General features: G+C 44.7%; 7 protein-coding genes and 1 long non-coding RNA gene across 20 annotated transcripts in view; 3 read left to right on the top strand and 5 right to left on the bottom strand.

Annotated features, from left to right (window-relative positions):
* Window positions 1–44,137, bottom strand: part of LOC143149907 (signal-induced proliferation-associated 1-like protein 2) — a 75,271-nt gene extending 31,134 nt beyond the window's left edge. For both annotated transcript variants that reach the window (XM_076317714.1, XM_076317715.1), the window contains exon 1: window positions 43,250–44,137. The gene's annotated coding sequence lies outside the window, so the exon portion shown is untranslated. The remainder of the gene's footprint in view (window positions 1–43,249) is intronic.
* On the top strand, window positions 7,482–38,793 carry LOC143150453 (uncharacterized). Of its 2 annotated transcripts, none has more exons than XR_012993062.1 (2): window positions 7,482–7,696; window positions 38,626–38,793. XR_012993062.1 is itself a non-coding variant. In XM_076318728.1 (2 exons), exon 2 carries the CDS (start codon window positions 27,056–27,058, stop codon window positions 27,458–27,460), a length of 405 nt encoding a protein of 134 aa, XP_076174843.1. In that variant the 5' UTR covers window positions 7,482–7,696; window positions 26,997–27,055; the 3' UTR covers window positions 27,461–27,523. The 2 variants fall into 2 exon arrangements, 1 of the variants encoding a protein (XP_076174843.1); XM_076318728.1 differs by lacking the exon at window positions 38,626–38,793 and adding an exon at window positions 26,997–27,523.
* A 2,108-nt stretch (window positions 44,138–46,245) lies between the features above and the next one.
* Window positions 46,246–48,453, bottom strand: Dbp21e2 (putative ATP-dependent RNA helicase Dbp21E2). Its single transcript, XM_076318197.1, has 7 exons — window positions 48,286–48,453; window positions 47,992–48,213; window positions 47,603–47,926; window positions 47,261–47,518; window positions 47,075–47,188; window positions 46,612–47,003; window positions 46,246–46,544 (listed from the first exon to the last, which is right to left on the bottom strand). The coding sequence occupies exons 1-7, from the start codon at window positions 48,406–48,408 to the stop codon at window positions 46,292–46,294; spliced, it is 1,686 nt and encodes a 561-aa protein (XP_076174312.1). The 5' UTR covers window positions 48,409–48,453; the 3' UTR covers window positions 46,246–46,291.
* Window positions 48,454–57,472: 9,019 nt separating this feature from the next.
* On the bottom strand, window positions 57,473–58,509 carry LOC143150110 (uncharacterized). The gene is made up of 3 exons (XM_076318151.1): window positions 58,378–58,509; window positions 57,781–57,924; window positions 57,473–57,709 (listed from the first exon to the last, which is right to left on the bottom strand). The coding sequence occupies exons 1-3, from the start codon at window positions 58,450–58,452 to the stop codon at window positions 57,578–57,580; spliced, it is 351 nt and encodes a 116-aa protein (XP_076174266.1). The 5' UTR covers window positions 58,453–58,509; the 3' UTR covers window positions 57,473–57,577.
* Window positions 58,481–59,203, bottom strand: LOC143150111 (uncharacterized). The gene is made up of 3 exons (XR_012992948.1): window positions 59,119–59,203; window positions 58,911–59,011; window positions 58,481–58,819 (listed from the first exon to the last, which is right to left on the bottom strand). It is a non-coding gene; the product is annotated as an uncharacterized LOC143150111 (long non-coding RNA).
* Window positions 59,204–59,316: 113 nt separating this feature from the next.
* Window positions 59,317–68,768, top strand: LOC143150592 (uncharacterized). Of its 10 annotated transcripts, XM_076319003.1 has the most exons (8): window positions 59,850–59,965; window positions 60,254–60,644; window positions 60,919–61,133; window positions 61,287–65,841; window positions 66,172–66,326; window positions 66,896–67,110; window positions 67,308–67,959; window positions 68,575–68,768. In XM_076319003.1, exons 2-5 carry the CDS (start codon window positions 60,642–60,644, stop codon window positions 66,181–66,183), a joined length of 4,785 nt encoding a protein of 1,594 aa, XP_076175118.1. In that variant the 5' UTR covers window positions 59,850–59,965; window positions 60,254–60,641; the 3' UTR covers window positions 66,184–66,326; window positions 66,896–67,110; window positions 67,308–67,959; window positions 68,575–68,768. The 10 variants fall into 10 exon arrangements, with proteins under 10 accessions (XP_076175114.1, XP_076175115.1, XP_076175113.1 ...); XM_076319000.1 differs by lacking the exons at window positions 59,850–59,965; window positions 66,172–66,326; window positions 66,896–67,110 and adding an exon at window positions 59,498–59,530 and having other exon boundaries at window positions 60,254–60,340; window positions 60,460–60,644; XM_076318998.1 differs by lacking the exons at window positions 66,172–66,326; window positions 66,896–67,110 and having other exon boundaries at window positions 59,848–59,965; window positions 60,254–60,340; window positions 60,460–60,644.
* Window positions 67,007–142,660, bottom strand: Gaba-b-r3 (gamma-aminobutyric acid type B receptor subunit 3). Of its 2 annotated transcripts, none has more exons than XM_076318995.1 (19): window positions 141,804–142,660; window positions 131,731–133,754; window positions 111,264–111,581; window positions 110,544–110,648; window positions 109,113–109,178; window positions 99,303–99,506; window positions 96,280–96,504; window positions 95,010–95,070; window positions 82,737–82,860; window positions 80,349–80,465; window positions 79,247–79,385; window positions 79,060–79,176; window positions 77,789–77,950; window positions 77,536–77,639; window positions 76,742–77,035; window positions 74,717–74,961; window positions 70,613–70,813; window positions 69,902–70,129; window positions 67,007–69,228 (listed from the first exon to the last, which is right to left on the bottom strand). In XM_076318995.1, exons 2-19 carry the CDS (start codon window positions 133,696–133,698, stop codon window positions 68,582–68,584), a joined length of 5,325 nt encoding a protein of 1,774 aa, XP_076175110.1. In that variant the 5' UTR covers window positions 133,699–133,754; window positions 141,804–142,660; the 3' UTR covers window positions 67,007–68,581. The 2 variants fall into 2 exon arrangements, with proteins under 2 accessions (XP_076175110.1, XP_076175111.1); XM_076318996.1 differs by lacking the exon at window positions 141,804–142,660 and adding an exon at window positions 134,982–135,040.
* Window positions 76,075–115,294, top strand: LOC143150594 (uncharacterized). Its single transcript, XM_076319008.1, has 3 exons — window positions 76,075–80,215; window positions 80,282–80,830; window positions 114,921–115,294. The coding sequence occupies exons 2-3, from the start codon at window positions 80,532–80,534 to the stop codon at window positions 114,922–114,924; spliced, it is 303 nt and encodes a 100-aa protein (XP_076175123.1). The 5' UTR covers window positions 76,075–80,215; window positions 80,282–80,531; the 3' UTR covers window positions 114,925–115,294.
* Window positions 142,661–144,179: the final 1,519 nt, after the last annotated feature.

Genomic DNA, 144,179 nt, shown 5'->3' with positions numbered 1-144,179 from the left:
GATGGATCTTCCTTCGACCTTACCGATGGATACTCCATAATCTCATTTGTGGATTACTCTTTGATTTTATCGATGGATCCTCCTCGACCTCGTCTATGGATCCCATTTTGACCTTATCGATGGATCCCTCGTCGATGGATTCTCCTTCGACCTTATCGATGGATTTTCTTTCGATCTTATCGATGGATCCGCTTTCGACCTTATCGATGGACCCCTCGTTGATGGATTCTCCTTCGACCTTATCGATGGATCCCCTCCCTTTCGACCTTATCGATGGATCCCTCCTCTATGAATCCCCTCCCTTTCGACCTTATCGTTGGATCCCTCGTCTATAGACCTCTCTTTCGACCTTACCGATGGATCCCTTTCGACCTGATCCATGGATCCCTCCTCCAACGAGGAATTCATCGATGAATCTCCCTTTACCCACGTCGACCCATCTCCCTTCAACCTCACCGATGGATCCCTCCTCTTAAACCTCCCGGATACAAAATCCCCCTTCCATTTCGTCGATAAATCGACCCGTTCGACCTCGCGGATGGATCTCTCGAGACGGTTTCGAGTTTACAGAAATAATAAAACGGAAACGACGTACGGGCGGCCGAAATTCCATTCGCGTTCCCGGTCGACGCATGCTGGTAAGCTCTCAGGAATGCATTCTCTCAAATTGGGACAATTGAGGAGGAATGCGGGACCCGGCCGGCGGGTTAGGTCGGAATAAGGCAAGGCGTCCAGGGGCGTTCGGGCGTCGCGTCTTTCTTTTCTATCCGTGAGTCATCCCGGTGGCAGCCACCGGCGCAGATCGGCGTACACCGTCCTGATCGAGCCGCTCGAGAAAACGATCGATTCGTTACCGATACTCACCAAAGAGAGAATATCGTTCACCAACCGACCAATCGCCAAATCGTCACCGATCCGTACCTCGAGATTACCAACTGGCCGAGCGAGTCGGTGCACGCGAGATACGAAAATATACCGCCGAGTTTATTTTTCCACTCGTATAATTCCCGAACGTATCTCACCGCGATGTTTGTAAAAGACTTCTTTGTTTGCTCCCACGATCGGATAAATGGCACCGAGAGCGATCAACGAGGAAAAAAAAAATTTCATTTATTATTCGACCCGACGTTTCGTCCTCTCCGTAGTCTGCACGTAGGATTGCAACATCGAGTCGAACGAGTCAACATTTTTTCCATTAACAGTATCCGCATCTGTTGCCCTCGATAGCTGTACAAAGTAGCTTTTTTTTCATACAGTTAACCATCGTACGTCACGTGGATACATTTCGAAGGAAAATCTGTGCGGGAACCGTTACCGAAATCGGAGCGAGTAAAGAGAGCGGATTCAAACTCGAGAAGAGGGATTTCTCGTACGGACACTTCGAGTCGAATTATTCGATTTGCAATTAACGTTTGCACACGTGACCTTGACGTATTTAAAACCGAGGCGCGAATATCGCAAATGTTAGTCGATGGTTCTCGAGGAAGATTTTTAGTTTCTTTTGTATATAGTTTCCCGTCATTGAGGGACTTCGAAATAAAAAATTGAAACAAAGTCCAGTGGAAATGTCACGAAATTCACTCGTGCGAGAAGAAACGTTCGTCAAGCTTGACTTTTATTTTCTCGAAATGGAGAAGAAAGTTTTCGAGAAGAAAGTTTTCGAACACGGTCTGGTCGAGTTTCTATGCTACCTGCGACACGCTCGATCCCATCGCTAATCGCGTCAGAGGCCCTCATGCCCGTCCGCTCAACCTCGCCCGCGTTGTCCTCGCAGCCCCGTTGATATTTCTTTTCTTACGTAACGCGTGTCCCGGCCCTCGCCATCAAGATCGCATTCCATTCCGCCACCCTCGTGCCGCAGTGCGTTCAACCGGAGTTCGTCGACGTTCTACGAAACTCCAACGCTCGTAAAAAGGGAGCAAAAGTGTACTTGGAAGCGTATTCGAGAGCCGAGCGCCGACTTCTACTTTACTTTTCGAAAATTCGACTCTCGGTAATGATTAGAGACACTCTTGGACATTGTTTCTCCTCTTGACTCGTGGAGGCAAAAATCGACTAAATATTTCTTTTTTTTAATAACGAACAGTCGGTACGGTACTGGAAAATTTAACTCGAAGAGGGAACAAAGAAGCCGACGATAATCCTCGAACGCGACACAGAAAGAGACATCGAAAATTGGAATATAATTTAGCAGGTAATTTGCCCAACCGCGACGAAAATTGACGCACAAGTGTATCCAATTTGTAACTCTCAACTTCGTCGAAACCTTGGATTTGTGTAATTTAATTAAAAAACGATCGATCGACGTGTACTCGTTCACTTCGAGAAAATAAAAGTAATAAGGAGAAATAGCCTGTCACGACTCAAATAAGAATAAACGGTTCAAGTTTCGTGCTGGAAACGGGTCGTCGTTCATCTATACAATATTTTCGTTGTTCGTTCATTGTATAATAATCGAAATATTAGTTTCCACTCCCGTGTGTACCTGTTGATTTTCACTCGACTCACGGTTTCCTACTCGGTGGCACGTTTCCCTCCTCGAGCACCGATTCTTGACTTTCGTCCCGTTCTTTTTCCTCGGGGACGGCGTGAGTCGCGCCACCAACTCCAGAAAACCACCGACGATCTTAATCGACATCGATACCACCCGTTCGATGGCCACGAATCCGCGACCGCTTCTCACGGTGTCTGTCACTCGACTGGCCGGTGAACAAGAGAATATCTGCGGTTAACAATAGCAGAATCGCGAATGGGTTCACGGTGTGTACGAACGTGCACCGACACGTTTCGGCCAAGGGAACTCTAGCAGGGATGCGACAAGGGGAGGGCCCCTCTCCTTTTATATCTCTATCGATTCCAATCTGGAACGATCGCCGCTGACTAAGAATCGCAGCGGTGTCTCGAAGACTGCACGATGCAACCGCGCGTGGAAAATTCACGATCGACGATAAGAGCCTCGACGTGGTCCACGAGCAACGTGTGAACTTACGAGGAACGACGAAAACGTGATGTCGATAGTCAAGCGAGGAGATCGTTGCGCGAGAACGTAGCGACAGTTTATAGAATTATCTGTCGTCATCCAAGATTTTTCAATTCTGAATTTTCTTAATATTCGAATGGTAAGTTTCTTTCCGCGCAACGAAGAGTCGTTTAATTCTTCGATAGATGTATCGGTTCGTTTACGATCGAGATGTAAATGTGTCGTTTCTGGTACGTTTTAAGTGTTTTCTACGACTGTGATTGTTACGAGGAACTGTAAATGTATACCGAAGTTTCATTTCGATCTTGGAAGTGAGTCGACGATCCGATAGAATTTTTAACGAGTATTTACCGTTACATCGGTAAACGATCGTCGAACAGCACTGTCGTAGATCTTGCATTTTACGCGCAACGTTATCGATAAGTCTATTTCCTGTCCAGATATTCCGCAAACAAATTTTTATGCTCGCGTACGCGTCACCCGTGAAACTGTACATTCTTTTTCTGAATCTCTTTTCGCGTTAAATGGTCGACATAACTGTTCGAGAGGACTTAAATTCTAATCGTTTCCGCGAGACTCTCGGTATTTTTTAATAATTTTCTCTCATCTCGTTTAAACGTTCCGCTCCTGTAGCTGCACCGAACACTCGTCTTGGTTTATTTTGCGTTTCTTGCGTACGCGCTTTGTAACGGAGAGTTCTTCCTGTTTGATATCGGTAAACTATTACTATTATTATTATTATTGCTATTACTATTACTATTACGTTTACTGATACTATTCCTATTACTATTACTATTATTATTCCTATTACTATTACTGTTACTATTATTCCTATTACTATTATTATTATTATTATGATATCTATAAAGATCGAAGCGTGCTCAAAATTTTTAAACGACAGTGTAAATACCACAAGAGATACGTACAACCAGTAAACATTAACCTGCATCGAAACCCGGAAGACGAGTACCTAGGCGCATCGTTGCATCGTTGCATCGTTGCATCGTTGCATCGTTTCGGTTCAGATCTGGATGGATACACTTTCCTACTGGACTCGTTTGTTCTGTCGCGAACGTATGTAGGTCGCATCCCATTCTAGAATCTTTTTTTCATGGCGCGCACGATGGAAAGCGGCGATAAATGGACACCAGTTTCTCAAGGTACGTTTGAAGAAACTGTGAGAAACACTCCGAGAAAATGCCTCCAGCTCGCGGAAGTGCCGCGATGGCGGAACGCGTCTAACGCGTACACAGGTACAAACGATCGCGCGTGTTTCCAGCTTGTCGACGATAACGCGAATTACTTTTCCATTGGTCGTCGTTAACCTTTGAATACCCACCGTTGCGAAACCGCAACGTATTTTTCATTGAAATTTACCCGGGAGAGCCTCGAGAGGCGTTACTCCGCCATTCTTCGATAAGAGTTAATTTAAAGCCAACCGAGGAGCCTTGAGACGTTATTCTGTTCCTCGATAAGAGTTTCGTTAGATAAGTTGCGCTAATTGTAATTAACGAAAATTTTTTTCCATTGATACCTGTTAACTTTAAATGCACACGGTTAAGAAACTGCAACGTATTTTTCATTGAAATTTACCCGAGAGAGCCTCGAGAGGCGTTACTCCGCCATTCTTCGATAAGAGTTAATTTAAAGCCAACCGAGGAGCCTTGAGACGTTATTCTGTTCCTCGATAAGAGTTCCGTTAGATAACTTGCGCTAATTGTAATTAACGAAAATTTTTTTCCATTGATGGTTGTTAACTTTAAATGCACACGGTTAAGAAACCGCAACGTATTTTTCATTGAAATTTACCCGAGAGAGCCTCGAGAGGCGTTACTCCACCATTCTTCGATAAGAGTTAATTTGAAGCTAACCGAGGAGCCTTGAGACGTTATTTTGTTCCTCGATAAGAGTTCCGTTAGATAACTTGCGCTAATTGTAATTAACGAGAACTTTTTTCCATTGATCGTCGTTAACTTTAAACGCACACTGTTGCAAGACTGCAACCTATTTTTGATTTAAACGCACCTGGAAGAGAGCCTCCAGAGACGTTACTCCATTCTTCGATAAGAGTTACACGAGTTGAGTCGCATTAATCGTAATCGACGCGAATAATGCTTTCAATTCGGTACGTTCTATCCAGCCTAGGCTTGTGTTATTAAATGAAATGTTTTCTACGGATGTGTAAGTATTTTATATATAATTATTTCTCGGTTGTATACCACGTTATTAAATATTGATGACGCGTTTTCTAGCGTTGCACTTCTACAACCCATTTTGCTCAATTTTGATATTAATTCAATTTCGATATCCGAGTGAAATAATTCTTTTCAATTTTATTCGCAACTTCGTTTGAAACAAAAAAAAAACTATGCATTTAAAGGTCGAATAGAGGGTTGGTCGACGATTTCTTTATTTATTTTTCTCTGGAACGAGACCGTGCCCTGTATGCGCATCGGTTTAAAAAATTTTCCCGGACGACAAATAATGTCCATCGAGAACGATGGTCGCGGCTTATCGGGGCTATTAAATATTTACCAACGAGGCGGGAGAGCTTCCAAGCTTCGAGCGTGGATTCCCGCTGAATCGCGCGACTGTCTCGATAAAATCGATCGGATCTTCGTCGTACAACGGTGGCATTCACGGTGAAATACAAAACTGCGAAAAAAAAAACAGGGAGGAAGAAATTCCCCGACCGACCTGACTATTTTGTTAACAAAAATTACGAAAAATAAAAATTTCCACTCTCAAAATCTACACCAACCGTGACTGTTCCACCTCTTCTATCGTGTGTTTGTAGAGTAATTTTTTAATAAAAAAAAATCGCCTAATACTTTGCGATAGAAATATACAGGGTGCACCATAAAAAGGTAAACAAGCTTCGATATCGTAGACTCTCTCCGAACGATGAAAAACTATCGTACGAGAGAAACATTTTTCATTCGCGACAGAGTATCATGGGAACGTTTAAAAATTCCTAAAAATAATTCCCTTTGGCAAGAATCCTACCAATGATTCAATTTTTAGTATTATCCGAGCATCATCGTAGACTTTTCAAATTATTTACCATATCGACTCCTAATAAAAAGTTCACGAACCTATGGTTTACACACCACCTTTTTCATTTTTGGAGAGAGCAGAATGGGATAGATTCGATCGCATATTCCCAAAGCGTCCTGTACGTGCCAGTTGGTATTTTTTTTTTTTTTTGTACGCGACCTGTCGATCGATACTATTTAAATTCGAGGGAAATTTGCGCGCAAAGTGCATCGCAGGTAGTTACGCGTTACAACTGATTAGGGAAAAACGAGGCTTGCGTCGATAGTAGCTGGAGGACACGCTGTGAATCCCATTAACGTTATCGTATCGTTCCCGTTCGAGCTCGAACAACGTAGGAGGCAAACCTTCGCGGTGGATTAAGACCCCGAAGATCTCCCCGGAGTGGAGAAACAAGAGGACGCCAAATAAAGAGGACGCCAAATAAAGAGGCCACGCGGCGCGACAAGAATACTCCGCGTTTTTTTTATTTTCGACCGCGTACGCGCGTAATGGGACCGAGAACTTTCATAATTTCGTTTTTCGAAACCGTCTGGAAAAACAACGCAAACATTCTCTGAAAAGAATACGATGGAAAATTGTACGAAAGAGTGAATTGATTGTAATCCGAAAGTTGCTATTGCGAATCGAATCGAATCGAACGATACTCGAGCAAGTCACGCGGTACGCGTACAAAGTCTGCCGCGAGATTAAAAATTGAAATCGACGAAGGATCGAAATTAGATACGTGTGGCTTTTCTGTATCGATACCGAGACGATCGAAAGCGAAGAATGGCTCGTTCTACCGTACCTCCAACTTTCGTCCCCTCTACTATTATTTTCCCTATTATCCGAGCATCATCGTAGACTTTTCAAATTATTTACAATATCGAAGGGAATCGTTAAAAAAAATATACGTATATAAAATTGTATAAAAACAAAAAGTATTCTCTGGTACGACGAAGAGAAGCTTTCTTCTCAATTCGAGGGAAATCCCCCCGTTTAGAGTTCATACTATTTCCAACGACAAACACGAATCACGTATCGTCGAAACGATTCGATCGATCTCGACGAGAGATAATCGTTCGTAAAAAGTAAAACCGACGATTAAATGTCCGTTGCAATTTCACCGCGTTGGTATCTATCGGTGGTTCAGATGCGTTCATAGAGGAACTTCTCTCGTTCCTTCTCGCCTCGTCTCGCCGTACGTAGATACGATTAGCTTACGGGTCACGTGTGTAAAGCGTTTGTTACGCAAGACCGACGTATCGGGTCAACGACTTCCTTTTTCTTCGTACACGGACGAAAGGGGGATAGGAACGCAGCTGGAGCAATTAATCGACTAAAAATAATTACCGAGTCAATGTTAAGCGCGATACGGGATTTCTCGCGTATACTTAAGGCGCACGCTAAATTCTTCGCGTTTCGTCGCCGCGCATACTTACGTACACGATCGCGAGCCGTCCTTTCTACGAAGCGACTCTTTCCTTGGAAAATCGGTTTGCAAAAACTGTGGGGATCTCGCGCACCGTGATCGTTACCCATCGAATACCGTTCTTGGATCGCGACGAGACGATACGTTCTTCGAAAAAAAGAAACCTCGTCCAGGAATTTCGATAAAACTGTAACCGTTCTACGCGCGTAAAGTGTACCAGAACGTAATCCTCGTCTGGAGAGCTACAGGTAACTCTAAATCTTGTCTTTGATTCTGATCGATTCTCGGCGCAAGTGTATTTAAATTTTTGCAAATTTCTTCTCCGTGTCTACCGGTAACCTCTCGTTTTTAATTTCTTGGAATTTAATTACCGGTCAATCTGTATCGAACAGCAGCGCGTAGTGTACTCCAGTGGGGGTCTACCGGGACCCCCGCGCGGATACTTGTAGAGTCAGGGGGTCGAATGAACCAATTTTTCAGTTTCGTCGTTCGTATAAGAGGACAGTCGAGTTTCGACGAGCGAAAAGCAAGAGTGGCTACGTAGGTCGTTCTCGACTCGAGAAGAGAGCTCGGTTGGTAACCCCCCGGGCATCGACGAATACAGTGAACGCGATCGCGCTCCGTTGGAAAAGGATCCCGCTCCCGGTGGTTTTCTTTCGGCGCGATTCCACGCGGATAAGGGCTTTGTCGGTGACATTTACGAGCGAGAACTGTTACCCGGTTATTCGTGGCGAAACGAAAGAGAAACAAACCACTGGAAGATAACGGATAAAGAACGCCTTGTGCGTTCGCCTCCTCCTATCTCCTCGCGTTTCGAATTCAACGAGAGGTTGGCTTGTCCCTCGTACGAAATATCGACCGAGATAAATCGTCGAGCAAACATCGACAGGTCCCGATGAAAACCTCTGCTCGAACATCATCGCCAAAAATTGGCCGCGAATCGGTAGGTTCGATCGCGTTTTTTTCTCAACGAATACGTTATCTCGTGATTCGTCCAAGTGTTTCATTACTCGTTTCTCGCGAAGGTAGTCTAACAATATATTCGATTACTCTTACGAACATTTGGTTACTTCGACACTAGTTTGACACTTGGTTCGATCATAGCTTTAGAAGCTTTCGGTCAGCTTACGACTCAATACTAATTTCGTACGTTTAATTGTAGTCTTGGGAATTTTTGATCGTCCTACGTTTTGACACTAATTTGAAAGATTATAATTAAATTATCTCGCATTAGAAACATTCATCACCTTTTCCACTAATTTATCTTTCTCTGAACACGTCACCAATGTTGCATCAAATGCATTCGGAATTTTGGATGTAACAGAACTTCGAAACTTGGTTCATCTTACATCTTAATACTAATTTCATACGTTTAATTGCAGTCTTGGGAATTTTTGATCGTCCTACGTTTTAACACTAATTTGAAAGATTATAATTAAATTATCTCGCATTAGAAACATTCATCACCTTTTCCACTAATTTATCTTTCGCTGAACACGTCACCAATGTTGCATCTAATGCATTCGAAACTTTGGGTGTCGTTGTCGAAGCTTCGAGACATTTTCAGTGCATCGATGCAATCTAGTTACCACGTTCGTTTGTGCGACCTCGTGTAGAATATTGCAGCAGTGCACGGTCTCCGTGTCAGAGACACGCTTGTGTAACGGGTAAGACGATAGAGATTTCAACGTTTCGTTGCTCTCGAATTGGGTCAGCCAGTGTCCATTTTTTCGTTACGTTCGTCATCCATGAAATCTATGGCCCCTTTCGGAGCAGACGTGTCTCGTGTTTCGTCCACTTTTTACAAACAGAGTTCACCTAAAATGAAACACTTGGCTCTGGAGGAGAACGTGTCTTCCTTCACTGTGAAACTATTAATAGGATCGTTATCAATGTGAACAATTACCACGGTTCGCTCGATTTCTTCGGGTCTCGCGCTACTTTTATACTTTTAGACACGATCTCTCGTGCATTGTTTACCTGCGTCTGGCTACCTTTGTATTTTACTCGTTTATTCGTTCGTACAGCGAAGAGTTCGTGACCGTAAATAAATGAATGAATAAAAAAATTCTCGCGATCGACTCTCGATTTCGTTTCGATCTCCTCTTAATGGCGACCGTAGGCATTTCACAGGTTAACGCGAACAATTTGATTAAAACTCTACCGGTCACTGTCGCTTCCTGGAGAATCGAAAGTCGCTCGAAAGATCGAAGAAATTGGCGCCGGATTTTTTTTTCTTTTTTGCAAAATAACGGTGAATTACCAGCGTTGGTTAACACGGCAGCCGGCGGCAGCTGGTATTTTGAAACGAGCGTTAATGAATTTCGAGACGAACCGCGGAGAACACCTTTACGATCTTACGAGGGTTTAACAGGTAACGGTATCGCGAGTTATTGTTCGACAACGTCTCCTCGCGAAGCGCCATCCTCTCTTTCCGCTTTCGGGGACATCGTAATTTCACGAATTAATGTTGAAAAGACAGTTACAACATTTTTCATTACACCGACGCGACGACCGTGACACTAATTTATAGTCGAATACTGGGACATCGTAAAAAAAAGAAAACAAAAAAGAAAAAAGTACTTAACCCTCGTCGTGTCACGCGCGGGTCCCTACAGACCCGGGTTACCGTTAACGCAACTTTCCTCGGAGAAGAAAGAAAGTGGGATAAAATACTAAAATCTTTCTTCCGAGTATTCATTTCTCTCGATGACGATCCACATCATTTCTTCTTCTCTCGTCACTTGATACTCTATCGTATCGTTCATTCCATTCTTTAACGTACACGATCTTCGTGCAACGAACAAATGGTATTTGAATTCGAGGATCGACCGTAAAACGAAGCACCTGGTAGGTGGAAATGTTCCGTTATCGTTTTCGTAAAATGTCGACCGATTGTTGCGCAATTTGGCCAACTTTTGTTAATTCCCGCTAAAACCCGAACGAGCACGAGTAAACAGAGTCCTGTTGCCTCGGATCGCGATTCACGAGCGTGACTGCTCGTCAATGGCGTGTTTATCGAGCGACCGAGGTGGTTCGGTTTCTTACGATTAGACGAGAATTAGTGGACTGAGCCGTGAGACTCGAATCTGGCGTTCGTTACCGAATACGTTACTCGGTTACGAAACGCGAGCGCGAGTTTGTATTATCGAACCGGTGTTCGGACGAGGTACTCGGGAACCCGGTTATCTTTTATCTGGATCTCGCTTATCTGCCGGTTAACGCATCGCGTTCCAACGTAACAGTTCTCTGTTTAAAGTCACCGAATTTTGTTCTCGGTTTTCACGCTACCGTCAATTGGATTCGTCTTCCTTCAGAACGATAACGATTAAAGACAGTCAAACATCGAAGAACGTAACGAACTCGCGTTTAATCTCGAGATTCGCGTGCCTGTGCGTTTCAAAATTATTATCAATATTATACAGAAGAGCGACAATCGCGAACCGACACGCAGAATTTGTATACACTCGCATCGGTTACAGATTTTATATTACACTTAAGTACAAGAACAGTGTACTTAGTTTTACTTTCGTGCCTCGATTTCGTTTCTCTTATTCTATCGTCTTACAATTGTATTTCTATCCTTCTTATTCGATCTTTATTTAATTCTACCGGTATTCTCGTTATATTATTTGTTAGGTCGAGAACAGTGTGCTTAGTTATACTTTCGTGCCTCGGTTTCCTCTTCTCTCGACGCTCTATCGTATCGTTCTATTCCATCCTTTAACGTACACGATCCTCGTGCGACGCAACGAACAGTGTTTGGAATTTATCTCGAACAGATTCGTCCCCGTTCGAATCGATTAACATTATTAATCGACGTCGAAGCACCCGTGCGAGGTAACATCTGTCGATCGGAGCAGATCCTTGACGCGTGCTCTCTCTTTGCCCGGGACCCAAACATATGTCGCGATTCCCTCTGTTCTCCGTTTCGATTACGAACTCCTTTGTTTCCACGGCTCTCTCCGTTGGTCTCCGTTTCGATTGTTTTTCACCGTACGAGGGTTAACTCCGTTTGCAAACCCCCTGCAGCCGTCCACGTGCACGTACGAGAATCGTACACCCCGTTGATATCGAACGATCGATAAACGAGCTACGATATTTCCTTGCCACTTTCGTCGTGTTATAATTCTTCTTGTTCAATCTTTAGTTAATTCACCGGTATTCTCATTACATTATTCTCGAGGTTGGGTCGATAACAGCGTAATTAGTTTTACTTTCGTGTCTGGTTTTCTTCTTCTTTCGTCGCCCGAATTTACAATCTAATTTCGCGTTCGCACGCGGTGGCGCGTACCTTAAAGTGTTTGCATCCCGAGAACCGATCCTCGCGGAGGAATGCAATTGCTTTCGTTACGTCGACGGGATGATCTATGGATCATTGTGCCCGAAACGATATATCTCGGCGTGGTCGTCGGTTAACGAATTAATTTCTGGGCCACCCCGATAACCGTGCACCGCACGAATTCTTCGCTCGTTGCCCATTATTCAAAATGCAATTTCCACCCAACGTGCAACCCGAACGATTTTCAACCCTAATAATGCACAAAATGTTGAGTTACCTTTTTCGTGAAAATCATCCTCGATAAAGACAATTATATATTTAGAAGGAAACTCACCGGTGAAAATTAAGAAACCTACAAATTGAAAGCACTTATCAACTTTACGAAATAAAATCTGGAAAATTCTCTTTCGAAACTTGAGCGACTCTTTCGAAACCATCGCTACGTCGTTACCCTGTTTACGATAATTCTCTCGGTTCGTAAAAACGATTACACGATTAAGAAAAAAACTTACCAGTGAAAATTAAAATTAAACAGAAATGTAGAACTTTACCAGGAACGCAAAATTTGCCAAATCTCTTCAAAAAACTCGTGTAATTCTTCTCAATTCGTTAGACACGATCTCGGTTGTCGGTAAATCGTACTATTGTTATCAAACGCGAGTCTCGCGTGTAGTAACGCATAGAACCGGAGTCACGCGTACGCGACTCGATCTCGATCGATCGATCGCTCGATTCTCGCGTTCGAGTTGCGCAATAGCTCGCTCGCGAGCAACGGAAGCGGATTTTTCAGATAGGACCCCGTTCTCGCGGGCGGTGAGCGCACCGTGGAGCACTAGCGAGCACGGAGGGCGTTTATTTCGAGAGAAGATTAAGAGACCGGTCCCGTACTACGGCCCTGTTCGGAACGGCCACCGCCGCGACTCGGTTATGCGGTTTTTAACGGTCGAACTATAAATACGCTCGAGTACGTACGTACCTACGTACGCGGACAAGCCGCTGGCTTTCGAGTTCTTGCTTTTCGACCATCCCGAAAAACCCATTACGGAATATTCACGCGTTAGGTGTCGCGTAACGTGTCTAGCGGGGCCGATTCCATCGCTATCGAAGTCTACAAAGAAATCGCGAAATGATCTCGATACGAACGCGTGACCAACGACACGCACCGCTCAATGCATCGGTGATTTTCTATAAGTTGCTACCCTGTGTGTCGCTCGAAACTCGTAAGCTCTTCGTAATTCAGCGATCGCTCTTAACCCATTTGCTTCATCGGAGAAATTCGCGGGGGATCGTTACGAGACGTGTCTCGATGAAAATAGCTGTCCACGAGGGACGCGTGTCGGCTCGTTTTCCAAAAAAGTCGTTTCCGACGCTCACGGAACGCTTAACCCATCCATTTGCATAATCGGTCTGTTCAGGCTACCGCGTTCAAACATCAGCGACGTTCAACCGACTGACCCGTATCACCGCGAGCGGTTCATCGTATGTGCGGTAACGAGCATCAAAATTATTTATGAAGTTTATTAACAATATACCGTTTGAAACGATCGATACACAATATTGTATAATAGGAAATAAAATTTGGAAAATTCTCTTTCGAAACTTGAACGATTCTTTCGAAACCATCGCTACATCGTTACCCTGTTTACGATCATTCTCTCGGTTCGTAGAAACGATTACACGATTATGAAAAAAACTTACCAGTGAAAGTTAAAATTGAAGAGAAATGTAAAACTGTACCAGGAACGCAAAATTTGACAAATCTCTTGAAAAAAAACTCGTGTAATTCTTCTCAATCCGTTAGACACGATCTCGGTTGTCGGTGACAGACAGAAATCGTGTATGTACTTGGATATTTTTCGAACGTTGAACGTTCAGTTGCAACGGTAATAGTAATGTTTACTCTTTACAATAATGTACACGATTCTCTCTCGCGATACGTGTACACTTTGTGGAAATATAAATGTCGTTCGGGGGAACGTTTATCGAATTGTACAAGTTTTTCACCGCGTCGGATCGATACGATTTAGTTCAACGTACGAGGGTCCATGGAACTCTTGAGAATAGAATTATGCGTCGAGGTTGTTCTGGTTGGCTTTGAATTGAAAAGTGAGAGACTCTCAGGGGATATTACGGTAGCATTGAGTACTTTATGTGCAAATACCGAATCGAATTTAATGCGTTGACGTTACGAAGTTAAAAAGTTCGTTAGCGATCGCACACGTGAGTAATCGTGCTCGGTTGTTGACACAGGATTTCTCGTACAGTTTGGGAGAGGGGTGAGACGGGGAGGGGGCAGTTTCGCGCAAAAATCTACGTTGGGCCTTCCCTATCGCATCGACTCGACGTTAATAACACGGATATTAAATATAAATCAACGTTACTTTTTAGATATAATTTTAATACGTTCCCGACTTTTTGCTCGAGGATTTCTTCGACGACGATAATTGTTGGAAAGTGGGGTTGTAACGTAAAACTGTAGCGTAATTCGATAACAGTTTTTTACGAGGCACGTAATTACGGCAAAGCGTAAAGCCTGACAGTAATCGACGTTTAAGTGCCGCGTACTTCTAGCAACTCGACAGGAAGGTAGTTCAACACTGAAAGATTCTATCCGCATAGTTTTCCCAGGAATATATGTATGCATATATTAGAGCAGAGGTTCCCAAAGTGTGGGTCGTGGCCCTTGTGTAGCTCGATTTAAATATTAAAATACACGAGTGATCTAAATATCCCTTCGAAGAGTCTTGCGTCGTATCCGATTAATGAATTTATGTATCGAGTATCTTACAAAAATTTGTAAGTAAGGTAATGGTTCGGTTAGATAGTTTTTACTCGACCTGTTCCTCTTTCCTCTTCAAAAACCCACGATTCGTGGGTAAACGATCTTTTGAAAACGAATCTCCCTTGGAAACTTTTAGAAACCCTGTGTTTCAATGTTTAGACACCGCAGCCCTTGGCGATTAGGTGAGTAAGACTTCCCGCGAACGTAGACTTTGGAACTGAAAGTAAGGACGTTAATGCGTAATGCTTCTGAAAGATAGCTGCTCGAGTCGAGTTATCGGTTGAGTAAATACGGTTATTACCGTGAAAAGAAGCCCGGTCTCATCGTGTACTGTTGAAATAATGGGAAAAAAATGTACGCCTTCTTTGCGAGCAAAAGGAAACATTTCTCGATAGAAGAAGAACTCGGTGCGAAAGCTATCGAAAAATACACCAACGTCTCTGCGAACCAGGTTGTCTTTTAATCGGTGAATCGAGGGCCTCGGTGGTTCTCTCGCTGGAGAATCGGTGGTTTAGTGTTACAAAACAAAGCCGGACAACCGAGCGCATTATCGTGCGTGTCGACACCGTGAGACTGGAGGTTTAGTTATGCACCCACGGGCGGTCCCCGGAGTCTTCAATTTTATTCCTTTTCCCCGTGTCACCCCTTCCATGTTTACGCTCAAATACTTGCCCAATTTCCGTACCCGGATACTTCTCGGTCCCCTCCGTATCTGAACGTAGTACGCGCGGTCAGAAAACGCACACTGGCGTCTCGTTTAAATATTTCTTTTTTTTTTTTTCTTTCTTCAAAGGTGTAAGAATGTTCCAGCGTAGAGCACCCTCGTTAATAGTTTTAGAGAATTTTCAGTAGTAGTAGTTGTTGTTCAGTATTTCCAGTAACAACAGTGGAGGATCCGCGTTAATAGTAGTAGAGTATCCTCGTTAATAGTTTTGGGGAATTTCCACTAGTAGTAGTAGTTGTAGAGTATTTTCAGTAACAGCAGTGGAGTATCCTCGCTAATAGTAGTAGAGCATCCCCGCTAATAGTAAGCGTGACTCAGAGTTGAGAGTGGGAAAGTGATTTCGACACGAGGTGTTCGTAGTGTATTTTCATTTGTATTTTAATCGCTTCTACGATAAATGTCTCTCGAAGTTCCCAAGTTTGCCACAGCTATTAGCGAGGGTGTTCCACTGCTCGAGCACGATCCAAATTTTTTCAAACTTTGCACTCATTTTCTTCATAATTTCTCTCAACCGCGTTCGCTACACGTAAATTTACGAGCGGGTCGAATTTCATCGTAATCGTCGAGGGTCACTCCCGCCGTTCCTCTCGTCGTTCGACTTTTAACGAGGTAACGGTTGACACGGGTAGAAGAAAGAAAGAAAGAATCGCGAACGGAACTCGGCGCCAAACGTACGCGGAGATCGTCGAAACAAACAAACGTACGAGAAACACGGTCTCTCTCGCGTGGAGTTCTCCCCGTTGTTCGTGAGCGGGAGAGCCGTTAACCCTCGCCGCGAGTTTCGAAGGAAAGGGAAAGAGGACGAGGATGGCCGTGAGTTTCCATTTATTTTCTCGTGGATTTAATCGCTTCCGTTGACCGACGTTTCCTGTCGCCGATGGCGCTTCACCGTGGCGCGCGGACACGCGCCCGATGAACACACGCTGCTCGCGACACACCGTCGTGTTCGTTCTCCGCTCCGTTTTGCTCGTTCCATTCATTCGCGCTATCGTCCTTTCATCGCGAGCCCGCGTAATCTTACGACGAGCCGTACTGCTTCTGCTGTTGCCGCTGGTCACCGTTAAAACTGGTTCGTGGAAAGAACCATCGCTAATTGCGCGTTCGCGTCTACGCGATGGCCACGCATCCGCGTTTCTTTCGCGTCTCGCACCGGAAGATGTCGTACGGTGGCGCGGTTTCGACGATTGCAACGCAAGTTGAAAAAGAAAAAAAAAATGAAGGAAAAAAAATGACGATCGTACGAACGAAACGGGGGTAACGACCGACCGCTTGTATTCGCAATCGAGTAACACACACCGTGCGCCGGGCCTCGTTGCGTGGACGGCTGCCAAGTTCTCCTCACGATTCTCGATTCCATCGCGAAGGGTCAACGATCGAACGCGTCGTGTTTCGTTGCAAAGGGTGGAGGCGTGTCGGAGTAGGACGATCGAGGACGAATGCTTTCACCCGCCCTTCGAAAAGACCTCCGAATACACTGTTATTTAGAAACCAGAGAAGGGAGAAGCATATCCGACACGGGAACGTCCGAAGTGACCCTCACCGATTTTGACGAAATTAACCAGACTCGTTGGTTCACGTGCACGACGATCGTAGCTGGAATTATAGCCACAGATGGTCGATTAGGAGAAAAGTAAGGGTAAGTGGTATACTCGAGTCGTACAATATTCTCGTTAGCGGTTGTACAGCAGTCTCGCTGATAGTACTAGAGCATTTCTGGTAACAGCAATAGAGCATCCTTGTTAATAGTAATAGGGCATCCTCGCTAATAGTTCTAGAGAATTTCCACTAGTAGTAGTAGTTGTAGAGTATTTCCAGTAACAGCATCCTCGCTAATAGTAGTAGAGTATCCTCGCTAAGAGTAAGTGTGACTTAGAAGCGAGATTTCAATACGAGTGTTCGTAGTGTATTTTCGTTTATATTTCAATTGTTCCTACGATGAATTTCCCTCGAAATTTACAAATTTGGTTGTACCCGTGCAGTACGTTGTTGTATACTTATGTATATTATGTATATTATATGTTATCAGTATTAGACGCGGTATTGGCAATTAGTTTCTCTTTTCGCTAAAGATAGCTCGACTATGTATAAAACTAAGCTAATCGTCTCGATGCCCTCGGCACGCGTCTCTATCGTCTTCGTCGCTCACGTCTTTGACGAGTCTCTCGCCTTGGCGCGTCTTTTCAACTCTCCTCTCTTATTACGTCTTTTAACCCATACACACTGTTACATACCGTGACATACCACACTTCCGAGTTGCACGACTTTTAACGAGGTAAGAAACGACCCGGTGAGACTAAACAAAATCGTCGACGCGGGGACGCGAGTTTCGAAGCTACGGGCAGGAAGTTTGCAGGGAAAAAAGAAAAGGTCGAGAGCGGATATCGTGATTCCTCGTCGCGTTTCCCACCGTCCCACCCTCTCGCGCTGTTGAGACGTCGCTTAGCGTCGGAGGGACATTTGAATACAATGTTACGGCGATTGTCGCTTCTTCCACGATGGAGACCGAGGGAGATCAACGGGGGTCTAGGTTAACGCTGGAGACTTCGACGAGCGGAAAACTTCAACGGTGAAACCTTAGGTAGGAAGGACTTTACACGAGATCCACGAATATCCCTTCTCGTCGCGGATATGAAATTTTGCATATCGTGAACCCGCGAGATCGTCGTCGAGACTCGTAAATCTTTTATAAAGTTTACGACGCTCGAAGTAAGAACGAGCGAAAGTGACTCTCGATGATCGAAATAAATTAATAACTTTATAACCACCAGGGAACCGATAAAAGAGAACAATATCTCCACGGTTGATTTTCGACGAGGTTCTTCGTTACGATCGGTTAATTTTCGTAAGTCAAAGCTGATCGATACGATGGAGAAAATTGCTATTCAACGCTCGTCGAACTTTCTAACCGTTCTATCGCCTAAATGACCGTATTGCGACTCGGAAAATATCGACGATCGACTGTAACCTTCGCATTGAACGCTTCGACTGGTTATCTCACCTAAACGAAACGACTGCGACACGATAGAAAAAAAAAAATGACCACTCGACAATGGCCTCGACATCGAACCTTCGATGTCGTTATCTCGACCGAATAACGAGACTGCAACTCGACGGAAAGAACGATCATCGTTCGACGATCGCGCGCGAATCGAACCTTCGAGTCGTTCTATCGTTTAAACGACACTCGACTCGATAAAAAAGAAAAAAAAAAAGAAACATTGTTACTCGACAGTTGCTCGCGCGTTCGACGCTTGTAAGTCGTTATCGCTTCTGAACGAAAATCGCCGGAAAAAATGGCCGGCTCGACAATAGCTTGGACATCGAACCTTCGAGTTGTTATCTCGCCTAAACGACGCAATTGCGACCCGATAGAAAAAATAACCGAGCGACGATGTCACGAGTATCGAAAATTTCGATCGTAATGCGTTCCTTGGTGTAACGCGATACTTGTTTAAATTTCGGTAAACTCGTCCGCGCCTGAATTTCAACGATCCATCCTCATCGTGGCCCTGCTGTTGCTCGATGTGTCTCGAGTTGAACGTAATTCGATGCTACGAACGAAGACAGTGAACAGACGCGTAAAGAGTGTAAGCGAGAAAGAACCGGTGAGCCGAGCAACGATGATCGAGCTCGAGCATTTCGAAGATACGCGGTTACGATGAATCATCCGATTAGAAACAATTTCAATTTCTATATTCTTTGCTTTTTCTTCGCGACAACGGTGCACGCGAATTGGCGAGATTCTCCCGATCGAAACGAGCCCAAACACGCCACCAATCGGAGAAACTTTATTGCATTCCATTATTTTCCATCTCTGTGGAATATAAATTTCTAATAGATAAAATTCGTCCGATTTACGCCGTGTTTGGACTCATTTCAATCGGGAGAGCCTCGCCGATCCAACGATACTGTTATTCCAAAGATACAACGAGAATAAATATTCTTCAATTTTTCCAATCGGATGATTCATCGCGCAGCTATTTCTTTCTCGCTTATTCTCGATGCACCAAGTGTATTCTCTCTCCACTCGAGATTTTCTTCCCGGAATAAAATCACTATGCAACAATTTCAACGCCGATTTAAATTCGAGCAGCGCTAATTATCGAATAATTATTGCGACTGTACCGAGCGTTCTCTCGATCGCGTCGATATCCGTTCAATTTGTCAGCGTGTTGTAAACTTTCGTCGAGAGGTTTCATTTTGGATCTTTTTCGTCTCGGAAGCATCGCTTGGACGTTGACTCGTTGTCTCGTCTAATCGACTGACGTGGTACGTTCGTTTCAATTACTTTTCCGTGGATTGACGCGATCTTGGAGCAGATCGATCGATCCACGACAGTTCGCGACAGTCTCTCGCGATTCTCACGACTGGTTAGGTCGCGATCGATCGAGCGAGTGCACGAGTCGAGGGATCGCGCGTGTCGCGCGTCCGAAACGAACTCGGCTCGATCGCGGATAAGCTGGCGTAAGCCGAGCAGCGATCAGACATTGCGACATACCGACTCACTCACTTCTTCTAGTTTAATGCTCCTCGGCCTCTAATTACGAGTAATGCTACACCGACCACTGCCAACGGACACATTTCTCATTGGCTATAATTTATGACCGTGCCCCGCTTTATATGTATCCGCGACCGGCTATGTAACGCTACCACGGGCAACGATGAAGTGTCTCGCAACGATGAGAAAGCTGCGCGACAGAAATTAGTCGGCTCGAAAAGCACGCGACTTCGCGCGATTCCAGCGCGGAAACTGTACGCGACTATAAATCGCGAAAGAACGCGGCAGAAATTTCGAAACAAGGAGGAAACTAAAGGGGAATCGACGTACATAGAGATTCGTTCTTTCTTCGAGGAGGAGGAGGAGGAGGAGGAGGAGAAGGAGGGTTTCTTTTCGCTCTGATTAACGACAGACGCAACAATAGGAGAACGAGAAATTGGTCGAGTTGGAAAAGCACGAGGGAAATTAATCGAGTTGGAAATAGATCTGTTTGGGTTGAAAAGGGGGAGAGAGAAATTAGTCGAGTTGAAAAAGGACGAGAGAAATTCGTGGAGTTGGAAAGGGTGAGAGAAATTAGTTTGGGTTGAAAAAAACAAAAGGGAAATTAGTCGCGTTGAAAAGGGTGAGAAAAATTAGTTTGGGTTGAAAAAAACAAGAGAGAAATTAGTCGAATTAGAAAAGGACGAGAGAAATTAGTTTAGGTTGAAAAAAAGAAGACAGAAATTAGTCGAGTTGGAAAAGGGCGAGAGAAATTAGTTTGGGTTGAAAAAAGGACGAAAAAAGCAAATTAGTCGAGTTGACAAGGGACGAGAGAAATTTGTTTGGGTTGAAGAAATCCTGGGCATGAGAAATTAGTCGTGTTGAAAAAAAACGGGAGCAATTCTCACAAAAAGTTTTCGTCCACGTTAGAGAAGTAGAATTTTGGAAAAATTCGTCCAAGACTTTTTTCCTCGTCGAATAAGAGATGTCACTTTCCCGAAAGACGATGCGAAAGTTGTTGAAAACAAGTCGAAACGTGTGAACGCGATAACGATCGAACTCACCTGAGCGTTGTTTCCATCTACTTTGGATATCGGAGCATCTTCGAAACGATTAGCGAGACAATCGACCGATTCGGATACGGATATTCGTAACGATCGTAAGTTCAATAAGATAACGATAATCGGTTAAAAAAATAAGACTGTCACGATACGAGAACATATCTATGTATATTGGAATATTTTTAAACCGAATATCGCGATGACATCGATCGTTTTAGAGACGGATTCAATATCTCGGATAAGTTCCAACAACTACAACGTTCGCACACTTGGACTTGGTTTTTCTATTATCGCGTACTGACATATTTTTAGTCCCCTGGGAGACGTTCTCGAGGCTCCTTCGTGAATTTTTCAATCTTCAACCGTGTGTGAAAAATGGCAAGGTTTCTCAACATCCTCGTTTCGACAAACAAGGAGGAACGAAACAGGGGTCGACGTACCCAAAGATTTGTTTCTTCTTTCCTCGAAGCGGCGAGCGTCATCTGGCAGGAGGATTCTTTTCGTCCCGTTTAGCGACAGACACTCGCCACGAGAAGGACGCGGAGACCTGCTCGTTCCTCGAGACGATCGGAGAGGAATCCTTTGTGCTGCTAGGAGAAAGGGAGACGAGAACAAGCGCTGAGGGCGAGCTACGGCCCTGAGCACCGGAAATACCCCCCTCCTCGCTCTTCGTGCCTGTCTATCCTACGTAACCCTCGCTTAATCGACAGTGTATCCACTCGATTCGATTTTTCCCTCTCGCGACCAGCCTTTATTGTTAAACCGAACGAACCGAGTTCACGTTTCGCGCGAAACTGTTCACGGTTCCTCGAACTTTGTCGCGATTGCTTCGAAGCCACGCTCGAAAGTAAAAGCTTCGTCGATCGATTACACCGTTACCACGAGTGTATCCAAAAGTAATCGTCTCGTGAAGAAAGCTTCACGGAGGAACATTTTATTCCACGTTTTCGACTCGATGTTCAACGAAGGTATCCAAAAGTAATCGTCTCGAAAAGAAAGCTCCACGAAGGAACATTCCACGTTTTCGACTCGATGTTCAACGAGGTAGCCAAACAATTCTACACGGTCTTTATAAAAGATTGTCTACTCTCAAAGGAAGCGTATTCTTCAATTAATTTTAAAACAACTTTCGTAAATTATCGACAACATTCGAAGGAAGTATATTTTGGAAGTAATGATCCAATTACCCCGACAAACGTGATTCGATCTTGGTAAATGATCGCTCGCGTTCGGAGAGAAGTACACGGACGATTTTCGTGGAGATTTCCCTTTCAGGCATTCCAGGGAGGATGTAGTCCCCGGATGCAATTAGGTTTGCAAACCTCGAGCGGCGTTGCAACGGTTTAAACCTCGCGCGAACGTTTCTATCGAAATTCTGAACGAGTGGAGAATCGGTGGTCTTCCCACGGGTTTGCGGCGGCGTAATCGTTCTGGCGTGTCAAGATTCGAGAGTCCAAGGCTTCGTCGTCCTGCGCCGCTTCCAGGCCGTCCTCTAACCGTTGCAAAAAAAAGCAGAACACAGGAAGAACGGGCCAAGGATCACGAACAGCGGCGGCGACCGTTCGATACGGTCTTCTCGCAAATGTTCAAACTGTGTCCAATTTCTTTCGAAACTTTCTCACACCGCGTACTCACCGGTAGAAGAAAGCGTGGATCGGACGAAATGCTCGAAAGAGTCCTCTGGATGGCAAGAGCGAGCACCGATGTGCTCTCGAGACGTTCGATTTTCAAAAAAAATCTATTTCTCATCTTGGTACACTGTCACCGTGTTCGGTAATATAAATTACCTTCGAAAGTTACTTCTTTCTCTCGTCGTGGCCAGTAACGAACCTTGACGAATATTTTTCTCCGAGCAGCAATTCTCCAAGTACGTTGATCCACTTAACGCACCGCGGATAATTCCCTCTACCCGATGTCCACACCGATCCGTATTCGTCACCATCCAGATGCGTATCTCGACGACGAACAACCTCTCGAAAACTATCTCGAAAGCTCCGTATCCTCTTCTCGGCTCACCGTAGATAATTCCCTCTGTTATTATCCGCGTCTAATCGCGGTTCGACCGCGGATATTTTTTTCTCCCCTCCCGAGTGCAGCAAAGCAGGTTTCTCCTCTAGCCACCGATCCGGAATTCCGTGGTCCTTCGCGGTTTACCTCGTCCCGATGATTCGTTTTCTTTTCGATCGGTCGTTACGTCGAGTTCTCTTCGAGGAAAACTGGCCGCCACGCGTCGCGAAACTCGCGCCGGGGAGGCCCACCGCTCGTGAGAAATCTTCCGCGCGGCGAACCAGCGCGAAATATCGCGGAAAAACGGAGAAAGAGGATCCGACGCCGACGCCGCGGCGGCGGCGGCGGCGGCGGTGGCGTGTCCGAGGATGCGTTACGCAAGGAAAACGACTTGTTCTGTTCGTAGGCGTTCCGGTGGCGGGCCAGCCGCTTCGTTATCGGCTCGTAGCGATCTTCCTGAGCACCGCTGGAACGACGAAAGGTTCGACGTAACGATTCGTGTCCGGTGCCCCGATGCAATAAAGATCGCATAACATCGCCCGTTTCGTGCAATTTGTAGCGTCGGCGCGCTCTTTCGGAATCTGACCGCTCCGACTTCCTGCTGCGCACAAATTCGTAACGCCAACCTGCCAATTTCCTAGTTTCTACGGGTACGCGATCGTCCACCGAAATCGATCGCGAACTTTTACCGCAACGATCTCTCGCGTTTCGACGTTTCCATCGTTGCTTGCATTCCAACGGGGAACCGAGGCGTTGCGCCATTCTACTCGAAAGCATCGAAATATCTTCTTCTTCTTCTTTTTACGCAACGATCGTTCGAACCCTTAAAAACGAAACGACGAAGAAACCGTGGTGTAAATGAGTAATAGGTTTGCTCGATCAGTTTGGTCGTTACACGAGAAACGAAGCTATTTCGGTTTCATTTTTCCAAAGACGGTATCACTGTTCGATGAACGCGCGAGAAGATTTTGCGTAGATTCTTCGACTCGCGTGTTTACAGTTGTTCGAAGTCGAAGTGTAATAGTATTTTTTTTTTACAACGGAGAAATCGACAAAAGTTATCGAACAAGACAGTACGTTACGCCCGAAGCGGTAACTCGAACACCGGTGAAACTAATATTATCAATCGGAGGGTATAAAAATAGGTGGACAAGAAAATATCGATGATCCTTTTTGCGGTTCGAGTGTATAAAAATAACACGGAGAAGAAATTGTGGCAATAAAAAGGACACGACGCTTTGAACGACAACTCGAGTAACATTGAACTCTACTTACATCGTACTCTTACTCGTATGTGCAATAAAATTTTAATTCGGGGAGGTACTCGACACTCGTGGGTACCTTTGAAAGTATTGAATTGTTCGGAAAACCATTACGTTTTTTTTTTTTTTTTTTTTTGTGAAAATGAAACACGATTTTTCTAGAGTGTCGAAACATTTTATTAAATTATATATTCTCCATTTTGGAAAACGAAATCACTTTCAGAACAACCGAATAATATACAGCAGGACCAATGGCAAGAATAAAACGTCCGATGGGATAACCACCATTTCAATTTTCTCGATCACCGTGTGCCCCATCGCACGAGTTTCGTTTCTTACGCGTTTTCTTTTTTCATTCGTAGCGAAATTTCGTTCGAACGATGACAAAGTTTCGCAAAGGTGTACCCTCTGGTCGTCGAACTGGCGCGAACTCTCAACGAATCCAACGAGCTGCACCTTGACGTACATCGTGCAGACATTTTGCCAGGTTTTCTTCCGGCCGTGCAGAAACTCCCCTGCTGTCGTTAAGACGAACCTGCTTTTCAATGAAGCGGCAATACGGCTGCTTTCTTACGGCCAATTCTGGCCGAGATTACGATCGGGAATCACGAGGCCAAACAAACACCGAGTCACGGTTGCTCGGTATTAATCGCGAGATAAGCGAGCCAGATAAACCGAGTCGTTCTGGAATCGATCGAGCGAGAGAACGTCGTTCATTCATATTTCCTCGGTGAACGACGATTTCCACGAAATCGGTGAAAGTGGGAAAGACAATTGTCGTTAACGCAACGACGCGACTTAGGAAAGTTTCGAATCGTTCGCGTTTCATCGACTTTCGATTCGACTTTCGAGCGATCTGTTACCGAGCGCATCTTCCAACTACTCTTCTTTCGACTTCTTCTCAGTCTTTCACAACTCCGAAGTGTTCTCGAAAATCGTCTTCGTTATTTGATAATCGTCGTTGAACTGTTTCGTATTACAAATTTTTGTCCAAGCTCCAATTATCGATCTCTATCCTGCAAGTTTACCGCAACTCGCTACTTAGTTTCCGTGTACGATTCAATTCGATCCTCGCGAAGATACCACAATCGTGGATACCGATCGTTCGATTCGAAATTGCACGTTCGGATAAAATATTTACAATCCGCGCGCTTGAAATAATTATACACCGATCGTTATCCTCTCCTGTTGTTTTTCTTGCCCGATCGATCCAGGAACGACGAATCTACCAAGCGCGTTAAACGATCCACGGTGGTACCTGAGAACCGGTGCTTCGAAGTTACAACGATTCTCGAAAGAGCTTGCAAAAACTCTGATACTCGTAAACTTTTAAATGACATTACTCTCGTTGGCTATGGTATGAGAATTGAAATAGTGTATTTCAACTTTTTACGATTCGAGCAAACTCAGACATCGTTATACGTAGAAAACCGACGTGAGGTTTAACGCGTCGGGAATTGTAAGGTAAAAAGTTGAAGTATTCGATAATTTTATGAATATTGATAAAATATCGATAAACGAATATTAATTTGAAGTATTTGTATTCTTGATAATATTAGTAACGAGGATAATGCCACTTAGAAGTCGACGAGTACTAGAGTTCGTGTCTTGTGAGTGCTTTGGAGAATCGTAACTTCTCCAGGGAGCAACGTCGAGAATTGTAACGTAAAAAGTTGAAATATTAATGTTTTATTAATATTGATAAAATATCGATAAACGAATATTAATTTTAAGTATTCGTACTCTTGGTAATATTACCAACGAGGATAATGTCACTTAGATAGTTGCCGAGTACTAGAGTTCGTGTCTTGTGAGTACTTTGGAAAATCGTAACTTCTCCAGGGAGCAACGTCGAGAATTGTAACGTAAAAAGTTGAAATATTAATGTTTTATTAATATTGATAAAATATCGATAAACGAATATTAGTTTTAAGTATTCGTACTCTTGGTAATATTATTAACGAGGATAATGCTACTCAGATCGTTGACGAGTACTAGAGTTCGTGTCTTGTGAGTGGTTTGGAGAATCGTAGTAACTTCTTTAGGGAGCAACGTGGCGTTTAACGCGTTAAGTATAGAAAACTGGCGTTGCGTTTAACGCGCTAACGAGGAACAGCCGCCTACGAATTCGTTGGACTCGTTTCGCGAGTCGAGCTCGAAAACGGCGTTCCCATTCGTGGCTCCCAGATCCCGTGGAAACGGTTCATTTAATACGAGCGTAACTTTTGCGCCGAGGCGACAGTCGTACGCTTCGGTGCAGATGCGCAATTGCATCAGAGGATTCGTCGTGACTCGAGCGCGTCTACACCGTTGCCTCTTATCCATCTACCGACAGTGAAAGCTTCCACGCAAACTCCGCCGTGTACGTGCCTCGCTTAATACCACGAGATTCTCACCCCGAATCTGATTAGGGTTTTTTCTTTTTCTTCTTTTTTAGAAACGGACGCGAGAATTTCCGTAAACGGTCTACGGACCGAGTCTACCTTCTCCGCGATAATTTTATTTTTGTCGGTATTCAACGTCGCGTTCGCATCTCGGTCGTTAGCAGTGGGAAAACACGGTAGAGAAAAAGGTGGTAACTCGGCTCCTTGAATTTTATACTTACACGCGGATCGATAATTGAAACTGGTTTAAATTTTAAAAAAATGGATAAATTTTTCCTTTTACAATAGTGAGATTTTCTCGTGAAATTTTTCTACTATATTTCTGAACGGTAATTGAATAAAAAAAAGTGGATGAAGTACCTCTCGGGAGACTTGCGTTGTAAATAAAAAATACATCGGGTACCCTTCCGCGCTGTATGCGCGTTAATTGTAAAATTGGATCGCCTTCTTTCTTTTAGAGTCTATTGTTGCGCCGGCCACTCCCCACCCCTTCAATTTTCTCATTTCTATTCCTATTATTGCGTATCGTGTGCGTGCAATAAAGTCGTATTATTATTATTACAATCGAGGACCGGCGGATGTCGAGGCCGAGATATCGTGAAAAACGCGACACAGACGGCTGAGTACAATGCGACTCCGTTTCGAGCGTGGCAGTCTGGTGCGTGCAGGTGTAGCTTCGACTGAAAGGAGTAGCCGAATTGTAACAAAGGAGACGCACGACTATTCACGGAGTCGATGCGCCACGAACAACGAGAGACCAGAAAGGAGAGGAGAGGAGAGGAGAGGAGAGGAGTGGAGTGAAGTGGAGAGGAGAGTTTTTCCCTTTTCGAGGCTTCCAACGTTGGTTGCTTCGCTCTTTCGTTTCGCAGACAGGAAAGGAGGGTTCCATTCGTCCCGGGTAATGTCTAATTCCATTCGACTCGGAACTACGGATGCCGATGTTGAACCGATTTTTCAAAGCATCGATACTTTTGCAACGGTGGATCGATCTTTCGTCGACCAATTTCCTCACGAATCGAATTCTCTAATATGAAATTTGATCTATTCGAAAAGCAGATGTATAATTTTATCTGTTTTAAAGAAACTTTGACAGTACGTGCAAATAAGAACAATTAAACGTACCGATCTTTCGTCGATCAATTTTGTCACGAATTGCATTCTGCAATACGAAATTGGAGACACATAATTTTCTCTCTTTTAAAGAAACTTTGACAGTACGTTCAAATAAAACGAATTAAATATAGTGATCTTTCGTCCACCATTTTTGTCACGCATCGAATTCTCCAATACGAAATTGGAGACACATCATTTTCTCTCTTTTAAAGAAACTTTGACAGTACGTTCAAATAAGACCAGTTAAACATACCGATCTTTCGTCGACCATTTTCGTCACGAACCGAATTCTCCGATACGAAATTTGATCTATTCGAAAAGCAGACGCATAATATTCTCTCTTTTAAAGAAACTTTGACAATACGCGCAAACAAAGCGAGCTAGACATACCGATCTTTCGCCGATATTTTTCAACGAGAATCGACATCCCTACTCGGAACGGTTACTTCGAATGCGCGTCGTGTCTATCGCGACTCGACGCATATAGAAACACAGCTCCGGGCGTTTGACCGTTCGATCGTGTTCAAGGATCGATCGACGCGCGACGAAACTTTCTCAAGTTCGAGCTGGATCGCGCGCTCGCGCTCGCGCGAGGATCGATAGAACACGTTGGTTATCGGGTAGCGTGGGACGGTACCGGTGGATATAATCGAATCCTGGTACGACGAGAGACTCCGGTCGCGTAACCTGCGGATACGAGAACGTGCACGAGAACGCGAGCGAACCGATACGGAAAGGTTGAGAAAGAGCGCACCGTGACCCAGAAAATCCAAGCGGGTCGCGGAGAAGAAACAGGTCGTTTCGTCGTCGTCGTTACTACGACTTCGGTATCGAGACCCACGAGGATTGGAATCGGCTCGACGTAAAACCTCGGTAACATCGATGGTTTCGTCGTGAATCTTTCTTTGTCGCGCCGCGCGCGACATAAAAGTTTATCGAAAATATCGAGCAACGATCGTGCATTTAACGGGTCACAATAACAGTGAAAATTTCCCGCAAAACGGTGTAGAGGTTCACGAAGATAACGGTAATTCTGTGCAAAGAATGGAGCAAGAAAATTCTCGAATATCTGGAAGTACACGATAAAAGTGACTTTCGACCGAGTAAAGTTTAGTAAAAGTATGGGGCAATATTTAATTAGTACAGAGACCGAGAGAGTAGTTTTATAGCGAAACGAGAGTTTGAAGAGAATTTTTAAATATCCGAAGGTACTCGATAAGAGTGACTCTCGCACGAGTAAAACCGATGAAAAGTATCGAGGATTCGTTAAACGAGCCACGCGGATAACGGTAATTCTGTGCAAAGAATGAGCAGGAAAATGCTCGAATATCTGGAAGTACACGATAAAAGTGACTTTCGTTCGAGTAAAGTTTATTAAACGTATGGGGCAATATTTAATTCGACAATGTAGAGACCGAGAGAGTAGTTTCGTAGCGGAACGAGAAGTTTGAAGAGAATTTTTAAATATCCGAAGGTACGCGATAAGAGTGACTCTCGCCCGAGTAAAACCGATGAGAAGTATCGAGTATCCGTTAAACGGGCCACGCGGATAAGGTTAATTCCGTGGAAAGCGGAATCGGAGTTTCGGGAAACCCTTGAAACCGGAAAATACGTTACAAAGGGATTCTCGATGCGTGAACAAGTTGCGAAAGTTTCATCGCGCCCGTATATCGTTACTTTCACATTTAATTCGTAATTGCTTTTAGTATTAAATCGAGCCCCCCCTTTAGTTTCTCCGGAAGCACCATCGCGTTTATACCTAAACCCACGGTATTTAAATCATCGTTACGCCGAGTTCCCGCGTTCGATTCTACGAAATCAACGATACGTAAACTCTGCACAGAAAGGGCTCTCTTCCTCGTCTTCTTGAACACCTCGTTCAATTTACTTATCGTAATTGTATCCGTAAAAGGAACCACGGGGAGCCGAGATTATCAATGAAACCCGAGCTGAAAGTTTTTGCGCGGAAAGCTCGAAGCGTACGAGAAACGATTGAAAAAAAAAGAAAAATTCAATCTAAATACCATCCATTTGCTTTCCACGGTAGGATTATGGTCTCGTAAACCTAGATGAGGTAAGCCAAACGTCATTAGCAACATTCTGAAAGTACACGAACGTTTGAAATCGACTTTGCACCCGTGTATCCCGAAGCGGCGTATCGCTCGTCGGGACTGGCTCGCTCGCTCGCTCGTTCGTTCTCGCGCGAGTAAACGAATCTCCGTGCAAAACGCGATTTGATTCGTACGCGAGTCGCTTTACCCAATAATCTCCACGCTCGGATGAAAACGTTCCACCATTGTCAACGACGATATAAATAATCGGATCAACGAGCCACTCTGCTCGTTCCTTTTTGTCCCTCGCAATTTCCTCTCTTTGTCCCGATAGATGTGTCTCACCGATTACGTTACGACACCAACGAAACCGTTTCATCGAGCGTGCTCGTGACGTCACCCGTTTACGCCGATTACTCATCGTCGTTCGTTTCGTCATCGAACGACCAGGGACCATTCGTTCGGTTCTACCGCGATCGAAACCCTCGGGAGTGCGACTGTTTAATATCGCGTTGTACCTGCGCGAAACATCCGACCGGAAGTTCGCAGGAAGTGCACGACGGTGGACACCAGCCGGTGAGAATCGTCCGTACCCGGTACATAAGGCCCAAAAAAGAAAAAAAAAAGAAGCGTCCCACCGCAAACGCGCCGATCGACCAACCGCATTCTATCAATCGGAAGTCGAGTCGCGCCTACACATTTGTGGTAGTACGGACAAGTTTTTTCGTAGCTGGTAGATGGGTATTCCGCGCGGATGCGTTCGATCTTAAGTCGAGATTCCTAACTTTAAACCTTCCCTTCGAATTTACCCGGTGGAGTCTCTACGGGCAGAAATGTCACGAATTTTAGGAACTTGGAATTTTAACTTCCGAAATTCATTAGAACGGTACACGATAATTTCGATATCACTTGTACATCGAACAATGTATAACAATTGCGTAAAAATAATGCAGGAATGATTTATCGAGTGTACATCGAGAACGATGTCACGAAAGTATCAACGTGGAACAAGCGTAGACGAGTTCCGTGCACTGGTAAGATACGAATGGTTAAACGAGACGGAAGAATTGTTCGAGAAATCGAAAAATTTGAAGTGTAAATAAAAATAAGTAGATTGAAAAAAAAAATGATAGACGAGACTGCCTCAAGACGCGACAGAATCTCGAGTGCATCCGCGGAGGCACTCGTATCGCGTTTGCGTGTGCACGGGCGATTCCGTGCGCGCGCGCGCGTATTCGCGCGTACACACATCGCAGGAGAACGCATACGGAAAAAGAGGAGGAGTATCTTGTCGGTGAAGGCGAACGCTGAGAGTGTCGGAGGCAAAGTCGCGCGGACGAAGTCGACGACGACGACGACGAGGACGAGGACGAGTACGGGGAAAGGAGTCCGAGGCAGCGCGGAGGAAGAGGAGGGTCCGAGAGATGCCGTTATTCCGGAGAGTCACTCGGGGCAAACCTAACCCAACCGAGAAGAAACGAGGATGACGAGAAAAGAGAGGGCTGGATTCCTCTTATTATTATTCTCCTTTCCACGGAGGGCGAACACCCGAATGCTACTGACCTAATACGGACGGTTCTCTTGTTCGCGACCTGCACTCGGGACGTTCCGCTCGACGTGTACGAGACAGAGTGAGAGACAGAGTGAGTGTGTGTGTGTGTGTGTGTGTGAGAGAGAGAGAGACCGGCTCACCGACCGCGCGATAAACGTCTCTCGGAGGCGGTTTCGCGAAAAGAAACGCGGGCGCGTGGGCTAGAAACTTGCCATCGAGGTTTTGCGGGGCGACAGTTTAGTCGAGGAGCGGTCGAGCAGGTATGCGGGCTCCTATACGGGCCCATGGCTTTTTATCGGCACGACTAAACTGTCCAGCGACGGAAAGTGAGCTTGCAAGAAACGCGGGGATATATGGGAACGCGTGTACACGCTCGACGTTGCTTCGTCTAGGCGTCGACCGTGCCTCGACGATGTCTTGATGTCTCGATGATGCCCCCGCTGGGTCTCGACCGTGTCTCTAGTGTGTCTTGATGACTATGCCTGTGTTTCGACTATGCCTCGACTATGCTCCGCTGCGACTAGACTTTGACGACGCTTTGCTACGTGTGGAATGTATCTTGACGATGCTTCGACCGTGTCTAGACTATGCATTGACGATGCTTTGAGTGTGTCTAGACTATTCCTGGAGTATGCATTGACTATGCCTCGACTGTGCTTTGCTACGACTGGACTTTAACGACATTTTGCTATGTGTGGAATATATCTTGACGATGCTTCGACTGTGTCTAGACTATGCCTTGACGATGCTTTGACATTGTCTAGACTATGCCCCAATGACACTTTGCTACGTTTGGACTATGCCTTGACGATATTTTGACTATGTCTATGCCTTGATGCTTTAACCATGTCTAGACTATGCCTTGTCAATGCTTTGACTATATTTTGACTATATCTAAACTATGCCTTGTCATTGCTGTGACCATGTTTTGACAATGTCTAGACTACGCTTTGTCAATGCCTTGACTACATTTTGACTATGTTTCGACTATACGTGGACAATACCTTGTCAATGCTTTGACCACGTTTCGACCACGTCTAGACGTCTACCCCAATTTTCCGATAGCCTCGTCCATTGAACCGCCAAATGGAGATTTCGTTCGGTGGCACGCGGCACCGTAAAAGCGCAAGTCGAACGCGTTTCCACTGTTACTTTCGTAACGAGCGAGAAACGCGACCGAACCGTCCCTGGAAACGATCGCGAAACACGACCATTTACGAAAGACGAAGAAAGATCCCCCGTTGAAAGACTCGCAAATAACGAACAGATGTCTCGGCGACTCGACGTCGCGCTCCTCCCGTTCGCCAGACCCTTTCTCTTCCTGAGGATACCGGGAAAATTACCTCCCACTCTTTCATTGAAATTTCTTCGTTCGTAGAAACGCGATTCACGCCCATTTGCACGCCGCGCGACCATTCTCTATAACCAAAACGATTCCCATCGAACCGCGGTCATCGCGACGACAACTACCTACCGCCTGGGAAAACCTTCGAGAACGATCACGAACGAGCATCCGTTCCCTCGTTTCGTTGGGTCGTACGATCGCAGGTAATTTACACGCGAAGAGTCCTAGCGTTCCTTCGATCGGCCCCGAGAAACGACCATCGAAGAAATTTTCATTACCCACCCGGTAGAAAACATCGGCGCGACTAATTACGACGGTGACCGTCGAAAACGTTATCGACTTACAGGATCTTCGACGAGCGATCGAACGATAGGCAGAAATTTCTATCGCGGAAGACCCACCGATGATAAATAAATAACTTTTCGTCCCGTTGTTCGCAGAGTGAAAAATTATAATTTAAATCTCTTGTGAGCAGATTCATCGTCGATAGAATCTTTCTCGTTTGTACGGTGCAAATTTTCGCTCGCTTTTGCGTGCACGGTTTTCCGAATAATCGGGTTCAAGCGTATCGAGAAGTCGATCGTTCGAGCTTTGATCGTGTTTCGGGAGATCTGTCGCGAGTTTGCACGCACGGTTTTCCGAACAATCGGGTTCAAGCGTATCGAGAAGTCGATCGTTCGAGCTTTGAAGATCTCCGTGTTTCTACATCTGTCGCGTGTTTGCGCGCACGGTTTTCCGAACAATCGGGTTCAAGCGTGTCGAGAAGTCGATCGTTCGATCTTTGACCGTGTTTCGGGCGATCTGTCGCTATTTGTAGCCGTGGTTCGCGTCCCGCGAAACCGGTCGATCGGATTTCGCGCCGAGGCTTCGGAATTAGTCGCGCGTGCACGCGACTTATGGTCCCGTGGAATCTTTCACGGTGCGGGAACGTTCCCGGCAAGAGGTCTCGTACGCCATGTGACGTTCGCGCCGTTGATAACTTTACTCGCGGTTGAACGTCGCGCATCCACGGTGGATGATGTTTTTACAGTTAGCCCACACGCTGCGCCGTAACAGTATATTCGCCGATTCTTACCAACGAGACACGTTCGAGCCGGCTAGGACAGAGTCAACGTAATCGGGTACACACGGTAATCCCGTTGTCGCAGGGTATGCAACCGAACAGACAAACCTAGGGACATTCTACCTACCATTTCCATCCGGGCGATGGAATACGCGCAGGCTCCGTTCGGTGAGTGCACGCTCCAACGGCCTTGAGGAATCCTTGACTCTCTCGAGGAAAAATCCTTTTTCGGTGAAAGGGTGTTGTGTTATCTCGACTAAAGTATCTCGCGAGCGAATGGCGATAGAAACAAATGTTACGCGAACGGTTTGTCGGTATCGAGTGTGGAACGATTATTCGTAACTTACGATGTCACTCGTAGGAAATTAATTTTCGAAGTGAGAGCATCTCCCGAGCGAATTATATAATAGAAAAATACTCCGCGAATGGTTTTTGGTACCGAGTGTGGAACGATTATTGGTAACGTACGATGTCACCCGTAGGAAATTAATTTTCGAAGTGAGCGCATCTCACGAGCGAATTATAGAATAGAAAGATACTCCGCGAATGGTGTTCGGTACCGAGGGTGGAAAAATTATTTGCATAATGTCCCCCGTGGGAAATTAATTTTCGAAGAACAACGACTGGGACGTCTCACACGTACGTGACAATGCGAAGAAATTTTCCACGACTGTTGTTTATAATTGTAGCTATGATAATTGGATACGATCGAAACGTTCTCTCTCGTTGTACGAGAAAGTTTGAAACACGAGTTTCGATACGTTCGTGGTACTTTTCGCGCCAAAGTTTTCAACGTTGTGAACTTTTTCAAATTATTTTCCTCCGTAGACGGTTTCTCGTTTGTGGAGAGAGAAAGAAAAAAAGAAAAAAAAAGAAAGGTTTCTTTCAATTTCAGTTCGTCCCCCGATCGCGGATTCCTTTCTCGTAAATGCGAAAGCCGCGTCTCGAAATCTACCCTCCGGATTATAATACGCACCCCACAGCGTTTTTCACCCTACCATCTGCGATACATCGACGCATTCTTCGCGACTCGTTGTCTTCTTCCTAGGTGAGATATACGGGAGAACGCGGGCTCGTATTGCGCGCCCTTTGTGTACAGCCCATTCACGCATAAACAATGCAACGGCAAAGAGCACAGAACGCGGTATGCCACCTACTGCGGTCTGCCGATGCGCAATCCCGCTACGAAGAAAATGGATAACTCGACCATCGTGCCAATGGGATCAAAAATACTCCGTTTTTGTTCTCGATCGCGCTGATAATTTATCGCGCGAATTAAAAGAAGTACCATCGACTGGAAGAATATTCTGTAAACTCGGAACGGAGTCAACTAGTGTCTTTAACTTTAAATAGAACACAGAAGAAAATGGATAACTCGACCATCGTGCCAATGGGATCAAAAATAATCCTCCGTTTCTGTTCTCGATTGCGCGAATTAAAAAAGTACCATCGACTGGAAGAATATTTTGTAAACTCGAGACCGAGTCAACGAACGTTTTTAACTTTTGAATAGACACGCAAGGGTCTGGTAGATCTCCACATGGATTACTTAAATTTTTAAAAGAACCATCGAATAGAAAAATATTCTCAAAGTCCTTCGATTCTCGATTAGGTGCGCCGAGATCTAGTAGACATCCACCGGAACACAGATCGGCTATATTTAACTGCGCAAAAGCAATAAAAATCGAAAGATACCATCGCGAGAATGTCCACGCGCGAGACACTGGCCTCGAAGAATCGAACGCGAATCAAAACCAAAGAAATACGTACACGAATGTACGCAAACGATCGTCGATCCACCGTAATCGAATCGCGGTGGACTGAGCGCACGAGAATCCATCCAAGTTCCCAACCGTGATGCGTCACCTCGTTCTATTTTAATATTTATTTATCTAGGTTATACTTTTATTCCACGTACGAAACGGGTCGAAACGCGAAGGGTTGCGAAAAAAGGAGAGAAAAAAAAAGGCTTATTTATAAAGCCGCGGGCACGAGAAAGGCGTGGACTCGGTTTCTTACCCTGGTGAACAATTACGTCGGGTCGTTCGTTTTTCAGGCCGAAGGAGAATTCGTCGATGGCGACAAACTCGAGCGAATCGGGCACGCGTGTTCCGTTTCGCTTTCGACGAACCGTACAACCGCTAACCGGGAGAGGGACACACTCGAAACTACCAACGAAAGGGCCAAGCCCCAACGCTCGAACCCTGACGAACTTACCCAGAGGTCGATCAACGCATCCGGCCCTAATTAATTGCCTTTGGTTGCATTTAAAGAACCTGTATCCTGCCGAGCCGACGCTCCGGTACCGATAATTCGATCCCGGCAGAGGGAAGGGTTATCGTCGCCAGGAAACGGTCTAGTCGATCGGTATTGTCGCGCTTGCCAGAAACCACCTTTCCCTCTACGATCGGCGCACCAAAACGCAACATTGCGCGTACACGCACATTATGTGTGTGTACGCGTGTGTTCATTTTTCCCTCTTTCCTTTCCATCGTTAATCGCCGAGCAAACAAACGCAACGACAGATAACCTACGTCACCGAATACGATTTCCTTGTTTTCGAATCGCGATCGCTCGATCGATCGCTCCCTCCGGCCAGAATAATCGAATAATCCTATCGGAAGCGCCACAGTTGCGGTAATTACTTTCAGCGACTCGAAGGCGACGCTTTAAGCCGCCGTTGACAACGACGTCGACAACGACGACGACGACGACAACGACGATGACCAGGGTAATTAGAGCGTCGTGTAATTGTACCGGCGGGGGATTCGCCCGAGCGAGTTACGCGCAAACAAGTGCACCAGATGCATCGGATCGGGCAACGATCGAGGACGGTGGACAATTTAAAAAAAAAAAACCAACACGATCGAGAATATTTCCGTTCCAACGATCCGGACGTGGATCTTGTTAGCTCGAGAAACCTTGGTAACGAGGAATCCGTTGAATTTAATCCAGCGAAGAATTTTAGATTATTCGACTCTTGAAAAGGGGGCGGTCCGAAACGGAGTCTTTGGGAATTCATTCCGTGCGAACTTGACTCGGACTCTCTCTCGCACGAAGTTGGCAAGTAGGAATCTTTTCGCGTGTACGTTTCATTTCGATACCTAAGATACATTCAAGAGTATGTTCTTAGAATGATTGTTACATAAAAGAAAAAAAATTCCATTTACAACACCCTATGAAGAATACATATAGAAAAAACTGCTGTGCCTCGATCGAAACGAGGAGAAACCCGTGAAAATTCGTCGATGGACCGTTTCGTGCGCCAAATTCGCAATTTTTGGAATTTCGGGGGAACTCGAATTTGCTCGAGAAGTAGGATATTTTCGTACGGTACGGTGAAAGGGAGCTCGATCCGAGCTTGGCTCGAAATCTCGGAGTCTATCCGCGGCATTGGCCGCGCGCGTTGTTCCCCTCGGTGTTCGAGACTTTTGAAACGGTTGTCGAGAGGCGTTTCCTCGATGGTTCTCCAACGGGCTGGTATTTCAGATTCCTCGGCTACGCGTTGTTCACGGCGTCGATGGCCGAGCGGAGCTTTTTTAATATGCGTGGCATCGCGTTAAACGGAACTCGCGTCGCGCGGACGAGCACCGGAGGTAAAGAGGGTCGAGAGGGTTCGAGGACGAGCGGAGGAGACCCCAGACGAATTCATCTCGCGACAACCGAGGGGTCTCGGTCGTTCTCCTTTCCCCGAACACGCGTACGCGTCCACGAACCCTACGCCGGGAAAGAACCGTGGCCTGGTAACGGTGGCGGCGTTCGACGTCGCGACGCTGTTCACCGGCTCGAATCGCGGATCGTGGATCGGTACACTTGGGAACAAAAAATTCCAATTTCAATGAGCGATCGTACCAGTTTACACGCGACAAACAGCTTAGAATGTTTCCACGGTGGGTCATTTTCGGGGAAATATTCCTTAAATCGTTTCTTCTAGAGTGTTCGAGATTGCGCTTTTTTTTACAAACGTCAGCTTCCACGAAAGAAACGGGTGATCTTAACGTTGAAAAATGAGAAAATTCTCAAAGTTTGCTCGTCGATGTTATTCATTTTTGGTCGTTTGTGTGTACAGTTCACTTCGTGTTCGTGTCTTGTAACAGTTGTATCTGTCTCGTTAACAGTGGTAATAAATTATAGATACCGTTGGGCGAAGGGTGTATCCTCGCGACTGGACAAGGTAATTAGGCTACTTGGCCCGAGTGTCCAATTAACACTGTGACGGCCCGTTACGATATCAGAATCTGGGTGAAAAAATCGGTGAATCGACACCCGGGCAACTGGATCGTTTGGTTGTTCGTTAAACGAAAGGTTTCGGGTTCGAGTTGCCGGTCCATACGACCATATGGTCGATCCCTTTTTCCGTCTACAAATTACACCGTCCGAACGGCTTTATCGCTCGACCGAGAGGATCAAATATTTTGAAAGCTGCTCGTATTACGCCGACCAATAAACATTAGGCGTTCGAGCAACGTCCGCGGGCAGACGTATCGTCGAGTTTCAACGTGTTAAAATCGCGCGTGGGCACAGCTTGCGTGCACGATTGTTACAACGACCGGCCACACGTCCACGAGAAAGCTCTCGTGCCGTACGTGGAATTCGTACAACGTTATCCGATGCTTTATCGATACTCCAGCCTCGATTAAACGAATTATGCACCGATCGCGATAAAAGTTGCAAAGAAACTACCGATACGCGCCAACGATAAACGGAAAAGCTCGCGTAGACACGCGTTACGAAAATAATCCGTGCGATATTTACGTTCGACCGTAAAGCCAAAGTCTCCGAATGCAAAACCGAACGTAACCTCGTGTTTCGAACTTTACGACACGATAAATTATCATTATTGGGCAATCATTATTATCGTCGGAGGAGATTTAACCTCGATCGTGGAAAAATAAGTACGATTCTTTCGAGTTCGATCGAAAGAAGCGCACGATGTATCCGGATACCGTTATCGCGTAAATAAATCGATCGAATTTAGTTGCATTCGTTATAAATTGCTATTGTGTAAGCCTGTTGTACAGTTCTGCGATTGTTATCGGAAGAGAGTGAACTTTAATTGTACCTTTGATCGTAGAAAAGCGGTACGATGCGACGGGTCGAGAAAGACCCGAGGGACCAGGGTCGAAGAAAGCGTGGTTTCTCGACGAATCGAAAGCCGGAGGATGTTTCCTCGACCACCTACAGCGACGTGGAAACGATGGACACAGATGGTACTCGGGTAAGTAAAATGTGACGAGCGGCAAACTTTATTTCCGACGTGTTCGTAGCGCACGCCGAGCGAGCCGATCCGAACCGATCCGAGTCGAACGGAGTCGAGCGAATCCTGCTCGAGTTTACGAGCGGTCTTTCTGTAGACCCGGGGCTGGTCGGGTATCGCTTAGGTATGCGCCTGCAGCTGTTCTAAAATTCCAGCCGGGGCTGGCGTTCTTCTACGGTATTTTCGAGTATCGAGTCGCGGCTTACGAACGATACCGCACCGATTCCCCCTATACTTTCACCATCCCTCGTTCGGGCCACGAAAATGTTTCCAAAGCTCGCGAGTAGCGTGATTAATCGCCCGGCCACAAAGTATCGACCAGAGGCTGGAAACGTTCCAGCAATTTAATAAAAAAAATATCTCACGACTCGTGTTTTCAAGTAGACACCTCTCCAATTCGGAGAACTCGATTTGCGCTCCGTGTTGGAAAATATACGAATATAGTATGGAAGATTGTTCCAACAATTTGAAATAGAAATACATTGTAATTCGCGCTTTCGAATGGACCACTTCTCTTCCCGAAGAAGAACTCGAAGAACTCGATTTACACTCCCTGTTACAAAATATTTAAATATAGTATGGAAGATTGTTTCAACAATTTAAGATTGAAATACATTGTAATTCGCGCTTTCGAACGGACCACTTCTCTACTCAAAGAAGAACTCGAAGAACTCGATTTACCCTCCGCGTTAGAAAATATTCAAATACAGGATGTATCGATAGAAGCTTGGACCATTAATGTAACATTGGCACATTTTCCAATTCGTATTTTCGAACACCTTCCTACCTTAAACGAGAACTCGAAGAACTCGATTTATATTCCCTGTTACAAAATATTTAAATATAGTATGGAAGATTGTTCTAACAATTTAAAATTGAAATACATTGTAATTCACGTTTTCAAATGGACCACTTCTCTTCCTAAAGAAGAACTCGAAGAACTCGAAGAACTCGATTTACCCTCCCTGTTACAAAATATTCAAATACAGGATGTATCGATAGAAGCTTGGACCATCAATCTAACATCGGAAAATTTCCCAATTCGTGTTTTCGAACACTGTTCCTAACCTAAACGAGAACTCGAAGAACTCGATTTACACTCCCTGTCGGAAACCATCCGAAGAGAGAAAAATCGAAGCAGTCTCCGAGCGTGGATAGTTTCGAGGAATAAATTCGCCGGTCGATAAACCGCGTTCTTCGTTAGAAAGCCTTGTTCGGAAAAGGCAATTTGTCGGAATATTTATCGTTCTCCTTCGGGCCGTGGTAATTTTTCTTCTTTTCTTTTTTTCCTTTTCTTTTTTTTTCCCTTTATTTCGTGTCAAGGTGTAACGATAACCGGTGTTGTACCTGTTTCGCCGTAATACGCGTATTGCACCGCGTTCCGCAATTAACGGAGTAGCAGAGGGTTATCCCGTTACAAAAGCGTAGATAAGAGCTGCGTATGGACGTTTGTTGCTCGTTGGGGCCTTATCGGTAACGGACGCGAACGATGGTCGAAAGATTCGATCGCGAGAAAAGTTGTGCGCGCGCACTCGCGGGGATCCGTTCAAGCGGCGGCGCGTTAAAGCTCTCGAAGCGAGTCCGCGCGACGATCCGGCCACCGGAAGTAGGCGTAATAACGAACTCCCATTGCCTATACGTGCCGAGAATACAATAACATTGTACGCGAGGCACAAAGGCCTTCTCTCTCTCCGGTTGTAACGGCCACTCGGGGATACACGAATTCCACGACGCTTCTCTCCAACGGGAGTGGCCTGCCCTTTTCTTTTCTTTTTTTTTTCTCGAAAAACTCGCAGGACGCGTACGCCGCCGTCAGATAGCCACAGGAAGTAGCGTCGCGGGTGCAGCGAACGTCGGATACGTTCAACCGTCTAATCTCCACGACGTATCATTTTTATCGTTTCCACGAAAGCACGATTGCGCGTCGTACGTTGCAACGCCGATTCTCTATCGAAAATTGAACGCCGCGATGAACGAAAAAAAAACAAACAAACTATTCGCGCGGCGCACCGCGAGGAAATCTTCCCCAATTCGCTCGTACCGTCTCGGTACGAGAGTTCGCGGGCGCGTAAAGAGTCAATTTGTTTTTTTTTTTTTTTTTTTCGATACAATTTTTCGGGGTACTCTGTTCACGGTCGAACGACGAAGCTACTGCGCGCAATTGATTTTTCGTTTCGCGTGGAAAATTTCGTTCGACGACCGTACCGCTTCATTCGCGTGTTCCTAGAAATTCTTATCGCGAGATAACGGGACATTAATAATACAAAAGATAAATTGAAACTATTAACAACGAATATACGATAAGAAATTAATTTTCATAATTCGGAGAACCGCGTAAGTGCATCTGGAGGATCGTCGAAATATTGTCGTAGACTTTCCGCGCCGAGTAAACAGAAACAACGTCGGTGGGAGTAGCGGGTGATTCAGGAATTCTCTCGATACGAATACGGAGGAGGAAGAACGCGTGCACCAACCGACGGATAAAATTCTCACGAAATTATAGTCGCGATGGGTCGTCGACGGGGGGACGAAGAGGGTTCGGACGGTTCGTTAGTTGGAGGATCACGTGGGTGGCAGGAACGCGCGACCCACGCGACCACTTATCGAAAATTACGTCCGAACGTAATTGCGAATTTCTAGTTTATCCTTCTGGGAGAGAATCACGACACCGCGGCGAGTTCGTTGAATTTTCGACGCCGGTCGAGTAACGCGTGCTCGTCGAGTTACACGTGTACGGTGATTAATTCCTCGAGGCACCGTTGTTAAACGCGTGAAACGATGGAAAATAAATAAAATGGAAAAAATAGGTTAATTAGATATTCAATTACGAGATGGAGTATCAACGATCCCGGCGTGCAATTTGCACGGAGTTATTTTAATTCTTCACGGTTGAAAAATATCCCACCGTGCATACCGGGGTAATAAAAAGGTGGGACGTCTCTTAACCAACCGTACCCCAAAGAGTTAAACGAGCGTAACGCGAGAAATTATCGGCTGGATTTGACGGTATTAAAGATGAATTATGTGCAAATTGCCGCTTTAAGATTCCGCTTTAAAAGTACGGCTCGGCTGGGTGGTGATGGTGGTGGTGGTGGCGGCGTGTAAAAGGAGCCCGTGGAGATAGCCCGACGCCGCACGATTCAGAGACCCGGTAAAGGATGAAAAGGCTCTCCTCGATCGCGAACGATGCTCGCGAAAAGGTCAGTCGCGAAGAGTCTGGCTCGTACGGTCGACGCGAACCGTGAAAACAACGCGTGTCGGGGGAGGGATAGGCCCCGAGGGGACCGTAACTCTTTTTGGGCATAGTGGGTTAAGAAGACGTCCCACATTTTTCAATATCTCGATACGCGCGGATATTTTCGAGCCACCGTGAAAAATTACAATAACTCTGTAGAAATTCGCACGGGGAGACCGTTGACGTTCCATCTTGCGATTAAATATCTAATTAAACTATTTTCGTAGCTTGAGTTAGCTCGTATCGTTTCACGGGTTCGGTAACTGTACCTCGATGAGTTAAACGAGCCCGGTTTAATCTCGTTCCGCGCGATTACGAAATACGAAGAAAAAAGAAAAGGACTCCGTACGAACGAATCGCGTCTTTATCCGATCGTCCGTCCCTCGCGTGGAGGAAGGAAGGACGACGTGTGGGTTTAACGATCCATCGACGAACCGTTGATACAGTCGAAAACCGTCGAATTTGCAATTTAAATCTCGTAAATACCAGCTCGGATGCGAAACACGGAAAGATGTAGAGTAATCTCGCTTTTAACGTCTTACACGGTGCTGTGGGTTCATCGGGTGGGCAATAGATGTGTACGATTCGCAGATGGCTATTGCGAGTCGATTACTAGGAAGTCGGTATATCGAGAATGTTGCAGCGGCACGAATTACCTACTGTGTTACGGTAACGGCGTCCAATGGACACTAGCGACCTTCACCTATCGGTAATTCGACGACGTTAAGCCGACTTATTGGGATAGTTTTCGACTCGTGTAGCGACACGGTTGGGCTATTACTGCGACGCGAGAACTCGCGTCGTGCGAGCCGTTCGTCTTACGATTTCTAGGACGTGTTTTCAACGACGTCCGAAATAATATTTTGAGCAACGTTATTACGAAAGCGCTCTGGATTCTGGCGCCAACCGTACTCGCGATTCGTTCAATAACAAACAATTTCGACTTGTTACGATATTCAGAGACATCGCGCATACGGCGTTACCGACCACCAACGGTAAATTTTCGTGTTCCCATAAATGTATCGGACGTGAAAATTGTTATCGTAATTCGTCTTCCGCGCGAGCAGGGTTCCGAATCGTTCCACGAACACCGGGATTCTATCGATTCTATTTTCGAACGACGACAATAAATCCGTACGAGAGCGAACGAAAACGTTTCGTTGCGCTACGAACGCGACGAACGCGACGAACGTGATAAAAACTTACATTTTCTGGCTGCGATGATCGCCTCTGCCGCGGTACACAAAATAGCGGCACGCCGCTTTCCCGCTTCCTCTCCAATATAGCGGCTTCCGGTTCCCTCTACCAGCACAAAATAAACTAAATCGCCCGAGAACACCACTCATCCACACCGTGCACAACTTCGATCCCGATCTCCGTGTTTTCCTTCCCGTGTCTCGATTCTTCACCGCGGAACACCACCGGCCTCGCACAGAACGATCAATTACACACGTTGTCCCAACACCTTGTCTCGATTCACGATTCACCGGATACGTGTGCACCCGTATTCCGTCGTTCGTTGCACCGCCGATCGCGAGCAACTTCATAGAACACGATTAACCTCGTGCTGGAACTCGAGTCGTTCTCGCGAACTTCGAAACTCGATTCCCCTTGGCAGTCGATCGAACGGTGCGCCTCGTTTCGATTACGTCGGAGATCTGTTCTCTCGATCGATCTTCCGTTCGCTCGAGGCGTAACGCGGGTCGACGATACGATCGCTCTCCGTTTACTCTTTCGCTTCGATATTCACGGCATCGCTCGGCGACTATGATTCGCGAGAACCGGCGGTGTGTACGCGTGTGGCGAGTCAACCGAACGTTCCGAAGGCACGCTGCATTTTTACGGAACCGAAGTGTCCGCCTCTTCGAAGGGTTCGTCAACCCGGACCTGCCGTGTCGATCGGTAACCGTTTTTTCCTACCGGTGATCTCGAGCTACGGTTTATCGGTTCATAGCGGACCAAGAAACGCCAACGACGGAGTAGAGCGTGCCAAGGAATTACTGTGACGCAGTTGAATGGAGAAATCGTGCGAAAGAGTTGAAGCGAAACGGACTCGGCACGGAACACAACGGAAACGACGCTAACAGGTTGCGCGCCGCGGTACGACTGAGTTCGCTTCTAGTAGGCCGGTCACCGAGATCCCCCCTCCATCGCGCTTCGTTGCGCGTGCCTTCGATACTACAACCTCGCTCGCCACGAGGATACGTTGCCGGCGGTCGAAAAGAATACGAGAAATTGTTTTGTTTACACTATATCCGTGACTCGGGCACGCTCAAGTATTAATAGGTTAGCGCGCCACGAAATGCCGCTTTCTCATAATTTCGATCGCACGGTCCGAGATTACGAATCGATACGTTGTTTAATAATCGATTGTTGCACGACAATGCGTTAAAGAGGAAGCAGCTTCGCACCACGGATATGTGTGTATGCATTAGACGCTCGAATAATTTTCATTCTCGTAACAAGAGAAAGTCCTTGCTATTCTCGACCGAGACAATGGTATTCTTGGTCCACAAAGTGCTTTCGTATAGCTGTCTACAGACGCGACGAACAAGATCCATGGAGCTTGTCGAATCGATCGCGTGGCGCACATTATGTAAGTACGTTGTTTTTCTATCGCGTTTCTCCGCGAATCGAAATCGTACAAATTGCACGTATTGTACAATTTTGGCGCGTTCTTTTTTTCTCGAAATATCACCGCACAACCATCTTCGATGCGCGAATATATCTTTCGACGATTGATGTTAATAGTTAATCGTATAGTTCGAAGACCCATTGGAACTCGGACTTGACACAATTTAACCCTCTTACGATGCACGTTCTGATCTGATTCCTTTTGACCGTAATTCGATAAATTAATGTTTCTTTGGTAAACAGGTCACGTGCATCTGATCTTTAACAGGAATTAAGGTCGAATTAGAGTACCGTGTTATTTTATTATAAAAGAAACACCATCGGCAGCGAAACGGTGTCCAGTCACGTTTTCCTTTCGAGATAATAGAATCAAAGTCGTATTTCAAAGGTAGCTATCGTCCAGCGTCTAAACGAGGGTGCGCATTCTCCAGAAACTACGCGTGTGGCACGAGTCAGAGTTGGCCCAGATAAGATCTTTGTTCTCCCGAGGCATGGGTTCCCGCATTGCTTGCGTATCTACATACGTCCGAAATGCCCCTGTCCTACTTGTCACGCAACTACCCACGCTAATTAGTCTATTTTCATTGTCTTTGCTACTCATCATCGCGTTTCCGTACAATTTTTCGTAATGTCTTCCGGAAAAAAAATTCAATATTACATAATGCACTTTTTATTACTCGTTTCTTCGTACACAATGTAACGAACGACCGCGAGATAATCTTTTAACGCGCATTGTATCACCTCCTCGCCATGACTCGAACAACGTATTTGGTTCCAACGTGGAGTTTTATATTTTCGCGTCGTGCGAAAATTCCTTTCAGATCCTCGTTTTATTCGTTTTGGCTCGCTATAGAAAAGATTTTTCATCTATACTTTCGTACACACACGGTATTATCCTCCGGAGCATTGTGCGACGACACAATTGTTGACACACCCTTTACAGGGAGACACGAATGTCTGCGTGCGTAATCACATTTAATTTCACTAAAACACAACGCGGCTAATAAACTGGTCTAGACGCACAGTCTGGCTCATAGTAGTTCTATTTGGCATACGTAGGTGGTCAGTGTGGGAGTGCCGCCGAACATGTGAAAACATTGGATCGGCGGATGGATGGACACGCACGTGTGGGTCGCGGTTTCCTTCCTCCGACAGTTTCGAATTCTGAAATTCGAACGATAAGGCGACTCGTCGCTGTGAAAGCTCATTCGGGCATAAAAAAACGAATCTCTGTTACTATTTTCGTTCGATCGGAATGATGAAAATATCTTTATAAAATTAAAAGAACCAAGAATGCTCAATCGAAATTATGTCCCTTGTACGATCATTTGTCAGACGTATGCAATCAATTAATGAAACAGGAAATATAAACTTGGAGCAACTGATTCTGCAATCAAATTAGACTTAAGGGCAACGACATAGGGTCGATTCTTTGATCCTATATCGAGGGTCATTGCTAAGGCTTCATGAAAGACTTCTTTCATCCGAGTAACTTCGTACAAGTTAAACGGATAAAGTGAATAGAAAGAAAGTGAAAGTGAAGATTACAGAAACGATAAATTCTCATGGTTATTTGAACATTTTTATTTCCATTGCGTAACAAAAATTTACATATTAGTATGGAATATTATTTACACTGTCCATGTCTTCTATTATTTGTTCGTTATATTCATATTCAGAGTCTTCTATTTCCTCTTCCTCCTCCTCGTCCTCCTCGTATGTGTTTTTGTAATTAATAATGGGCAAAGGTTTCAGTTTCCTAGCTGCGTATTCAATTCTTTGAACAAGGGAGATTTCTGTTGGTGTGGTAACGAAATTCGTCACTCTACATTTACCAGTGGTACCTATTCTGAAGGTTCTACCACATCTGTATAAAACATATCAAATTTTTATTTCAAGTAGAGTCTCTACCTCTAATTATTTAAATCACATACCTGTGAATGTATGTAAACGTGTCCAGTGGAAAATCATAATTTAAAACATGATTGACCATCACTGTATCTAAACCTCTAGAGCCTGCATCTGTCGATGATAGTACACTAGTTTTACCATTTAAAAATTCTCCGTACTTTCCTCGTCGTACAGATTCTGGCATTGCACCATTTAAATTTGTAGTTTTGACACCACATTCGTTTAAAAACATATAGAGCCAATAGGACGTCTTCCTTGTGTTACAAAATACAATTACATGCTCATTTTTTGATGCTTTGGATTTTACATATTTCAAAAGTTCTGTTGGTTTATCGCTTGGACCCACTCTTACAAACTTTTGCTCGACCAATATTTTGTGCAATTTCTCAGTTTTTATATATTCCAATGAATCTACCTACAAAGCAATGGAGTATTATTCTCCTATGGATAGAAATTGTATATCGTTTAATGAATGAATTGTCATACACTTATGATGCTATTTAATATTTGTTTTGTATGTGTGGGGACTGTAGCAGAAGCTAAAATGAGTTGAGCCGTTTTAGGAAATCCATCCTTGTCGTTTTCTTGATAATACCCAAACTACATAGATTAAGTCAAAAGCTAGAATACTTTTTAATGAACCATTATTTAAAAAAATGGTATTTAACTTACGGATAATCTTCTCATGAAAACTTTGAGCTTTTCTTCAAACTTTTCATGAAATAAGGCATCTGCTTCATCTAAAACTACAAATCTCACAAAGGTGAAGTCATAAATACCAACTGTATTTAATTTGCTAATGACTCCAAAACTAGCAACGATGACATCCACATGTTCAACTGAAGGATTCAGCATTTTTTCCTTTGTTTGTCCACCAGTGATCATTTTTGTTTGGATACCGAGATGCTTAGATAATTTTATTAACTCTAACTGAAGAAAGAACATTGTGTTGTTTGAATATTATTCAAACAACAACGATATATAAATAGATCAAATTTAATTATTATTACAAACCGCAATTTGTACAGCCAATTCTCTAGTGGGAGTCACAATTAAGCCTAGTGGACAGTTCTGTTCCCTTTGTTTAATATTTTTCCATTTTAAAATTTGATGTACTAAAGGCAAAAGATAAGTTAATGTTTTGCCACAACCTGTTTCAGCTGCTAATACTGTATTATAGCCTCTCAGAATTTTTGGAATTCCTAATTTCTGAACTTCTAAAGGCTCTATTACATTCAAATTTTGCAAGTGCTCGCACAGAGAAGAGTCCAAATTAAAATCATGAAATGTATCATAACCAAATTGTTCGTCTGCTTTGTCTGCTTCATCCTTAGTCTCCTAGAAGAAAAGTCACGATTATTAGAGAAATTCCAGAACGAGTAACAATTACAAATGAAAAGTACCGTATCAGGCGGATATATGAAGAAATAATCGCCTCTAGATTTTTTGTTACTCCATCCTTTGCTGGCAAGCAATATAGGACTGTTTTTTCTGTAACTTTGATTCTGGTAAAAATTGTAAGATTTTCTTTTGCATTTTATTATTGGTATCATTTCTTTTGTACTCTTTGCTTCATTTTCATTTATTTTTGATTCTTTTCGTCGGTGCTTAGTCACAACTTTTGCCTAGGTTAAAATTTATGTGAGCTTAGTTTACGACGTACCAGATGAAATAAAAAAAAGAGTGAATATATTTACATAATGCCTTGACGGGTTTATAAACGAGGATTCAATGCTGTTGTAATATAATCTATAAAATCGGAATAACATTTTACTCGTGACATCCAAGCTTTCAATAACGAAGCGTTTTCCAATTTGCATAACAACAATTATGCTACTGAAACCGCCATTTTAACACTAACAGGTAATAGGGCTAAAAGGCCACAGCAGTATTGTGGCAGCACTAGTTACCCTAAGATGTACCGTCTTGGTCGTTTTTCCAACATTTGATACTAGGTTAAGCGAGTTCAACCTGTTTCCCTAGAATTTCATTTATACGATAAAGTGTTTTTGAAATGTCTCTTTTCCATTCTCATTTTACGATTCATGCAATTCATTGTGTAGGTTATATGCATTAAAATGATAAATAAATTATCATCCGTTACTCTTTGAATGAACATTAGAATTTGAGTTACGGAATTTAATTTATTGCAATGAACAACTAAAAATTGAACTGTTCAATCGAATAAACGTCGGAAATAAATTGCTACATGTTTTTTTTTTAAATAAATGAAATATAAAATCGACTTTACCGGCAATATTTTTCGATATCATGGGAAATGGGATTTCACAATGTTAAGACACAAAGAAGATTTAGAGTAAATGTTTCATTTTGTGGGAGCTGGTATCACATGATTTAAAAAACTAATTTTGTACAACACTAGCGGTTTGGAGTGATCTCGTTCAGAACGGTGATTTTAGGAAATACATTGATCCGAACTACTGCAGTCGGTAAAGGTAGAGAACGTAGAAATATTATCTCTATATACCATTTGTAGTTCCATAAAACTTTAGTCTCATGAAACTTCTTACATTTTATTTGTAGTTTCATTTGCACAGATGAAATTTGAAACATTTTAGCAACGAACCATTAAAAATATTTTCACACATACAATCATCCTAAGAGTCTAATGAAATTTTCCAAGTTTCATTTACTCTTAGACTTATATTTTGTAATACGTACTTTATATTTTAAGGGACGAATGATTAAAGAACATTTCTCATTTACTTCTACCGAGCAAGAATAAAATGAGGCAAAATTGAGAAAGCGATTCGCGAACTGTGGAGTTGGTCCTACTAGGTCGATCCTATTTCCCTTTAGTGGGCCTGATTGAAAAGGAAGTGCGCGACGCAAGCAAGGATATATTTTAAAATCATCTTTATTGTTCCACTTACAGAAAAATTGTTAATATTACATAATATTCTTTTTCATATTAAATAACTCTTATGAGATAAAACAGACGTTTTATACATTAAATATAGGCATAAACGAAACCTCAGTAATTTATAGTTTCCAAACTTTATATTTATGTACATATTGAGATAGAGACGCAATTAATATCTATTCCTACTACTATGGCAGAGTGCGTGGCTAAGATTCAGAACGTACGGCTCAGGTGGGGATGGGCGGTCCGACCTCTCTTTGCCCTTGTGTCGTCCAGCCAGACTTCAAATCAGCAAAAGGCGATACGTGGCCAATGACGTTTAACCTCTCTTGTGGAAATATGAACTACAGCAGGTGGTTGGCCCTTTCCCCACCCGTAGATCAATTGGAAACTCGACGACTTACGTCGAGAGGTCGTCGTTTGTTTCACGGAAATTGAAGGAAGAACACATACCGAATTATTCGCGAGATCTACGGATATCGAGGTGCGTGTACTTTATCCGTTAACATTTAATCGCTTCTAAACATTATTACTAATCTTGTTCACTTTCTATTCGTACTTTAATATCGATTTACTTTTGAATATAATTTTAATCGACATCGCAAAATAAATTTGGTCGGTTTCGCGCTTCTTTTCATTCTTTATTGAGTGCCAATCGATACATATCGATTTGTATCTCTAGATTAAATTACAATTTTATACACAATGGTTCGAATTCGGTTATTACTTAATTATAACACGATTGCATTTATTTCAATAAATGTGTTTTAAGTTTATAATTTTCTTTGTTACCGATCATCAATTGAAATTATAGCGCTAGTGTCGCTCTATCGACTCCATGACATTTCACGATCAGTTTGAACGGAATTCTCGAACTATTGATAACATCTTCGAACTAGCGAGAGTAACAGGTGATATGTACCCGTACATTATATTTTGATTACTTTGATTCTATTGTTGTTTGTCGTTATCTTTCGATGTCATAGTCTGTTAGTACAAAGATATAGCGAATAAAGATTAATTCAAACTGTTTTGACGTTAATGTAACAATTTAAAACGAAATTTTAACCTTAAAGTGGTGTTGTGCAATGTTAGTGAAATATTGGAATGATCCGTGTATTATTGTATTTCATTTGTAACTTAATATTAGTCAGTAGTATTTACATCTGCGTACAATAATGTACATAATGTAATTAATGTTTCATAAATCTATCATTACGAAGTCATCGCAATTGCATTTGTATACATGTTTTAAATGCGAGTTTGAATACACGTTGAATCTGCGCAATGATATATTAACGTGTTAAATGCAAACATGAATAACTAACGAACTTCGATTTTTGCATTGAGTTTCGTAATTTGTATGAAAATCGCGATGTACTTACGATTCGTTAAACATGAAAATAGTTACAATTCTAACGATGAAAGTTTTTAAGACGTTTCTTAATCAAATAATTAATTTGTAATTAACGGTGACCGGTTGTATATTAGTTGTCTTTGACAATTATAATGGCCGCCGATATTTATCATACCCGTGATTAGTAACTTTGAGTGTTATATTTTTAAGTTTAGATTGAGGGTTTTCATGTACATCGCGCTTTTTAATTCAATAAATCCATTCTTTGTAATTTTATACATGTAAAAATATGAATGTTAATTACATCGAGACAAATGACATAATAATGTTTATAGTATGAGTTAAATATGTGGATTTATACATTCAACTACTCTCGCATATGTATGGATATATGTGGACGTTTTGGCGCGAAGGGAACCGTCCGCCATTATCATTACCTCCCCCCACTTCAATGTCTAATTGCGCGGGACACCATGCGCCGAGTCGTCATTCGTTCCTTGTAAATCAACCTGTCAAGACTTGTCTGGACCCGTCTGGATCTCTTTGGACCAGTTTCGACATTAACAAGGTGCGTATTGTTATCTAATTGTTCCAAATTGCTTCTAATTTACTCTATCGGCACCTTTGTTCAATATTATCATACTTTTGATTATAAATTCAATCAGTATCGCGAGAAAAATTGAATCACATTTGCGCTTTTTCTTCGATCTCCAACCGACGCCAATCGTGTCGATGCCCCTTTTTTTTTAATGAATTCCGGCTTTAATTGTTCCCCGATTGCAATAGAAATATATTTCCTTTATACACTTGTTTTAAATATGTCTCTCATTTTTGTTACAGTTGCCGATTTCCATTTGAAAGGAGAGGACGCGTGCCTTCGGCGCGAAATGGACGCCATGACGCATGCCGTTCAATTCAAACGAATTTCAAATGCAGGATCGGTAAAATCCAATTTATTATAACTACATATACACATGTTTACATAATTTTGTCGTTTGTCGGGAATACGATACGTAATATAATAATTGTGCGGTGTTAAGATTAAACAAGAAATGATTTCATCGAACTTTCTATCGATTTCGTTTTTTAACGGTTTTGTCTTCGATTATGCCACGTCTCAAAATGGCGTCGTCAGACATTAATAAAATAATTGAATGCCTTGCGCATTCATCCCATTTCTTGTGAATATTTTATTTTTACGATTGTCGCCTTGTACGTTCTACAAGACGTATGTATCTATCTAACAACGTATATTATGGGTTCTTGGAAAAAGCGGTATTCTAGCGACGAACATTCGAGACGGAACAAAAATAGGATGGCAACAGGCTGGAGGTCACCGCTTACTTCGAATGTTGTTTATCTGTCTCTTTCCCTTTCCAGAGAATATAATGACCGAGCGCAACGCGGTCGTTGAGACAGTGTTTGATACGTCTAGCTTGTTTTTTTAAAGTTTTTCGATGCTCAGCGGCATCGTGTAGAGTTTCGTTTGAATCTTAGGGACACGCGAAATAGAGTCAGTGTTTATTACGTATTAGAATTTCGTTCCAGAGCATCGCGGCTCTCTTTGCTTTTTGATTCGCGAGAGTAGAATCACTTGTTCGCCGATTACGATATTCGGTCGCGTTCATTTAATTTGTTATCTCTTGGAAAACTGTGATATTTAAAAAAATTTGTCTTACCGAAATAAATATCACTCGTCACCGGTATTAGAGTCAGTGCATCACTGAAGAGGAGTATTGGGCGTTGATTCACAAGCGATTAATGTAAGTATATTCGTACTGTATTCTGCATACACTCCGAAACAAATTTACATTGAAACTAATATCTCCAGAATTGGAAAAAAAATTGTAATCTTCTCTGTTTCTTTACAGAATTCTCATAACTGCATATATGAGCCCAGCTGAATTTCTTCTATGACATCTTCGACGATTTCTTCGACGACTTCCTCGATGACTTCGTTTGATGACTTCGCTGATGAGCTTCGTTGGGCAACAGTAACATCGCAAATTCGTCGCTAAGTAAATACCACTCGATCGCAGCTCTACGGTCGGTGAGTCGCATGTTTATTTATTCCTCTAGTCCTCAAACATGTCGTAGGACGAAAGGTCCGAAACGACACGGGTGACTGGTTGTATACTTGGTTTTTTTGACGAGTACAGTGACCTTGGGTATATTTACCGTATACCCAAGAACAATAACACTTCTTGTTTCATTTCTTAGTTAGATAATAGGGTCTTCTTGTGCATCGCGTTTTTTAATACGATAAATGATTGTTCATACCAATATTTACCGTTGAGAATATTTGTTAAATACTTGCAAAATTAATACGTGTATAGCAATACACATGTAATACAGTAGATGTATAAATTCGTATGTCAATATATTTTATTGAATGTTTGACCATTATGTACACGTTTAACTATTTTTACGTTGAAAATAATTTGATATTTAAAGTATTATACGTTTTCGGTATTGAATTTTGTCCTTTCGCGTTAAGTATGATGCAATATTTTGTGCACAAGAAGACATTTCGCGACGGGCAGATTCCGAAGTCAAAGTGACAAGCTTAACGCACTGTTTCCAAATAATAATAAATTCACTTTGACGACGGAATCACCCTAGGGTGATTGAACATTTAATTAGTTACATATTTTAATCAATAATTTAATAAATATCAATAAATAATTTATCTTAGAGTCTTTTCTTTTGATAAATGTAACTTTTATTAAAGTAATTTTCTTTAATAATACAATTTCTCAATGCTGACGCATATATTATATTTTTTCTGATAATTTTTCAAAGAATAAGCAATCGAGTTATTTGAATGGTAATACGAAATGAGAAAGAACAAAGAGATAGTAGCTCGTTAGAAAGAATATTTACTAATCACTCTTTCTAGTTCAGGATTTTCAGCTTAATCTTTCCGTGTTCGTTGCCCAAACTCGTTCAAGTGCCCAGGTGCTACTTGCTCGAGCGAAGGCAATGGGCACGATGACTTTTTAGTCCGTAAGATTAACAATAATAATATATATTAGTGTCTGACAATGCGCTGGCGTATCGTGCACGACGTAATTTCCACATGTGTGTGTGTGGTTAGGCTGTGGAATTGCGTCGGTTTGCAAAAATATATCAAAGAGACTATGGTTTAAACAACACCCTGTAACGTCATATTCTCAATGACAGTATCTATATTAAGTTAACTTTGGCTATTACATTCACGTGACAATTTTTCACATGGCTGCATACATACATATTTCTTTTATGTAAAATAACAATGGTATATATCCTATAAAGTCAATGGCTTCTAGAACGACCGTATGCAATATATAATTATTTTATCAACGCGTTTTTCTCCTTAAAGAGCTACGCAATAAATTCGTATGCTCATTGCGAGTACATATACGCAATGGTCGCCAGCCATTGTCAGACAATTTCAGGAACTTGGTACGTACCCTTAGAGTGTGCATGTGTTTGATAAGCTCGGGTGTCGGAGGCGTCCCGGGGACGCCTCCCTAGGTTAGGCTCATCGCACCCGGGCGATATGAATGAGAACCGTGGAGTGGTTGTGTTTGAGAGAATGTGTTTTGCCATTTTTTAAATATAGGGCTAGGTAGGTTAGGTAACTTTCCTTCTGGTATGTGTGCTAAGAACGGTTAGGTAGGGCCAGGGTAGGTCCGTCACATTCTCAATTCGGGTAGGCGCGTTTTCGCGTGACGTACCTGCACCTGTAGGACAATTCGAAGGATTGATGGCGAAGCCAGTGCAAACGAAGAATGTCGTTTGCATCTGGCGTTGCTTTCTATTCTCCGGATTTCTCCGTTTTAATTGTTCGCGGACGCGGTCGCGTCGATTAGGGCCTCGAAACGAACGTTACGCTCGAAATTCCTTTTCACGCGTGCATTGCACGACCAACGGTTTTCAGAATCGTTTGCACGGTCGCACGCGTGTTGCGCGTGGTTTTCGCGAAACGTAGGGTTTCAGATCGGGCAATGCCGCTCGAAGAAAGAAGAGGCTGTAAGCCGAAGAGGTCCTAGACAAATTGTCTCAAGAGTGGACTGCAACGAATGGCTTTCCATCTTCGGATATATCCATCCGAGGATGGAAAGTCATTACTATTACTATTTTGTCACTGTACTCGTCAGTAGTTATGTAGTTAGTATGTAGTTCGTATGTATGCTGACTGGCACGGTACACTGGCATGTACCTATGTGTACACGTGTATCACTCGTGCCCCTCGCCCAATGATGCCCTGGTAATTTGCGGTTCGAATTGATGTTGCGAATTAATTGCAATTGAAATTAGTGTTGTGGACAATGAAACACCATCCGCGATTTTTACTGAGAATATTTTGATTTTGAATGTAATAAATCAGTGTTGCGGACAATGAAACACCATTCGCGATTTTCACTAAGAATATTTTGATTTCATATTTAATAAATTAGTGTTGCGAATAATGAAACACCATTCGTGATTTGTATTTCATATTTAATATTTAAAGTCACGTCACAAATAAGGGAGTGCCCCCCCCCTTCCCTCCCGGCCCCGTGACTGTTCTCAGGAAAATCTTTTCTTGATTTTCCATTCGCGGTTTTATTGTCATTGTCTAATAATGGATGTCGATTTTGTTTCAGATCCGCCGGAGCTGCCTCAGAGCTACCACGAAATTGATGTTCTTGTCAATTGATTTTGTTGTAATTGTCTCATATTGCAAATCGAATGTTTGTTACTGAAAATACAGCTAAAACGTAGAGTAATATCCGTTGAAAGATGTGTTTCAGTTTTCCAAATATTCATATACTATAATATTCATTTTTATACAAGAGGAGGAATTTGACACTTTTATTTGTTCTGGTTTCAATTTTACTGTGAGGGATAGCAAATATCCCGACGAACAATGCATTATTATTTTATATGTCCACTAATATATATTCTTTACAGCATTATCAAATTCTTGTCTGTATGTAAATTAATCCGTTAAACAAGTTTTTGTTACAGAATGTATTTGCACACTCCTAATGAAACTGTATACGTTTACAGTAATGAAAAATAAAAAATCCATTAGAAGAACTAAAGGAGTACCAAAAGTTTTTGAAAAGCTATCACTTATAGCATTAATTTAATATTTTTGAATTTGTGTTTCAGGAAAAGCATCATGGTATCAACGATCACAACGAAAAGGAAATGCATTTGATATTTCCTTGTATTTTTCTAGATACAAGGCTATAGGCAGAATGCAAATGAATTAAATTTATGATTTGGTAGATTCTTGTACAGGGCTATACAGGCAGTTAGTTCATAAGAGAACAGAACACTGCAGCGTTTAATTATGTTAATTATGTAGGAAGGTTATTATTATTAAGTTAGTGACGTTCGTTTAGATAGGAATAATTAATATTTAAGAATTTAGTATGTAAGTTTATGTAAGTAAGTTTCGTATGTGGTATTGCAACATTTCCATTAAATTTTTATATAACATGGTGTTTCATTAATAGAAAAATATCGATAAAGTTCCTTTGTGCATCACGCTTGACTCTATTCGCACTCGCTCTCACCAAATATCTCCTTTCACACACATTCTCCCCTCTTAGCTCATTCTTTCTTCTCCTTCACCACTTCTCTCTTCTCTCTTTCTCTCTGTCTTTCATATCTAATTCATACACACTCATCCCTCTTGTTTTTACTGATAATCAGTGTCTATAATTTCTTTTACATTCTTATGTAGTTTGAGTCGATTTAGGGCTTTATTTAAACAATCCGCTTGAATGCTTAGTTATTCTCTTTCATACTTTCTGTGTAATAGTTTCGAGCACGATTTGTAATTTCCGTCATTTATTACTTTAACTACATTTAAACTGTCATATTTTACTTCTGTGTAGTTGTTCTTTTTGCTGGTTTTTATATACGAAGGGTATTGTTATTACATACAAGCGCTTGTATAAGTAAGAATAATTGGTATTTAAGTAAGTTTTATGTGTAATTGCACATTTATATTTAATTCCTGCAAAATATGGTATTCTATTTTGAATCGTCCTATATTATGGTTAGCTTTTTCTCAGCAGATTCTTCTAAAAATTCTCATCGTTGTTGGTTTCTCAAACAATAATTTAAGCACAATTGTTTTGTAGTTATATGTTAGGAAAGCATAGGTAAATAATTCTGTAGAATTATGGAGGGTGGCTAGGAAGTGATTAGGGTGGGTCTCCATACGCAGCAACCTCCATGTGGTGAGACCTGGGCAATCAATATTATTTAGTATGTAATTACAAATTGTATTACCAGTAGCATTGTAATGCAATTATTAACTGCATAATGAATAATGTGAGCAAATTGGCTGTGATCTTTTTCATATAGTGTATCATAAGTGTAACTTGATTATAGGGTACATAGAATAAATTGTTTTATTTATTCTGGCAGTTTTAAAAATTATTTTATCGAACGTAACTGTCAAGGAAAACATTGCTCTATGTTATCTTAATTTCTGTGAAGTCTGATACAGATCACTCCACAATTTGACCAATTTTTAACTATTGGAATTTTTAGTTTTAATCTTGTTGCTAATAGTGTTATAATTTTATTCCAGTCCAAATAAGATGAAATGTTTATTACCTTACGGTCACATGTCTAATCTACAAAAAAACACAAGTAGTTTTAATAATTTATTTATAAGGACTTCAAGACACACCTTGAAGTTATTACATTATCAAGTATTGTTCTAGGTGTTTCTAAATAATAATTTTGATATATAAATTTATGTTTTAGATATTTCATATAATTTACACATGCTATATGCAAAACTGGCCATTGTTCCTACCCATAAAGAACGAATGATTATCACATCTCTCGTACCAGCTAAGAGATAAGAAGGTATGGTCAAATCACGCTGTAAAATAAATAATTTTATGATTTTTTTTAAATGACATGTTATTAATAATAAATATGTGGGTATCCTACCTGGAATTTCTTATAGAGCGTTGCCATTCTTGGACTAAGCGTAGAATACTCTGCTTGGCGATTCAACATTGTTTTTACTGGTTTAGTTTTAATTGAATCATAAAACATGACTGGATTTTCTATGTTTTTCAATGGACGTGGTGACTAAAATACAAACATCGATCTTTTAAAATACTTTGATTACTGTATAATAAATGTTATGCAAGCAATATTATTATCTTGTAACTTATTTAATTTCATTGAATGAAATGTAATATAAATTAAAATTTAAAAAAAAATGATATCTATTATTTAAATGCTGTAATCAACGTTTTTGCAACCTTTTATGCACTGATATTAGATGTTATATAAACATGTCCGCCTTGCAAATTCGTGTGTAATTTTTATGACAGGACTGAGACATTTAGTGAATACAAGTTTGGTTTAGAATTGAATACTTTGTTAATTTTACTTTGTGAAAACAAAATACGAACGATCGCGAGAAATGTAGAAAAGTATATTCGACAAGTCAATGTGTTCAAATTTTATTGAAATATTTGGCAATACATATGTCTCAGTTCTACAACGGATTTTATTTTTACTCTAGTATCTACTTACTACTGGATAAAGAGGTTGTGGTCGCGTAGATTCTTTTAACCGAGAAGTGACTGGATTGAATTCGTGAAACGACATCTTCTGTAATTCTGGAACCTACCTTCGCTTATCCTAGTTCTCTGTGTAATGATTTTACCATATAATAGTATATAGATAATATAGATGGTATAGATGGTACAGGTGGTATAGATACTTTAGCAGCATGCATATATAGGTTGGTAGTATGCACGATTTCAATAAAATATTCCAAGCCAGAATATTCTAATCCAAATATTTTTAATTTAACCATTAGTGACCTGTGAAGGGTCTAGGATTTATTTGTAGATTTATTATTTATTTACAACAGTTCCTTGAGAATCAGTAGCCAAAATTATTTTTATCATCAAATCAGTGTTATATTTCTTTTGCTTAACATCTTGTAAAATTTTATTCTCTTGAAGAGAACCTGTATCATTAAGCCAAAACTGCTCAATATCAACAAAATTTGCATCTATTTAATTTATTATATCTAAAATATATAATAATAATTCGTATACCTTTAGGTCTTCAATTTATAATCTTCTTATTTATAATTTTGTCATACTTTATGTCATTATACAAAGTCGTGGGTAAAATTGATTTAATCTTGAAGGAAAATCTATAAATAATGTTATTGCTTGTATAGAATTAAAAATAAAAATGAATTAAGTATTCATTCGTGATTTATAAAATTATGAATTGAATAATAAAAATATTAGTACTTACCTTTTAATATATCTACACAGGACTTATCTGATTTACATTTTAGAAATTTTCTTGTTTCAGCATTTACTATATTCTACTATCTTACTTGTGTACAATATAGGTTTTAAAGGTGTAGCTAGCGCTCTCTATGAAAAATAGACTAGAGGTTAGAAGCACCAAACAGACATTACACTTTAAAAAACATCAGTAAATGTTTCTGAAAATCTATTGATATTATAAATAATCATAATGTAAGAGTTTCAGGAATTACAACTGCAATATAGAATCCAATGAATTGCTAATGGTGTAAAAAATCTATATATACAGAATATATTTGTAAGTCTAATGTGTATTATTTAAAATTCAGTTTTATCTGGTAGACGTAGTAATAGTTGGTATTCAATACTAATGCTTAAAGGATTCTTTGAAAAAGGTAATATTTTTTGCAATTCTAAGAATCTATAACATATCGATGTGCAGCTACATTTTCTTTTTGAAGGAACCATTATTGATTTATAAATTTGTATAATCAGTATTGTATAATTAATGGTGTCCAACTATTATTGTTAATGTTGTATTCATCATTACATTACTAGTTTGAAGTATTATTCCGAAGTTCAATGATTTATCATTTTAAAGACACTTTGGTATCTTACACGGTACCATAGTTTTTATAAAATTATATTCAAATTATAAATCAATGAGAGATTAATTATATAACATATAGATTAACTAAAATATTAAATTATATTACAATTATGACACTATTAGTAACACAAAGGGTCACAATATATATCGAGAATACAGCAATTTAAAATATTTCCCATTTCATCAAACGAGATTTAATCTGCATGGAATGTATAATAATGTACGTACTATTATATTTTAAATGTTAAATATGTTTATTAATTTGAAACAGTTAATGTAATCTTGTATTAGCTGTTATTCTAATAATCTCTTCAAAATAGAGTTACATTTGTTATATAAGGAAGCAGTTTCTAAAAATTTGAATGCAATGTGTAATGTGTTATATAAGTTCTGATTGAAAAAAAGTTTTTGTAGAATATGGTAGTGTAAGATGTGATATTCACATATAAACAAATAATGTTCATTGTTTTATTTTCTTAAATTTAATAACTTTTATGCATATTTACAGGATTTCATATCGAGGAAGGTGCTAGGACACAGTTATTCCAATATGGCCTGAGAGTTTGTAGATATATTCAACATTGATGAAGATATTGTAATTTCTATGAATGATTGTAGTAACGTAAAATAACAAACATTGGCTGGTGGCATAGAAAATCATGTTACACAAATGTTGCAAAACATTTAATATTTTTTGTGTACAATACATTTTAGATCTCGTAACATTACTTTCACCATTTGCCGCAACGGCAGCTCTGTGCAATCTGTTTTACCGACGAGGTACAAACAGCAAAACATATCATGGCTGAATATGGTGGTTTTCTGATTAACAATAATGTCTTGACTTTTATTGATACATTGCATTATAAAAGAGAGGTATCCAACAGGAACAATTAATGGTGAGACTTGTTGAGACGACTGTAAATAATATTTGCGTAGTGTTGTCTAATTCTACAGTGTTGTACTATATTCATTGTTTGTCATGAAAGAGTCTGTTCAATGCTTGTAGAGGACATATTATTGGTGCATCACTAGAAGCAATAGTATTTCACTGTTTTTGAATATATTATTATAAACAATCGTGCAGTAACATAAATACAGTTTATATTAGAGATGTATCTTTATTTGTAAATTTCAAAGTATCAATTTCATACTCATGGATTGTATCTCTAGGATACTGTGATATGCAATAAACAGAATCTCATGCCAAAATTACGAAAAAATCGGAGAATTGAAACAAGGTGGGGTGTCAAATATTACACAGCAGTGAGAAATGCTGTTTTTTTAATGAAGGCTCCACCATACGTACCAGCAGAACCACCCCCATCTTTGAAGGAACATGTTTCAGAATACGACACTTTATATATGTGTGCTCAGTGCAAAGACTGGTAAGTTCAACAATATATTTATAAGTTTTTATAATATCTTAATTGTTACATTTTTGTGTTTATTTTCATGTTTATATATTATATAGTTAATGCAACGTATAAGAATAATTTTAGATAGAAACATGCATAATACAGAAATTTTTTCTATATTAGCTTCCGTTTTCGAAGCAGTTTGGAAGATCATCTTGCACGAAAAAGTTGGATATTGGGATATTGGTGTCAACAATGCTTTATGACTGTTTGTACACACAGTTCTACCAAGGGTTCATTATGTTCAGCATGTTTGCAAGTAGACCGTGGCAAACGTTCGTATTTACGAAGCAGAGGTTTACATAAGAGTCAAAAGTTTGGGGCAGTTAGGATTTTTTATAATCAGTGCGAATTCTTTGCACATTTAAGAGTTCATTCTGTAACATACGTGCATATGGGTGATCTAATGTTGATGCCTTTACCAACAAATATGAACCATAGTCGGAACTCTGAAATCGATGTAACGTGCGAAGCTTTCATGGAACATACATTTATGATGAAGGTTCATATAATAGATTGGTTAAAAGATAAAAAAATTGATAGTAATTGGTGGCAGTTAACCACCAATGAAACAAAAGATAGTAGCAATCGAGTTATGCACATCCTTAAAGGTTATAAGGGTCGATATTATTTTAAACCACTAGATATACCATTGGAAGAACAGTTTTCTACTTTGAATTCTTCTCAGTTTGTATCTGGCAGCCACAACATACATTCTAATATTCAAATCCTTGAATCTCTAGAAAACCCTGACACCAAAAAAAGTTCATCTTCCGTAGACACAGCCACATCTATATCCGATGAAACTGTAATTGAAAACGAAGACAATCCTTGTACAGTAAATGATATTGCTTTTGTGGATTGCGGACCTACATCGAAACATTTTGAATCTGAGATTCCAGTGAATAATAGCGCAAGGAAACATACAGCAGTTTCGATGAGTTCGACTCAAGATTCTTCTACTATTCTCGGGTCTGCTGGATTGGCAATTAAGAAATCTAAAAATGTTAACGCAATGCATTTAAATTCCATTTCATCCGATGTAATTATGTCGTACGGTAATACTATGATCACACCAAAATTTGATACACAAGATTCCGTTAAGAGTTCAATCGATAAACGACCATGGAAAAGTGTAATGCATAATTCTAATAAGAGTTCAACACCGATTAAGCTAGTTACTAAAAGCAATATTACGAAGGTAGATAAGAAAATGAGCAAAACAATTCCTAAAAATTTATTATGCCTAGATGCATCGTCTCAATCCGATACTTCTTCCGGTGCAACGAAAATGGACGTGTGCAAAAGTAAGTTAGATAAATTAAAACAAAATATACATATGTTAACTGTTAATTCTGGTCAAAAGATTGTCACGTTTCAAAGCTCAAAACAGATTGATATTAATACAATTATTAAGCAGTTACCACCTCACATCATCAACAGTAAAAAGATTGTTTTTATAGGACAAGATTCAAATACTATTACTGTTCATAGCAAGCAAGAATTATCTTCCACAAAGGTAGTTCAATTAGTACCTGAGACAAGCCTTGAAAATGGTATGAAAAGCTTGCAAACTAAAGCGGTACCGTTCAATACGTCAAACGAGTTATCGAATAAAGATTCGGATAAGGATATTCCGAAAAATCAAATTGAGCCGGTTAAAAAAAAATTATCACTTTTATCGAATAAAGTTGTATACCAGAATGGACGGAAGTATATTATTAAACAATCAACAGCCTCTACTAAAAATTCAAAGGTAGCATCGAACGTAACAATACTTACGAAAGAGATACAAGAGTTTGTGCAATCAAAATTTGTGAACGGTATTCCGCCGTTAATACCCTTAAATTCTATCGAATTGGAAAATTTGCCGATTCAAGAGAGAGTGAATTCGCTTCACAGTGACGTGTCTCCATTGACACCGTCACCGTCACCGTCGGAATTATCGAGCAGTTCCAGTTGTGACGTTCAGTCAAAGCAGTCTTTATTAACGGTGAAAGGTATGCAAAATAGCGACGTTCCTTACTCGAATATCGAATCTATAGACGTTAAAATGAACACGCATAGCGGCAACGATTCGTTCGAAAATTTATCGTTTCACAAAGGCGACGACGAGAACTTGTACCTCGACGTAACGTTTCACAATCAGAAGCCGATCTACACCATCGTCGATACATCCACGATGATCACGAAATGTAAACACGAGATGTTGAACGAATTCTTTCATCTCTCCCGTCCGGAACTGACGAAACGATACGAACATTTGGAACAGATCAACGACGAGATATTGAACGTGATGAGTTTCGTAGCCGACAACGTAATTAAAGAGAACTTGAAAGCGGTAAACATTTTGCAGCACGTGTTGAAACATTGCATCGACAAGTGCAGCAGAACGGTCGACGAGGCAACCTGGAGCGATCCGCCATTGGACGATTGGGAGTCCGAGTTGGCGCGAATCGACGAGAAACCTGTTTGTAAATCCTGCAACAGAGTCACGAAGCCCAAGTTTTATATTCCAGGATTTTCCAAACCCGCGAGGAACGATGTTTACTGTTCCTGTTACAGGCACGTTTGCCAGAAGTGTCACACCTATCAGGGCAACTCGACGCGTTTCGTGGCTCATCAAACGTTCCACGACAAGGAGAAACCGTATCTGTGCCCGGATTGTTATCGAAAATTCACCGCGTTCAAAGCGTTGGAGATCCACACGTGGACCAGTTGCTTCCACACCCTCAAGAAACGTATACTCGGTTGCAAGATCTGCGAGATCGACGGTTTCCAGGACATGGAGTCGATCGCCAGGCATTTCGTTATTATGCACAGTCACAACAAGATTGCGTGCGAGAAATGTTACATCGTTCTCCCATCGTACACCGACTACAAGAAACATCGCAAAGAGAAGCATCCGGACGCGAACGACGAGCATCCGGTGAGGCTCGTCTTGTGCAAGCTCGGCCGATGCATCGTGCGCTCCGAGGAGTACATGTTGCACATGGAGAAACATTTGGTCGTTCAACGACTGATATGGTTCAAATGCCCGTTTTGCATGTTCGTGAACGCGGAGGTGAGATGTATATGGTCGCATCTGCAGAACGAGCACGCCTCACGACTGAAGGAGATCATGAGCTCCGAGGTGTTGCGGAACGTTTTGTCGACGGAGAACAACCCCGGGAACAACGACCCTCTCCAGAACAAGTTCACGAACGCCCACGAGAACCCGTGCGAGGATGGTATAATCGTGCCTAAAATAATAAACACCAGAACCATCACGTCCGAGGTGTTCGAGCGCGGTGCCCAAGATGTGGACGACTACCTAACGAATCTCGACGAGTCTCCTAAAACGGTGCCTAAGATACTCGACGTCAGATCGATCGCGGATCTGTCCCCGAGCGACTCGAAAATTTGCAAAAAGATAGCGATGAAGTTTTCGAACAAGCCCGTGGCCAAGGTAACGACCGAACGATCCGCGAAACAAACGAAGGCTACGAACGAGTTCCTCGTGTTGCAGGGAAACGCGACGACGAACGAGGACGATCTACCCGGCAGCGAATCGAGCATCGACGCCATCAAAGCGGACATGGACAAGTTGACCGTGGAATCGATCCAACAGGAGGATGCTATTCAATTGGAAGAGTGCATATCGGACACGGAGGGGGACAAAGAATTCGACCTGGAGAACCTACGATGCGCGATGATATCGAAACCCCCGCCTCTGGCAAGAATCCCTCAGCATATCATCGAGTTGAATCGGTCAAAGAAAACCGACCAACCGACCAAGAAATCGAAACAGAAATCCCGTAGTCGTCACCACCTGCCCCATCGGTTGGCTCTGAACGGACCGATCAATTCTCAGGAGACGATCCTCGACATCGCGTGCCATTTGTGCGGCGAACCGATAAACACCTCCTGGCCGGTGTTGAGCAGTCATTTCCAAGAAAGACACTCGCAGGATTGCAAACTCTCGATAGTCACGTCGAGACTGCTGCGAATGTCCCCGGAGTTCATAAACGGTGGTTACAAGGACCTGTTGGGCAACAGGAAACGCAAAACGGAGAACGGCTCGTCGAACGCGAAGAGGAGACGACGATGGACACCAAAGAAGTACAGCGACGGGAAGAGTGCAAATTTCGCTGGTCTCGGATTGTGCGTGACACAGGAAACGGCCGAGGACAGCGAGGGTAAGTTCAGATGCAAGAAGTGCGATCAACGATGCTCGGACATGGCCGATCTTAGGGAGCACATCGCCACCGATCACCGAATCAAAGGTCGTTATCTGATCTGTTTGGAGTGCGGCGACAATTTTGTGGTCGCGCCGAGTTTACAGATGCATCTGAAAGCGTTCCACGGGATCGAGGACCCGATCACCTACATGGCAAAGAACACCTCGTACGCGCCGGAGAGCATCGACGACACGGAGCTGGCCGGAAAGGCGATCGAGACCAACCAATGTCACGTCTGTATGGCCGTTTTCGAGGACAAGGCCGCGGTGGACAAACACCTCAGAGTCCACGGGATGGCGTTTCTCAATCGTAAGAGGATAGAGGCGCAAAACGCCCTCAAGAGCCCCGAGAAGAAGACCGAGACCGACGAGGAGAAGTCACCGGTTAAAACCGGTCAAAAGGAAGAACCCGTCCGCAAGGATAGCAATCCAGTTGAGACCATATTGGAGAAAATTACGGTGAGTCTCTCTCCTCTCTCTCTCGGTTATCGGTGAACTTTGCTCGTGTACCGATATCCGATAGGCGAGTATTTTCTTTCCTTTTTTTTGGCAATGCGAGAGAACTCTGTGTAGCAGAAAGAATAACGAAGGAAACGTGCGCGCGTACTATATGTACGGACACGTACACTTGAAATTAAAAATACGCCTCCTCCGTATCACGACGAGGAAAAGAAACGTAGAGTTTGCTATACGGTTCTCCGATTACCGAAGAATACTCTCGCAACACTCTGTTTAATTTAGGAGAAATATAAACGAAAAACAAAATACAAATATCGACTATCGTTTCAGGCGACCATCTAGCTAATGGAGGCAGCACGATTGTCCAAGGCAGAGACGACCGGAAAATAGCGCATACTTAGTGATTTCCAATTTTAAACATGGCCGCGAATCTGTGATTTAAAATTTTCGTTTTTATTTCAAGTAGCGAAAACTAGTAAGAGGAGGTTAGTTATTTTATAGTATCGAGAAATGGAGAGAGTGAGAGTGAAAGAGAAAAAGATAGATAGAGAGAGAGAGAGAGAGAAGAGAGAGAGGGGGGATAGAATTGATCGTTTGCATCGGGAATCCAATCGAACTTTTATCACCGCTCAATTTAATAAGCATAACTAGTTTCTTCTAGAGAAAATGTGAAGCATAAATGTTTCTTGTACATACGTACAAATAATCGTAAGCAAATGTATAGTTTATTTCGTTATAACTGCTTTGTTAATGTATATTCCAAATATATGTCCAAGTTATTTTACAATATAGGTCGTTAAATCTTTGGTTCTTTGATCTATTGCAAACTTTGCAGCCTAGGGACGAATTAAATACTTCGTAGTCTTTGGTCATAGTAATTCTGTATGTCCGTGTTCTTCATATCCAAGAGGATTTATGATTCCGATCGCAGCACATTGTAAATAGTTATTCCGTTTTAAAACGATTGAAAATGAACTTTTTGTACTCTACCAATTCGTATCCATCGTTGTACCTAAAGATAGGCAAAAATAAAATATTCTGATTTACTTTCCAGCGGTATTTACGTACTTGCTTGCTCCCCACGGGTATCGACAGCTTGGCCCCCTCCCCCCCTTCGGTTAGCAACGAAACGGGGGAAATTATACGTATGCAACAACGAGACACGTAGAATATATATTTATCTTTATTACACCATCTTTAATTGCACCGACGAACATTATTGCTCAGTAATTAGCGGTTCAATGATTGACACATCGAGAGATATTCGAGGTACGAAACGAGGGAACGTTTGCGCTTATTTCGTACTTATCTACATATTTATATACGTGTATGTACTTTTATGCGCGTCGCCATCCAAAATATCAGTACAATCTCGCATCCCCGAAACATTTACAGAGGACACCGATTTATTCATGTTTCCATGGTTCTGTATTACGAAGAAATATTTTTTTTGTTTTCTTTTTTAGTTAGTAATTACACCGAGTGCAGGTACTGGAGGAAGGGTTTTAGGGCACTGAACACTTTGACGTTGGACCTGTAAGAGTACTCCCAGCTCGCTTGCCACGACTTCGCGCTGTTTACAATTGTACAATTATTATACGGAACGATTGCTGCGAACAACGAACGTGCGATTAGCGACAGCTTGCACTCACGGGGTTTTAGACACGTCAACGAGTTACATTTACGAACTTTCATCGTTGATTAAAAATAAATTTTCGGGGCAACGAAGAGAAGAAACTTTTTTTGGTACTTTGGTCCCTCCATAATCCATGAAGTCGATCAGCTGTATACTGTTACGGGTCCTGGATTCTTGTCTTTGGCACAATTACTAAGGAACACACACGATTGGATTTAAACAACGATCAGAGTTCATCGATCACGGGCCGAAGTATCGACTTGAGCTCGATCCTGCACGCCATGGACACGATTACGGAAGATTGTCGCGTGCGCCGAGGACCGCACGATCCTCTCCAAGGAAAAAAGACGTAACGAATCGACCGATTATGCATGCAGGTGTCGTGTACTTTGGAGTTATAACCGTGCCGCCTCGTACATATCGTATACCGTCCTTACGAATTTACAGTATCGAAGGTGGATCGTTTCTCCTCAACTAACAAGGTACATCGCACTCAACTGTTGCGCGTCGATTTCGACAAAGCTCGGTTATCGCGCGAATACTAACCGCGAACTCTTTACCAACGAGCCGATAGTCGTGTTCAAGGCGCGAGAGCTACCCTTCGAGATAATAGACGTTTACTTAAATTTTTCCAAAATTTATACAACTTGGAATACGTTATTCCAAACTCCGTCGAGACACCTCGTTATATTAATCTTCCCGCGCAAAATTCTCGAAACTCGATCCACGGTTCCCGAGTCCTAGATACATATATTCTTAAATATACCCGGTGGATCGAACGCTTCGCCCTTTGACCTTTGCCTTCGTTCCACGAGAAACGAAAATCCTCCGTATTCGACCGATTCGGGTAATCCGCGGCTCCGTTCTCGTTTCTCGGAACGAAAACAAAGATTTGCCACGGAGGAGGCGCGTTTGCGACTTCGAAAGTCTCGGTTCGGTCGCTTTCGCGATACTCGTCGATCCCCCGCCAAGTTCCATCGAAATGGACGCGTAACGTGTCGCGAGAATTACGCATCGGTGGCCGGCTACAGGGAAAAAGAACACTTCCAGCGGGAAGTTTCTTTTCCGATGATTGATAGTTTCACTTTACACGGCAGTTGACGATCAATCATCGCGCGGGGCGTTCGCACGATTCTCCGTTTCTTCTGGAAGGTCCGTTTCCGGAGTGGTCGCGAGAGGACTCGACGATCGTGAACGCTCCCGAGGGAAGTTTGTACTTGTATCCGGTCGAGTGACCCCTGTCGCGGATTCGGAACGGGAATTGTTCCCGGAGGATGACTCGTCGTTGGACGTCCCGATGTTGATCGGCGAGGACGACGCGGAGGAGCTGGATCGTGCGGTTTTCAGCTCCGAATCGGCCGGGCTGAGGATCTCCTCGTGGTGGTCGTTCTCCTCTTCGGAGCGTTCTCTCGACGACGAGTCGTCGGGACGCGTGTCGGACTCCGCGGTAGCAGGTAAGGTCAACGATTCCGGCGGTTTCTTGCCCCGAGCGATGTTACCCAGCTCGCTTAATGGTATTCCAGCCTCGCGAGTCGACCACACGTCGCAGCTAGGGCTGCACGACGAGCCGCGTGGCAGTTGAGCAGCGACCCTCGTTTTTCTCGCGTCCTCCATCGAGTGCCATCGCTGAGACCGCGAGATCGACGAGCCAGGAGCGATCGCGTTCAAACTGTTCGCTGGAACTATCCGGTGGGGAAACCGCGGCGATCCACGGATCTTCTCCCGCGAGGATGTTTGGCTGGTGCTCGCTTCTGCAAACGAAAACTTGGAATGGAACATTCGTGTTCGGAGAATCTTGGAAAATAGTAGTAAGCGTAAATTAAAGTTCTTTCATTTGTTGAATTATCGAACAATATTTTGTCAAGTTTCGAGTTCTCCTGAATCAAAATCTTGCAATTTTAGAACGGAGGATTACTTCTACGATCGAAAACTTGAAGTGGAACATCCCTGTTTGGAGAATCGAAGAAAACAGTAAGCGTGAATCAAGGTTTCTCAATTTGTTCAATTATCCAGGAATTTTTCGCCAAACTTTGAACTCTCTTAAATTAAAATCTTGTAATTTTAGGACAGAGTGGAACATTCATGTTTGGAGAATCGAAGAAAATAAAAAGGAATTCCAAGTGTAACAATGTTTTTTGATTCGTTGATCGTACAATTATCGAGACGACTCTACTTCGAGTTGAAAATAAATATTACACGATTTTAGGAAAGAGACCGCACGGGAAACGAATTTTCAAAAAAAAAAAAAAAAAAAAAATAGAAGAGGATCAGCGTTGGACAAACGCCTGTAAACTAAGAATAAAGTCTTGAAACTGTTCGAGGTTCTCGGTATATTTTCTGGACATGTACGCGGCGGTTCGCGTGTAGTATATTTCATCGCCAAATATAATAATCGTCGAAGATGATCAGTCCGGGTACACTTACTGGGCGGTAGGCTGAAATTGACTCTGGGCTCGCTGCTCTCTTTACGGCGCAGCCCCAGGCTTAATCTGCGATCTTCTTCACTAGTAATACTAATTATTGGTCCTGAGCCACACCGGGGATGAGGGGGACGAGCGCCTTGGGCGTTAACCTGACAGGTAGACGCGGCTTTCGTGCCCGGCACCAATCCAGCGATGTAGCCCATGTGAACCCGCAGTGCTGACGCTACTCCTATGGGATCACAATGAAGTCGATCGCTCTTAAGTCGTACATTGTACCGGGTGTCTCGTTTAGTATCTTTAGTCCCCGTTCCGTACCCGACCAACGAGAGACACGATTTTTAACAAGAATTTACACCGTGGATGCACACCGTTATCGAAATTTTCATCGCGAACCGGACTCGAGTCGTTACGGTTCCATTCCCGAGAATAAAAATATTCGACACGTCCGATCGCGTCGAAATGGACACTCGACGAGTGTTCGGAAATAAACCGGTTCCTACGAACCGGAGCATCGATAAATTAATTCAGAGCGACGCGAGAGTCGCGCGGGATGATCGATAGATTTTTCTACACGGGTACGTACATATTTTTCTCGAATGGTATTTACCGAGTACGCGGATACTTGCGGGGCGTATCGTGTACGCATTTACACGGTGGATACCATTGGTTTACGGTCGGCTTGTATTTTCAGAACGATTAATTGTATCCTCACCGGTGAACGACGCGGTCGATGTTTTTCTGCTGGTAGGACGACTGCCGAACAGACCGAAGAATCGTTGAAAAACGCCCAAACGGTTCGGTCCTTCCGTTTCTCTTCGTCGATGGAGTTTGTATATATCGGCGAGACTTCTTCTGGGACCGTCGGGTTCCAGGTCCGGTTGGCTGCTAAACGCTACGGTACCTCGGCGCATCCCTAATTTGAAGAAGGGCCAAGTCGAGTCGTGTAATCCTTTTGCCGCGTAGCATTTACTGACATTCGCGCCGATACGGCGAATCGAAGCGCAACGCAGAAGCGAAAGCAGGTGGCTACGTCAATCGCTGAAGAGGAAGGAGGAGCATTGCGCATCTTCCTCGTGGGAGCGTAACTTTCACGCGTGTTTACGAACGATATCATCGCCGATACGTGTTCTCGCGCGTGCAACAACGACCGAAGGGACACGATCCACGACGCGATCGACCGATTCGACAACAAGTAGCGGAAACGGAAAGCAATTTTTTCGATACCTTCGGCGTGTAAAATGAACGCGACGGTCGAACACGGCCGAACTCGATTCCAACGAGCGTGTAAATCGCGTACCGTGACGATCGTAATTTATTCCAAGACAGTTTGCTTTTATAACGAGCGTGCAACGGACACGGAGAAACCGTCGAATTGAATATCTTTCGGGAAACGAATTTTCCAAATTTCTAATCGTTCGTTGCAAGTGTACAGAAATCGGTTATCCACGAACGTGTCTTTCCGAGTTTAGCGGGAATCGAACAATACGCGGGTGTACGCGTCGACCCTTTGAGTGCCGCGAACGCATATATGCGTTTAGAGAGAGAGCTATCGGTGCGGACCGTGTACGCGTATATGCGTTTCGAGAAAGCTATCGGTGCGGAACGTGGACGCGTGTACACGTGCTCGAGGATAACGTTCTCGTATTATTTAATTCGGGGTAAACGGATAACAATTACAACTCGGTTGCGGCCTGCGCGTTCAATCGTCGAAATTCATGCTAGCGAAAAAGAATTCCGTCCATGCGGATTGCTTCGGGAATATTCAGCACTCAAAGGGTTAACTCACCGCAGATATTAGTGATCAATGGTTGCAACGAGGAAATTTTGTCAGTCCCCCGGCGCTCGTTATAACGGAGTTCGATTGTACATATAATTACATCACAGTCGAATGTACGTGAATTGAATTAATTTGGCACGGTTACATGCACGCAAAATGATGCACCGCTGCTGTAGCGATCGAGGACTGATACATCGAGACGGCGGAAGGATACGCGAACCGCGCAAACGCGCGCGTGATTGACTACGGGAGTGTTCTTTGAACACTCGTTATTACGAGTACACCTCGGTGATGATGAAAAATGGCCGTTGAAAATCGTATCTACGTATACAAATCCTCGATCGTCGACCGATCATCGATTCTATTCGGTGGTTGGTTGCATTCCGAAGCGGCGGGGCGAAACGTGCAATTTGGCGTGCAAAGCTTAGGTGTGCGCATGTACACACCCCTGTCAGGGGGCCTCGTTCGAACTTGTCAAGGGGCTCGTGGGGATACGTGTGTGCAGTCCGGTATCTCGAATGGCAATTAATATGTCAGGGAATGCGCGAACTGTGTTCGCTAGACTACCGCGTCCCGGTTAATACGGGCCGATGTCACGGTGACAATTAGAGCGATTTCGTGTCAACTGTTTTCATCCGCGATCTCGAGCAACGGTCGATAAATTTTCGAGCGGCGCGCGCGTCTGTCGTACGATGATTAAGCGTTGAATCGTTCCGCGCGAGTGGAACCGCTTTGCGAGTACGGATCGACTACGATCACCGACGACAGATTGCTCCAAATCGTCGAACAATAGGCTTTTACGTGGGCTTTAATTAGCGATGGGAGCGATACGATTAGGTGTCGACGACACTCGAGCAATTCGATACCGAAGTACCTAATTGGGAGTATCGAAAGGCATCGAAATCTCTCGAGTACTTTGCATCAATTTTCGATAGAGACACTCCGGAGACGAGTACACGATCTACTCGGTGACGAGTCTCTTTTTTTTTCTAACGTTTTTTAACAATTCGACGCGGAGATAATTGTTTTCGTCAGCATTGTTCGTCTCTTGTTTGAAATTTCGAGGAAGTTCGCTCGAGTAGGAAACGTGTACTGTTCGTCCGTCGGAAGAAGGCTCACGAGCGTTCCTTTCCCCACTTTGGTCCACCAGTTCCCCCACCATTGCGCGAAGACGGACATTGGTTAACAGCGGCGATAGTAGGGGAGCTTGTAGACCGGAGTGGGGATGTGAAACGCTCGTCGGCCATCTTCTAGCTGACGGACAGTAGGTTTGCGTATCAATTACCGATTCCGTTGGATACCAGATCGGAGTGTTCGGTCGATGTTATCTCGGTGGCATTCGCATCGTTCGTTTCCATGCAATCCAAACAACAATCCTTTTGGCGCGCAAGTCAGCAAGGAAAGATTCAAATCGACGCGATACGACACTTTCGGTCCTATTCTAATATCTTGTATCTTTCGAACAGTCTTTCCTCGGCAAGCGTGTAAACGTCGGAAACGGTTCAAGCCTGTCGTGCGTGCAATAAACGGAATTCTGTCACCTTTCTCGAATACCTGAACAACCGAGGGACGACGAAGCGAGAAGAACATTGAATTATGTATCGTTCCTTCTTTCTCCTCTTGGCGGACAGGTTCATTCATCGTGCAAATTTACGCTATACATGGAAACGTTTCGCGCGTGTTTTCCCCATCGACGCACGATTCCACGTCGAAACGTAAAATTCTTTCTTCGGCCGTGGTTCGGCCCTTTGCTTTGCGGCGAACGTGTCCCCGCCAACGTTTCGCTTTTCCGTCCGACGATGCAACGCAAAACGTACCGCGCACTCCGTGTGTCGCAACCACGCAACCGACTTCAAATTTCCGAATCTCCACGGGTCGCGATTCGAATTGAATCGTAGCGAGCGAACCGTGAAAGCAAAACGAACGTTTCTTTGCGAAAGTAATCGCGAGTCGCCGAGAAGTTGGGTATCGATTAAATTAAAAACTTGGTAATTCATTGGACTTGGGACAACGATCTTCGGCTGTGTCCTCGGAGCTCCGGACTCTGATTTCTCGCTTCGAAAGAGCGCAGACTGCATCGACCGTTGAAAATGAATAAGAAAATCCGCGAAAACCGACCGAGATGTTATCGCAGAGGGAAAGAAAATAAAAATGACCGAATACTTAACCACTCGAGGGAGAAACCAAACGGAAATTAACTTCTCGCAAGTGTCGACGAATTCATCTTCAATGTACACGAAATCTCTCTCGCTACCTGGGAAAGATTAAGTTGTCGCAACACGTATTAGAGTGGGTCGCCTCGAAATCTCCCACTTCCGTCCGCTGTCGAAGGACTCGACTGCATTGTGCATCGTATGCAACGGTCACGACCGATCGCCTGATTCGGGTCTGCCCAATGTATGACGTTACTTGGAAAATTTAAACGATATTGGAAAGAAACGAAATACAATTTTCTCTCCGAGGTGCATCGAGGCGATCGAAATAACAAAGTATAACGGAGCAACGACCGCTGAATAACAAATTAACAAAAAAAAAAAGAATACAAAGAACCAGTCTCGGATCCACGCACGGTGAAAGTGAAGAATCCTCGAAGTTTCGTTAATTTTCCAAACTTTCTTACACCTCGTTTCTCTCTTCGCAGTCAACGATCCAAATACGTCTCGGGATACGCGACGAAGTCGTTACGCACTTTGGACGAGACCTAGTCGCAAGTATCGCTTCATCGACGGTCGCGACGCAGCAAATCCGGAAAAATTTAGTACGGTTAGGTCAGTCACGACACCCAGTGTGTGCTCGTAAATCGTCCGTAACGACCTACTTTCGTCCGAATCGGTTTCGAAGCGGTGGTATCCTTCGCGTGTGGCCCCGATATCGTCGAATATTACGGGAGCAGAAGTAAAACTCGCGAGAACGTCGGAGGAAAGGGTAACAAACGACTGGCGAACCACCATCACCGCCACCGGAGTAACCGTCCCCCGCGTCGCGTGGATTTATTTGCACAACGAATCTCCAAGTACGCGACGAAGAGGTCTCACTTACCGGATGGATCCGCCGACGGCCAGCTAGCCCTAGGGATGACCGGCGGGAGGACACTGAGCAACAACAAAGGCAGACCACCCCCGATGCTAGGATTGCGTTGCGGGATCGATGCGCTCGACGAAGCGTGCGACGGTCCGACGGGCTCCTGTGCCAATTGTTTCTCCAATCTGGCCAATTCCAGCTCCAGCTGCGCCATTTCACGACGGTACACGCGATTCTGCACTTCCACGCGGTACTGGAGCTCCCTGTACCCGCCGTGAAATGTCATTTCGATTAAATTCGACGAAAAGTTACCACCGCGCGTCGATTTGTCAACGAGATCCACGCGAACACGCTCGATTTATGGCTCGCGTTCTCCATCGATCCCCGAGAGGGGCGAAACTATTCAAAAATTACCATCTTCGTCTCTTTCCATTATTTTTCAACGAATACTCGCCCCACCGGGAGACACCGAGATCTTGACAAACGGCGATACCTCGGTGTTCTATTTCGTAAATTAAATATCACGGTTAACGAATATTTGGCTCTTCGTTCCAGGAGGATACTTTTTCCTCGGGATGATCCGCGATGAACGAGAATAATCGGCAGAAGTTGGCCGGGATTACTTCTCGTGAGTTCTTTTTCTGACCAGTTACGAAAAGTGGTAGGGAAAGTTCGAAAGCGATCGGCTTTGCAGTTTCTCCAGTGAGGGCGAAAAAAAAAGGATCTTTCTTTAAAGAAAACCCTGGTTTTTCGGCCCCACGAAGGTGAAAGCCCCCTTAATTCCTGGCTGGATTTCGCCAAGGGAACTCCGAACGACGTAACGCGATCTCGTTTCTGAACTTTACGCCGAATAAGCTTCTGCGGAAAATTAAATAAACTTTTCCGTGGCGGTCGGGGCTTTTATAGGAAATTCAGCGAAAGTCGGAGCCGAGTGGAATAAAATATGATAAACGATATCTGTAACCCGGTTTAAAGCGAATCGATTCCCCGTACCGTTGTAGTAACGCGAATGGCTACCCGGAATCCGATCAAGTGTAGGTACAACGGTGACCGTACACTTATTGGGCTAGGAGTAAATCGAGTATCGTCGATCATGCACTTTCTTACGGGACAATTGAACGTCCGTGTCTCGATATATGTGTATATATATACACAGCGAGCGATACTCGTGGAGCTTTCTTTTACGGGTGCGCGATTTTAGATGGGCGTGTACCAAAGGACGCGTGAAATTTTCGGAAATATTCCACCGGGCATAAATAACATAAATATTGGGAACAGATTCCCATAACTTTTGGAAATGAACGGAATTCCTTTCCGGCATCGAGACTCCGGTTTTTCGCGAATTTATACCGCAGCCCAGACTGTTTCTTCTCCATTTTTCAAAGATATATTTCACCGTTCCGAAGACGAGCAGATTGGAATCGAATTTAATACACTGTTCGAGCGATTCTCGTTTATTCGAAAACGACATTAAAATTTACGGCTCGAGTCATTCACGTGCGATCATTTGGCATATGTTTCTCCTGCCGTTTCTAATATCGATACACACGGAACGCTGGTAACTAATTTCCCACCTGTTTCTATTTCTATATTATATTCGCAATCGGTGCAAAATACGTAGAATGGAATAACACTAGATACTGTTTTCGCTAGATATTACATCATCCGTCACCGAGTTGTCCGTATCGGTGGATCTTTCTACATAATTTCTATTCCTTCTCCAACGTATTTTATCGTCGAATCGTTTTACACGGTATCTCGAATCGACGGTACCGATATTTAACTTTCTTCGGAGCATCCCCGAAGTTGGTACGCGTGGTTCATATTAGTGTTCGTAGCTCGAAATACGCCCATTGTGAACCCATCTCGAGGTTTATCCGTTCGAACGATTAACTTCGGAAGTGACGGACCCTTATCGTCATCTCGAGCGACACCGTCCTCACCCGATTCACCCTCTTTTTCCGACGTGACGTTTCCCCATTTCCTCCCCAGCCTCTTATCGAACGAACAAATCCCGGGGATAGAAGCAGGACGGTTACTTACGTCCTATCGTCGGTCACGAATCTCCTCGTGTTGCACTCGATCTTCAAGCCGAGACTCTGCACAACGGGATCGGCCCTCTCGCCGGCCAAGATGTTCGCCAATTGGGGTAGGAAGAGCAAAGCCAACGTCGCGGTCGTGGAGGCCAATATCAGGGCGGTTATGGTGACGAAGGCGAGGGTAGCGCGATCGGACATCAAATTAGCCAAGACCACCACGATGCCCGACGTGATCACGACGAAATAGACGCTCATGCCAATGTACTGCGAATCGTTCAACGCCGGTATTTTTACGTGCCTGGAATTATGCATGGCGCGCGGAGAAACACACAGGGTAAACTCTGCAGATACAAGTACGTAAAACATACAGGTTAGACATTTCCCGGGTAACATTGTCGAATAAACTCCGAATCGGTTTCGCGAGAGAATCCAGCCGGTTGCTTTGTTTCCACGGCTTCGTCCTTGACTCGATCTCGACGACGCGACGGGTTAATGTATCGATACCTCGACGACAGTTCCGATCGGCGAGGGAGAAGAAAAGAAGAAGAAAAAGAGAAAAAGAAAAAAAGAAAGAAGAAAGAAAAACAGAAAAGAAAGGGAAAAAAAGAAAAGAAAAGTGGAAACACCTTTGCTAATGAACGTCCTAATGGCATCCCTCATTAAACTCCAATTCCGTTCTGACTCCGCCCCCTCCAATTGGAACTTCCCACGTACGCGCGGACTCCCCCCGAAGCGTTTGTCGTAACAGAATTTTTAGGACCCGTGTTCGTTAAAAAGCAGTCGTCCAAGTATTTTTACCTCGTTTCCCAGGCCATGTAGACACCGACGATCAGCAGTAAACCCTTGTAAACGTAGAGGGCGCCCAGCCAACTATTGGTGTGCTGAGAACGGCACACCTCTACCTGCGTTTGGTAATCAAGAGGTTATAAATTAATTGGCCACGGTCGGCCGCTGTTAACGATATCGATATTTTTACGAAGTTATCTGGCCGTTGAGCCGACAACCGGGATCGAAATCCTCTTTTCCGAACGGTCCGTTTCGATTTCAATACCTGAGGTTGATAGACGACGCCCCTATCCTGCGGGTTGATCTCCAGGGTCAGGTTCCGCAGATGACGCTGCATGGGGTCGAAAGTCACCCACAGGGTCACCACGAGACCGTCTATCAGCAGGAGGACGCAGATTAAGCTTATCAGCTGGGTGTCCTGGAGTAGCTGCAAGTAGCAGAAGGACACTTGTGCGTGACACTCGAGGACTTAACCGTAGTAAATCAAGGATTAGGTGTGATAGATATTTCTGGGGGTTTCGGTCTCTGAATTACCTTTGAACTTTGTACTCGACACTCTGGATTACTCGTTGCGAGAACCGTAACGCAAAAAGAATCGATTTTTTTTTTCTTCTTTCTTTTGGCGCTCGAGGTACGAAGAAACTTTAAGGAGCACAAGTAGGGAGGTAAATGAGCGAACAGTGTCTCTCTGTGTTAAGCTACTACGATTCGAAGGATAAAGGTACACTTGTGCGCGAGTCGAAGACATATTGTACTCGCAGTAAATCAAGGATTACGCGTGATGGATATTTATAAGGATTTTAGGTACTAAATTTCGCCGAACTCCGAACGCGACACTCTCGATTACTCTGCGAAAGTATAATGAAAAGGAATGGATTTTTTTTTTGGCTCGCGACACAAAGAAACTATAACGCATCGCGAAGAGGTAAACGCGCGAGCAGTGTCGAACCTCGATGAACCGAATTATTTTCGGTATTCCATAAATATTCGTAACAGGGATACAAATTGAAAAGCGAAATTTAATAAAAGCAACCTGTCCGCCGGTTCGAAAGAATTGCGAAGCTTTCGCGAACAAATTCGTCGATTACTTGTTGCTTGAAAGTTACGGTGACGTGGAAACCGTACAGTGGTGAAATTGGACGTGGAAAAATGTAAATACGGTAGAGCGTTCTGTATCCGAGGTAATAGGGAAACACATTCGATTAATAGAACGCTTCTGTTATTCGATTATGGGAGGCTCTACTGTTACGTGACGTTAATGTCGTATAGGGTAATAGAGTCACGTATGACGTCACGGTCGCGTAGAGCGATCGAGGTCGCGTAGAGTGTTACGTGACGTCGGAATTACATAGAGCCTTGTATGACGTCGAGTCACACGGAGCAATCGAGGTCGCGTAGAGTCTTACGTGACGTCGGAATTGCATAGAGTCTTGCGCGACGTAGAGTCACACAGAGCAATCGAGTCTTACGTGGCGTTTTAAAGTTATACAGAATAAGAGAGCTTTATGTGACGCGTCAGAGTCGCGTAAATAATACCTTGTTCTTGACGACACCGCTTCTGCTTCTGGTGAAAATTCGGTGCACGCGGTAGGTCTTGGTGAACATCGAGCCGAAAGCCAAAGAGAAACCGGCGGACAACAGGTAGACTCTCGCCTGAAACGGTGCAATGAATCGTTCGAAATGCGACGCGATGTCGTCTTGGATATAGAAAATTCATGCTCACCGTGCACACAGCAGGATAATAATCGTCGCTGTCCGGTAGCGTGGCGTGATCCAGACCCAAAAGGATAACCGCACCGTAGACGAGACCGCAGCCGACAGCGGCCATATTATTCAGCCTAGGGCTCGAAAGTTTTATACTCCTGTCGGTTGCAGGAAACGAAACAGTTTTGTACCGGTGGAAAAATTACACTCGACGATAGACTACGTTACAACGTGCAACGGCGCGTCTAAAAAATAACCGAACTTTTTCACGACCAAGGAAATCACTGGCGACATCCACGCGAAAGTTCCGCTGCGGAGAAAAACAGAGACAGTGGGAGTGTCCGAAGTCGGGCTGCAACGCGTAAAGCGAGAGACGATGATTAATTGAAAAACGAAGCTTCGAACGAGGGGCCGACATTCATTTTCAAACAGTCTTACGTTCGAACTGTACACTCAAAGTCTTTCGGTTGAAAGTATAATTCGTGTTTTTAATTTTGTAATGCAACGAGACGACCAAGGAAATACAGAAACATTCAGTTGCATCTATCACAATCAATGCACTTTTCAGTCTTGAGAAAAGTTTTCCTGAAACGCGTCGATTCACGCGGAAAGTGCACAGCGATAATTGTTCAACGCGTGCGTAAGATTACCACTGGGGGATACTAGCCGTAAAGCAATAGAACGTAAAAATCGTGCGATTATCGAAAACACGATTGATCGTTTCTTACGAAGATTCTGTCGTCCTCGATATCACGAACCTGGCAGTTGGCCTCTGTTGCGCGATAATGCACCTGTGCATCGACTGCGGTAACCGTTTTCTTGGCACGGGAACAAGTTACAATATTGCACCATTCGGCGCATTCGACACCGTGTGATTGTTTCTCGTTTCCACGACTCGAAATAAAAGCGTAAAAATAACCGCAGTCAGAATTTTCGAACGTCGTTACGAGACAAGGCCGGTGTGCAAATCGTTGCACCGCTGCGATAGGTGAGTATTTTCAACGACACGAGATATTTTTTCTCAAAAGTTAATCGCGTTTCATTTTCTTTTTAGAAAGTTCGGGTATTTTTCCGGACAGAACGCGAGGTTGCGGCACGTCTCGTGATCGCGGAGGACTTACTTGTGTTTGCGGAAGTGCAGATTGAACGCCAGGAATGCAAGGGCCAGGGTGACACCGATACTGGCGAGGCATGTGACCGCGAGGAAAGCCGCAGGTGCTACAGTCACCACTCTTAACCTGTGTACCGAGAAGAACGACCCTTTTAGTATTCCTCGGACGACCCCGAGCGGCAATAAACGCGTAATGGCGGCCGTAGCGAACGTTTTAAGTCACCGGAGAAGGAACGTTGATTCGTTCGGTATAACAACTCGCCTTCCGGCCACAATGACCGTAAATCGTTCCACGATTTATTTGTTTGCGCGAATCCGACGTTACAGTGCTCCGTGGTTCATCGGGTACGTTTCGAGTTCAATTTTTAAGCAATCGCGTGAAAATTTTCGAACACACCGCACCGGGCAAATGTATTCGGACAGACACGCTTTGCGATATTCCGAATTGTTATTTGGCCGGCACCGAATGGATAAAATTACGCGCGGAGAACGGTAAATAAATAAACCGTCCTAGTAGATTTAAAACCGAAACATAGATTTTATAACGTTGCGGAAAAATTTGAACGATAAAAATATTCTCTTTGTTCGGCACTGCGTTTATAAACGATATTCGGTATCCTCGGTCGCTCAACGGGTCGAATAGAAATTAAACGTTGAACGCACATTTTCAATTTAAACGCTCTACACATTTCTCGACGATCGTTATTTGGTACGACATTGTAGCGCGAGAAGACGGAGCATTTCTCGAGGCACGAACATCGACTTAAAAAACTAACGGTACAAATCTATCGAAATTTTCAAGGAATCGTTTACCAATTATACGATCGGTATTGTCGTTCACAGTACAGCGAAAGATGCAATAAATCTCTGTTTACCGAAATTGTTTACAATTTTCCAACAACGTAATTCGTTCGCGATTTTACCGTCACGTTCGAAATAATGATTACCGTTGGTTCGGTATCGATAAATTCACGATGCACAGTCGGTTAAAATGAAAAACATAATTCAGCGAGCTGTCGATAATTATATTTACGAAATAAATAGGACGCGATGAAATTCGGTGCACTCGATTCGAATCGCGTGACCGATCGACGACGAGGAGTACCGAACATCTCGTTCGAGGGAATCCTTCGGTTTCGTTGCACGGTATTTTTCAGGGGGGCAGTTCGCATGACTCTGGGACGTTTGTTAAGAGTAACTTTTACCGTACAATTTGACCAGTGGAACGATCGATGAAATTTTCCCGAAAGAAGAGAGAGAAAGGGAGAAGGAGAGACGAGCCGGTGGCCCTCCGAATACAGTTTTATCGTTGGTATCGGTTCGCGTACACGCCGTATCGTAAAGACGCCATTTAATAAAAGCCACCTTTACAACTTGAATTACCGGGCGATGAAATTTTACGCGATCGTGCGAAATCGCTGTTAGCATCGGCGAGAGAATCCTCCCTACTTTCGACATTCGCCCGAAACACGTCGTCCACGTCGTTTGCCCCACGAATAATACGGTTATTAGCATACAGAGCCGATCATGCGAGTCATAAATGATTACGCGGTCGGTAGCGGGCCGTGGACGGTGATAATGTTGCCGTGTTTGCCGTGTACAACGATTCGCGACGCGCACGGTTCGCGAAACGTTTGTTCGTTATTAATTGTTTAATCAAATTCGTAAGGTGGCGGGCGGCGGGCGCGCGATCATCGATCGGGGGAGGTGAGATTTAATAACGATGCTCCGATACTTGTACGTAACGTTGACCGACTGAGGTGTTCGAGGTCTCGAAAATCTCGAGTCGGGACTGGAATGGAATTTTTCTCGAGATCTCGAAAGTATCGCGGTGCTCGAGAACCTCGAGAATCTCGAATGTTTCGGAAGTATCCGAGAATCTCGAGTACATCGAGATCCCCGTCGTTTATTCGGGTTCTTGAAATTTATCTACCTGTCGTCTACTTACCTATGTATCCATGTCTCTTTAAGTCATTATTATTATCACGTATTATCATTACTACTTTATTTACTGGTAATTTAGCTGGTAATTCCATTTAAATCGTATGAAAAGGTAATGAATATAAAAAAGAAACGTTACACGGTATACGAGACTCGATAGCAGATACACCAATCGTTTGCTCGAGTTTGTAAAATTTTCTAGAATCTCTATGTACTGGAGAATCTTCAAAATTTTGGAGATCCTCGAGCTACGAGACACTTATCGAGTACCGAGTCTTTTCGTTTCGTGGATCTCGATATTCTCGAGACCTAGTGCTCCATATTTCTCCTCGACCGATCTGTGGTCCGAAACGTAACACCGAGAATCGAGAATCGACTCTTCTCGATCGGTGGGCGATAATCGCGTTTCGTTGTTCTCGAACCGCCTCGTTTGGATCTCTTCTACGACGATACGTACCGAAAAACTCTTCGTGCGGCGGGTGGATGTCCGTCGGGCCATCTCGTCGGGACGCATTTCGGACAATTCATTATCAGCTTTCCATCTTCCGGGCTGAAAATCGCTATCCTGCTGGCGACGTGGCCTGTAATTGGAAAACTTTAAGACCTTTCTCGCCTCGGTTCGCGAACGAGCCGCTACTTGATAACTTAAATAATCGGTTAAGGAGGTCCGCTCCGTTCCGACGAGATTGCGCACTTATCGCGATAGTTACGCTCGCTGATTCGCGCTGTATCTCGATCCGGTTGAGATTTTAATCCTCTCTTGTTTACGTACTGACCCGACCCCTCTCTCTATTCTCCGTTCCCGTGTACATTGTTTCAACGGGAATAAATTTAAACGTTTAAGATTTCGCGAGCGTCGGGGGGACCGTGGTGTAATTAAAACGATCGTTGATTCGCGATTTCGTTTCTTCGTTCGAGAAAGTTGTTCCGTGTCGCGTGTACGACGAAACGAATCCCGAAACTCACCGCTACGGAGCAATGATAAGTTCCACCGTAACGGGACATGGAGCTATCGACGAAAAATGGCTGATCAAGACGAGGGTTTAATTCCTATTCCCGATTCCTCTGGCATCCGTTGGAAAAATCCGTTCTCCTATAAAATTCGTTTTTTCGTTCGTGCTTCGCCATTTGCTCGACGTCGCCGATAAAGTCGGATATACACGGGCCTCGTAAAGAGAGAGGGGAGGGGGAGAGACACACGGAATCGAGGCCATGGAATTCCTGTTCGTGTCGATGCGAGTGCGCGTTTAAATGGCCTGTTTGGTAATTTCGAATTTCGCAGGGGAGATCGATTTCCCCTTTCTTTGCGTTCTCTCCAAGCCTCGGGAATACGCGTAATCCATTTGCTTAAATCAGCTTTCGAAATTGGAAAAATTCAACCATCCTCTCGGGTATGTTTTATTCTCTTTACCGTAAACATTGCTCGGATAAATAATACACGCGTGTTCGTCTCGACGCGACGGTGGAACGTCTCGGAGTGTACAAAGATATTGTTCGGTGCGAGGGAAGGTGGATGGAATTATTCTTTGTAACGTGTAACGCGTTCCTCGGTAGGAAACGATCTTTTTTCCGGACATTTATTTTTTATACCATCTCCACCGTGCCGAGATAACTCAGACACGCTGTATGCAGTGTTTCCACGGCAGAGTCGGAAAGGAGATGATTTCTCGCGTAACCCTCTCGCTGCCATATATTTCGCGGCACAGACTGCCAGGAGAGTGCATATTTCGTCCTTCCGAAATTACTTCACCGATATTTTCGTTTCTACCGGCTCGAAATATTCGACGATTATTTTTGGCTCGAATGCACGAAATAAATACGCACAACGGTCGCGAAGCATCACCGTTCGGTGGCGCGAGGACGATGTAATTTCGAACTCGTGGAACATTTAATTCCACGTGTTTTCAAACTGTCGCGTTTTCCGTAACACTCTCCGCGATTCGTCGAGTCACCGTTGCAACGGTAGCAATTTTCCGTCTGCTAATTTTCGTTCCGTTACGATTATTCTTTCGTAGGGGAAAAAATGGTCGCGATAAAGTACCCTCGAATTTTCGGGCCAATTAGGAGCGCTAATACCCTTTTCTCGAGCAGTTCCAACGTCGGTGGAATTTTATCGGCTGAAAGGGAATCCCGGGGCACGTCACGGAAACTCTTTCGAGAACGCGAGCCAAGAGAGAGACGGTCGCTCGGTTTCGGGAAGTTCCATTACGGTCGTCTTCCGAGATTCACGGGACGAGAGACGGGAGACGCGAGACGTTCGGTATCGGGATTTTTCTCATCAACGTAATGACGCCGGATGGATGATAATAATACATACTACTCATTTCGTTCTATCTTCGGCCGACGGATAACGGCGCGGGCTATTTCCGCGTGCTGAAAACAAGAATGGAGGTCGACCGATCGTTTTTCAAAGTTTCCGTCCACGGAAAAATGCCGATGGTGGTATATATCACCAACGTCCTCGTGAATCTTTGAACGAGCTCCTGTTCCTGTTCTCGGCTCCCGAGCCGGTCGACGTAGATATAATTTACCATCGACGGGACCACTTTCGCGAATCGGATTATTTTCGTCGGGAATCGAGCGCCGAGTTCCTCGCCGCGAGTCTTTAAACCGAGATATCGCCAATGCATTTTTCGCAGTTTTCTCGGTAATTATCGAACGAAGCACCCATCCGAAAGGATTTTCGGTCCGCCGTTTGTTACCATCTCGGAGGATTCCCGGGGCGAAGCTTCGACGTTAATTATCGAGGTATTCAACTTCGTTCTTCTTTCTTCTTTATTTTTTTTTTTCATATTTTTCTTTTCTTTTTTTTATTTTTTATTTATTTTAAAAGCACTTCCGTAATTACTCCGTGCTCCACCGGAGGGACGATTCAGGTGAATCGCACGGCAATTCAAATTTTGACACACTTTTTCCAGGGCTTTATTATTCGCCCTTCTCTCCGACTCTTCGCCAAACCGCTCGCTTTATAGTTAATTAACCATAAGTTTTGCAGTCTCTGCACACCCGTCGAAGTTTTCTTTTTTGATCCATCGAGCTAGTTATAAAGGAAATTGTAAACTTTCCGAATAAAATTAACGTTTCTCCTTGTTGTATCAGGTTGTTGCATACGAAATGGTCGATTTCGTTAGGGAAACTTCAAACCGCTGTAACTTCGTTCCAGACGAACTTCTACGATCGAAATAAGCACCCGTGGATTCGATGCACTTTTCCCCGGTCAGATGCAACCGAGTTTGTTTTCTCATCATTGAAACTCGATTTCTCCGACGAATTCTCCGGAGGGGTGTGCACCTCGTCGATGAATCTCCAGTTCGTTCGTCGCGTTAATCGATAAATTATTCCCGTACGTAATCTTGCGAACGATCGAACGGTGTTCGAACGGAAGCTTTCGTACAAATACCAATCGGCCGACTCGATAAATAATAAAACGTGGATCGTTCCTCGAGATCGAAAAATCGTCTATTTCGAGCGACCGGCGAGGAACAGTTCCAGTTCCAGTACCATTGTTTTAGAATTTTATACAGCGGAGTTAATCTTTGTATCGAGTTACAACCTTAGCGTTTTACTTCACGAATGCCGGACGAGAAACTGGTTACGACACGTTCTCAACTACGCGGAAAAAAGAACATTTGCAATTTACGGTTCTGCAGTTATGTCTCTCTTCCCGTCGTTTACGAGCGTCCAATGGAAACTGTTTTCCTCCAGCTCGGGAGTTTGCTTTCCGCTCTCATTTGTTCGCGTAGGGCCACTTCGCGTGGCTAATCAGTGTAGACCGAGCATGACAATTATACAACGCTCAGGATTCTACGTAACGCGTCCAGTGTTCGCATCGGACAACCATGTTCGACGCGTCCTCGAGCAAACGATAATTTTCCGAGATAAGGGACCTTATCGAGCGTCAATTTTGTCTCTGGTTCTCTGGCTCTTCGTTGATAGATCACCGTTTTCGATGTTACGGGTCTTCGTCGCGATAAATTTCACGAGAGATCAATCGTGTTCCGCGTATCTCGCGGGAGCAACGACGAAAATGTTCCCGACGCGTTCGCCCTGTCTCTCGAGGGCGATACTTCTTTTTCAATTTTTTTCCTTTTCATTTTCTTTTTTTTTTTTTCGTTTTTTCTTCTTCCAACTAACGACTTCATCGCGCAAAGTTTGCGGTAGGTGAGCGAGTAGGTACGCGGAGAGTAAACATTCGTTTACCGGGAGAGACGAGATAACGGTGAAACGAAGTGAGCAAAGAGGCAAGGTACAGCACTCGAGGGGTGTTCCCAAACCTAACATCAATGTGGAACGAGGACAAGGTGGTGACATTACCGAAAGTGTGACAAGACGAAGGCTTTGGCGGTACTTTTGAACGGAGCGCGGCGTAAGTGAATTTTACATATCGGGCGGGAAGAGGAAATTACAGTAGAATTTACAAACTCGAAGGAGAAAGGGACGCTAGGGACTCGCACGGTAGTTTAGGGTGGATCGGTGAGCGTTGATGGAGTGCTGCGAGATTGTCAAAATACGGTGCACGTAATCATACTAAATTTTACGGATTTTACACGTCGCGATATCGACCGTGTTGACGCAATATTCGTAATCTCGGTTCAACCGCGAGAAGATTAGCCGTGCACTTTCGCGCGTATCTAGATGCAAAAATATTCAAACGATTAGTAACGAGGTACGAGGAAAGAAGAATAGTTTCTAAAATTAATAAAACTTCGAGTAAGTTCGAACCTCCTTAGATGTTTCTCCGGTGCGTAGATCCGGAATATTTTCCTTGTTCTTTACTTATACAAAGATTTCTCGATTCAACGACGAATCATATTTTCTTGTGTTACTTTCTTCGAATACATCGTCTTCGAGGCTAAATTTTCCACGAAACTCCGTCACGATTCGAACAATGCAGGATTAGATGCACAATTGCCACCGATGAGTTGCATTCTTTGCACAATGGAGCCAAGTCCTTCTTCGGGAGATTTTGGATCCAGCTGTTCCCCGACACGTGTTACGACAACTAGATCCCTGAGAAACGGAGGTCTCTGTGGCTCATTCGGAGAATATTGTTTCGAAGACGAGGTAACGCGTAAAAAAAAGAAGAAAAAAAAAAACAAAACGAGAAAGGATCCACGGCTGCATTTTTATTTTCTCGCACGGTGCGAGACCGACCGTCCCGTCCTCTCTAACCCCCCCATCGATCCGTCGCGGACAGAAAAATTGCTCTTTGCACTCGACTTGTCGCGCGATAGGGAAAGAAATGATCAGTCGGTGCGCGCGGGGCTTTTTCCTTCTTTTTCCTGTCGCCGAGATTATGCTCGGAAGTTAAATCCGAGACCCGCGCCGATGTGACTGTTATCCGCTACAGGATTTGATGGATTACAGCCGTAGGACCTCCTCTGTCGACTGGTTAGATGGATGAAAGAGCGCGGCGGCGGTAAGCTGGAATAAATAAAAAAGAAAAAAAAAAAGAAAAAAGAAGGAAAAAAAAGAGGAGGTCGAAAAGGAAAAAAAAAAGGAAGAGAAGAAAGAAAGGGTGGGTTGGGGGGGCGAGAGACACGAAGAAGAGGATGAGAAACGAAACACAGAACAGAGGTAACGGAAACCGGAGGCAAAGGAGCAAGCAGTTGATGGTATCCAATTTGTTCGTACCGCCGTGGGTTCTTTGTGAGCCGGTGTTACCTATCGCTGGCGGAAATTCGTGCCAGTTCGTTGACTTTATCTGAAATCGATGCTCGAAACGCGAGCCAGAAAAAGGAGCTGCTTCTTCGAGGCTCGTGCAAGGTTAACGAGCCGTACGACGAGCCGTTACGGTCGCGAAACGGTCGTCTAGCCATTCGAATTACGTGAAAATGCCAACGGGGAAACCTTGCCTCGACCCTGTCTCGTAGACCCTCGGGGTACGCCCTTTTCTCAAAGTGGGGTGGGCAGGGGGCCATCGGGGATGGAACTCGGCAACTTTCGAATCTCGTGGAAACATTTCGCGAAAAGACAGGGGAAATCTTCCGGTTTCGGTGTATCGTCTACCACGTTGTCACGGAACGTTCACCGCATTGTCGTAATTTTCCCAGCGGGAGGATCGTAACAGGTTGGAGAACTCCTCGAAACCCCTCGAATAAAGCACCGCTCGGCACCCGCGCCTGAACTTTTCCTGTCGTACTCGCGTGGCGCGAATAGTTGCTTGCCCCGTTCCGCAACGAAATTCCGAAAGTACGTTGCTTTTTCGAGAGTTTTATCGTTTCGCGCGTCGATCGTCGAGTTTCACGCCCGTCTTTTCACGTCGGAACGGAGTTTCGGAAACAAGGCTTCCAAGTTCGTTGGAATTATCGTGCGAGAATCGGATACGTTCCGTGGCTCGTGTATTCGTTACTAGGACGGGTATTTTCGAAGGTTGATTTATTCGAATAGCGGTAATCATTTTTTATTCACGAGTTGATTCCCCTTTGTGCGTATTTGGTTATTTATCGGTCGACGAAAGGGGAGACTGTTTTGTTGCGCGACGAAACTTGGCAAAAAAGAAGGGATCGGATCGAAAGGGTTGCAAAAAATAATTCTCCGTCTCGACTATCTACGCACGATTCGGGATTGTTATTCAAGAGTCTGTGTACGAGCATCTCGTCGGGAACGAGTTGGGAAATATCGACGCAGCCCGAAGCTACCCGCGCGTCGGAATCCTCGCGTCGAAGTACGAAGAATTTTTTACAAAAGAGGGCTCGAAAAATTAGTGGACCGCCCGAGGGACCCTGCGCGGTAAACGAAGAAGTACGTATCGATGATTAATGGTACTAACTGGAGTGACTTTTTTTTACTGTTCTCGGAAAGAGAGATACAATCGTGTTACTTGAGGGATGACTCGATAAGAATAAGTAAACGAAAGGATGAGATGTGGGCGAGGACGATCGAACGATAAAATCAAGAGAAGGAGAACGAGAATAAATTCACGAGCGAAACTTTGAATAAACAAAGATTCTTGGAGAAGGGTGTTTGGAGAAATTAAAATTATAATCGTCGCCAATTTGTATCACTTTGGGCGTTCAATTACAACTGGTAGGATTACTACGGGGTATTTAATCCCAACTACTAGGGTTACTTTGGGAATTTAAATATAATTACTAGGGTTACTTTGGGAATTTAAATATAATTACTAGAGTTACTTTGGGAATTTAAATATAATTACTAGAGTTACTTTGGGAATTTAAATAAAATCACTAGGCTCATCATTTACTATTTAAATCCAACTATCAGAATCGCCATTGGGCATTTAAAATCGACCAAGATTGAAACACGACTACTACGATTACTACGAGACGTTCAAATAATTTTACCAGACCCAGTGCGTGAAATTTCAGCGCGAATACCGTCAATACCTACTACCACCAGGATTGAAACGCGACTACTAGGTTTACCACGAGACATTTCAATCGTTTCACCAGTGTCGGTAGCAATGACCAGAACTGCTTCGAAACGTTTGAATACGAGGCGAGTGGGGTCACTCGGAAGTTGTTATCGAGCACGTGGATTTCTTTACGGGACCGTGTTAAAAAAAAAAACATCAGCCACCGATGGCTGTCGCGGAACGTAACATCCCATCGAGCACTCAACGCTCCAAAGTACAGGTGTAACCTCGTACAAAGGAACGGGGAAGAGCATTTTCTATCCAGTCTGGTAAAAGATCGTGTTCGCGCGGGGTGAAAAAAAGGAGCAGCAAGGACGAGCGAGGTGGAACTACACGGTGAACGATGGAACAGAGAGAGAGACGAGAACAGAGGAGTAATGAGTCTCTGGGTCTCAATTTCACGGCAGGGCTCGTGAAAGCGTGGCCACTTTCCGGCAGATTGATTTTCGATCATACTAAAGAGACAATGACCCGTAAATGCGATCGCGCGCATCTCGTCCTTGTCGTCCCATTGCGCCGCGAATCGAAGGAATTCGAGCGACGAGAATATAATTTCGGTCCGTGACAAGTTCGGGGGCCGAGGAGGGGGCGAGTGTCGTTGACATCGATGCATCGAGGTCACGCGGGCTGAAAAGAAGCTTGATTTCACAAAGAAACCGTACACGAACACGCGTGCACACATCTATACACGTATACACATATACACGTACGTAGGTAGGTGCATTTCGCGCGAGTTGCACCGAGACGTCGTGTTTCGAGGCCGCGCAAATTATGCGCTCGCGTCGTTAGCCGAGAGAGGAGTGCAGGCGGACTCTCGACGCCTCGTGACGATGGACTTTCGGGACGATTTACACGACTCGAATTTGTCACTGATGGTGCGGCCTGTGAAACTTAACGCTCAAAAAGAAAAGAAGAAGAAAAGAAAAAAAAAAAAAGAAAAAATTTGACACGCTACTCATCGTTGGACGGTCATACTCGGTCCGTCGGAATAACGATTAATACCGAGAAGGGAAGGGATAGCGGGACAGGGTTCGGAGGTAATACATTCCGTGCCTCCTTGTTTTCCATCTCCGCTTTTTCTCCCGGTTTCTCCACCAGCACGCTCCCTTTCGCCGCCGCTGAGAGAGAGAGGGGGGGCCTCATTAATTATTCATCGACTTCTTACCGACATCCGGCGGGTAGAATGGCAAACATCCTCGATCGTGTTCGCACGAAGCTCGCGCCGATCGCTCGGTTTCGTAGTTCCCCACGATACACTCGGGGGGGCCCCCTCTCTCTTGTTGGTTAGAAGCTGAAGATTCGCGCGTATCCGCGAGGATTCTCCCGTGACGTGTTGTACGCGTATCGCGTCCCCGCGGAGGACGTCCCGGACGTTGATGCGAAATCGTTGATTAATTTAACGTTTAAAACTCGGTTAACGTCGTCCTGTCGCGACCAGACGGGGAAGGTTGTCGCCTAGCCACGGAACTTTTCGCGATCGATGCGGACACGTCGCTCCCGAGTGTACCGATATTTTCTTTTCACCGTTGGAAATTAATTGCAACGAGTTGGGAGGGGGGACCGGGGTACGGACACGAAGTTTGCCAGCCGGCGTTCGAGGCGCGTCCTCGTAACTCGTTTCGCGCGACGTTGTTCGACCCGTTGCGCCTCTGTTTCTTGTTCCAGCGTTAATTACACTCTCGCTGCACCGTAAACACATACCGAATTCATGGCTAAGTGCGGACCAGGTGTAATTGTCTCGTGTTTGGACAATCTCGGGGCAAACGCGCCCGATGGAAGACCGGCCGAGTTTCCAGCGCGGATCTCGAGTTATCGCGACATTCGACAACGTTTCATCGGGGTAAAGAGCCTCCGAACGACCCTCCCGTCATCCTGATATCCCCCCGTCCTAACGAGGAATATATTCCACGGTGATGTTAGCTTCTCTCGATCAATGTACTCGCTTCGATCGGAGATTGTACGCGAGCGGACGGGAAATTTGCGGTGCGGATGGGGTTACAGTTTGGATAAAGTTGAAGAGTTTATTTTCGGCAAGAATTCGTTCGAAAGTTGATCCGGTATGGGTGTATCTACACACCAAGGTACGAACGATTAAATTTTGAAACGCTTGCAAACTGAAAGCTGTGTCAGTAGCTTTGGCAACTAATCTGCTAGGATGAGACTAGAAATTGATTAAAAAAATTCCGCTTCGAGTTTGCAGTCTATTCAGCCGATATCATCTTGGAAAAATACAATACGATCGAGGTCGACCAAGGATCCTTTTCTCGTCGAAGATTTACACTAGGTACTCGGCAAAATTGGCGTCGAACTTTTGAAAGTTCTTCTTCTTCGAAAAAAAAAGAAAAGAATGCAAGAACCGTGTCGTCGTAAAATTTCTTATAGGCTCGCTCGCGTAAAATATACAAAGGGCGAACAGATTACCCGGTTCGGCCTGTATTGCGCTTTCGAAGCTTCTCGAAAGACCGCTCGGAAACTCTCTAGAAATCTGGGAATATCTCCCGGCGGAATCTCGCGAATCGCGCCAAGTTACTCGATCACTTTCGCCGCGTTTCTCCCGGCCGCTTTTAGTTTCAAGTTGTGGAAAAAGAGAGAGAGAGAGAAAAAAAAAAGGGAAAAGAAGAAAGAAAAAAAACATTAAACTGGGGCGTCGAAGCAGAGCTACGAGTGGTACAGTCAATGAGCTCTCGGTCTGTTTGCGCGGCACTTTGCGCCAAGGCGTGCCATTTCGTTTGAAATTTGTTCCATAGCTCGCGGAGCGTGTATCCTACCCCTGTGAAAAGGATACGGGACGCTTTTAAATTAACTTTACGATCCCGTACTCGATTCTTCGAGTGTTGCACACGGAGACATGGGCGTCGAGTGGCTCGAACGACGCGTGACTCTCTCCGATCGAGTTTCAAGCGACGTCACATGCACCCTAAAATAGGATTAGAAGCGTCAGACGCACCACACCGATGCAACCGGTGTATAGTATGCTCGGTGTTTTCCTACGAGCGTTCGGCAAACGTTACGCGTATGACGATCGTTCCCTTCGGAAGCTGTCCAGACGCAAACACAGTGACATTCGTTTAATAAAAATATCGAGGAAATTGCAATTTTCCTTCGAGGAGGATCGAAACAATATTAGAGCACGCTTCGCGATCTAAACGACGAACAAGAATTTTATTACTAAAGAAAACACGCGGATGAGGCACATTGGACAAATTGAAAAGATTTTTGACAATAAATTAGGCGTGTTTCTTTTCAAGTGACATTAATAGAAAATTCACCTTGCGACACTTTTCGTATATTTCTCTTACCACTGTGTATCGCTTCTCGTAACGCCACGAAGGATCTATCTCTTACCTCGAAGTTTTCTATATTGCGTAAGCTTCCCGATCCGATCAAGATCAACGCGTTGTTAGATCGTACACTCCGTTCAGTATTGTACCGTTCGGAGATATTGTTGTCGATACAATCGCCGCGCAACGTATCGTGCAAAAGTGTCCCTAATTGTATCTCGAAACGTCACGAGTTCGCTATTGACCCTCCCGTAACTACGTACGAGGTATCTATCAATCGTGATGTTCCTGGGCGGAGGTGTACATCGCAAACTGGTAAAATCCATTTGCAAAGATACGAGGTATTCTTTGTTATACCTTGTTTGTATATAAAATGTGTTTTATAATCGAACGCAAGATACGCGAGACGACTCGTTGGTGGGAAGGTCGTACGCGCGATAAACGTGGTATCTCGTTCTTGATAATGCGAAAGGTTAATAGAAAATCTCGTTCGCGTACCGACCCCGATGGAAAATCCCACCTTTGGACAACAATACGAACTGACGCAAGGACGAGCAATTCGGACGTACCGCGCGTTATCGCGTTCATCGCGGCCCGGGATCGTTCGTATCGTTCAACAATGGAAATCCTGTAAATGGGCTCATCCACTCGTTTACACGTGTCAGTTAACCACGATGCGAGTGCACACGGTGTACCGCGTCGTTAGAAGCGGCGCGCGATTGTCAGCGCTTCGTAGCTCGTGACCCCTCTCTCTCCCCGAGTTGCTCTCTTTATGCGTGACTCCTTACGCGAGTGTCATTGTACGGCACTCGATCGAACCGGTACACCCGGAGAGATGGAAATAACGTTTCTGACGTTCGACACGATATACTCGTAATACCTGGGAATTTCGCGAGATTGTACGTCTCGTTTACGGAGAGACACGACGATACCACGGATCGAGATTTCGCCGGATGAACATGACACGTGAATAGATCAACGAATACGAGTCAATGATAAATTACGCTCGCGATCGCTAACAAGATAAATTCGAAATCAAAGTTTGCGATACAAACGCGATCGAGGTGCGTATATATTATATATGTGTATACGATATATTCTACGGTTTGAAATAAGACGAGAATATATATATAGAATACATACAAAAATTGCATCGGAGACTACGCTAACGAGAAGAATGCATTTTGGTAATTTAACACGCGTGCACCTTACCGATGACGTTACGTATTTTGCTATAGATTTTTCAAGCGTGTCTTTCGTACATTTACGCCTAAGCATCGATCACTGTCCGATACTCCATTCCGCGTAAAAACAATCGCAATGCATTTTTCGCGCAAACGAATCCCCCGATGCAATTTTGTTCTTCTTTGTCTAGGTATTATCGCAGTTGGAATCACCCTGACCCCGTTCGTATCGCGAATTTCGGTGTATTTGTTCGCAAACTCGCGACGATACGTACCGTGGCAATTTCGAGGTACGATCTATTTGGCAAGAATGTCAGCCGGTTTCTGGCGTCTCGGATTTCTCGTCTCGCGGGATAAAGGGGAAAAAAATAGAAAAATATCGGGTGCGGTCAGGGGAACGGGGTTGGTGGATGCTTGAACATCGCAGAGGACGTGGGAGGGGGGACGAAGGGTCGTGAGAAGGGTAGAAAGAAAGGGTCGAGGATTTGCGCGAGGTTGGGTTCGGTATGTCTCTAGATTGAGATGCAAATTTAAGCGGGCGGTTAAGCCTTGGAATTAAAAAGATCGACCTTCTTTACCTACCTGGAGAATTTTTAACTACGCGATCGAGCTTCTCGGGTTTTGAATTATATAAAAATCCCGAGAACGGCTCTTTCTTTCGCGAAGATTCGAGATTCGACTACCCACTTTAAAGAACCACCTTCTCTTGATTAAAATTTCCGAGAAAGGTTATTCCGTTGTTGGGTCTGGACCGATAATTAATAACGTTGCGCGATATTTGCGACGGAATTAGTTCTCTCGCGTCGCGGGTATCGTTCAGGGGGGCATTCTTTGAAGGTCCATCCGGTATTTTCCGCGAGTCGATGGCGATATAAATATTTACTCACCGTGCATCTGGTAGAACGCCGTGATACCCACTCGATCGGCGCCGTCGAACGAGACTGGTCCCTGCAACGAACGATACGATTCAACGATTCGTTTCTAATAAAAAAACCTTCTATAGAACGAACAGAGCGATATCCAAGTTGGACAGTTGAATCGTTCGAGACAGCTCTCGTAATTATAAACAGACTCGTGAATGAAGTTTTCCGTTGGAAAACGATCGTCGAGATAATAAAATCGGAGTAACGCTTTTGTTTTGCTCTGCTTAAATTACATAGCAGATTTGCAGAACGGTCAAAATAAGAGGTATGTGTATGTTTTCTCCAGGGGCGGTAAATCTAAGGGGTGAAACTACCCTCGAAAGTTTCAGCTTTCCGATTCTATCTCTGAATTATTGGACGTTACGCGTAGCTCTCTCTCGAACTTGAATTTTGCGCGGTTGATGCCGGACAATAACGCGGTAAACACATCGGTAAACAAAATTGACCAAAAAAAAGAAAGAAGTAAGTAAAATCGTCCGCGAAGATATACAACGAGATCACCGTGTACCCTAAGATTTCTCGTATCAATTTTGTATTCTCAATCGACGATAAGAAATACAAACAATTCTCTAGAGCTTGTTCGAAAAAATATCAAGCACACCGAAACCGGTGCCGTGGGTACACGATTTATCAAAATTTCAATCTTTCTCGCACCGGTCTCTCTGTGTCTCGGGAGATACGATATTTCACGAACGAAACCTTAATAAATTACCCGAGATACGAACGAATTGAAACGGTAGCTTCCAAATCGACCCGCGAACTTCGAGCCGGCGAAACCCCATCCGCTACCTCCTACCCTAATCGCCGAAAACTGTTGTTCCGCGAATAATGAATTTCGTCTTCTTAAACTACACGCAGCCGGCGCAGCTGGCGTACATTTCGTTGCACGTATAGTTCAGAAAGCGCGAGACCGACCATTATTGCTTTCGTAAATGATTGATGAGAGTGTCTGGAGGCGAGGGCAGAGATAGAGATACAGAGAGAGATAGACAGACAGAGAGAGTGTGCGTGTCTCTGTGTGTGTGTGTAAGAGAGAGAGAGAAAGCTGGTTGATTTTCGTTTTCCTGTTTTGTTCGTGCACGTGCAGGTATGTTATTTGCGCATGGGAGTTCCCCGGTCCGCGTAAAGGTTTAACAGACGAGCGACCTTTAGGACTCTCGTGCCATTAACTCGGTCGGGTTTGTTTCACCGATTAGCGGTACGGTCCGGGGGTGTTGTTCGGTGTCCTACTCACCGATACTCCGACGAAACGTAGCAGTTTGAGCTGCTCCAATAATTGCGTTGCGATGTCCTTCCTCGCGTGCGTGTACTCGGCCACGCTCGAGTTCTCCTCGTTCAGAACGATCTCGGCCCTCTCGAGGGCGAGTGCCATCGCCCAGACCGCGTCGTACGTTTGTGCGGCGAATTTCGAATGCGTCACGCCTCTTTTTGCCAATTCCGTCTTGAACTTGCTGCTCGTCTGCGCGGAAGATATATTATTGTCGCGTTAAGGGGGACGAACAACGAGCGAGCGGTCCACCGTGCTTACGCGCGTCCGTCTCACGTCACGGACCCGGGACATTCCCGATTCTCATCCTCGGCCGTACTAACAAAAATCCGACGACCTTCGTTCGGGAACAAGCCGCGCGTTTAAATATACAGGGTGGACCACCTGACTCGATCGAGTTTTTCTTTTTTTCTTTCTTCTTCTTTCTTTAACGCAACACTGGGGAAAAATGATTTCTTTACGGGCGATCCGAAAGGACTTTCGAGATGGCTTTGACTTTCTTTGTTTTTATTTTCTTTAGCGCGAAATACTGTTATTTTTGGAATATTTTTCTAATTTGCCTTGGATCATTCTTCGAGTTCATCTTGGATTATTTTTCATCGCGATTCTATTATTTTTGAGGGCTGTCTGACTTTTTTTTTGAATGTACGATGACTATCATTTTGACGTCTATCGACGAATCCAAGGATGCATTTTTTGTTACGTATAGGGTAGTTTTACGCGCTTCGGTCAAAGAGGGCCATTTATTCTTTTGTTTTCCAAGGGAACGTATTCTTCGCGATGGTGATCTCTGGCCGAGACGGCCTCTATAGAAATTATAAGATTACGCGAGGAGCGGTCGAAGGTAACTTTGAGAACTTAGGCGAAGAGAAAGACGTAGAAAAAATTGAACGTTGTCGCGGCCAAGGTGATTTTCTTTGGATATTGTATTATCCGCGATAAAAGAATTTCACCCGTTTCAACCTTGTCTCGTTCGGATCCCCTTTAATCGTAATAATCGTAAAAAGATACTCGATGGAGACGCTGGAACAAAAAAATCTTTTAATTCTTCCGACACGGGCATAGTAGGTTTTCCACTCGGTTACTTTCCACGAAATATTTCCCATCTTTCTTCTCCTCCGCGTAATTGGATACCTTTTTCCCCAGTTTTTTTTCCTTCCAGGAATTTTCCATCGGATTAACGCCATCGAAGAAGACTCGAACGAAACACCAATCGGTCGATTCGACGTACAACGCGTGTATATTTAAACACACGCTCGTGTCACACTCCTGCTCCTTAATTCGAAGTTTCCTCTCCCTCGTTCCAATAATTACGTCCTCTCGCAATGTGCGCGATCCGTGGAAAATACGAGAGAGATTTTCCAGCCGCGCGTTCCGGCTCGATAAAAATCCGAAGAGAGAACGCGCGAAGATTAAATAAAAAGAACATTCTCTCGCGAGCTCTCGGGTATTCCTTTCGTCGTGGAGGTTTTTCCTCTTTGTTGGCTGCATTTTCTGGCCGGTTGGACGAGTCGTTTCGAAAAAGTTGCCACGAGAGAGTACGGACCTCGTGGACGAGAAAACGAATAACCTTGCGTCTCCTATTCGTTGGAATAAAGGTTCGTGGTTGTTCAACGACGGAGGAAGACACGTTTCACTTTCGTACCAACGAGCGACGATGCATCTTCGACGCGACGTTAGTTATTAACAAATCAAACGGTTCGAATCCACGCGTCGCGAGAGCATGGGGGATCACACCGCGCGGGTTTCTACGACAGATTGGAAATTTACCGTTTCGCTTTCGATGAAACATCCTTCGACAGCTAATACGATATCGCGCGTTTAAACGGCCGTGAAAATTTTCTTGAAAATTCTGCGTTTACCGTGAAATCTCTCGTATCGTTCCGAGTGTTCGATGGAACTCGTCGGGAGGATCGTCTCGTGGAACGTATCCTCTTTTTTTTCGACGATAGGTGACGTCCCTCTTCCGCGGGAAAATTCAGTATCCGGTCCGTACATCGTCTCGCGGAGTATGCAAACGAGGGGACGACCGACATACGTTGACGCGACGCAGTTTTTTGCTCCGCGGAAGCACGCAGAGTCGAGTTTCTATTTTTCCACGTCCTCGTGTAAATATTCAGCGTGGTCGGGAAACGCGCGCGGAATTATTCATGATGTCCCTCGAAAGGAGTACGAGAATAAAAACGATCTTACGATCGACGAGGGGGGGTGGGTCCCGTTTCATCGTGGATAAAGGCCGAGAGGGTTGGTCCGCGGCTCGCGCGAACGAATCGAATGAAACGCGACCAATTTCGTAGGGGAGACTCGAGTTTCATCGAGACAAGGGCGCCTCACCGACGAAACGTAATTAGCGACACGTGAGTTCGTCATTAGCCCGATTGCTCGTGCACGGTGACGTCCCGTACCTCCCTCCGGGAAGCTCGTATCGCTCGTTTCATCGCTTCGACGTCTTTAACCCTCGCGATTCGAATTAGCAGCCGATGATCACGTACTATTGGGATTGCTCAATTAGAACGTTAGTCGTGAAAGACGACTTTTCTTTACGAGGATAATTGGAGTTGGATCTATCAAGATGAATCACTCTTGACCCAACTTTATCGTGGTTGTTAAAAAGTAGAATTGGATCTAGCATGGTGGGTCACTGTCGACCTAGCTTTGTCGTGATTGCTAAAAATTAGAATTGGATCTACCAAGATGGGCCACTGTCGACCTAGCTTTATCATGATTGCTAAAAATTAGCATTGGATCTACCAAGATGGGCCACTGTCGACCTAGCTTTATCATAATTGCTAAAAATTAGAGTTGGATCCATCCGACGGGTCGCCACCGACCCATGCGCCGTGAGAGTTAACCGATATATCCACCCCCAGGAGGTTGTTCGCGAACGCATTGGTACGAAATTAAAAACAAATATTGCATCGCCCACAGTGAAGGTACTCCGTCGCGGGTGGGAAGTTTCCGTCGCAAAAAGTATCGAAAGAAATACTTACCAGACCGGAGGAGCTGATCTCGTTCCCCAACGCGGATCCGTAACTCTGCACGATGATCAGACCGTCCAAAGTTTGCGACAGCTGGGACCGTGTGCACTCCTCGGGCTCCGAGTGCCACCAATTGCCCGTCATTCCCGACAGGTCGATCATGTCACCTGGCAGGATCCACGCGTAGTCGCCACCGTGCATACCCAGTTTCCAGGCCTAATTGCGGACAGAGAACGGACGGAAGTCGTTAAAACGAACGATTAAGGGGGGATCAAGGATATTTACCGAGGATGGCCGTCTGGCCGAGGCACGGGAAATAGATAACGCGGGGCTTTAGAATTGGCTCGCGCTGGAAGCTTCGCGCTTTATGTTCCCTCGAATATATACGGCTCGGCCGGATAAGTCTTTTATCTCGCGAAAAACGGGTTCATTACAGTGCCGTTATTTTTTTGTATTTCTACGAAGGGTGGTGTGGTGTGGGGGAAACCCCTTCCCCCTCCTTCGTGCCTTGTATCGTGCACACCGGGTGATTAACGCCGTGTCGGGCACATTCCCCACGCGTCGCGATACGGTCCGGTTTCGTGGATCGATCGTCAACTGCTCTCGCCAACGAAGAAAGTTAATGGGGTCGCACTTGTCGCGCCTACGCTACTGTGAAAAACTCTCCGGGAATGGAACGCGAGACCAGACCAGGGATCGAAGCAATGCGTTGTCATATCGGAAATATTTACGATCGAAGGAACGAACGAACGAACGAACGAACGAACGCGTTGCGTAATGAGAAATGACTCCCGGTTAGGGTGGGGGAGAACTCTCTCGCGATGTCTTTATGAAATATACGGGACACCGGAGGATCGAGCTTGCGAAAATGAAACGAAAATGTGGAACGATGTTTTTCGATACGAGTCTTCGATTTCGAAAGAAACGATTTCGATGACTCTTCGGGGCGCTATTGTGATAATTGGTAGCTTCATTACCGGTTGTTTTTACTCGTAAAGTTTGCCCCTGGTATGGTAATATCTTGGTTGTATATTTTCTGGCGCGAATGCATCCGAGGTTAGGTCGCGTAATGGCAGTTTTTTTTTAACTCGCTCCTTGTATAATACATATATCGTTCCCCCCACGCCGGAACCGCGAACACACGATTCGATAAATTCTAGAAACTCGCGGCTGAATGTAAAATATGTGTCAAGCTTAGAGTGGTATAATGACCGTTGTTACGCAACGTGCACATTTATCGTGGAACAAAGACAGATCTTCGCTCGAGAAGAGGAAATTTTCGCATTTATGGTACACAGGGGGTGCCAGATGTACGTGTACACACGGCCGCTTTGAAATTTGGAACACTCTTTGGTCTTTGCGACCGAAAGAACGTTCTAAATACTGTTCAAAAAATCCGGGAACTTTGCAAAAGTTTCTCGAAGAAACACGAAGCATCGAATTCTTTCGAATACGTTCCTTCCGGTGACGAATGAAAAAATTAGTTCGTAACAAGTGTTTTTTCGAAGAAAATTGATTTTGAAAATTCGTAGATTACTCGTGCAATTGCGTACGACTCGACCAAAGTGTCTGTCCACGATACAAACTTTCCGCTCGTGTCCAAACACGGAAACAACCAAAACTATTCATACAACGGCGAGACAATTAGCCAAATCGTGTTCGACAGCTCTGTGAATTTTCCAGACCGATTTCCCCGAGAAAGGAAATCGCCGGTTGTGGAAAAAATGTTATTCCAGATTTTCCATGTATTTTTACACGAAGAATCGTCTCCTTTTTTTTCCCCCAATTGTACCGCGATTCCCGGCCCCCACCTGTACAAGAATAATATTTTTCTATTAAAATGTTTGCGCACGGTACGATGAAAAAGGTTGGTTTATTTTACTCGGTCGTTCGAAACTTTTGCGCGGCGCTGTACAAGCGTGTAATAAAGAGCTTTAACAACAACGATAATAAATAACAATTATCCGCTTTCGGTCTCCCCGCTAATTAGTATCAATTAAACCGGATAGCTCGCCACGGTGGATGAGCCCGAGCGTGCAAGTAGAAACGGCGAGCAATGGTCAGACACGCCCGATCGGGTAACGTAAACGGGGGAGGGGGAGGGGGAGGGGGGCGTGACCGTGTGGAATTTTGAAAATTCGATTTCCCCAAAAACGATGCTTCGCGGGGAACAATTTCATTCCCCGATGTGTTTCGAGATCGGTTACACCGCGGTGTCAGCTGTCAGTTGGTTTGACAAGTGACGCGCTCGCACGGAACCGTGAACGTCAGTTGTCTCTTCGATGCCAAAGGGGTCGTTAAAAAAAAAAAAATAAAAAAAATATATAAAAATTATAACCCCGAGGGCAATCAATTTCCCACGCGTCTCGAGCGAACCGAGTCCCTTATCGAGCCCTTCGACCGCCTTTCGAACCACAGAAGCCGCCGCACACCACGGTATCGGAGTTATCGACGTTGCACCGCCGATCGAAACTCTCTGCTATCTCTTCCAGCGTTACCAAGTCTTTGGAAAGTTCGGTAATTCTTCGTCGAGCTGGTTCGTCGACCGAGTATCGTCGATGAGTCGATGATACCGGTGGATCGTCTCGATGTCGTGGTTACGTCCTCGTTGTCATCCGGTTGTACGAGCGAAGTTAAAAAAAAGTGGGTCGCGCGTTTTGAATAGCACCGCCGCGTGTCAGTCGTTGCACGGAGACGACGGAGGCCGAGAATTCGCGATTATTGTCGCGAAAATCTGGGGGAGAAACGCACACCGTTGTTCACCACGGACGGAAAAGCGCGAGTGAAATGCTCCGGTTGTCGTTTGTCCCGTCGACCGGGACAAGTTTGCGTAAATCATGCCCTTACGTTCGTTCCGGATGGAACAGCGATAAAAGTGGGTAATAAAGAGGTATGGAGCGACGTGTGCCGTGGACGCGTCAATCCCGTAAGTAATGGCACGGTTGGTTTATTTACAATCGAGACAGCAGGAGTAACGCTCTCGACGACTTTCGCTCGTTACGAGATCCACCCGAATCTTCTTACACGAGTTTTCCTCGCAATCGAAGAGGGTAGTCCATTTTCGAAGTTCCTTCTAACGCGGTGGATCGAAATTGGAAAAATTCGAAACGATCGCGCGAAACTGCTCAATGAAAGTCGCTATGTAAATGCCGACTCCCTTCGCGGATCCTTGTCGAATAAAATGTAACTGCAAGGGTACCGGGACTTAATTTTATTATCTATTACTTTTCCTACCGGGAGAATTCTTCCTAATATTCTTTCCCTTTTACCGTGTTACACAGGGCGAGCCGTACAAGTGTTGCAATTTTCTTAGAAACTATCGGAGATATCGATTTTATTATTTTTTTTAACGCAACGATCTTACGAGGCTTTGAAAAGTTTTGGCGAACGACCGATACGGGTGAAAGATTCTTCAAATTGTCGATCTTTTCTTACGCGAATATTTCGGTTTTTTTTTTGTTTCTTACGAGAGTATCAGTTTCCGAACAAGTTCTCGGAGGTTCGTGGATATCATTTTGAACGTTCAACGAAACAACTGTTTCGACATTTTTCATTTTCCTCGTCGTAACTTTTTAACTAGACATAATAAAAAGGAGATGGTTGAGATACACGTTGCTCCGTTTCGTAAAAGCTATTCAAAACAACGAAAAATGTATACCGGCTTCCGTTGAAAAAATATACGGGACCCTCTAATTTAATTCAGAAGAAAAATAGTGGTCGTTATCTTTGTTACTTTCTGGAAGAGGTTGTAACACTTTACACACACAGCGTATACGTGCAAAAAAGGAGCCGACGATATTTCATTGCTTGTAACCGGTAACTATGTTTCATTTTACGATATTTCTTTCCAATGTTTACGTCCTGGTCACCGTTACGTTATTATTCGCTGCCCCGGATTAATACAGCACTATCTTGGCCCGACCAGATTAAACTGCTAACAAACTGCTCGCCGGTATATTTACCGTTTAATAATTCTTTCGCATCGTGGAATAATAATTTGAGTTATCGTCTCGGTGGAGGAAAAAAAATTCACCGAGTATAGCGTCTCGTTGTTGCCACGCAGCGCGAAAGAAGTTCCCTAAAAGACTTGGAACGAGCGACCGATAAATTTCGCGAAACAATACGCGTGCGCAGAAGCGATACCGCGGGACGCTAACTACGTCCCCGTGCGAGCGTGATCCATATTTTTCGGCTTGATTTACGACAGAAACGTTTTACGCCGTTCCTTGTTTCGTTGCACGCGCCACCGGCCCGAAGAAACGTGGAAAAAGCTACCGGGGGCTGAATATCCGCTCGTAATAAACGACCGATCCCGACCGGCGAATATTAAACACCGCGGAGAGTAACGAGCCGCGCGCAGATCGTTCGAAAAGATACGGATATCGTTGATCCAACGCCCGTGGAGAATCTCTGGCTTTTATTGCCTCCTGGCCGCGCTAATTACTTTCCGACGGGCAATAATACAGACGAAACCACGGACGAGCGAATATGTACGTTTCGATGAAAATTCAATGCCCCGGAAAACCGAGAGCGACTACGTGTTGCCCGGAATACGTAGCGACGAGTGTCGCTCCTACCCTTATAAACATCCAACGAAGTCGCGGGGTTTCGAGAAAAGCGAAATACAGAAAATTTATACTTTTTAATCGAGTGGCGGAGTTCCCAACCGGTCCCGGCCCGGTACACGGAAGTTTCCTCGGTCAACGTTAACGTACCGTGCAGGCTGATTCGGAATATATCCACACTCGAGGGGGTGAGTTTTTCTACTCGTCTACTTGTATCAAGCCGAGTAAAAAATGTCCTACGAGTGTACCTACTGTTTACCTCGGTTTACGTGTTGTGGACTTTTTTTTTTTCGTCGGACGATGGACTCTTTCGACACATTTCCTTCGATCGTTCGTAAGTCGATAACCAAGGTGTGCATTCGTAGGACATTCTTTATTCATTTTTTTTCGCGCAGATACGAAGTGCGAAGTTTCTTTTTTTCTTTTTTAAATGGATGTTCTCCTTTCGACACGTTGACACGTTTCCCTCGATACTCCATAACACGAAGACCAAGCTACACGGGACACACGTTCGCGAGACATTTTTTACTCATCTTTTCCCATAGATTCACCCCCCTACTCGAAGTATGGGTCTTTTTTTTCAAATGGATATTTTCCTTCTGACACTTTGACACATTTTCTTCGATCCTTCGTAACTCGAAAACCAAGGTACACGGAATATACCCTCGCGGGACATTTTTTATTCCGTCTTGGCGCGCAATTCACCCTCCAAAGTATGACCTTTTTTTTTTCTTTCGGAAACGGATGTTTCCCTTTCGACACTTTGACACATTTTTTTCGAACCTCCGTACCTCGAAAACCAAGGTACACAGTGCGTGTACACGTTCGCAGGACGTTGTTTATTTTCGCGCGGTGTACACCGCGCGAAGTACGAACCCACATTTTTCGATCGTTTCGTACGTCGCGCGGGTAAACGCGAACAGATAAATATCGCCGGTGAAAATTTTCGAGATGCGAATTTTCGGGGTTGGCAATCAGGAAACGAACCGTGATATCCGGTGGCGAGGATTCGTAGTACGCCAAATCAAGGACGGACCCGTATCCGTTGTAACTTCCACCCCCCTTCGACCCCTCTTCGCGCTGATGGCTCGTAAGCGCGCGAACTCTGCGTGTGTTGCGCCACGAGTGCAATTTCATCCCGGAGCATGTTTGCGGAAAACGTTGCACGCAGGAAACGGTCTGTGTGCCGTGCAAGCGGTGCAGGCGTAAATTAGAAGCGCGGGACCTCGACGTCGATGCGATTTCGAAGAAGCTAGAACCGGGCGGAAGAGGGGCGGCGAGGAGGGCCACGAGGAATCACTGCGCGCCGCAGCTACTCCATTTTGCGGTTTAATTTTCGAATGGCAATCGGGTCATCGTCAACGACGAATTATTTAGCTTCCGGGTGTTCGACGTCTGTGCGAAGCTTCCTCGAGCAAACTGCACGCGCTGCACTGTCATAAATTCAGTTGCATCGGTGCATTTAGCGAGCCTTCGCGATTCTTCCACGGTGAATTATATTCGCGAGAAATCTTTCACGAATTTTTCCCCTCGTCGAATCAATTTATTGTACGAAAAATCAGCTTACTTTCAAGCGGCTCGGTTTTATTTTCCAAGTTGCTTTCGTTCAAGATTTTTACGTTTTTATCCGCGGTACTTTTGCACACGTTGCAATTTGTCATCGTATTTTACTAATGTTCCATCCTGTACGTCGATGAAAGTTTCTCCGAGCGAAGTGTACGCGGTGCATAAGTTCCGTTGCATCGGTGCATTTCGCAAGTCTTCGCGATTCTTCCACGGTGAATCATAGTCGAGAACGCGAAAAATCTTTTACGAATTTTTCCCGTCGTTGAATCAATTTATTACTAACCGTCTAGTATACGAAAAATTAGCTTACGTTCAAGCGGCTCAGTTTTACTTTCCAAGTTGCTTTCGTTCGAGTCTTTCACATTTTTACTTGCGGTGAATCATACTTTTGTACACGTTGCAATTTTTTATCGTATTTTACTAACGTTCCATCCTGTACGTCGATGAAAGTTTCTTGGAGCAAAGTGTACGCGGTGCATAAGTTCCGTTGCATCGGTGCATTTCGCAAACCTTGGCGATTTTCCACCGGTGAATTATATTCGAGGATAACGCGCTTGCGAAAAATCTTTTACGATTTCTTCTCATTGCTGACTTTTTGCAGAAAAATTGCTCGCTTTATTTCTCGAATCGTTTCGAGTATTTCGATAAGGCACCAAGTTTTCGGGGATTTCGTTTCCCAAAAATTCGTTTTCGACTCTTTCGCTGGAAATCAATCGTGTACCGCATTACACGTTACAGGGTTTAATTATGTTTTACTAATGTTCCACGGGATATGTCGATAAACGGAGATGGGCAGCTGTTGCCGACGAGACAACTAACGAGCTGTTCGATGCCAGTCGCTGTCGAGATTTCAAAGAGACACAATATTCCTTGTTCGCTAATTTATATATCCGATAATGTAGCACCGTGATCGATGTAACGTTCGCTGCAATTGCAACCGTTGTTACGTCGACGAGTAACATTTACTCCGTCTCCATTTATCGAACATAATAAACCGTAACGCGCACAATACACCACCATTATCGATATTCTTTATCGAATTTCTCGTGCAGATTGCGCGCGATTCTTGCGTTCGTTTTTAATCGAAAAAAACATTCGTTGGTTGGTTCGCCGGCTCGACGAGTGGTCACGATGGGCTATCGGGGCGAACCTTGTGGGTTATTATGGTATACCGTGAAACCTAATTTATATGGTCATTGACGACCACGCCGTACGGATACTCGAAACTTTCCCGATAAACGAATCCCATCGAGTGGCCCTTCGTAAACGCTCCGGTCTCCGAATATAATTCCAGCTGGGGGATAATGATGACGACAGGAGAGACAGGGAGAGGTTGACAGAGAGAGGGATTGCGTCCTACTTTCGCACAATATTCATTATTCGCTTAGTTGGAACACAAGCTGCGACCGTGTGTTTGCATTTGATCGATTCTCGGTTGGAAAACCGGCGGCGCGAAGTACCGTGGGATCGATGGACGTTTGTTAATCGATCGGGCAAAAAAATCGAGCCACCTACACGCGACCGTGTTCTCGTCTTGATAACGGAAAATATAACTTCCGTCTGTGTGGTTTAACGTCGCGGTGCTAACGGTGTAGTTCACGTGTAAAATGCCGATTTTACGAGCGTCTCGGAAAATTCGTAATTCGGGGCTGTCGTCGACCCACGACCAAACGCTCGTAAACCCACGGTACACCCGGACTGTTTTATTTTCTTTCAGTTCGAAGGGAATCGTTGAAGTACTACTTGACCGGGTGGACAGAAAACGGTGACACTCGGGGGAAACTACTGGGAAAAGCTCGGTTCACCGCAATGGCCGAATTTGCTTTACAATGTTACACTCGTGCAAAATGGCGCCCCCTTAAACTGTCTCCGCGGTCCCTCGACCTGAACTTTGACCCGATTCTCCATTCTCGGAATTTCAAATCGTTCATTATAATACGCGCGGAGGATCGCTTTTTAGCGAACATCCATTAAAAGATTAAGGTCAAATTTACTTCTGCTACGAGCGAATTCTGGATCGTGGTTATTACTTATCTAATTCTAGCGAGATAGGGAGATCGAGCGGATATTGTACGAGGTGTACATCTTTCGAGTTTGCGATCATCGTTTTTCGAACACTCGCCGATCTACCAAAGAAACAACGCTTCGAACAAACGCGATACGAGGTTGGAGGTTAAAAATTTCCCAAAGCTGCTTTTTCCTCGATAAAAAGGTCCGCGTTGTGATCGATGATCGTCTCGTACGTAGGTCGTCGTAGTACCGTTAGCTCGTTTAATTCGTCTCGACGTCAGTTGCAACCCCCCACGGAGTCACGAGTGCATCGTGACGTTCGAAAGAGTCAAGGTAGAAAACTAATTCTTTTCGGAAATTTCTAATATCCAACGCGAGAGAATTTCTCCGATAGATTAGCGAAAATGTTTGAAAATTGGCGACCGAACTCAAAGGATAAGTTCTCGTCGAAGAGCTCTCGATTCTGTCGTCCCGTTTGCAAGTTACAAGTTCTTTGAATCGCTGAAAGTTTTTACTCCCCCGGTTCTCTGTACTTGTTACGTCGATAGAACGCGGGCGGTAAAGTTTCAAAATTCGTGCCACAAAGAATATTAAAATCCATTCCGGATCGTGGCTTATTTTCAAATTTGTTCACGGATTAAATTCCGTAATCTTTTAATTACACGCTGAACGAGTGAATGCATTGGACGCGCTTCACCGGTTTATTCATTTCTTTCGAACAGTTTTCGTATTTCGTGCGCACAGCTATTGTGCGTTTGGTACCAAAGAGTTCCCCTTGGTTAATAATAACGTGACTATCGTTCGTGATAAACTCGTTGGACCTCATCTGCTCGCGTTCTCGTTCACTCGATGCGTCTGAGTGGCGTTGATGGCTGCGCGCGTTGTTTTTCGAAAACAAACCTAAGCCGTGTTTTGTTCGCTGTCTCGTCGAACAAAATTTTAACGAGCGAAAAGAGCGACACGGGATGGAGGGGCGAAGGGACGAAAAGAAACATTCCCCGAGACTCTAAACATTATTGTTCCTCCGTCGTCGAGAACTGTGTAACTCACCGAAAAGCGTACACTGTACCGTGATCGGGTAACTTCGCAACCTGCTCGTAATGCGGCCTCGCGTTTACAAGATTGTACAGGGTGTTCCAAAAATCACTCCTACTTTGATTATTTTACAATCGCGAAACAGACGGGAGATTTATCATTCAACGTGGACGAGAATACAACGAAGCGACTATTAGCATCAACGACGATTGAATTTTCCAAAGAAAATTATAATACTACAAATATTTTTGGACAGAGACCATCGTTGTGTATTAATGTCAAGATCGTTGTTGAATTCTTATTGTTCCACCGACAAACTCGTAACTCTCGAGCAATTAAATAAGGATAATCACCGCGTTCAACCCTCGCAATTACGATAACTTGGACATCCATAGATCACGCGTGGGCCCAGACGGACCCGTAATACTCCCAATAAAAATTCTAGTATATTTTCCGTATCTTTCCTGATTTCTACGGAAAGTTCTACCATCGCGCGAAAAGTCTTCCTGGGTCCGAAATAATCCAGACGTGGCAAGAGTGCGAATTCTCGAGCCGTGTATAGGAACGAGCGTTTCTTTCTATGTTGTTTCGGAGTTATCGGAGTCACTTTTGGGACACCCTGTATGAGTTTGTACGATGGGCTCACCTCGCAGAAAACGCGCGACGCCAGCCGCGGTGAAAAACTCCCGATGATGATTCTCGTGTCCAACTCCTGCAACCGAATAAAAAGTGCGCTTCAACCTGGCGTGCAATCTCTCTCTCTCTCTCTCTCTCTCTCTCTCTCTCTCTCTCTCTCTCTCTCTCTCTCTCTCTCTTGTGCGTGATCCCAAGCGTCTCGCGTCTTTCATGCAGGTTTATCACATTAGAGCCGACGTGTAATTAGTTATGAACTGTAATTAAAGACCTAGCCGAGTACCGGGGCTAATTGAATTCCCTTTGCTCGACGTGTCCTGACGCGCTCTAATGCACGGCGAAATTCTTTTCCGACGATCTTCTTCGCGAAACGTATGGCGTTGCTCGATAGTGCGCTCCAAATCGTCGCCGCGGAGTTCATTAGTAGCGCGAGGAAGCTAATTGTCCGATTTCTGTCGCAATTTCTTTTTATCGTCAACCGTTTCGCACACGAGGCGCTAAATTTAGCGCATCGAGCTACGCCACGTTTTAATCCGCGCACGATACGCCGCCTCTATCGGACTAATAGAACAATTCGGATCAAACTAACCACGGTTTTAAATTACGCCGGTGAAACCAATCGGCTAATGCATCGATTTCGAAACGGTACGACACGACTCGAAATATCGTTAAAATTTTTCCGCGCGATACAGAATCCATTTCTACGACAGCGATCGATCCTCCGTCTCGAAAGTGGAGAACGAGATATCTTGGAGAACGTTTCTGCGAATTTTCATGAAAACAAATATCAATCCATGGTGGAACTACACGCGACCTCGTGGAATTCTACGGGGGATTTTCACGGTTCTTGCGGTGGGAATCGAATCGAATTAGAATTTTTAGAAACAGGACGAATGTTGCTATTTCCGTGATAGCGCGATATCCTTTCTTTTTTTTCTTCTTTTTCTAAAGAATATTTTCTTCCTTTGTACTCGATCGAGGAAAGGATAGCGGACTTGTTCATTTATCGACGCTATACATTCTCATCGAAGTATCGAGCGTTCTGTAAATCATCGATAATTTATCGTACGGAAATATTGAAGAAGCTATCGAATATTTGCCCACGGTTCTCATCGAAATCGGTCAATTATTTCTGTCGCGTTACGAATGTATTCTGGCGCATCTCGCGACGCGTTTAATCTTTCACGCTGGAATTCCGTGCTTGAAATTCTTTTTACGTCCGCGGTGGCGAAAAAACACGAGCGAGCGAGCCAGCGAGCGAGAGAACGAGCGACGAGCGGCTTACGCGCGCTTCAGCGAGTAAAATTCTTCGCGTCGTGCGAGAGGAAACCGCGCGCGAGTACACAAGCGGCGTTACGTGCTCGGCCCGATCGCCCGCTCGCTCGCAAATCTCGCGCGCGCAACTCGCCGATGAAAAAGTCAATGAAGTTCGAGCGTGTCTTACTTTCAAAGTCCGCAGCTGCTCCTTGTAATCGTTCTCCGCGAACGTGATGGTTGCCGTGCACGTGATGTTCGCCTGCTCTAATTCCGTGACCAGATCGTTCACGGCCTGCAACAGGGACGACGGAGACGCGGAGAAGATAACGCGCGTCAAAGCAGAGTATTACGCGTTCCATATACGCGAACCGTTCCACGACGCATTGCACGCGACGCGAAACCACACGTACCGAAGACTGCGTTCACATTTTTCCGCGAGTGGACGCAAATCGTCGAGAAGCTTTGTCAACTGACCGTACAAAGCTGTGCGTTGAACGTCACTTGCAACCCTTTCGGGGATTTCGATTCAAACACCGTGCAGCTCGAAATTAAACGGACTTCGAGTGCTCGCGTTGAATTCGGATTTATTGTAAAAGAATTTTCCTTGCAAACGAATTATTTTCATCCATGGAATTATCTATCGAGTTCATGTTTATTTTGTCACTATCGCGAATATTTCACCTGGTTGAATTTTTTTGCAATCGCGAAAGATTCTTAGCTCGAAGCGGCAAGATACGAGGGTGTTTCTCGAAATAGTTTTCTTTAAATTAATACGAAAGGACCGAAACGAGTAGACGCGGATTGCAACGTGTTTCAATCATTGGCAATATCCTGGACCCGGAGTGACGAAAGTGATCGATTTGTCGTGGAACGAGCCCGACGTTTGGTGCTCGAATCAGCAGCTTACCAGAGAGTACATGTCACCGGTCTGGGACAGGGCAGTGACGGTGTCCCATCCGAAATGCTTGATGAAGGCTATCCTGGCCGAGTTGTGACTGGAATCGGGCGCAACAGTTCGCAGGAAGAGCGGAAATTCCGTCGAGTCCGAGAGAGCGGGTGCGGTCGACCCGAAGGAGACTTGAATCACGTTCCAGTACGGTACGATTTTGGCCAAGGTTTCCGTGACCTCGGAACAGGCGGTGCCCAGCAGGAGCGGTATCAGATCATTCTTCTTTGCCGAGTAGAGAGCGTGGAAGAATCTATCAACCGCTACGCCCGGATCGCACTGAAACGAAACGTCGAAATCATTTCAAAACCGAGCCCTCATAAATCCAAGACACTCCGCTATGACGTACGATCCGAAACTTTGATAAATCGGTACTGGTTCCTTCTACGCGCTCGTTTACAAATAATTACGATCGTATCGGGGACGGCGGGTGAAATCTCGGCGATGATTCTTATCGTTCGATAAAAATTACGATCGTCGAATAAAATTTCACCGATGAAAGATCGACGAATACGGTGTAACCGGAGAAACAAGACGAGTCGCGTGTGTAAGGAGTGGAGGAAGGTAGTACGAACCGAGTGGGAGAGTAACGGGTGTACCTATTGTATTGTAGTTAGGTATATACGGTTGTATCTTATATCTGGTGTAGCAAAAGAAGAAAGATACTCTTTACTTCTTCGGCTCTGTCCACGCTGCCTTCTTCCACTCCTTGCGTACGAGATTCGGTTTATTTTTCTGACCACACTGGTCAGAAAAAGTCCGATAAATCGTGGTCGGTTGTTTGACTTGCGCGGATTACCGCGATAATCGAGAAAGTTTTCGTGTACACTCGCCAATTGTCTTCCATTGTCGCCGAACCTCCATCGAGGAGAATAATTTTTAATTCTCGGATTAAAAATTGTTCGCTCGAAGAACGCTTCCAGCTCACTTTGGGTCACATCTTCGAACACATATTCGTGTCGCAATCGGAAGAAATCGTATCGCGAGAAAAATGACATCACTTGCGACCTTGACGTCACAGAAACGCACAGAAGACACCTTAAACAATCTAAAGGTAACAAGTATGAGTCATAAAATATAATTAATGATCTAAAGGTCGATGAAAGAAGGATCGATGGAAGGTCAAACAAAGAAATGAATTCAACTTGTTTGCCAACTTACCAACATGACATATCCCTATAGTATAATAGGTTGCTCGATAAGTTTTGTCGTTCGATAAGAAATGTAGCTATTAGTTTCGTCGTTTTATTTTTCAAAATATGCTACTACGACTCTTTCGTACATTTACAGTTGTTCAAAGTGAAGCGTCATAGTATCTTTTTACAATGAAAAAAAAAAAAAAAACGACAAAACTTATCGAACGACTTAGTATTTACAGTTGTTCAAAGTTGAACTGTCACAGTATTTTTTTACAATGAAAAAAGAAGCAACAGAATTTATCGAAAGACTTAGTATTAGTATTGACAGTTGTTCAAAATTGAACTGTCACAGTCCACTTTTACAACGAAAAGAAACGACAAAACTAATCGAACGACCTGGTACTCTCTCGGTGAAGCCACCGAAATGATCGAAGACGATAATCTGGCGATTCGAGGATGTACCGGAACGAATGAATGAATAAACAAATAAATTATTCGCGCGCGAACGAGCCGAGTCGGTAGGTGGTTCGGGGCATAAGCAATTACATGGTGCGCGTAACAAGCAACAAGAGACAAGGAAGAGGCAAAGGATTGCGCGCGGGTTCCCTTTGTCGTATTTCTGTGTGTTCGTTGGCGAGGTAAGGCGAGGAGGAAGACGAACCGTTGAGCCGTAACGAGTAATTATTCAACGCGAGTGGTGACTAGGGCGAGCTCGAAAGCTCCCGTAAAGCTCAAGGGCTCGTCTTATATCGTGGAATCTGATGCGACGCGAGCGATGGAACCGACTTCACAGCCACGACACCGTCTCGAGTATCCAATTGCTCGTGTCTCGTTGCCCCGTTGTTCGATTTCGAGTTGCGTTTCGATAACTTTCCAACGTCCGAGGATCGAAGCATCGTTAACGACTTCCGTCCAGGGAACATCGAATCGGACCGTGTTCTTTCAACGGAACGAATCTCCGCACGGGATGGAAACATCTTCCGCCCCTCTGTGCTCGCGTTCAACTTTAATCCAATTCTGCGAACGTACTTGAATATTCAGGGAAGCGCTCTCTTTTTTCGTTTTTTGTTTTCGAGCGTGCTTCGTTACCCGAATGTCCAAGAACCAATGTACGCTCGCGAAACATCTTCTATGTACGAGATAAATATCGGTGTACGACTCGGTGCGATCGAAAAGTGTTTAGGACGGATAGAACGACGTTGAGAGAAGGTTTATATCAGGTCGTTCGGAAAGTCGTTTCGTTTTCCAAAATGGAGAATGTATGATTTAATAAAATGTTTATACACTCTAAAAAAATCGTGTTTCGTTTTCACCGATAAAAAAAAACGAAATGACTTTCCGAACATATAGTTTACTCATCGTCTCGAGTTTGCGAAAGGATCACGGTTTTCACTTTACAGAGTGTAGCTAAAATCGTCGAAACGATTTCAACGATCGAAGTTACTTTAAAGATATTTCGATTTTCCACGGAGAGGTATATTTTCGGAAATTTGTGATATTCGAGCGTTCAGTCGACCGAGAGTTGAGTAACTTTTGCTGGAAGCGTTTCTTTGGTAGATTAGCGGAAATGTCGGTGTAACGGTGGTCGAAGGAAAAATGAAAGGGTACGGAAATGGTGGTAGCTCGATGTTACTTTTTCCGTTTGGTTAATATTCACAATGCGCTTAGGATCACGTGGGACGAATCTCGGTTCACGTAACAGGATCGAGTGTTCGTTATTTTCGAGACTTTTCGATTTCGGTGCGAGTGGTCGAATCACGAGGTACGAATCGTACACACGGATTTTATTACAATTGCACGTAATCTTTATAAACATCGTTGTTTCAAAGGAGATGTACGGAGATGAAAATTACAGATTCCGCGACGCCACGATCCGAGGGCTCACTTTCCTCGAGGAATTCACAAAGGAGTTCAAACATCGTGGCAGAGATCGCGTGCTTTTACCACGGTTTAATATATGCGCAAGAACGCCGCAAAAGTTTTCCAATGAGAGGATACCTGACGCGAAACGATGCGTCCAATAGGGAACGAATTAAACGGTGCGCGTTTCCGACCCTGAAATCGCATTAAAAAAAAGAAAAGAACTTTCCTTAAGTAGAACCTTCCTAGAGTATTTTCCATCTGGTCCCTTGCGGCCAGTCGAAAAAATAACGCGGATAAGAATTTTTTTCAAGGGGAATCCTCGACCATTCGAGTCCTTGGTGGTTGTTCGCCGATTAAAGGCGAGAAACTTTAGTTTTAAAGTGGATTATGTGTACCGTACAGAGTAGAACAGTTGTGGTTACTATATATTCGAGTAGCTTAGGTGAGCTACCCCCTCCAGAGATTACGTTACGAACACACAGGTGATGTAATTCGATAAACGTTTGTTTCAAAAGCGCAGCGAAAATTGAAAATGTCTTTTACTTTCCAATTCGGTACTCGTGTGCCGTAACCACGAGTCTGTATTTTGAGCTAACGTCAATTGTTTTTGTTTCAGATAATCAGAAGAGGCGTCTCGTCGATCAACCCGTCTCGACTATCCGCGAGGTCTATTTCCAGCGACATTTCCCGATTGGAATAAGATTTCGAAATGTTTGTTATCTCGATGTAATCTCGAAAGTGTACATTACTAACCTACGAACGTAAAATATTAATAGCAATCTTTTTCCCTTTGCGAAAAAATCGCAAACTTTCCCTCGGAGGGAGATACACTGTCTCGTTTATCCAGAGACCCTGACTCGCTTGCAATAAGACTTCTCAATGTTTGTTATCCAAAGTGTACACTATTAACACGTTAACCGATAATTTACAATGTATATTCTCCCCCTTAAAAAAAAAAATCACAAACTTTCCCTCGTCTGTCGACCTTAACTACGAGCGTAATCCCTCGATTCGATCTCGGAGCGGATCCTTCGTTCGCTTCCTTCCCCCGATCGAGGAGAGAACGTGACCGGTGTTCCGTAAAATTCACGACTGGATGGACAATTTGTCGAATCGCTTTTCAACGCACGATCGACGAATTTCTGGAAAATTTCATAAAACTTCGCCGAGGGAAAAAAATTGTAGGAGATTAGGGTCGCGGGGTAATACCCCGCGAGGCTCGAGCGTCTTTTTTCCGTGTCTTCCTCCCCCTCGTTCTCTACGAACGAGTGGTCCGGCCGTTGGTTTTGTTTCGGTCGGCTATTGTGCGCGAGGATCTACTAGTAGTCGATCGACGAACTCAACGACACGGAAAATTCCGGCCGTGGTCCCGATACCCTCTCGTTAGTAGTCGGAGCACAAGGTCAATGAGAAATGGGGGATGGACGGCCATTCCTCGTTCAGGATACGGCTCCGCTTGATTATACAGTTTTCGCGCGAAGGAAGGTCGTCGTAAACCCGATCGGCGTTCTTTTATGCACGGCTGCGATCCGTGGTGAGAAATAAAAGAAAGAAAAGAAGAAAAGGAAGAAGAAGAAAAGGAGAAAAAGAAGAGAGAAAAATGTACGAAAAAGAAACCCTCTTCCGGCGCCACGTGCGTTGTTCCTTCCGTTCGCGCGGAACGGATCCCGCGGTTGTTCACGAGTCGTTGCTCGGGACGACGTAATCTTCGAAACCATGGGAAACGGACGATCCGTTTTATTGTCGGTGGGCCGACAGGAGGGATAAAATTTCATGGTCGTGGAAACGATACGTAACGGCGATACGTTCCGCGCGTAACGATACGTAAGACGAAAGGGAAACACGCGACGGCCGATTTGTTTTTCGTGGAACGATACCGCGGGCCCGAGAATTCCCGAGGACGAAGTTCGCGGGTCTCGGTCGAACGAAAGCGTAAGCTCGAAAGCATCGTCTACGGCGCAGGGGCTTATTTAGGGGATCGCAGGAGACGAGCTATCCGTTTCCTTCTGGCGACGCGTTGACGCGAAACGGATCGCGTGCCGTGTGTCTCTCACGAAGGAAGAAACCTCGACGATACACCGATGCCAAACAATCTCGACACCTGGAAACAACAAGACGATTTCTCGAAACAACGACGGACCGCGTTAAGAAATTGACACGTGTTCGTAAACGGACACTTTGCCGCGCGAAGCTTCTCGGCTACGGGACGAAATCCTTTCGAACGTATAATTGACGATACACAATGAAATGGAATATTTCTCCTTGGATGTTTCGCATTGTTTACAAGAGTACAGTGTCTCGATACCAGTTTCAATTCTCCGCCACGAAAGTATACCACTCTCGAGCCCAAATGGTTAACCCTGGTGAAGTCAGTTGGATATTTTCCGACCGTTCGCGTCCCGAGAGTAAAATTTATTCTTTCGTAACGAAGAGTTAAATTTTTTTCAGCGCGCCACAATTATTTTCGAAACTGCTCGGAAGGGAGCCCCAACAGTTTTTTAAAACGGGAGGTACACTTTTTTAAATTATTTTAACTAACCCGGGCTCGGAACGAAAAGTTTCCTCTCGTTTACATTTAACTTTTACCAATTAATTAATTAATTAATCTCACGGTGAATCGACACGGTTGCACCATTGAACGAATTTTAGTCGAGAGAAACATGTACGCGCGCACCGAAAAATAATTATGATGGTGATTTTCTTTTCGTAGATATCACTCGGTTTTCAAACGTTCGCGCTTTCCGGATATTCTAAAAGTACTCGAAACGATTTTCATCGGTAAGCCGAGAAACGCTTATGAATTTTCTTTGGGTTGATTTTTACGAGAACAACCGTGACTCCGTTTAACATTACGTTTACGGATATTTCTTGCGTTAAATTGGCGCGTATCGAGAAGAAACAGGTATACCGTGTAGAGAATTATAAAATTAGAAAGCTTCGAAGAAAATGAATTTCGATACGTACTTGTCTCGTTAAATGGATAAAAGTCGGTAGAAGAGACCGAAGAAAAATGTAAACGGTATTCGTAATTTTCCTCGTCGATAGAAATGCATCGAAATAATGTGTCCCGTAAACCTGGTGTTAATTAAGCACGCGGACTTACGGAACGATATTTACGTACTCTCGGTTGTTTAAAATTCATTATTATTGCTTCGTTGCTCCCGTACGTGTTTATGGAGGCTAAATGATTCCGTGGAACTTACGCGAGAACTTCCGAGGCGAAGCCGGACCATAATCGGCCGTAACTACTTACCGGTGCACTCCGGTTCCGGCCGTAGTCGGTGTTAAAGGACAATCGCACGCGCCGTAAACCGTCGAGTCGTTAGAAAGTTTCAGGAACGTCGGTGCAATGTGCTCTCTATAAACCACCATTATCGTGCCAACAGTGAACGGTGCGCCGAAACGACGAGAAATGGAAACACACAGCGATGAACAAGGCCGACACACATTCCACGAAGTCTGCACGCGCGTTGAATCGCAACGTTGCGCAACAAATTGCATCGATCGAGGTGAGTTAACGTTTCACACGCCCCTCTAATATCCCCTCGAATCATTTTAGTCGTTGTTACTATTTCGAAGCACAGAACGATCTTAAAGTTCAATTACAGCGCGCCTGGAAGAAAAAATTTTAAACGGTCGATCGATCTTCGCTTCGAGACTAAATATTTTTTCACGTTCGTTAAAAGTGAAGATACTTTCCGGTGCATACGTCGAACAATGCAACAGAGAAGAATCGGTGGGTAAATGAACAGTGAGGGGGGAATCTGAGGATCAACGTAGCGAGAAACGCAAATCGATGTTCACGAAGAATGGAAGCTTGAATTTGAGAAGCAAGTGCAGGTATTGAAACCGAGAAATGTGTAAAAAAGTCGGGTGAATATCATTCGACGGTATCCCGATACTGGATGAGGTTCTCGAGACTCGGTGTATATGGAAAACATCGAGGCATTGATGCTCGAGAAGACAAAAGTGCGAAGAAACTTTTCGAAGATTATAAGAAATCGAGTAACAAATGTTTTTCGTTGAAATTTTGCGCGCGCGATCTCGAAATTGTGGACTTCTCGCGAACGCGCAGACAGAGGGATGTATTTTTTTTCTTTTTCGCTCGGTGTACCATAATTTCAAGGTAATTCTCTCCAATGGGTCGAGAATTTAAATGTGAAGCTACCCATCGTAAAAGATCTCGCCACCACGCGGACAAAACTCAACACACGGAATCTTCGATCGTTCGAAGCGACTATTGGGCAAAAAATGTATCGATAATTGGGACATTTACCCTAACGATGAAATAATAGGGGAGCTTAACGGTAACCGATCGTCCGTGGTAAAAAGCCACGTTACTCGCTGGGAATAAAGTTTTTCGTAGCATCGATAACCCGAGATTCCAAGAATCGCGCTAACGGCGCGAGCTCGTTAAAAATTAGCGATCGTTATTTCGATACACGTTACACGTGTATTTCGTTGCACGTATGAACGTGCACTCTGCTGCGTTACACGTGCATTTTTGTATTACACGTATTTTTCCAACACACTTACGTACTCGGTGCTTGGCGTCTTTATGTTAATTAATCGCCAAGCGCGTAAACTACTGAAATATATGTACACAGCCTCAGAGGCGCGTACACTTGAATATCCCCAGGTAGACGCGCATTCATAATCGGTGGGCGCGTTTATTTTAAAAACGCGGACATTTAATTTCTGAGTAGACGGGAACACGTGTCCCCCGGTATATCGTCACGCGTTCAAAAAAAAAAAAAAAAAAAAAAAAAAAAAAACCAGGAGCTCTGTTAAAAAACCATCTACGAATCGCGTCGCGACGACCCTTTCGCTCGTTTCGATCCGGCGCGTCTCCTCCGCGTCGAATTCTCGGTAAATTTTGTCTCGTTGGCGATAAGGATTTACGACGCGGCGTTTACACGGGCGGGCCAAGTTTTGACAGCGTAATCTTGAATGAACGTACCCAGTTCGTGCTTAGGTTAACGTTTCCGCGTTATAGGTTACAACTTTGCACCGTTGTTGCCGGATTATACCACAGAGCGGCAGAAGTTTCCTCTGCGTAGTCCCCGGTCTTACTGTAAGTTTCGATGGCGTAGTTTTTAGTGCCTGTCCCTCCCGCTTGACGTTGTTTGCACTTCTCAAAACTCGGATCAACAACGAAACATCGAACACGTTAACGCGATTCGACGCGTTAACCGCGATGGAAGTTTCATCGTCGGTGGTCCGGTTCGATTCGGATTAAAATGTCGGAACTCGGTATTTCGACAACGACCCGGTGAATCGTTGACATTTTAAATGCACGCGCGAATCGTCTCTTTCAATTTAAAAGGTTCCACGCGCGGAGATTCGTTCGAAGGAAACCACCCACGAATATCGCGGCCGGTTTAAATGTTAATACGGGGAGTTCGCGCGGCGTGTGAGTTAGTTTCGAAATCCGTTTCAATCAGGGATTCGGATTTTCCGTACCAGAGGATTCAACGCGTGAAAAATATCGACGATTTAACCGATCGCGTGAGAGACCACGCCTGGGCCCGAACGGACCCGTAATTTCACCTTTCGTAAGTATTCCAATATTTCGAATAAAAATTTTATTTACCTCTCTTAATTTCTAAGAAAAGTAGAAACGGTTCGATTGAAAGGTTTCTCAGGGTCCAAAGAGACCCGTAATTTCACTCCACACAAATATTTCGAATAAGAATTCGATCTCTTTACGTTTCTCAATTTCCAAGGAAAGAGACAAAGACAAAAATTTCCCCAGGTCGAAGAAGACCGAGGGTTAACGCACAAAACGAAAAGTAAGGAATTGTTCGATCGACGTTCTCGATGAATCTTTGCCCGCGTGGGTGTGGACCCCTTTTAGAATCGCGAGAACGTTTTCTCACGAACACGTTCCGAAACGGGAAAGCGTTCGTTTTTCATTTTCTAAAGGATTACCCTGACGCCCTTCTCCGTTCTATTTTTTTTCCACCGATTTGAAAATCAATTTCAGACGTCTTTTCCGCGCGCGCGCGCCTGCGTACGCGCGAGGTTTCACGAGTAGATTTTTTTCCGTGTTCCTCTCCCCCTCTTGCCCCCTTCCCCCTACCTCCGCGGATAGTGCGTTATCTACTCCGGTATTTCCCAACGGAAACCGTATCTTTTCAATTTATTTCGTAACGTTGCAGCTTCGTTTATTTAATCGAGCAACTCGTCACGCGCGTTTGTCGTTTAAAAATTGCTTTCGACGCAGCTTTCGTTTGATAGCGTCGCGTCGAGCCGCGTCGTGACGCGACACGACGCCCCCTCCCTCTCCGTGTATTATCAGATCGAGCCAATCGGAGAGATTACCGATTGCGTCTGCACAATTTTTATCGATATCGGGACGCGTGACGCGCTCGAGTCTGCTCAAGTCGGTTAACTAACCGTGACAAGCCAATTACCGTGCACGTGGTTAATCATCGCGTATTCACGTAATTACCGGATCGTTCCTGCTCGTTGTGCTCTATTATTCCCTTCCGAAAAATTGAACAACGTATCGATTACGAATACCCGAGAGCTCGGGTTACGGCCGAGTATTCGTAACCGATATCACGAATCGCGTATTTCTGACACCGATGCATCGAAACGTTTCCTATCCTCTCCATCGACGAATTCACAGAACAACACGATTCAGGAACAATTGATAATTTACCTTGTTTTTCGACTCTCCGACCCAAGACGAACACTCTTAAAATTAATCGAACAGTTTCTCAACCAGAAATACGATCAACTACGAACTCTGTAAATTTTAAATACGTTATAATTGAAGCGAAGAACTCGAACCGAGAAAAATTACGCGTAATAGATGTTCGATAAATTCATTTACAAGCTAATCGAATTATCAAGCCAGTAGCTACGTACACTGCCGGATAATTGATCGCCGGAAGCGACTTTGCGCTCTTTCGTGAAACTTTGACGAAGTTCCCGGGTCTTTCTAAAATTCAGACTGCATTATTTTTATCTTTTATCGCGTCCGTGGAATCCATTTTAGATACGAAACGGTACAATTTTCAACGAAACGAGAATATACTTGTTCCGGAGCAAGATCCACTTCCGAAATGAACTTTCGAGCAACGAACAACCAACGTACGATCCATAATGTTGATCGATCGGTTTATCTTCGATCGATATTTTCTTCAGAAATTACCAAGTCCGTTGATTGTTCACGTCTCTGCTTTGGAAACTTTTTAATGAATTCTGTCCCGGTTCTGGCAAGGAACGACGAAGAAATAAATAAATTACACCGGATATTGCACCCGGGAAACCACCGGGGGATTTATTTATCCTGGTGGTTGTATTATTAATCGTTAATACGCTTCTTGTCACTGTGGGTGAAGGTACGCGAAGTCGAGGATATTCGCGGACGAGAAATATGACGGGACTCTGGAACGACGTGTACGTACGACCGACGAATTTTTCCCAAGCTGACCTCACTCTTCGCATGATGCATAGTCGTCGATCTCTATTTACGTGGTTGGTCCGCGTCCGGGTAAAAACGACGATAACGCGTAATATCGTGATCGTTCGTCAGCTGTCAAGGTCGGTTGAGAAACCACCCTGGATATCCATCCATCCGTCCAACGATCCGGTCCCCCTTTCTTTCGGCCGAAAGGGAAGAAACTCGCGAATACCAGGAACTCGTCCCCGATGAAACATCGGCGAAGTTTCTTGGAAATAATTGAGAAATCGAAGACTCGGCGTCGAGGAGTGACGGGTGCCGCTAATTCAATCCGGTCCAGCCGTTTCCGGGCCGCTTGAGCCATCGTTGACGATTGACGTCGAGAGGGACAAAGTCGAGCGGACGTAAAGCGACGCCACAAATTGCTCCATCGAACCGTCGAGAGATGTTCCCTTTTTCCTCGATTTTTCCTCCGATGTTCTCTCGTGCCATCGATTTCGTTTCAGATATCATTTTCGCGATCAAAATTTTTCGAGCGTGCCTTTTCCCCGGCGTGTGTACCCCCTCTCGCGTGAATTTCAAGCGAACGGGACAAATCGAAGGGGAAACGAACTTACCGCGCAAACGTTCAACGCTCGAACGACTGCGAAAGTGTAAACTCACCCCGCGGGAGGAGAGTCTTCGAAGCGATAATTCGTCGAACGGCTCTTGAATTTTCATTTAAAGCGGAACGACGTCGTTCGGGATGACCGGTCGCGCGATCCGGCGGGTTCCCGCTCGAAGACGAATCGATGTTTTTGCCGGATGCTCGTCGACGTGATCGTAAAGAGAAGCGATAAACGAACGAATCGAGAAAACGGGCCGAGAGAAGAGATTCCCCGGGCGCTCGATTTATTATTTGACGAGTGGCTGTCGCTCGCTTCTCCTCCCTCTTTCGCTTCGATCATGGAACCCGTAGCTTCCTCAAAGTCATCCCCGAAGGCTCTCCTCCGCGCCAGCTGCCTTCGTCGTTTCGAGTTCCGACTTAACGTCGGATCTTTCAATCGTTCGTATCGTCTGCGCGTGCTCCTCTTTGAAAACGAGGCGGGGGACGGTGCAGGGAGGTGGGGGATGAAATAGGCGAACCGTGGAACGAAACGACGAGCATTGTCGAAAGGGGCCACCCTTTGGAAGAAAGAAATATAATCAGTCTGGAGGATAGCCCGTGGGATCGGGGAGAACCTCGTTTGGACGAAACTCGAGGCTCTGTCAGGGGGATGATTTATCGTGGCCTCGAATCGCCAACGCATCGTGAAATAGTTCGTCAATTAACCCTCGTATCGTGCACGGCTCCTCTTCGACTCGGAGAAACTCTTCTGTAGTTGGGCTACATCATTGGTACGGCTTTCTTAGAATATTAAGAAAAGTATGTTCGGATAACCGTCTCTTCTTTGACCCTCCCACTTTTTACGATTTTTTATGAATCGATCGTGGGTTACTTTTCGAACGTTAAAGTACGAGAAAGTTTATATTCGAATTATATATATAGTGTACACATTATTCATGTGCAAATTGTTAGATTTTGTTATTAAATGTACTTTGTTACCGGTTACTTTCGTCATCAGTCATCTCGTTGCACTTCACGAGTGCACATATACAAGTACATAACAATGTGCAATTGTAGGGTTCGGTTTTGGTAGCTTTCCACTTTACTTTTCCGAACGAGTGACGAGAATTCGTAGACGCTTAGTCGTGAGCTAGAGAAAATCAAGAGAAGCGAGGAGGGGTGAGGATGGGGTAAATGAGAAGAACACAGGGACCGAAATCACCGGTCCCTGTGATTGTCCGGAATTCTCGAAATTGGAGGGTTCACCTCCGCGATTCCGGAACGACGTTTTACGTCCTTTTCGACTGCAATTCGAATAATTGATTCCTCTACGATTTCGACCGGTGGTTTCCACACGCGAATCAGTGATTCGACCGCGATTTCGCGCGATCGATCTCGCGTCACAACGGAACATCGATGGAAAATGGAACAACGATCGAAGATAATTCGTACAATAATTTAAAGACTCTTTTCTATTGTTCTCTACTCTCTTTCTCTATTGTTCGAATAACAGCATCGCGTTCGAATCGTTTCGAAACTCGGTTGGGGTCCTCGTCGATAAAAAATGGCACTCTGAAACGAAGTAAAAAGAAAGAAAGTAAAAAAGAAAAAGAAACCAAGTATCGCAAGAAGAACTGTTTAAAAGTCCCCGTTGAGCGAAGAGCACGCACAAACCGATGCCGGAATATTTAAATACCACTGTTCTGGTTTAAATTACGTCGGTGTACTTCCATCGTCGATGTTCTTTAATTCCTCCCCAATTTGTACCAGACCGCTATCCAGATGACGGGGGGGGGTGACTCGTTCGATGCAGAGATCGTCGACAATGTGGCCATTAAACCGAGTAATGGCTCGTAAAGATTACACGGAACGTAATCGTTGAAGTTACAACAAGTAAGATGTGTTTCTCGACAAAAACGGGGTAAGGAACGGAAGTTTGATTATCTCGTAAATTCGGCGCTTTATATGCCGTGGGGGTCGCGAGTCGGGGGAGTAGCGGTGGTGGTGGGGGGGTCACGATGTCGAAGCTCCACTTTCCATGAAAGTACAAAGGGATTTTAAGGGTTCGGGCGTAATGAGAGGCTCGCCTCGATTTCGCTGACGTACGAAGAGCACGCGGCGGTACGTAGCAATTAATCAAAGTTCCTCGTTTCCCCTTCGAAATGGCACGTCAAACGTACCCTTTCATCTAAGCCTTCGGCACGCGACCGGAATAATGGTTATGAGAATGCCCAATTTTCTCCAGCGAGTCCACGGCCATCTCCGCCGCGTTTAAATTACTTTCAAAGTGATGCGCGTGATCGCCGACCAATGGAGAACAGGGTTAAGCGATTACGGTCCGTCTTCGTACAGAAAGCTTGACAATTAACGAACAAATAAGCTGGACGAGTATTTTTTAGCGGTTTCTTTTTTTTCCTCCAATGATAAGTGCGAAATGCACGTTACGAGCGTCGGTTCGGTTACTCGGGGGTGTTAACTTTATCGAGGCAGGGAATGTGTGCAATTGAACGCATATATAGATCTTTATTATATAAATTACAAGGTTTTTAATTGCACTTTTCCACTTGTTGGCGAGCCGGAGAAAATTGGAGAGCTCGTCTTCGTTCGGGGTGCGCCAAGTCCTGGGAATTAACGAACGAATGAGTGGAACGAGTATTTTTTAACCATTTTTAAACAAGAACAACCGACGCGAGGAGATCGAATCGGTGAAAATATTTCGATCGATATTTTTATCCCGATGGTGACCCCCTGGAGGACTTTTCATTATGTTATGAAGTTACAAAGCCTGGAATGTGTACGAGCGGGTACGCGGTACACAATATTATCTGTCTGTAATATTTAAATTAAAAAATTTTCAATCGCACATTTTTTCCTCGCAGAAAACTCGATGAAATTGTGGCTCGTAATGTCGATCACGGTACGGTATTTATCGATAAATCTTCTATCGATTGTTGTTTATCGAAAGTAGCTAAAAATGCTCGTCCCACGTATTTGTTCGTTAATTTTCGAGCACTGCGAGAGTGCACGGGAAAGAGATGTATACAGGGTGAACCACCCGACCTGACCAACTCCAACGAACGAATTAAAATTTTTAAAACATTTTTTCCGTTTGATTTTTCGTATATCTTTTTTTATCTAAATTCTCAAGGTGCCCTTCAAGTATTTTTCACGCGCGAATATCCTTCGAAATACGATCCCACGATGACAACGATTTTTATTCGTTCACAGGTTACGTTAAAAATCGAGTCGCTCGAGTTAGAATCTCTGTATACGAGCTCGATAAATTTCAGGCTTCGAGGGGGACGGGGTCATGTTCGTCGTTAATTGCAATATCATCGTACGATTTACGCCCACCAGATGTCGCCGCGAATAAATTTTTCCATCGATTAACGAACAAATTACGCAACCTATCGCATCGGATCGACCGCGATCGGTTTTCGAGCACGCGAGCCACGTTTCGTGACACCGAGATTGGAACCACCGTATCCGTTCAAATTCACCCCCTTTAGGGGGTGAGGTCTGTGACAAAAAACAATCCGCGATAACCTCGCGGAGCGTGCAGTCGTCTTATCTTTCCGGACGCGCTTCGGAACAAATGAGCGCAAATAGTTTTTATCGAAACGCATCGAATTTCATCAGGATGTTTCCATTTGCCAGCGAATGGAAGGGATAAAGGAAAGGAAAAAAAAGTCCCGCGATAGAGAAACGTTTGACGAAAAAAAAAGAAAGAAAAAACGATGGAAAAAAAAAAATACAAAGCGTAACGCCCCGTGCTCGTTCCCCGAGACATTCGAAAAGCCTTTGAGTTTTTCGTTCGATGGGAAAGGATTATCCGATTCGAGAGCGCCAGTTTTTAAACACTCCCCGGGAAGGGGATTTCCCTCTCTCCCCCTCCGTAGACACCCCTTTGCACCGCGTCTCCAGTTTAATTCGATATCGCTGATAACGGAGCGCTTTTCAGGGCTAACCCACTTCCCGAAACAGGGTACCACTTTAATCACTACGCCCGCGGGACGAGTTTCTTTTCCTTTAGCGTTCCTTCGCGTTTCGTCGGGCAAGAAGAAAAATTACATTTTAGAATACGGGGTGATCAGGGGGGTGAGCGGAGAGAGCCGGTGCTCCGCGAAAGGAGAGTCCACGAGGTATATAATAGAATCGGGAACCAGTTTTTTCTTTTTTAATTACCATCCGACGAATCGCGTGGCGCGGTTCCGTTACGAAGGAAACGGGGTGTTCCTTGAAAAATTGATCGCGGGGAAACGACCAACGATCGAGAGATAACGTAACCACGTGCACCGATAACGTATCCGTTTCTGTATCGCGAAAACCGTACGTTCCGTTCGTGGAGATTTTTCTCTTTTTTTTTTTAATTACGTCGTGCGTGCCCCCCGAGTAATCACGTTCGCGCATCCTTTTAACCAATTTCTACGATGGAATCGCAAACGTCGACCGAACGAATCGCGTTCCACCTGTTCACGTGTACGCACGTGTGTGTATCTGTGCGTGTGTTCGCGTCTCTCTCTCTCTCTCTTTCTCTCTCTCCGTGTAATTTCGATTTCCCCCGATCGACAATATACTTTCCGCGTTCGCGTTCCGCACGTACGATCGGCGCCGAACGTGGAAGGGTTGATTACTCGTTAACTCGCGAATGGTTTTGCGAAACGTTCCCCGTTGTACTCCATCGACAAAGTCGCGAGGATCTTGTACGAGTATCCGAGCGACGATGTTCTTGATTAATTAGCAGGAAACTCGAAACGAATCAGGAGAGTGCGGTTTCTCGGTGAATGATTAAGGTCAGCCGCCGCGTGGCGCGACGGGGGGATGTTTCTGTTCTATTTATTCTCGGATATCGAAGTTGGGATAAAATCACGTTGTACAAGAAAAGCGTTTCAAGACGACGGCGAGACAACGTCCTTCTGTTTCCATTTTCGTGAACGGTGTCAGTTATCGTCCACGGGACGAAAAAAGAGAACCCTCGAGCGAGGGGGACGCTCGGTTATCGCGCGCAGCGATATGCAAATTTTCCGTGGAACGCGAACGCGTTAAGAGAACGAATAATTCGGAGATCAAGCGGGCGTAGGGGACGAGATTTTGGTCGAAAGAAGGCTCCGTTTCAACGCGAGGAACTCGCGACTGGGTGGAAGCGAGACGGTGATCGGCTAAGGGGGTGTTGGCGTGGAGGGAAACGGGCGGTGCGGGAAAATTCTGGTTTTTCGAACTCCTCGTGGAAGACGGGTACGAACACCCCAGCTTTCACCGTGGAACTTTGTCAGTGTGAGATTGGTTAAATTACAAATGGCCTACGGCCGTTCCTCGTTCCGAATCCCATTTTCAGCCGGGGCCGGAGGAAGATATTCATACGCCACACACAGCGGATCGAGGGGACGTAAAACGGTCTCACGCACTCCGTTGAATTCACCAAAGACACGTAAAAGCCACGTGACGCTCCGGGCCCGTATTTAATGAGACTCCGTCAGAGGGAAACGGAGAACCAACCACGAACCGCCAAACTGAAAAGTAATCGGCCGAGGCCTCGTCTCGTCCCGTCGCGGAGGATTTTCTCAATCCGGTAATGGCGGCGTATGAAAATTTTCGTGAAAACAACCGAGTCTTTCGCGGAGGGTGGTATCTCTACGTGCTCGCCATTAACCGTCCTCTTTCTTCGGATTTACTTGTCACGGACCGGGTGGAGTTAATTTCTCTACTTGTTGAACTAACTCCTCCGGCCCGTGTACTTGCGATTCGAAGATCGCGTTCGAGAGAGGTGGACGCCGAGAATTAATTCTCCGTTCGGAGATTGCACTGTGTCGCACAAAATTTACATTTTTTCATTCGCGAAGGAATTTTCGCTATTTAAAAATTCCAATTTTTTTTTATTTTTTATTTGGTAGGACCAGAGACACTCATCGTGCGATCGATACGAGGGTGTTTACACTTTCTACGTTGTGACTTTGTGCGTACGTTGTATCTCGATACGGGGGGAACGGGAAGAATCGAAGGTGTCGGAAATATGTTACAAAAATATGTTACAATAATTTTTCCATCCCCTATCTACACCGAACGTTTACAAGAGTATTTCTTCGATACTGTCACTTTTTCGCGAGATGTTCCGTTCGAGCGCAACATTTATTAAATATTTTCAAATATATTGGCTTTTCCGGGGGCCTCGAAAATTGGTGTCCCCTCGCGCTATCAAGGGGAGAGTAATTTGTCTCCGTATTCTTTTTTCCCTGTTAATTCCACCGATTCTAAAAATATACGATTGTCGTTAAATATTTTCAAAGAATTTCGTGACGTTATTTTTTGGCATTATTTGAACGTTTTACCAAACGTTCCTCTTGGTAATTTCCACCAAAAGTATTGTTCGTGCGAGGATTGAAATTATTTTCAAACATTGTTCTCTCTCTCTCTGGCGGAGTATAAAATGGACGGGAAAGTTCCGGGGCAAAAACTGATCTGTATTCGATTCGCGTTTATCCGTGACCGCGGGCGCAACCACTAACCATTCGGGGGAGAGTAATTCGCTTGAATTAAAGGGTTACCACCCTCAACTTGTTGAGTTAATTCTTCCCCTATTTTTCTGGCCACTCGCCCGCAAAACACAACCCCCGTACGGTAAACCTATCGAGGTACGTTCCTTCCGATGGAAACCGCAACGCGGTGTTAAGGTAGAAAATCGTTTTACATTGTATTATTTTCCATGGAACGGTCGAGCACAATTTATCGCCAGAGCGAGCAATTTGCCTTCGTTCGATTTGATACCGATTTCCACGAAAAATTTAATTTATCGATAAATTCAACGTTTCGGTTTCATCGACCTTTCGAAGAAAATATAGCATTGGTCGCTGAATATAATAGAATCGAACGAAATCGGAGTAACGGCTATTCGAGCACGAGAATTTTTAATATCGTTAAAGACCCCACGAAAATGAAATATTTTCGACCGTATAATTGATAATACACGGGAAGAGAACGTACAACGTGACACTTGATCCGATTGCTAAACCTCGTTTCACCTTTGCATATTGAATATAAAAGAATATTTTTACTTCGGACGATTAAATCACCATCGAACGTGCAACGCTGCGTTAACGTTCGCCCCGTAGTCTTTGCGATTTTCTAACAAGTTTTCTTTCAATTAATTTCTCTTCTAACCGGATCTCTTTTTCGTATACTCCCGGTTAAAATCGCATGTCTTTCCTCGAAGATAATCAATCGCGCGTTCGAGGGTGTTTAATTTTCCCGCGTCTTTGACGACGTTAAAGACTCTCGTGCTCGAATAACCATTACTTTGATGTTCTAAATTTTCCCTCGGGCGTGCGATAAATCGTAATACGTATAATTTTGTGCAATTTTATGCTTCGTTTCTCGGATAATCCTTTTTTTTTTTACATATTCTATCGTACAACGACCAGTTCGCGTTTAAATTCCGACGAATCACCCGTTGCCAGTTCGCCGTTCCGACGAACAAGGGGCGTAGAAAATTTAATATACTTTCGCGGTACGGTTGATTCGAGAACGGAGTGTCGCAAAGGTCAAAAGTATCTCCAGAGACGGTAGTGTCTCTCTTTTGTTCCCTTTTCTTTTTCCCCCCCGTTGTTTTTCTTTCACGAGACAAAGAACAACAACCGAGCGGAGAACCACGAGCGCTCTGCGTTGCGCTCGTCGAACGAAGACGCGCGATTTAATTGCTCTCGCGCGGAATCGCGTGTTTCGGAGAGGAAAACCAACGAGTCTCGTTACACGGTTATCGACAACTCGTCGATGAGGGGGGACGAGGAGTGGCAGTTGACACAAACTAGACGAAAAAGTTGCCCCGACGCGACGAAAAACAGTTTGACGCGCACGTTGTACGTGGCGCGCGCTCGCGACGAAAATAACAAAAAACCACGGAGCGGGATCACGCTACTCACCTAATAACGTACTTTAACGCGAATTAAATATGTATTCTCGTTACAACGAGGGATCGGTGAGACACGTGCGGCTCGAGACACGCCGAAAATGAAATTCCAAACCGGCCGGATGTCGAGGATCGATGTTGGATTCGAATCGATCAAATGATTCGTGGTGTAAGAAGGATGGATGGCTAATCTCGAAGTAAAATTTCGACCCCCTTTTCAACGAGCCCGGTAACTCACCGAGACGTTTTACATCGAAAATATTCCGTCGCGCGGAAAATGCCACCGTGTTGCGGGAATCGTCGCGGAACACCTGTTCGAGGATGTGACGCACATAATATCGATGCCACGACGGTTGGAGAAATTGTTGCGCGGACGAGGTACGGAACCGTGTTCCCTCGAGGATTCGTCCATTGGCGGGGAACCACGATACGATGCAGGAATGGGTGGGCTAGAGAAATCGGTCGGTACGATTTCAAATAACGCGAACGTTCCAGGGAGTTATTTCTTTCCGTCGCGTCTCGCGTCGGTTTCGTATTCTAATTCTGACGGCTTCTCGAGCGGGAAGGACGCTCGCGACGCGTACACGGGCCGCAGTTAGTTGAGCTGTCGGAAGATACGTGGGAGCTGTTTTTCGCGGTAATGTGTTTCGCAACGGTTTACGGTTACCGTCGAAAGTCTGATCGCGCGACAGGACGCTATGCTTCTCGCGGATAACCGTGGAGAACGCGGACGTGTGTCGTCACCGTCGCGAAATTCTCACTCGCGTACACACTCGAGACGCGACGTGTACTCGCGGAACTGGTAAAGGACCGTGTTCGAATAGTGCCAGCTTTCGTGCTCGCGGTTGCAGGGAAATATTTATGTAACACGTATTCGGGCCGCGGAACGGTTATCGAATTTTTCGCCATTCGAGTATTTGTACGCTTCGATGGCTTCGATGTTTCGAGAGTAGAATACGAATCCTGGTCGAACAGTTGACTGTTCGAATAAGTGCTGCTCGAATGTGACGAGTGTTTCAGTAGGAGTAAGTACTGTTCGAAGTTCGATCATTTAAATAGGTACTACTTTCGTAGTATTCGAATATTTGGCTACTCAAATGTGAGTAGGTACTATTCAAACATTTGACCACTCGATTGGGAATAGGTACTATTCGAACACTCGACTATTTCAATGAGAATGAGTACTATTTGAATAGAAATAGGTATATAATTAGAATTAGAATTAGAATTCGAATACATTTAAAATATGTGACCATTTGAATACTATTCGTGTAATTGATTATACAATTAGATACTATTCAATCGACTACTTGGCTATCGGAACACAAATTGGTACTATTCGAACACTTGACTATCCGAATAAGAATGGGTATTATTTGAACACTATTCGAACACTCGACCGTGTTAATACTATTCGTACAATTGATTATACTTATTCGTATAACGAACATTCGGATACTCGGCTACTCGATCACGAACACCACTCGAGTACAACGCAGCAAAAATCAATAATTGCTCTCCCTTACCTTTGTATCGTTGTGAATGAGCCGAAGTTCGAACTTGGACAGAACGTTCATCTCGTTGACACGTTCGACGGCCAACCTGGCCGCTTGCAGCTCGCTGGGACCGTCGGGTCTCGGTTCAGCGCCTCGCGTCATCTCGAACAGGCCCAGAATGGTTATGTTCACTTTCTCGTTCGGTTTTACGCTCGACGCCGTGACATCGTACTGGTCCTCCTCTTCCTGTTGCTCGACGCGCGACGACCCGTTCTCCGAGTCCCTCTCGCCGGAGCTCGTCAACGTCAACGTCGAGAAAGACGTCGTGGAGGAGGTCGAGACGCGCCTCTCCTCCGTGGCGGATTTCCCGCTGGCTATGTTCGAGGATCGTCGTCCCGAGGATGCACCGGGTAACCAGAATTCGTCGGCGGTGTCGTTGACGTTTTCGTTCGCATCGATCGTTTCCTGCTGCCTGCCCTCCTCCTCGGTATTATCATCGACCTTGCGGTGTCGATGAAGAACGTCTCTGCCAGGACTCTTCGGCAAATCGGGGGAAATGGTGGTCGAGTAGGTAGCCGGAGTGGTCTCGGTTAGCTCAATTTTCGGCGGGCCGAAGTGCCTCCTGTCGAACTTCTCCACTTGCTGTACCACCGGTGGCTTATACGTCACTTTTATGGGGAACTTTTGCGAGCCCTCGAACCCCGTGAACGGTTCCTCGTAGCTCTCGTTCGAAAACACACCACCGTTCGTCGCTGTCGGATCGATCGCGTTCTCCGTCTCGTTGTTTTCCTTCGGTTTCGGATTATCCGTGACTCTATCGGACCTGTTCCTTCTCACGGATCTGGGGTTCACATCGTGGCGTTCGCCGCGATCGGAGAGCGATTCTCGATGCTCGAGGGGACTCTCCGATTCTTCGCCCCTGAACTTCCTTTCCACCTTCAGCGCGACGTACGTCGTATCGGTGTCGTAGCCGTTCGACGAAGTCGTCTCGATTTCGCTCGTTGCATCCTTCTCGCGACGATATTTTCGCTTCCCGTGACGTCTACGAGCCTCCGTGCGACGACTGCTCGATGAATGGGGGACCGTCGAGGGGTACCGTGGGTCCTCGACAGGGTACGCGCGTTCCCTGCTCTTCTTGATGTTTTTCTTCGAGAGTAACTTCGAAAGATTCGTTTCCTTCGACGCTCGACTGGGGCCTACAGAGGGGTACCGTGAATCCTGAACAGGGTACGAGTGTCCTCTGCCCCCCTCGATGAATCTCTTCGAAAGATTCGCTTCCTTCGATGCTCGAACGGACCTCGTCGAGGGGTACCGTGAGTCTTCAACAGAGTACGAGTGTCCTCTGGGCCTCTGGATATTATTCTCCGAAAGATTCGCTTCCTTCGATGCTCGATCGGACCTTGTCGAGGGGTACCGTGAATCTTGAACAGGGTACGAGTGTCCTCTGCTCTCCTCGATGATTCTCTCCGAAAGATTTGCTTCCTTCGATGCTCGATCGGACCTTGTCGAAGGGTACCGTGAGTCTTCAACAAGGTACAAGTGTCCTCGGCCCCCCTGGATATTTTTCTCCTCTAGATTCGCTTCCTTCGATGTTCGATCGGACCTCGTCGAAGGGTACCGCGAGTCTTCCACAGAGTACGAGAGTTCTCTGCTCCTCTGGAGGTTCTTCTTCGGGAGCAGCTTCGAAGGATTCGTTTCCTTCCGCGGTCCGTCGATCTCGGGGAACAATCCCTCCCGGTTCAAACCGCGTTCAATCCACTCTCGAGATTCGTCGACGTCCCCCCGGTATTGTTTTCTCTCCGTTGTGTCGGCGAGGCACGGAAACGTGGCGAGGTCATGGCTCTGGGGCCTTGTCCTTTCGTTGCACGGCAGGACGCTGCGGATGGAGACGAGGCCGAGGAGGAGAAGGATCAGGCTGCGGGGTAGATGAAGGGTCTCGGAGGATGAGAATGGCAGGAGGAGACGAGAGAGATCGCGGCGCGGCCGGACGCGCGTCATAATCAGTCGCCGTCGCTGTTCCGACGACTCAAGGCGTCCTTCCGGTTGCTCCTCATCTGAAAACGAACAACCGTGCGTGTTCTTTGAGATAAGAAACGATCGATCGTGCGCGAGAAATTGGAACGGAATTCTTGCGAGAGTTATTAGGAAATTGAGCGCGTCGAAGGGACCTGGAGCGGTGAAAGGGTCGTTTAATTTATCGCGCAATGGGGGGGAACTCGGAGGATTTTTCGGGTGAAATTAATAGGCTCAATTGGCCAAACAGTATCGTCGCGAGATATCTTCGTCCGATATTTTCTACTTTCTATGAATTTCTACGTAAATTGATATGGGGGAATAGCTCGAAACGCGTTCTATCCTTCCGTGACTTATCGTTTCGAGAACTTTGGGTCAATAGTGTCTCTCGAGAGTACTGTTGTAATGACTTTAATTATGGGAAAAGAATTTTTCATAAACAACGTCCGATCGCAAAGATCAAGATTAATGAAAAAATACTGCGGGGAGAGATGATCCGGTCGAGCTGAAAAATAAATCGTTCTATGGAATATTTAATTTTGATTTTCGCGGGCAAGGTAAATATTGAACGAAGTTCACCGTCGAGAACGAAGATACAAATACATAGACGTGTTTTTACCGAAAACAATCTGGATAAACGAGGAGCAAACCGCGCGCGAGCTCATTGCGCGGCATTAAATCGTTTTTGGAATTACATTAACAATTTATGGTTGACCGGGCCCTGTCCATTAACCGAGTTTCTTTTGCATAAATATTACTTAGCGAAAGTGCGGCGTTGCGTAAGCCGGGTAACGGGCAATTAATGCCGCGGGGACAATAACGCCCCCCTCCTCTTATCCTGTCTTTCAATCGAATACGTTTCACATATATATCGGTCCAGTGAAATATTAATAACACGAGTTTTCGTTGGTTATTCGAGCATTTAAATTTTAATATCGTCTTTGAACGAGAATTGAACACGTACACGGGAAATTACCAATCTTTCTTTAATCTCGTCTTCGAATTGGGAAAATACAATGCGTACTTTATTCCGAAAAAGAACGGAAAGTATCTCTACTTTTTCACGAGTACTGTCAACGATACGTTTATATATTTTCGGTAAGAAAATCATCGACGCGAGAAAGATTTTTAATACTCGGTTTTCTCGCGAGATCTTTGCTCGCGAAGGAACTCGTATTAACACCAGCCGTTAAAAGAAGCCACAAATCACAGTTCGTAAAAATCGGAGGCAAGGCGCGTAATTCGAACACAAAGTGCGTTAAACTCACCGCTCGATCGTTTCGTACATTCGGAGACGTTTGAAGATACAACTCGTCTCTCTGATCGGATATGTATCACAAAAGCGCCTCGACGCGCGTCGTTCGTTCGCAAACACTCGTTCGCATCGACATCGCGGGAATCGTTTCGTTCGTTCTAAGACGTTAAACCGCACAGATTCGCGTAATCGACGAACACGCGTCCCACCGATCGAACGTACATCGCGGTGGCGTCGTGACGCGTTCGTTCGCGCGTGTTTGCACCGTTTTCGCGTAAATCGTCGGGTTTGTTCACAGAAGGTTGACACTCGTGGATTCGCGCAGACTCGTCTACCCGATCGAACGTGTATCACAAAGGCGTCGCGGCGACGTTCGCAGCTTCGCGTTTCTTTGCGTCGACTTCGCGTCGTGCATCGTTTCGCTCGTTCGAACTTGTCGAAACGTTCGAATCCGCACAAATTGACGTACTCCTGATCGAATACACGTAGACACGTACGTGTGTATATCGCGGAAGGCGCCGCGACGCGTGCCGCGTTCGCGCGCGCTCTCTCCTTTATTACGATTAACCGAGCGCCGTAAGGTTTATCCGCGAGGCGGAACTACCCAGCATCTGTCAGCTCGAACGGGAGCGAAACAAATACGCTTTTAGCGAGGCGTATCACGGCCGGGTGTCTCTGTTCCGTGGACAGAAAATCGGAGCGAGCAATCTGCTTAATGCAACGTCGTAGGAACGGGAGCACGTGGCGGGAATCGTACACAGGGCATGTTAACGAGCCCCCTCCCCCCTCCCCAGCCCCCACACCGCCCTCTCCTCTGCACCCTGTCCCGGTGCCCTCTTATTGCCGCGTTAGGAGAACCTCCTGACCTTGCCCGAACGAGCTCGTAAACGGCGATAGCGATTAAACACAACGAGATTTAATTTATCCGCGTTCAACTCACGGTTACGCAACGCTCCTGTCTCGCGAGCGGCCAGACAATGACAATACCTCCTCGACGTTTTAACGCAATTGACGTGTTCTAACGACCAACCGCGTACCAGAGCGTTGTTGCGCCCATCGAATTGCCTTTCCAAAAGGGCCGACACCCGCAGACCAATTGCACGCGGTGTCTCGCGCGCCTTTTGTTATGCATGAAAATGCGAATCGAATTTCAGAACCCCGCTATGCACGCGCGCGCATTGTCCGCTCCGTGACCAGCCAGGGAACGTTTTCTTTCAATTTTAATCCCCCCACCGTCACCCCAAACCCCACCTCTTGCTCTCCCTCCGCTCCCGAGAACCGTGGTGAGTGCTCGACGCGCGAATTTCTTGGAAAAAAAAAGAAACGCTTTTTTTCCTTTTTTTTCAAGAGCGACAAGATCGTGGACCGACGAAATTAATTACACGGTAATTGCGTCCGCCCTCGTTCGAGGCTCGACTTCTTTTCGGGAAACGAACCGTGCAACTCGAGGTCGTGAATCAAATTCCGCCACGTCACTGGCAATTCCCTCGCGAGGCGCTCCCTCCTAGGTGCCTAAACTTTGATTTCGATCCTTTGGAACAGTTTCTCGTCATCGCGCGATTTTGAGATCGTGGTGCGTGAACACACTTGTGGATCGATATTTTTTCGAGATCAATTTGCGAGATATTTATTACGTAATTTATTGTCTCTCGATTTTTCCAAAGTTTGCAACTCAACCGTATCGCATCCTTTGTGTTCGATCACACGCTCGAAGTCTTTGGATCAACAGTGAATCACGAATCGAGGATACTCGTGTTTTTGACTTCACGATGGAACGAAAGGAGAACGCAAGAGTATCCGGTCACGTTTATTATAGTAGCTTTAATTACGAAAGAAGGATGTACAAAAGAAGAATCGCACGCAGGATCAAAGAGATCCAAGATCCTCGCGTCTCGTGGTGACAAAAATTGTTCTCCTCTCTCAAACTTTTCTCAAGTTTAGGGTTTCGAATACACCTCTGAAACAGTCTGTCTTGAATCGACGAAGATACAGGCCTTGGAACAGAACGAATTTCTTCCCCGTTCGACTCGGTGTCTAAAAAATTGATGCATCGATCGACCTGGAATTCTATTTACGCGAAAAAATTCGGTTGGTCCGCCTCGCGAGTACGTTAACCGTCGAGCAAAGTTTCGGTTCGTTGTGTCTTGTACTTTTCTCGAAAAAAAAAGAAAAGAAAAAAATCACCAAATATCGAAAGTTTCGGAATGTTCAACGACGCGTTACTCGCTTTTACTTAATGGCGAATCTTTACGCGGTACAATACACGGTAGATATAACACAACCCTCGGTGAATGTCAGTAAATCGCGTCTCTGGTTATCGACGATTTCACTGAATACCTGCCGCCGAGCCATTCTGCAGCTCGGTGTCGTCTAATCCCGCCCACCATTTTATTTCGGGCTTCTCGAATAGCAGAGGGTGGATCCGAACACAGCGCGTGACACTTCCGATAGGTACTCGGTTGACAGGAGTGGAAGCTTCGCAGACTCGTGTAAGGGTGGACCTCTCGACACCCTGACCTACCACACCACGTGAACTCTGCTTCGGTATGCTACGTGTGTCACACGGCAGACAGAGGCAAGGGGCTAATCGCGACAGCGGTTGCAACGGAGGAGAGCACACGTACAGGTGGGTCACGTAACGCTCGTGTATAAAATATTTTCGGTGCTATGGAAATACTTAACTCGCTAATTAGATTTTCTACGCGGGAAAACTCTCCGTTGCATCGATTCCCTCGTCGAGAATTTTTGTCCCCCCTCGCGTTCTTAATTCGCGAAGAACTTTCGCATCTCGTGGCTCGTAATTTCACCCAATCCGCGAGACGAAATAAAGGGGAGAAATTATATTTTTAATATTTTGAAGACCGACAAGATTTCACTGGTCGGTGAGATTTCTCATGAAAAATGGATCGCGCATCGTATCGTTCTTCTCGCTCGTGAACGTTTCCCTCGCGTGGTTAATTTACGAAACACTTTTGCTTTCGGTAGCTCGTAATTCGAGCTAATCCGCGAGGCGGATAAAAGAAAGAAAAACTTGGAAAAAATTTCAGTCGTTCGCAAAGATTTCTCATGAAAAATGTACCGTAGGTTGTATCGATTTTCGCGCCGAGAATACTTCCCCCGCGTTGTTAATTCACGAAACACTTTCGATCTCTGTAGTCTGTAATTTGATCCAATCTACGAGGTAGAACAGAAGGCGTCATTGTTTGAGTTTGAAACATTTTCGGAAATTTTCAGAACACCGAACCCGTTGCTAAGATTTCCCACGAGACATGAACCATTCGTTGCGTGTGAGAGATCATCGAAGATCACTTCTGCAATCAGTTTACAAACTAACTTCCTTCCAGTGGTCTAGAATCTTATTCACTCAATGCAAATACGCGTGCAAATGGATGCAAGATGTTAATCGCGGCGGTATCGCGAACGAGACGGAGAATCCAGTGCTCGAATTTTAAATATTTCGGGGAACTTGCAAGATTTGACTCGTTCCTGAGAATTCTTACGAGTAAACGAACCAGTCGTTGCACGACGACGATCATCGGGAACGTTTCTTCAACGTTATCGATTCACGTAACAATTTCGTCGTCGGTGATCTGTAATACGATTCGTTCCACGCTCTGGTGGTATGCGGATCGGGGAAAGGAGACGTCCAGAGGTATCGACCATTTACAACCAAATGCCCCTGCATCTGGATTTATGGACGAAATAAGTTTTCTGGTGGAAAACGTGTGTCGCTGATGGATCGCGCGGGCCGCACGATTGTTTCCGCGCATCTGGAAACAGAATTTTCCGTTCTCCCTGGAGTATCGGAACAGGGATTACTACTTTCAGATTCCGGTGCGCTCGGTACGCGTGCACACGTGTACGTGTGTGCGCGTGCACATTGTGTACACGTACGTTTAAGGGGTTCGAAGATTTCGAAAATTACGTCCCCGATAAGGAATTACCGCGATGCGTTTGCTTTAAGCGGGTTTCGATATAGCTCGAGATCGGATCTAGACGAAACGGGGATTCCCTGGCGTGGACCTTTCGTAGGAATTCCCTTATCGTGAGCGAAAATTGCACCGGAAGCTCGTCCGTGATACCTAAGCGCGACGATATCGAGAAAACGAGGCTCTGGTTACCGTGGTAATGTTTAACAGTTGCAGCACGTAACGGATCTCACTGATCCGCGTTATGAATATTGACGAAGACTCGGGGAAAAATAAAAGGTCCTCTACTTTTTTCCCTATGATTACCTCGTGTACGGTACGCGCCCGAGGAGATTGCATTCGGTGGTAGAGCGGCTCCTATTCGTTCAGGGGCCATTCCCTCGAGCGAGTACGAGGCGGATAATACATGCAACCCGTTCGGCTTACGAGATTGCACCTGAACGCACAGGACCCGTTTTAACTCTGGATGCAATCTTCCCACGCGCGTACTGTAGCGAGGAATCTTCGAGCGATAGTAGTTTCTTTGGGCTTAAGAACAGAACGATTGTAGTTTCTTTGGTTTTGATAACAGAACGATTGTAGTTTTTGGGGGGGGTTTAATAACGAATTACGACGACGAAAATTTTCACAAAAATTGGTATTTGTGCGTTCAGGTTCCGCTCAGGAAAGTATAAAATTTTCTGTAAATATTCAAGTAAAATAATGTAATTACTCGATTGCGAATTTTGTCTATTCACGGAGATGCAATCTTCTAGCGCGCGTACCGTAGAGAAAAAATTCCCCAACGATCGCAATTTCTTTGGTTTTTGAGGTAACAACGGACGCGTTACGAGGAGGAAAATTTTACCAAAAATACATATTCGTCGTTTCGGTCCTGTTCGGAGAAGCATAAAATTGCCCACAAACAAGCGAGCGAAATAATATATAATTACCAGACCGCGAATTTGACGCGTTCACGGGGTACGGGCAGGAAAATTCCCGCGCGAAGCGTGTAAAAAGGGACACGCACTGGTTCAAAGTGAGTTACATAATATAATTATGTATATTAAATCGTTAACAAAATTTCACGCGCGTGTTCCACGGGTTGGCGTAAACGCACGAAATACGAGGTTTAATCATCGCGGTGCGTTACGAATGGGAAAGTTTAAATTAAATTCGCGCGAAGGTAAAGAAAAAAAAAGAGAACAAAAAAAAAAAGAAAAAATAGAGAAAAAGAAAGAAAGTGAAACGAAGAATCGCGAAAAATGAAAATATTCGCTTTTCGTCGGTGGCGTGGAAAAAAATGGCCATTTTCGATCGTGGCCATTTCGATAACGACACGGACTTCCGAAACGATTGTCATCGATCGTCCCCTCTACGTTCCTCTCCCTTCGGTATTCGACGAAGCGATTATCCATCGTCGAAATACAGACTCGCGGATTGAATTCGTGCGTCGAAACGTTCGAGGTTCCTCGATAATGCACGCGATCACGAAATTAAAGCAACGCGGTACCGAACGAACTTTTGGACGATCGTTTCGGTATTTCTCGTTTATCGGTGGCGCAACTGGCCTACGCAGGAAGCGGCGCGATCCCGTCAGTAGCATCTAACTTCATCGATTGCGTTCATTAGAATTAATGGGGGACACGGAGGGTCGCCGCAGCCTTAAAAGCTTCGCTAGGCGAGCTTGCTGCTTGGACCGTTTATTTTGTTTCCCGCTTTTGCGCGTACAGCTTCGTAATCTCTTTATCGTTATTAGATCGCGGTTAAAACAGGAACAGAAGGATATCGAAGACGTCGGTGTGCACCGTCCGTGAAAGGTACGAGAGTCCTTTACTCTCGTTCCAGAAGTGATTCGCGATGGGAGAATTAGAATTGGAAAACTTTCGACCGCGGTTTTCGACACAAAGAGATCTCCCCGCGCGCGCGCCAAGCGTCGGGACGCCGAGAAACAAGACAGATCTCGGAGGAACTGGTTCCCCTGGACCAAAGACGACGAGGGCACCGAGTCCTTGAAATCTCCACGCGGTTTCAGGGGCTTCGTGACCTTTGCGAACGAGTCACCCTTTGTAAAAGTTACGCGACACGCGGGGGCGTAAACTTAGGGATATTTCCTTAAAAGGATCAAGGGAGACAATGCAGGCCCGTAAATGAAGGAACTTTCCCCGAGAGTTGCCAAAACCCTTCGGTTATTGTGTCTTATATCTTCTTATTCGGTACCGTACGACTCGTGGGCGGATTAATATCCGGGAACCGTGGTTCGATCTTTAAGGAAACGTCTCGAATCTTTATTACTTCGTTGGAAGCTTCTTTTCGGGATAGTGCAAAAGGGAATACTGGTTACGATTTAAATGCACGTACGAAATTAATCCACGAACGAGAACAAGGGAAGGATGCACGGTCGAAAATGAAATTATTCGTCGGACGAAAAATAATTGAAAAACGAACCCCGAGTTGCCACGGTTTCGTAAACTACGTAAATTGTAACAATCGCGAGCGGATTTTGTTTCAAATATTTACGACGGTAAAATAAAAAAATATCGTCGGCCTAGATTTTTCATTATATTTTTTATCCCGTATACTCCCGGCTACGCGACGCCTATATTAAATACCGACAAAGAAACCGAAGAGGTACGATTTAGTTGCGACTCTACCCTGCTTCCTGTCCAGTAATTTTCGAAGCTGATATCGAGCGCTCTTGGATACCCCGTGTGTAATATTTTCCTTTCGTTCGTTAATATACAGTATATTTTTTTCTTTTTTTTTTTTCCTCGAACAAACTTAATATCGTCCAACCGGAAAACTTGAGCCATAATCGAGACATTAACCACCGGGCATCCGATGGTTGTAAAAACGAGCCGCAGGAAAGTTTAAACGATACTGTTCAGCCGCGGGTATACGGAAGAATATAAAGGAACACGAATTACCGTAAAATCGTGTAATATTGCCTCGGACGTCGCATTTTTCACGAGCTGCAGCATCAAACGAAATCGATGATCGCTCCGATGTGTCTCCCCGACGTTGAGTTCCCCTCGTGATTTCCTCGCTGGTTCCCCGACTTGGAATTTCAGCGTTTCTTTGTCACGGTCTTTGTCACGGCGTTTCTTTGTCACCTCTACGATAATTGCAACAGTTTCGGTGGTTTCTCCGCGTCAACCGCCGATTGTTTGTCCAGTTCCCATCAACTTTTTTCCCAGGTCCTCGGTCCCGCCACCGATCCCTGTATCAACATTTCTTCGACTCCTTTTCCCGGTAACTCTCTAGAAAATGTTTGTACTTTTTCCGAACGTCCGACAAACATCCATTACACGAGTGTATCTCGATTGCTTTCTCACGCGGCGCGGGTCTGTTTGCCAGGATCGTTTTTATGCTGTCTCGGCGGTGTTACCGCTACGTTTTGCGCGTACTTTTTTTTTTTTTAATTCAACTCGTTAACGTTGCATCGCTCGAAGTGTGCGAACGCGTTGTTCTCGCTTCGTTGATCGCTCGTGGAGAAGTTGCTCGATTTCCGGAGAAACGGTCACCGTCGGTTGTAATTATTTACGCTTTCCATTGGATAAAATTTCGATCGAGCGGAGAATCGCTACGTTCGAGCGTAATTCGATGCGCGTTTACGTCGAATGCACTGGTCCCCTCGTAAACGACGCGTGCTCGACGAGGGAGGCTACCTTTTTGTTTTTTTTTTCCTTTGCTCAACGATGAGAGGAACGACGTATCCGTGACGACGATCGACACGTAGAAGGCGTCGCGTCGCGTCGCGTCGGTGCAACCGCGTCGCGTGCTGGCGGTCCGCGCACTGTCCGCTCCGTGGAACTCTCCGCGAGCCCCGTCTTCCACAGGAGTTCTCGCGACAACCCGTAACACGGCAATGCGCAGACGCTCCTCGGCCCTTGTATTTTCCCTCGATCGGGCACCCTTTTCCGTAGGCTTCGTTCCTAGAACGACGATCTCGCGTATCCTCCTCCTCCTTTCCCTCCTCTTTCCCCGGTATTCGCGAGACGCGAGTACCGCGCGTTCGCTCGGCCGACGAGAGACGATTTCCAGGAACGATTCGCTCGGAACGAATCTTGGCGAGTCGCTAAGCTCTTCGAGAACGGTGAACGCGGAAACCCGATGCTTATCGGAAGCGATGTAAATTGGAAACGAAGCTGGACGGAGCTTGGAAGCGTTCTTTCGCCAAGTGGAATTTTTTTCCTACCTTCGATAGTTTTCTCGACTGCGTATCGAAAGTTGAAGCACTCGAGAGTGTAATGTTCACCTTCTTTGTAACATTATACTTCGTCAGAGTGAACGGTGTGCGTTCAGGTACTGCGCGGAGTCGAGAAGTCGACCTACGGAAGGAATTTCGGATCGTGTAGGGTCAGACGACCTGGTTGGACTTTTTATGGCTCGCGAATGAGCAAAAGTTACTCGATAACGAGTACCATTTAACGAGGCACTTCGTCGGAATGATCAGTATCCATTTAGGTACTGTGCGGAGTTGAGAAGTTTACTTGTGGAAGGAATTTCGGATCGTATATGGTCAGACATTCTAGTTGGGTTCTTATGGCTTGCGAATGAGCAAAAGTTCTTTGGTAAAGACTACTGTCTAAGAATGTACTTTGTCAGAATGGTCTACGTTCATTTAGATACTGTGCGGAATTGAGAAATTGACTTTTGGAAGGAATCTTGGACTGTATTGGGTCAGACAATCTAATCAGTTTTTAACAGCCTCTGTCTGATCAAAAATTGCTCGACAGTGAGTCACTATCTACTACAATTGTTTCATCAGAGGGAACAATACTCATCTAGCTACTGTGTAGATTTGAGAAATTGACCTGCGGAAGGAATCTCGGATTGTATTGGGTCAGACGTTCCAATCAGCTTTTCAAAGCCTCTGTCTGATCAAAAATTGCTCGACAGTGAGTCACTATCTACTACAATTGTTTCATCAGAGGGAACAATACTCATCTAGCTACTGTGTAGATTTGAGAAATTGACCTGCGGAAGGAATCTCGGATCGTATGGAGTCAGACATTCCATTCGGCCTTCGAGGGCCCGTGACTAAGGAAAAATAGCTCGATATTGTCCACATTCAGCTTCCACACGGTAAAATATTCTTCCTTACCTAGGAATGATTTATCCAGCTGCCTGGCTACAAAATGTGGATCTTACCACCTCCCTCTCTTCTCCCTAGTTTTGATCACGTTTCTTTCTTCCACCATTTGTAACCGTGAAGCAAATTACGTTTCCCAACGTTAGACCGGTCTATATTAATTAGAATTTTCCTTATCCGTGCATCGGAATTTATCAATTATCGAACG

Source organism: Ptiloglossa arizonensis, chromosome 8 (assembly GCF_051014685.1).
Source record: "Ptiloglossa arizonensis isolate GNS036 chromosome 8, iyPtiAriz1_principal, whole genome shotgun sequence".
In the NCBI taxonomy this organism is placed as follows: domain Eukaryota; kingdom Metazoa; phylum Arthropoda; class Insecta; order Hymenoptera; family Colletidae; genus Ptiloglossa; species Ptiloglossa arizonensis.
Note: the sequence above shows the minus strand (reverse complement) of the source record. Positions and strands in the feature narration are given on the sequence as shown.

Coding starts and splice junctions, on each gene's coding strand:
- LOC143150110 (XM_076318151.1), bottom strand. CDS start 58,452: ATGTCGTTTCACGAATTCAATCCAGTCACTTCTCGGTTAAAAGAATCT. Junction 57,925..58,377: donor CACAACCTCTTTATCCAGTA/GTAAGTAGATAC, acceptor TTTGTATTTTAG/TCACCACGTCCATTGAAAAA. Junction 57,710..57,780: donor CGCTCTATAAGAAATTCCAG/GTAGGATACCCA, acceptor TTTATTTTACAG/CGTGATTTGACCATACCTTC.
- Gaba-b-r3 (XM_076318995.1), bottom strand. CDS start 133,698: ATGACGCGCGTCCGGCCGCGCCGCGATCTCTCTCGTCTCCTCCTGCCA. Junction 77,036..77,535: donor TACATGGCCTGGGAAACGAG/GTAAAAATACTT, acceptor GCATAATTCCAG/GCACGTAAAAATACCGGCGT. Junction 70,814..74,716: donor GCCGTCGGCGGATCCATCCG/GTAAGTGAGACC, acceptor TCTTCAAATTAG/GGATGCGCCGAGGTACCGTA.
- LOC143150592 (XM_076318999.1), top strand. Junction 61,134..61,286: donor TGTGCTCAGTGCAAAGACTG/GTAAGTTCAACA, acceptor TTTCTATATTAG/CTTCCGTTTTCGAAGCAGTT. Junction 65,842..67,307: donor CCATATTGGAGAAAATTACG/GTGAGTCTCTCT, acceptor TTTCTTTTTTAG/TTAGTAATTACACCGAGTGC.
- LOC143150594 (XM_076319008.1), top strand. CDS start 80,532: ATGGCGGCCGTAGCGAACGTTTTAAGTCACCGGAGAAGGAACGTTGAT.
- Dbp21e2 (XM_076318197.1), bottom strand. CDS start 48,408: ATGCAAATTGGAAAACGCTTCGTTATTGAAAGCTTGGATGTCACGAGT. Junction 47,927..47,991: donor TCATATATCCGCCTGATACG/GTACTTTTCATT, acceptor CTTTTCTTCTAG/GAGACTAAGGATGAAGCAGA. Junction 47,519..47,602: donor AATTGGCTGTACAAATTGCG/GTTTGTAATAAT, acceptor TTCTTTCTTCAG/TTAGAGTTAATAAAATTATC.
- LOC143150453 (XM_076318728.1), top strand. CDS start 27,056: ATGCGACTCCGTTTCGAGCGTGGCAGTCTGGTGCGTGCAGGTGTAGCT.